Source organism: Schistocerca gregaria, chromosome 8 (genome assembly GCF_023897955.1).
Source record: "Schistocerca gregaria isolate iqSchGreg1 chromosome 8, iqSchGreg1.2, whole genome shotgun sequence".
Taxonomy (NCBI): Eukaryota; Metazoa; Arthropoda; class Insecta; order Orthoptera; family Acrididae; genus Schistocerca; species Schistocerca gregaria.
The window spans coordinates 478,596,890-478,741,068 of record NC_064927.1 but is presented as its reverse complement, the minus strand read 5'-3'; the positions used below and the strand labels follow the sequence as shown (position 1 = coordinate 478,741,068).

At 43.0% G+C, this 144,179-nt stretch overlaps 1 protein-coding gene across 1 annotated transcript; it reads right to left on the bottom strand.

Moving 5' to 3' along the window:
- Positions 1-79,271: 79,271 nt before the first annotated feature.
- LOC126284601 (uncharacterized) lies at positions 79,272-143,566 on the bottom strand. Its single transcript, XM_049983648.1, has 4 exons — positions 143,493-143,566; positions 126,761-126,819; positions 95,136-95,303; positions 79,272-80,131 (listed from the first exon to the last, which is right to left on the bottom strand). The coding sequence occupies exons 2-4, from the start codon at positions 126,815-126,817 to the stop codon at positions 79,955-79,957; spliced, it is 402 nt and encodes a 133-aa protein (XP_049839605.1). The 5' UTR covers positions 126,818-126,819; positions 143,493-143,566; the 3' UTR covers positions 79,272-79,954.
- Positions 143,567-144,179: the final 613 nt, after the last annotated feature.

Below are 144,179 nucleotides of genomic sequence, written 5' to 3'. Positions count from 1 at the left end.
CGGCAACTTGAAATTAGCGGAGGTTGAGGCCTGGCGGATATCGAGAAGAGAGGATATACTGAAGGGCGAGTTCCCATCTCCGGAGTTCGGATAGGTTGATGTTGGTGGGAAGTATCCAGACAACTCGGACGGTGTAACACTGTGCCAAGATGTGCTGGCCGTGCATCAAAGCATGTTTAGCCACAGGGTGATCCTCATTACCAACAAACACTGTCTGCCTGTGTCCATTCATGCGAATGGACAGTTTGTTGCTGGTCATTCCCACATAGAAAGCATCACAGTGCAGGCAGGTCAGTTGGTAAATCACGTGGGTGGCTTCACATGTGGCTCTCCCTTTGATCGTGTACACCTTCCGGGTTACAGGACTTGAGTAGGTGGTGGTGGGAGGGTGCATAGGACAGGTTTTACACCGGGGGCGGTTGCAAGGGTAGGAGCCAGAGGGTAGGGAAGGTGGTTTGGGGACTTCATAGGGATGAACCAAGAGGTTACGAAGGTTAGGTGGACGGCGGAAAGACACTCTTGGTGGAGTGGGGAGGATTTCATGAAGGATGGATCTCATTTCAGAGCAGGATTTTAGGAAGTCGTATCCCTGCTGGAGAGCCACATTCAAGGTCTGATCCAGTCCCGGGAAGTATTCTGTCACAAGTGGGGCACTTTTGGGGTTCTTCTGTGAGAGGTTCTGGGTTTGAGGGGATGAGGAAGTGGCTCTGGTTATCTGCTTCTGTACCAGGTTGGGAGGGTAGTTGCGGGATGCGAATGCTGTTTTCAGGTTGTTGGTGTAATGGTCGAGGGATTCAGGACTGGAGCAGATTCGTTTGCCACGAAGGCCTAGGCTGTAGGGAAGGGACCGTTTGATATGGAATGGGTGGCAGCTGTCATAATGGAGGTACTGTTGCTTGTTGGTGGGTTTGATGTGGACGGATGTGTGCAGCTGGCCATTGGACAGATGGAGGTCAACGTCTAGGAAAGTGGCATGGGATTTGGAGTAGGACCAGGTGAATCTGATGGAACCAAAGGAGTTGAGGTTGGAGAGGAAATTCTGGAGTTGTTCTTCACTGTGAGTCCAGATCATGAAGATGTCATCAATAAATCTGTACCAAACTTTGGGTTGGCAGGCTTGGGTAACCAAGAAGGCTTCCTCTAAGCGACCCATAAATAGGTTGGCATACGAGGGGCCATCCTGGTACCCATGGCTGTTCCCTAAAGTTTGGTACAGATTTATTGATGACATCTTCATGATCTGGACTCACAGTGAAGAACAACTCCAGAATTTCCTCTCCAACCTCAACTCCTTTGGTTCCATCAGATTCACCTGGTCCTACTCCAAATCCCATGCCACTTTCCTAGACGTTGACCTCCATCTGTCCAATGGCCAGCTGCACACATCCGTCCACATCAAACCCACCAACAAGCAACAGTACCTCCATTATGACAGCTGCCACCCATTCCATATCAAACGGTCCCTTCCCTACAGCCTAGGCCTTCGTGGCAAACGAATCTGCTCCAGTCCTGAATCCCTCGACCATTACACCAACAACCTGAAAACAGCATTCGCATCCCGCAACTACCCTCCCAACCTGGTACAGAAGCAGATAACCAGAGCCACTTCCTCATCCCCTCAAACCCAGAACCTCTCACAGAAGAACCCCAAAAGTGCCCCACTTGTGACAGAATACTTCCCGGGACTGGATCAGACCTTGAATGTGGCTCTCCAGCAGGGATACGACTTCCTAAAATCCTGCTCCGAAATGAGATCCATCCTTCATGAAATCCTCCCCACTCCACCAAGAGTGTCTTTCCGCCGTCCACCTAACCTTCGTAACCTCTTGGTTCATCCCTATGAAATCCCCAAACCACCTTCCCTACCCTCTGGCTCCTACCCTTGCAACCGCCCCTGGTGTAAAACCTGTCCTATGCACCCTCCCACCACCACCTACTCCAGTCCTGTAACCCGGAAGGTGTACACGATCAAAGGGAGAGCCACATGTGAAAGCACCCACGTGATTTACCAACTGACCTGCCTGCACTGTGATGCTTTCTATGTGGGAATGACCAGCAACAAACTGTCCATTCGCATGAATGGACACAGGCAGACAGTGTTTGTTGGTAATGAGGATCACCCTGTGGCTAAACATGCTTTGATGCACGGCCAGCACATCTTGGCACAGTGTTACACCGTCCGAGTTATCTGGATACTTCCCACCAACACCAACCTATCCGAACTCCGGAGATGGGAACTCGCCCTTCAGTATATCCTCTCTTCTCGATATCTGCCAGGCCTCAACCTCCGCTAATTTCAAGTTGCCGCCGCTCATACCTCATCTGTCTTTCAACAACTTCTTTGCCTCTGTACTTCCGCCTCGACTGACATCTCTGCCCTTACTCTTTGCCTTTAAATATGTCTGCTTGTGTCTGTGTATGTGCGGATGGATATGTGTGTGTGTGCGAGTGTACACCTGTCCTTTTTTCCCCCTAAGGGAAGTCTTTCCGCTTCCGGGATTGGAATGACTCCTTACCCTCTCCCTTAAAACCCACATCCTTTCATTTTTCCCTCTCCTTCCCTCTTTCCTGACGAATCAACTGCCAGTTGCGAAAGCCCGTAGTTCTGTGTGTGTGTTTGTGTGTTTTGTTCGTGTGCCTGTCTGCCGGCGCCTTCCAGTTTGGTGGGTCTTGGAATCTTTGTTTTTGAAGACAATAAACAATTTGATAAAGCTTATGTGCTATGTCACTGTTTTTACTCTGTAAATGAATAGCTTGAACAGTAAAATTACTGTTTATTTTTAATTATAACACTTAAACTGTTCATCAAAGTAAACATTACACAGGGTGATTCCATGATGATATTACAAACTCTCAGGGATGATGGTGAAGGATAAATATGTCAATTTGAAGTAAGGAACCTTGGTCTTGAAATGGCTGAGTGAAAAATTATTAGCAAAAATCATTCTGATTTCTCTGACAGAAGACTACTGATACTCTTGTTCCTGAGTTTGTAGTGTAGGCAACTTTCACAGGTACTATAACCTCAAGAAAGTGTTTGCATTAGAAGACATTTGTTTTATAGTATCATAGACAAGAAGTGCTCATAGCTCTTAAGGTAAGCATTAGAGTCCATATTTACTAGCCGCAGTAATGGCACGTGTGTTTCACTGTCAGAGATATCAGAACAATTTCCGTTTACAACTTTCAACTCAGTTCTTTCTGGACAGGAATCTCATATCTCAAATTGATACATTTGCCCTTCTGAAACACCCTTGAAAATGTATAACATAATAACAATGGTGATTTTCAGTTTCATGACTGATCTTCACTGATAATTTGTTACAAGCTTACAGACTTGCACCTGTCTGCATAGGCATATAGGTATGAGAATTTCTAGACCACTAATGAGGCATCTGTAAGGTGTTTGATATCGACCTTATACAATTTTCTTATTAAACACTTCTGCAGAATTAATAATTATTTCACCGTATGTGCATTGTCCAAGAATATTATACAATAGGACAGTACTGTTTGAAAGCATGGAACGTATGCTTGCAATTTTCTCTTAAGGGTTACATTGTTGGCTATGAATCAGTTATAAGCCTGTTCCACTATTCTCCTAGTGGTGTCTGGTATTAATGTGATTACGTCCTTCATCAATATAGTTGAGTCATAAGAAAATTGAGGAATGACAAGATACATATGAAGTTCTCTAAAAATATAGATATACCAGTAAGGAGTAGTTCAGAAGGTAGTACAATTGAAGAGGAACAGACATCTCTAAAAAGGGCAATCACATACTATGGAAAGAAAAAAAATAGAGACACAGAAGGTAACAGCAAAGAAACCATGAATGAAGAAGCACACAAATGCTCAAGAAAATTCAGCAATATATATATATATATATATATAAGTTGCTAAAGAATAAAATACACTCCTGGAAATTGAAATAAGAACACCGTGAATTCATTGTCCCAGGAAGGGGAAACTTTATTGACACATTCCTGGGGTCAGATACATCACATGATCACACTGATAGAACCACAGGCACATAGACACAGGCAACAGAGCATGCACAATGTCGGCACTAGTACAGTGTATATCCACCTTTCGCAGCAATGCAGGCTGCTATTCTCCCATGGAGACGATCATAGAGATGCTGAATGTAGTCCTGTGGAACGGCTTGCCATGCCATTTCCACCTGGCGCCTCAGTTGGACCAGCGTTCGTGCTGGACGTGCAGACCGCGTGAGACGACGCTTCATCCAGTCCCAAACATGCTCAATGGGGGACAGATCCGGAGATCTTGCTGGCCAGGGTAGTTGACTTACACCTTCTAGAGCACGTTGGGTGGCACAGGATACATGCGGACGTGCATTGTCCTGTTGGAACAGCAAGTTCCCTTGCCGGTCTAGGAGTGGTAGAACGATGGGTTCGATGACGGTTTGGATGTACCGTGCACTATTCAGTGTCCCCTCGACGATCACCAGAGGTGTACGGCCAGTGTAGGAGATCGCTCCCCACACCATGATGCCGGGTGTTGGCCCTGTGTGCCTAGGTCGTATGCAGTCCTGATTGTGGCGCTCACCTGCACGGCGCCAAACACTCATACGACCATCATTGGCACCAAGGCACAAGCGACTCTCATCGCTGAAGACGACACATCTCCATTCGTCCCTCCATTCATGCCTGTCGCGACACCACCGGAGGCGGGCTGCACGATGTTGGGGCGTGAGCGGAAGACGGCCTAACGGTGTGCGGGACCGTAGCCCAGCTTCATGGAGACAGTTGCGAATAGTCCTCGCTGATACCCCAGGAGCAACAGTGTCCCTAATTTGCTGGGAAGTGGCGGTGCGGTCCCCTACGGCACTGCGTTGGATCCTACGGTCTTGGCGTGCATCCGTGCATCGCTGCGGTCCGGTCCCAGGTCGATGGGCACGTGCACCTTCCGCCGACCAGTGGCGACAACATCGATGTACTGTGGAGACCTCACGCCCCACGTGTTGAGCAATTCGGCGGTACGACCACCCGGCCTCCCGCATGCCCACTATACGCCCTTGCTCAAAGTCTGTCAACTGCACATACGGTTCACGTCCACGCTGTCGCGGCATGCTACCAGTGTTAAAGACTGCGATGGAGCTCCGTATGCCACGGCAAACTGGCTGAGACTGACGGCGGCGGTGCACAAATGCTGCGCAGCTAGCGCCATTCGACGGCCAACACCACGGTTCCTGGTGTGTCCGCTGTGCCGTACGTGTGAACTTTGCTTGTACAGCCCTCTCGCAGTGTCCGGAGCAAGTATGGTGGGTCTGACACACCGGTGTCAATGTGTTCTTTTTTCCATTTCCAGGAGTGTAAATCGAATGTGCAGGGAAGCTAAGATGAAATGGCTGCATGAAGAATGTGAATGAATTGAAAAAGAAATGATTGTTGGAAGGACTGACACAGCATATAGGAAAGTCAAAACAACCTTCAGTGAAATTAAAAGAAAGGGTAGTAACATTAAGAGTGCAACTGGAATTTGAAGATTTGTCTGCTGTGATAGGAGAAGTAGCAGGAGTCAATTTAGAAGAGATAGGAGATCCAGTATTGGAATTAGAATTTAAGAGAGCTTTGAAGGGCTTTAGATCAAATAAGGCAGAAGGGATATAGAACATTCAATCAGAGTTTCTAAAATCGTTGGGTGATGTGGCAACAAAATGACTATTCACACTGATGTGTGGAAATGTATGAGTCTGGTGACATAGCATCTGACTTTTGTAAAATTATCATCCACACAATTCCAAAGACAGCAGGAGCTGAGAAGTAAGGGGGCAATCACACAATCAGCCTAACAGTTCCTGCATCAAATTTGCTTACAAGAATAATATAAAGAATAATGGAAACGAAAATTGAGAATGTGTTAGATGATGATCAGTTTGGCTTTCGGAAAGGTAATGGCACCATAGAGGCAACTGTGGTTGATAATGGAAGCAAGGCTAAAGGAAAATCAAGGCATGTTTGTAGGATTTTCAACCTGGAAAAAGGATTCAATAATGTAAAATGGTGCAAGATATTTGAAATTCTGAGGATAATAGGGGTAAGCTATAGGGAAAGATGGGTAATATACAATATGTGCAAGAGCCAAGAGGGAATAATAAAAGTGGACAACCAAGAATGATGTGCTTTGATTAAAAAGGGTGTAAGACAAGGATGTGGTCTTTTGCCCCTACTTTTCAATCACTACATTGAAAAAGCAATGATGGAAGTAAAAAGAAAGGTTCAGGAGTGGAACTAAAATTGAAGGTGAAAGGATATCAACGGTACAATTAGCTGATGACATTGCTGTCCTGAGTGAAAGTGAAGAAGTAGTACATGATCTTCTGAATGAAATGAACAGTCTAATGAGTACAGAATATGAATTGAGAGTAAATCAAAGGAATATGAAAGTAATAAGAAGTAGCAAAAATGAATGACAAGTGTACTAACAAACAATCAGAAATTGAAAATCTTGTCAATAATCATTTTTTAAATGTTGTGGAGAAAATATGATCTAGATCTTCACTAGAAGAGGCAAGGCTACTAATAGAAGAAGCCATATCTGTGCAGTTTGAAACAACTGTAATTCCACCAACCTCTCCCTCTGAAATCAGTAAAATAATAAACTCACTGAAAAGTAAAAGCTCTTATGGAATTTATGGCATTTCCAGCAAGGCACTTAAAGCTTGTTCCCCACAAAAAAGTAGGATTCTCAGCCACATATGTAATAGCTCTTTGGGGCAGGGTGTTTTTCCCGATAGACTGAAATATGCCATTGTAAAACCATTGTATAAAAATGGGGATACGTCAGATGTCAACAACTACCGCCCAATGTCTCTTCTAACAGCTCTTTCAAATTTTTTTGAGAAAGTAATGTATTGAAGAGTAGCCTCCCATATTGGTAAAAATAAAGTACTAACAAAATGTCAGTTTGGTTTTTCAGAAAGGCTATTCAACAGAAAATGCTATATATGCTTTCACTGATCAAATATTAAATGCTCTGAATAACCAGACATCACCCATTGGTATTTTTTGTGATCTCTCAAAGGCATTTGATTGTGTAAATCATGGAATTCTTTTAGATAAGCTAAATCATTATGGTTTGAGGGGGCAGTGCACAAATGGTTTAATTCATACTTAACTGTTAGAATGCAGAAAGTTGGAATAAGTGGTTCATGTAATGTTAAAACAACAGCTGATTCCTCAAATTGGGGGGGGGGGGGGGGGGGTGGGGGCTATCAAGAACGGGGTCCCACAGGGTTTGGTCTTAGGTCCTTTACTGTTCTTGATATATATGAATAATTTACCATTCCACATTGATGAAGTTGCAAAATTAGTTCTTTTTGCTGATGATACAAGTATAGTAATAACATCCAAAAACCAACAAGTAATATAATTGTAAATGATGTTTTTCACAAAATTATGAAGTGGTTCTCAGCAAACAGACTCTTTAAATTTTGATAAAACACACTATATACAGTTCTGTACAGTAAATGGCACAATTCCAGTAATAAATATAGACTTTGAACAGAAGTCTGTAGTTAAGGTAGAATTTTCAAAATTTTTAGGTGTGTCCATTGATGAGAGGTTAAATTGGAAGCAACACCTTGATGGTCTGCTGAAACGTCTGAGTTGAGCTACGTATGCTATTATGGTTATTGCAAATTCTGGTGATAAGAATCTCAGTAAATTAGCTTACTATGCCTACTTTCATTCACTGCTTTCGTATGGCATCATATTCTGGGGTAACTCATTGTTGAGTAGAAAAGTATTCATTGCTCAAAAACGTGTAATCAGAATAATTGCTGGAGCCCACCCACGGTCATCCTGCAGACATCTATTTAAGGATCTAGGGATCCTCACAGTAACCTCAGAGTATATATATTCACTTATGAAATTTGTTGTTAATAATCCAACCCAGTTCAAAAGTAATAGCAGTGTGCATAGCTATAACACCAGGAGAAAGGATGATCTTCACTGTGTAGGGTTAAATCTGACTTTGGCACAGAAAGGGGTAACTTATGCTGCCACAAAAGTCTTTGGTCACCTACAAAACAGCATCAAAAGCCTGACAGATAGCCAACTAACATTTAAAAATAAATTAATAGAATTTCTAGATGACAACTCCTTCTACTCATCGGCTGAATTTTTAGATATAAACATTAGTGTTATGCAGTATTTTGTGTAATGTAATATCTTGTACAGACATCTTTTATTAACCTGACACATTCCACATTATTACGAAATGTCGTATTCATCATCTGTGGAACAGGTATTAATGTAATCTAATCTAATCTGAGAACAGTGAAAAACTTAACATGAGGTTAGATTTTCGTGAAGTAGATGAAGTTAAGGAATTCTGCTACTCGGGCAGCAAAACAACCAATAGCAGATGGAGCAAGGAGAACATCAAAAGCAGACTAGCACTGCCAAAAATACACTACTGGCCAAGAGAAGTATACTAGTATCAAACATAGACCAAATTTTGGTAAGAGGTTTCTGAGAATGTACTTTGGAGCATAACATTGTATATTAGTGAACATGGACTGTGGGAAAACTGGAATAGAAGAGAATCGAAGCATTGGAGATGTGGTGTTATAGATGAATGCTGAAAATTAGGTGGACTGATCATGTAATTATTGTGGAGGTTCTGAGCAGAATCGGGGAGGGCAGAAATATGTGGAAAACTGCAACAAGTCGAAGGTACAAGATGACAGTACAAAAAAAGCAAACACTGCAGTACTTTAAGGGCCCTTTTTGAATTATTTACACACAGTAGACCAAGAACATGATTGGGCTGAGCACTGGACATTGCAGCACACCATATTTAATGTATGCTCACTCTGCATTTAATGTTATTTCTGTTGTATCAATTGCTAATGTGACAATATGCTTTCTACTGTGACTGTATGATTTCTACTGTTAAGACTAGTCATGCAAGTGGAAGGTCGTTAATACTACACCATTTTAGTTTCTCCAACAGAATTTTATGCCCCTTACAATTAAAGACCTTGACAAAATCACTGAAAATACCAATAAGATAATTTTTTTCTTTAGTTTCAATGGAATTGATTTTATGTGACCATACATTGCTTTATCGACAAAGAAGCCTTTGCAGAAGAGAAACTGAGCTGTTATTAAAATGTTATTCTCGGAAACATTATTGATCATTTGATTGCGTGGTGCCTTTCCAAAACTTTTTGAGAACATTTTATTTATGTCACTACTGCATAGTTCAGTCTTTCGGGAAATATACCTCGACTCGGTGACTGACTACAAAGATTGTTGAAGGAAGATGCTACCCAGTCATCAGTTATTTAAGTAAACACGATTACGAAAAATGTTTCCAGAAATTCGGTTTTCGACTTCCGGAAGTTACGTCACATGTAACAGTCGAAACTTGAACGCACAGCAAATCGAAAATGAAGGAACTTGATTATTTTAACACATCATTACTAATAAATGCTGATCGCCTTTTACTGTACATCACAAGAAGAGGTCAACAATGTGTGGCTCAGAGTTCACAACCGAGTTTCTCCACAGAACACTCCACAATCGCTGACACTTTCCTAGTCCCTGAACCTCATTAACTCCCGATGAGTTTTCGAACCCAGGTTGCCTATTGCCTTTGTCAGTCAGTCAGAGAAATCCTACTTACTTGCTTTATATTCTAAACTTAGGTTGTTGGCTTCCACCTGCTCTTGCATGAAGAAAATCTCTAGATCCACATGCTTTGTTCTTTCGGAAACATCACGATTTTAAGCAATTTTCTTCGCGTCTTGATTATAAATGGAAATCTTCGTATGACAGAACAGATAAGAATTTTGACTAATCTCACAGAGAAAACGTTAATCCGTTTCGCTTCTCTTACACATACGATCAGTGCAAAGAACTCTTGTTTCTATGGCACTGTGCTGGTTTGTTGTTTTCTACTGTTCCAGCATATAGCCGAAATCCCAAAAACAGTCAAATGTCCACTAATGGATCTATTGTGATTTATGGTTCAAATGGCTCTGAGCACTATGCGACTTAACATCTGTGGTCATCAGTCGCCTAGAACTTAGACACATCCATGCCCGAGGCAGGATTCGAACCTGCGACCGTAGTTGTCGCACGGTTCCAGACTGTAGCGCCTAGAACAGCTCGGCCACTCCGGCCTGGTGCAATTTATAGTACCGTACGCAAAGAGGAGAGTATTTTGCCGCTTGGTTATTACGCGAAACTTCATTACCTACCGCGCTATTTCACTACAGACTTTTTCGATGAAAGAACGTAGTTTTTAAGGATACCGATAGGGGTGAAATGAGAAACGCCGTGGGTTTTCGAACAAGTGAAGACATTAAACGTTTATTTTTGTACGTGCTTTTTCGTCGGCTATTGTCGTTACTTTTCCTCATTTCCTTACTTAATAAATTTAACTAACCACTGCTCCATAATTATCTCGGAGTTGTATTTGCATGGCATATTAGTGAGCGGAAATTATCTAAATTCCGTTGTGTTTTGGCAAAAGAAGAAAATTTCACAAGGCTACAAGAGATACCGGTATGTGTAGGGTTTATTTATTTATTTATTTATATATTAATGCATTTATTTTACCTGGCAAGATTAGGGCCTTCAGGCCCTCTCTTACCCCTAACCAGGCATACTCAGATTGAACGAGTTACAGTTTCTACAGAACATTAAGGACATATAACGTATTATGCAGTATTGATGTTAAAGAAAAAAATAGAGATTATGACAGTAGTACAAGGATAACTATAACAATAAAAATAATTATAACAATCAAGAATAATAATGATAATAATAATAATAATAATAGTAATGACTATGTACGTGAAACTAAACATACTTTTCTTTTGTGAATGTCAGTCCTATTGTTAGCTGGGAATTTTCTCGTTATGTTCTTGCAGCTTGTGAGTTATTCTCATCGAGCAGAGACATAAGACGATAGAATGGGGTAAACGAGATATATAAGAGGTAGACAGCTTAGAGGAAGAGAAATAGAATGAAAAAATTCAAAGCTGTGATGGAGAGGAGAAAGAAAGAGATGAGAGGGGCACAACAATGGTGGCTATACCGTCCCTAATATGTAAGTTTTGAGTTCCCTCTTGAATGTTGAGTAGTTCTGGATAAGACGCAGATCACAGGGGAGCTCGTTCCATAGTCGTATGGCTGAGATGGAGAATGACTCGGAGAAAAATTTTGTGTTTAATGTGAGAGGATAAGTATTGGGGGCACCAGTGGCTAAGAAATCGATGAAGTAAGCACAACGTGTGGAGATCGCGTGCCTTATGTTGGCGTATCCAACCTAGCTGGGAGTATGAAGGACTGATATGATCATACAAACGAATATTGCACACGTATCTAACACAAGCACTCATCACTAGCTCGAGGCATCTAGGATTTTCACTATTTGTGCCGTGTTGAACTACATCACAATAGTAAATATTAGGCATGACTAGTGTTTGGACTAATTTTTGTTTAACATGGCTTGGAAATATTTTTCTAAATTTTTGAATTGCATGTAGGGAGGAGAGCGATTTCCGGCAAGCTGTGACTGTTTGTTCTTCCCAGTTCAAGTGTTCATCCAAGATTATTCCAAGCTCTTTTACTGTTTTTTGGTATGGTAGTTGGGTACCATTGAGGAGTATCTGAGGGACTGTTTCGCGAAAGTACCGGCTGATTAACTTTGGATGAGATATAAGTATGACCTGGGATTTCTTGGGGTTTAGTTTCAGACCTTCTGTGCCCATCGAGAAACAGAGCAAAGATCTGCGTTCATACTCGCTACTGCGTCAGTAATGTTTTTGGGGGGCTTGCACTTATGTACAGTTGGATGTCGTCGGCATATAGATGGTAGTTGCAGAAGTGAATCACTGAAGAAATATCATTAATGTACAGTGAGAAGAGTAGTGGACCAAGGACGGGGCCTTGGGGTAGTCCAGAGCGCACGTTTTTCCATGATGACTTTTCCGACACACAGATGACTTGTTGACTTCTGTTTTTGAGGTAGCTGTCGAACCAGTGTATTGTGCTGTTTGAGAAATTCAGCTGTTTCATTTTAATTAGTAATATATCGAAGTCAACTGTGTCAAAAGCCTTTCTAAAGTCAAGCAGTGTTAGGATAGTAGTTTCACGTCTGTCCATAGCATGTTTAATGTCATCAGTTACTTTGATTAATGCAGTTGCTGTACTATGGTGCTTTTGAAAGCCTGACTGATATTCGTCATGGATGTTATGAGTTTTGAGGAAATCCGTCAGCTGTTCATGGACAATGTATTCTACGGCTTTAGATATTGCAGGTAGTATGCTGATCGGTCTGTAGTCACCTGGCGACTTAGGGCTGTCAGTCTTGGGTATAGGTTGAATTAAACTTTGCTTCCACTCAGTAGGGTATGTACTACGGACAAGAGACAGGTTAAAGATGTCTGTGATAACTGGAATAATAGTGTCTACGACGTTCGTAATCATGCCAATGCTCACTCCATCATTTCCTACTGCCTCGGAAGAGATTCTCATAATTGCCTTGTGTACTGTGCCAATAGTGATATGTTTTAGGAAAAACTTGTCTCTCGAGAGATTGATATCTTGGGGTTGGTAATTTGTCGTTGCGTGGCAGTTTTAAGCTGTTGAGAAGAAATCGTTTAATTCTTCTGCAGACGCTTGATAAACAGCGTCAGATCTTCGCTTCCCTATACCGAAACTGCGCAGCTTTTTCCACAGTGCAGCAGGTTTTGATATGCCGCATACGACGGAGCGGGCATGTCTGATTTTGGCATTCCTCACGCTTTGCTTGGTTCTGTTTCGGAGTTTCCTAAAAGCTTCGTACGCCTCGGGAGTTGGGTTACGCTTGAAGGCCCTATGTGCAGCACAGCGTTTGTTCATTAACTGGCGTAATGCAGTGGTGAGCCACGGAGCGGGAGCTCTCTTTACCTTGACAGTGCGTTGAGGAGCATGTTTATCATACAGTGCAATAATTTTGCGACATAATTGCCGAATTTTTCCGTCTAAAGTCGGTTCATTGCTTATATCATGCCAAGGGATGTCTGAGCAATCCTTTTGAAGAGCGTCATGGTTAACATTTTTTAAGTTTCTGTAGGTTACCAGGTGAGATTTTTCTTTGGTAGTATGCATTGAGTAATTTAAGAATATCACGTCATGAGCAGAGAGTCCCGGAGCGGATGTCTGATTGGCGCGGATTATTGTATCTGGTCTCAAAATTCGGCACTCATGACACGTCTCTGAATGTCACAAATGGTTAATACGCCAGTCGAAAATAAATAGCTACTTTTGTTGCATTTTCAGCGGAATTCTTTTCATGTACCAACCAAAGCACAGCTGACAGATCGTTTTGAACGGTGTAAAGGGGTGCCACTTAACATTTATAAAAATGTGAAGTAGGCTTCAGTTGAGAATAGCATTTCCCCTACAGCGCCTGCCTGCTACACCCACCATTACCAGTCTCCCTACCCGTGCCCTGCAGATTGGGCATCTACCAGCCATGTTATTCTGTGCACACTGTACCAAGGTGAGGGCGAGATGAGACAGGCACAGGCACAGAGGGGGCGCAAACTGACCAGTGCAAGAGAAAAACGTATTCTGCCTGAGAGAAGAAGTCTTTCTGTCAGTTACTTGGCACTAGACTGAAAACGTATATTGTTGCCACACTGTCACTTTGTCGAAGTAGCACGTAAACAAATAACCCCTGCCAAACAGGTGTCACTTGGGTTATGAGTCAACAATCCACATAGTTCATACAGATGCTGCCTAGGAAGTTGGTTCACGTTCAGCAATGTAGTTTTGCTCCTTCTTCATGGAGTAGGCCTATTGTTTGGATCTCAAAAGTTGGCCACCAGGTCTTGGAGGAAGTAATACGCTGTTTAAGTGAAGGCTTCCTATATTTTCCCGATTTCTGCCAAGTGAGAACTGAAGTAAAACTGTTTATGCTACAATGGTTCAAAATATTTGAGAGTAAGGAGTGATATGGAAATTAGATATCACATATAACATAAATTCTTATATCACGTTAATTTCCTGTTAGGAAAGCGTTAAATGAGAGCTATACATCTCATTTTGAAAAAAAAAGACATGCAACATATTTTGGAACCAAATGAATAGCAACATTGATACAACAGATGTTTTGAAACACAATGTACAATACTTGGACGATCTGTGAAATCAATGCCAGTGATGGACACGAGGGTTTGTTCTGAAACTTCAAGAGACATTTATCTAGAAATTACTTTATTTCTACAGATTCAGGTGATGTGAAAGTGTGTAAAGATATATTTCTCAACACACTGTGTATTGATAGTGGTAAGGCACACAGCCCATTCAGAAAGTTAAATCAGGTGATGTACAGGGTAAAAGGGGTAGACATGAAACACATAACAAATTCCCAGAGGAAAAGATCAAGCATGTCAGGAACCACATAAATTCATTTCCTTGATATAAAAGTCACTACTGCAGGAAAGAGAGTCCAAATAAGCAATATTTTCCACAGGTTTTAAATTTAAGCTTGATGTTTATTTTTATTTTATTTTGATCCAACATCAACTGACTACAAAGAAAAAAAAGATTTTTTTGTTCCAGTCTCCTGGATAAGTCAGAGCCTTACTTACTAGAGTTACATCTTATTGCCTGGTACTTTTATCTACACAACTTTTGCTAAATGTAGTTGAGAGAGCAATGGTACATATATGGACTGTACATAAAAACAATTTGTTCTTCGAGTACTTAAATTAAGGAATCTACAGTTTGTGACACAGTATTCAGATCTGAAATTCAAATATTTACAGTTCGTGTGATAGTCTAAGATCTGAGATTACACATATTTTTAGATAGATGGTCTTCCAGCAGAGGAGTGTACTAAATGTAGAAACTCACCTATTGAATATACGGGATTGTTCAGGAGCCATAATTTGAATTTAGTTTTGTAATGGCCCATTTTGAGCTCGTGGTCTCGCGGTAGCGTTCTCGCTTCCCGAGCACGGGGTCCCGGGTTCGATTCCCGGCGGGGTCAGGGATTTTTCACCTGCCTCGTGATGACTGGGTGTTTGTGTCGTCTTCATCATCATCATCAATCATCCCCATTACGGTCGGAGGAAGGCAATGGCAAACCACCTCCACTAGGACCTTGCCTAGTATGGCGGCGCGGGTCTCCCGCGTCGCTCCCCTACGCTCGGTAAACGGAGTATGGGACTCATCATCATCATCATGGCCCATTTTGAGATTTTAAGATGGAAGCAATTCAGTAGTTTTATGCCTGCATAGTGAAGGCTTTTCTCATAAAACGTTCTATGAGAGATGATGTGGGGTCTCCCTCTACCTCTACTGTTGTGATTGTGTATTTCTCTATTAAGTGTTTTGTTACTGTTTACTGCCATAATGATAATCTTCCGTACATACAGGTTATGAACAGTTAGTATTTTAAATTCTTTAAACAAAAATTCTGCAGAACTCCCTGGCACATTTCTTTCCCATAATTCTACTTGCCTTTTTTTGTAAGACGAGTACTGTTTTCATATTACCTTTACTGCTGGATCCCCATACCTCTATCCCATAGCTTAGATGGGATTCAAATAGTGCAAAATATATTTGCCTCAGAGTGGTGATGTTACCAAAAGGTGTCAGCTTTCTTAGGACATATATTGTAGTACATAGCTTTTTGCAAATATCATTCACAAGATCAGACCAGTTTAACTCTGCATCAAGTGTCAGGCCAAGAAATTTGGTCGAGTATTGTTTTTTAATGTATTCGTCACCCATTAAAATTTGGTTTTCATGAGTTTTTTGCCTCCCAAGATCAAATTCAATATAGACAGATTTATTTGTTTTAATTTTAGTTTGTTTGTTTTCATTAAAATACTGTAGAATTAAGCCTGCTGCAGTTTTGGATTCCACTTCAATCTGCAAATAGCTCGGATTGCGGCACATTAACGTGGTATCATCTGTGTATAAGATAGCTGTTGCATGGTTTGTTACGGACTGAATATCATTAACATAAATAATAAAAATAAGTGGTCCTCATATTGACCCATGTGGAACACCAAAATTTATGTCAGTGGTGTTGGATTTGTATGCTCCCTCTGTAGTGCCAATAGACACAAATTGCTTCCTGTTTGTCAAGTAGGACCTCATCAGACTATGGGATGTGTCTCAAGTGCCATAGTTACACAGTTTGTCCAGCAATATGGTCATATCAACACAGTCAAATGCTTTTTGTAAGTATAGAAAGATGCCTAATACATGTTCTTTGCTGGCCGCAGTGGTCTCGCGGTTCTAGGCGCGCAGTCCATAACCGTGCGACTGCTACGGTCGCAGGTTCGAATCCTGCCTCGTGCATGGATGTGTGTGATGTCCTTACGTTAGTTAGGTTTAAGTAGTTCTAAGTTCTAGGGGACTGATGCCCACAGCAGTTGAGTCCCATAGTGCTCAGAGCCATTTGAACATGTTCTTTATTATCTATTGCTTGAGTGACACCTTTGATTAAGTTAGATGCTGCTGTAATGGTGGATGACCCCTTGACAAACCCATACTGCCACTTAGAAATCACTTTTTTGCATACCAGGAAGTTCCAGATTCTTATGTATATTACTTTCTCAAAGATTTTGGATATTATTGGAAGAACAGAAATGGGTAGAAAGCTTTGTACTAGATTTCTGTTTCCTTTTTTAAAAATAGGCACAACTTGAGCAATTTTCAACTCATCCGGAAATAGACCATCTTCCATATGAGAGTTGATGACTGTTGATAAAGGTGATGCAATTTTATGTATACATTTCTTAAGAGTGTCCAGACCAAGACCATCACATCCTGCTGCATGGGAATTCCTTAAGCAACTCACTATTTTAATTATTGCTTCTTTACTTGTTGGCATCGAAAATATACTTCCTGACACTAGTGTTCCTTTCAATTTGTATTATGATTTTTAAGCTGGTTGTTTATGCTGGAGCCAACAGAAGCAAAGTAATTGTTAAATAGATCTGCTATCTTATTCTGATCAGTTTCTATTGTTCTGTTGATCAGTAAGTGATTTTCAGTTGCATGTTTCCCAGATTTACCTGTTTCTCTATTTACTAGTGCCCATGATGTTTTGGAGATATTATTTGACTTCTGAATGACACTTTCAAAATGTTTCTGTTTTTCCGAAATTAGAAGGTCTACATAGTATTTCTGATACTTTTTGAATTCTTCTTTTAATTTTTTATTGCTGAAGTCATTTAACATAGCACGCTCATACCATCTTAGTTTTTCTGTGGCCTCAGTGACTGAACTTGATATCCAGTTTCAGGTTACAGCATGTGACTGAGTTCTATTTTTTATTAATGGGTAGGCTTGGTTGAGAATGTAGAATAATTCACTTGAGAATTTGCCATAACTATGATGTTTCATTAGAACACCATTCCAATCCACATTCCTTAGCATATTATTCAAATGAGTTGCATTTTGGTCTGTATTCATCCTACTATATCTATAGCAACTGTGTGTAGGAACCTTTTTTATGTGCACACTTAGTTCTACTTCATGGTGGTCTGACAAAGGACTTATAATAACAGAAGATGTAAGATAGTAAAGATGAATACCAGCGATTATCTTATCTATTACAGACTGACATGTTTCAGTCTCCCTGGTTGCAGTGTTGCAGTATCTTGCATTATATTCAAGCAGAGTATTCTTGAATAGTCTAGTATGTAACTTACCTGCTAATACATTTATACTGAAATCCCCTATAACTACTATCTTGTTCAGGTGTGATATAAAAACATTCTCTATCATGTCACAAAACTTTGTTAAGAAAACTTCAAAGTTTCCACCTGGTAGTCTATATAAACATATAACATAAATTTCATCATTTGGTACCTTTATACATGCTGCACATAATTCAATTGTTCCTTATAATGAATATTTACTTACATTTACAGAATTAAAATCAAATGTGCTTTTTACATACATTGACACACCCTCACCTCTGATAGAAGATCTGCAAAACTTATCAGCTAGTACCATGTGTAGAGGTTTAAAAAGTTATAATCTGGCATTAGATAGCCAGTGTTCACTAACACCAAGCACATCAGGCACAGTTTCATTTACGAACATGCCTAATTGTTCATATTTCTTGCTCAAGCCCTGTACATTCTGGTGGATTATTTTAAAGTTGTAAATACTGTGTTGTAGATTTCTCTGCTTTACCAGCTTAAATAAGGTAATATCCCTGTTTGTCTTGTGGGATTCCTCCTCTTTCTGGTTTCCACTAGAAATCATTTAGATGGGAAGGAGGCACTGGCTCCATCTGGCGTCTGAAATTTCTTTAGCTGACAGTATGGTTCTGCTAATGTTGGAGATGATTCTGCTGCTATTGTGGCTGTACAGACTCTTCAAACAAAATACAATTTAGAAACTGAAATTGTGTCTCAAACTTTCAACGAAAAAGTTTTTAGAAAATAATTCAGCTTGGGATTCAAACCTCCTCATAAAGATACTTGCAAGAAGTGTGATATGGCTGAAATAAGATCAAGTTCACTTGTGACAGAAGAAAAAACTCCTGAAATCTTAAAAGCATTTCAGGATGTGCAAACAGAGAAAGAACATTATCAGCGGTAGGGTGATCTTGCACAAGAAATCTTGAAAAGAGACATAGAAAAGGCAAAGAATGGAGAATATGCTGTGCTTTTTTTGACCTCCAGAAGACTTTTTCTCTTAGAAATGTAGCAATTGGTATTGTATACTATATTGTATACTATAAACGACTGCTATCTTGTTTCAGCCTTGGCGTACATGACTTAGAAACATCCAAAGGCACAATGAATACCTGGCATGAAGGTATGGCAGGACAAGGACCCAATGAAATAGGTTCCTGTATTCTGAAGTATTTAAATGAGCATCATGTGAAGGAAAAGTTTATGCTGTGGTCTGACTCATGTGGTGGTCAAACTATTATAAAATTGATGATATATTGGAAGAATTAGACAAATTATAGATTTAAGGTCTTTTGGCTTTGGAGCAGTCAATGGTTTTCTGGCAGAGTATTTGAATTTTAGAACTATGTTATGAAGCAGAGTTACTCGGCCCCTAATCCTTTTTGTAAAGCTCACCAGGTGAAACTCAATTTCCTCATTGTGAGTACGTTTGATTTCCATAATATTTGGATTTTCTTTACATATGCGAATATATCTCATATTCATCCATAACACAGGGTGACGTTCAACCTTTTTTCTGATGGTTAATGGCGATGTTACGTTTTCCCAAGAACAAAAGTCTTTTGTTTCCATCTCTACTACTTCAAAAGCTTATATTTTTTTAATTCTGCAAGTTTTTATTATATTTTGAAGCTCACTAATGTGGTAAATATGTTGTTGATACCTAATTTTGTTCTCAATATGGCCAAAGACAGTATCATTAGGCAAATAACTATGTCCTGAAATTCTAAATTTTTGAGCAATGTCCTTGATATGCTTGTTAGGATCTTATATGGAATGCATCAACTTCTAACCTACCTGCCTGAGTAAGTGATCTGACATTCCACGCTCTGATCTGTAGAATGCCAGTTTTCTTTCTCCTGATAACAACGTCCTGTTGAGTAGTCCCCACCCGGAGATCCAAAAGGGGGACTATTTTACCTCCGGAATATTTTACCCAAGAGCACGCCATCATCATTTAACCATAAAGTAAAGTTGCGTGCCCTCAGGAAAAATTACGGCTGTAGTTTCCCCTTGCTTTCAGCCATTTACAGTACCAGCACAGCAAGGCCATTTTGGTTAGTGTTATGAGGCCACATCAATCAATCATCCAGACTGTTGCCCTGCAACTACTGAAGATGCTGCTGCCCCTCTTCAGGAACCACATTTTTGTCTGGCCTCTCAACAGATACCCCTCCATTGTGGTAGCACCTTCGGTACGGCTATCTGTATTAGTGAGGCACACACAAGGCTCCCCACCATCGGCAAGGTCTATGGTTCTTGGGGGGTAATGATAAACACAATGTTAATAATTTAACGAGTGCAAATTAAACCTTACTTTATAATACATCATGATCAAGGCAATGTTCAGTTCAATGATTAACATTCAATTCTTGCAGAAAGTATCTACAGTTAGTAATTTATTTGCTACAATGGTACATTTAATTTGTTCTGTGCAATATTTTTCGTCTATGTAGCCCACTCAAATAATATTTTTCAGTAACACTTAATTTTTATTAAACCTACCCTACAAATTACAAAATTTTCTATATATGCGTAGAAGAAATTGCAGAAAGATTGTTTTTCGAGGGGAGGAGAGGGGGAAGGCAGTTGTGACAGTTCTGCCAGGGGTGTAGAATCACCTCAGTACAGATTTGCTCCATGCTCCAAACTAAGATTGCTGCTGAACTGGCTCCAATAAGCTGCTGGATGTGCTAAATCTGGGCACACCCATTCAATACAAAAGACGTCTTCACAGATTTAGAGCTTTCCATTTGGAATTCCTTTAAAGTTTCTTCTGCATATGCTGTTTGGTCTAAAATCAGTGTTCCATCACCTTTCATAACTATAGATAACTGTACGAGATGTACTACTCCATGGTATCTTATTTCAAATTCAGCACTTAAGGTATCTTTCAGCTTCTTTAACCAATATTCTCGCCATAAAACATTATCTCATCCATATATGCAGTTATTATGAGTTTACACTGTAGATCACAGTTAATACATGTGTCAGCTACAGACTGCAGCATCCCTTGTTTTGTCCAGGAACTCGTCAAGTATTTCATCCCATCTAATCCTGGACTGCTGCATCACCCAGAGTCACTCTTCAGGTCTGCAGATCCTGTCGCTATTTTTCAGTTCCTCTTCATCTAGTGTGGCTTTGAGTTTTCTTGGTAGTTTGCCAGTGGCATCTATGAAACCAGTGGGTATTTTCATGCAGACTTCATCTTTTATGTCAGCCGTCAAATATGCCACAGCGACTTCTAAATTATGACTTTCCCAATCTCGTTCAATTGCTATTTCCGTAGCTAGCTGCATAGTAATAATTTTTATCACTTGGCTGTAACTTCTGAAGATTCCTAAAGAAATAGTGTATGTACGAGGGCGTGATGAAAAGTAATTCCTCCGATTTTTTTACATGTAAAATCTTAAAGCTTTTGAAACAAAGCAAACTTTAATAAGATTCCAATATAGTATCCGTGGCAATGAATACACTTCTCCCAACAGTTTACTAGTTTGTTGATATCGTCACTGAATAAATTTGGACTCTCTTGATCCTAATGTCTGCTTGCAAGGTTTCACCGTGATCACAGTGAAGTTCTCGAAGGTGGTCTGTAAGCATTGGAAGTAGATTAAAACCAGATGGGGCCAAGTCGAGATGGTATGGAGGATGATCGATGACAGTGAACCCAAGATGTCCGATTGTTGCAGATGTCGCTGCGCTCGTGTGTGTTGTGGTATTGTCATGCTGAAAGAGAGGGTGTGGCATGTATGGACAAACTCCTCAATTTCGTGCTTTCAGTTTCTGAGGGTGTCGCAGTACCGTACAGAGTTTATGGTGGTGCCTTTATGCATGAATCAAATGTGGCACTCCTTGAACATTCCAGAAGACTTTGAGCATGACTTTGCGTATTGATGACATGGTCCTGAACTTTTTTGGCTTCAGTGGTACTCTGTGGTGGCCTTCTATTGAAGCTGTCTTCTTTTCGCGGACAAAATTGTAAACCTAACTTTTATCAACTGTCACAGGATTGTTAAGGAACCCATCACTCTCATTACACAAAAGAAATTGCTGACGTGTGTCTAGTCTCCTGCGTTTTATCTCAGAAGTGAGCATTCTAGGCACTCACTGTGTAAACAGTTTTTAGTACCGCGGTTCTGCAATGAGGTTCTTGTGATATGGCACACTTACCTGAGAACTGTGTTTGTGTTATCCAACGATTTTCCTTTATGTGAACTTGTCTGGCGTCAGAAGGCTCAGGGGGATACCTCTTGCAGCACCAGTCAAACAGCCAAAAATTTCACAAGTATCATTATTACTGCTCCCCACCATTGTTCTAAACAGCGTGGTTGAGGCATCCAGTGACTTGTTGCTTGTCATCATCCAGAAAGGCTGACAGTGTGGCGTCAGCTGAATGGTGGCATCGGATGCAAATGCCTCTGTCAGTGTCGACTCTGGTCCAAAGCAAGGTAACGCACCAAAAATAGATACATGCCTCTAGCCTCTTTATCTAGTATATGTACCACACTGAGAACACCCCAAAGTGCCCCAGGGAGCTAAAATACTAAGAAGAATCGCTTCTCGGCTTTTGACGAGATCAGTGTGTAGTCTTTCCTTTCAGCAGAAACTTTATTTATGATAATATTCAGTATAATCGTAGGTCATTTTTACATATTCACATACTTCACTTTTAACCCAAAAATGAACACTTTCATCAGAGTTTATGTTACGTTTGTTACGAGTACACATACTGAAAGCAGATGGTGAAAAATAATAGGACTTTCCAAAATCCCTATTGGCTGTTTCTCCAACATGATATGTGCGATAAGGGATAACGCCACATCGAGAAAAACTCTCAAGACCAGGAACATTACTGGCACCACTGCGTCCCCTAACAATAGTTACTGTAAACTAAACATTACCATCCAAAATAAAATTTAAATTACGTCCTAGATACACAGGTGGACCATCAAGTATAGCAACAGAGTGTTGTGCTGCGCAGTTCCCCCCCCCCCCCTCCCCTCCCCCATGTTATTCAACAGGTGATGTAACGGCCATGACCGTTTGCCTGTGTTGATGGCCGATAAGTTGCCTCCCAGGACTGGTACTAGCCCTATGTGACGCTGGTTCCAGCTCCCGTAGTTTCAGAGCCGTCTGCCCTGTCACAGAGTCGAAGTACAGTCTACAAACAGCATTCGAAATGGTGCCACAAACTTCACTGAATCATTGTAGTAGAGCTGTAATACTAACACAAGTGACTTTAGTAACAAATGAAGGGATATTTGTACGTTTTTCAGGTTGCACTTGCTAGAGTTTTGCTGTGACTTGCGGCACACATGCTAAACATTCGCATGGCTGTCAGTGTGGAAAGGCCTCCGCCTTCTTCCGCTTAGGTACTGCTGTGTCAACTGTTTACCCACCTCGGTAGGCTGGCTTGCCTTGCAACACTGTGACGACTGTGTAGTATTTTGTAAGGCACGGCATCCATGCTTGCTTTCGTCTGGCGCTTCTGCAGTCTGCTTCCCACTTTCCACATTTCTCACCAAGTACCGTCGGTGTGCTCCATACGAGTTTGTCATCCGATTCTGATGAGCCTTATCATTTACAGTACATTGTCGTCCACTCCAAGCTCTCTCACGCACATTGAGGTTAGCATCAACATTGTAAGAGGGTCATGATGAAGGAATTTGTTGCTAGCGCACTCGAGTAGATCTAATTTCGATGGAATGCTCACTTGCTGCCTGCGATATGTAAGCTATAAGAGAATCTCAGACCAGAGAGCAGTGTTGTTAGCAGTACGAACTATGTGTAGCAGTTGTAGGAGTAGCTTGCAGTCGTGTGCGCGGAGTTGGCTGGGCTGGTCGTGGGGAGCGATGGCGGAGCCTGAGATTGTAGTATAAGGTAAAAGCCGCCTCGCACATTTGTACTATTGTTATGTCAAGCCCCATGTAAATGTTTTTTAAAAATCTCTTAATAATAATCTTTCTTATAAAAAATTAACTTTTGATTATCATTCATCTCAATTTAAAGAACTTACTAATTTGTTCAATCCATGGTCATCCCGATTATTGTAAAGAAAAATCAGTTGTTTCTTATTATACGTGACAAATCTATCGGGCAGCATTGCACTGGGCTGTGCCAGAAAATTTTCTTATAGGAGCAGATATATATTGGGTTATCCGGCGACCTTATTGAGGTAAGAACTTTCAATTTATTCAGTATGATCTTTCAGGGCCATGACGCAGCACTGCTGACGTCCAAAATTTACCAGTTTAAATTCAAATTCAATTATTGAAAGATTATAAGTGAGCCACATTTTTTTATTGACTGATTAGTTACATTATATTATTGATAGGTTACACAATTTATTTATTGGCAGGTTACGCTAAATGTCAATGTTATAGTTATATTTTTTAACTGTTGGGAGGTTATTATATATTTTTTACTGTTTGGAGGTTACACAATTTTATTCATTATGAGCATGAAAATTCCAACATCACAGGTTACTGATGTCAGTACAATCTTCACTGCACACTGCTTTCATTCTTCTATGGACTTCAATTGCAGGCAAGGTTTCTGCTGTCGGTAACTCTATTACAGCATGCTGTTTCTCAAGCGCCAACATAGATACATTACCCCACTGCCATGTTACTCGCTACAGTTTAGAGACCACTACCAGATGAGGACTGCAACTTGTGTCAGCGAAACAGGAAGTCCTTTGAATAATACATGACATGTAACACCTCAACTAATACTGAGAACGAAATTAAAAATTCGGAGGCAATACTCTTCAGAATGTCCTCATAGATCACAATTTCATAATTTTTCAGGGAATAAAAGTAATTGTTGTTTTCCTTTGCTACTATGTACTTGTAATTTTTTGTGAATGATCAGGTAGTGTAGTAAGTATCACAGAATAGCAATATGAATTTAGCATATTTTACTATATTTCGAGAGTTATGTTAATTTCTATTAAGCTTTCTATGTAAGAATGTGGCATATCCTGTAAATGTACATTGAAAAATAACATTGTATATCGAAAAATACAAATTTTCTTTTACAATGGCAAAATAGTATTAGTAAAATATACTATATAACATGTTGAAATAATAGAAACTTAAAAAATGATAGTTCTGTATAGGACAAGAAACAACTACAAAGAAAAATTTAAACAGAGGAAAAATAAATTGAAATATTAACTCAGAAGGTAAGTTCACACAAAATTCCCTGTACTGTACATCAAGGTATTTACAGATATCCAACAAGTCCTTCTTTTTCTGCTAATAGAGGAAGAAGCTCTTTATACAATAAAGGGAATCTCATAACCTTCAGCAGGAAGGTTAAATGACATTAAGACTAAGCCACACATACATTGCATTTAGGTCATCTGCACTGATCTTCAACCATGTAACTGTATTCTTTCAAGAACATTGACAGCAAAAAAAAAAAAAAAAAAAAAAAGGCTGGGGTAATCGCCAAAGGAAAGTTAATAGAAATTTGGAAATCCAATGTATGGCTGACAAAAGGCATGTTTTTGCTAAATTCACATGTTTGCAGTCTGATAAATAGAGACGGACTGCAGGAAGCGAAAAATGTTTGTGTTAATCCGCTTCAGATGGACGTCAGAGTGGTTACTTTGTCAGAGGCTGTATATTTGTAATGTTTTTCTTCGTTCTTCGCTGTCTGCAGTCCCCAAACATCATCCTGGTTTGTTTCCTTTTTCATAAAAAATTTATTTAAACACGCCAGGTGTTACACATGTGGGGACACCCACTGCTATACACATAGGTGACATTCTGTAAGTGGAATATCTGTAATTTGATCAAAGACTGTTCTGACTCATGTTCAGTGTAGGTCGTGTCTCTGTACATCTTGGTTCAATAAAGTATATTTAGCTACAACTTCATTGTGTATGTTATTGGGACACACTGTGTTCTCCACGTAGGGACATTATCTTTTTTCTTTCTCGAATAATGGAAAACTACTGTCGCAGGGCAGAAAATGATGCCAAAATCCATAAACGTTTGCTTTATGATGTAAAATATCCTGTCAAAACATGGTTGTTGAACTCTTAACTGGTAATAAAAACATGTTAACAATCATTGACCATTTTTCGAGGTTTACAGCAATGACAGCCATTCTCGACCAGCAAGCTGCTACGATTGCTACAGCGTTAGTCAATAATAGGATTTTTAAAATTTTATTTTTGTGGGAATCAACAGTGTCAATGTGACTTGAGAATGAAAGCATGGTCCAATTAGGCTTTAATCTGTTTATTATCTGTACAGTTAACCGGTTTCAACCATGGTTCATTTTAAAGCACGTATTTAAATGAAATGAGCAGCTTAAAATATAAACTTCAACATGACCCACAGGTGAAACTGGTTAATTTCAATGTAGATTACAGCTGATATGGATCATGTTTTCATTCTCAAAATAACTGAATTCTTAAATTTGATGTGTGGGAAACCTTACTTACTACTCACGGTACTAACTTGTTATCCGAGTTGATGAAACAACCACACTGTGTACTTCGTGTGATGTAGTCGAAAGGCGTAGCGCTAGCGCCTGCTATCGACACGAAGATGCTCTTCGCTATCGGAGCATTGCAGGCCACACCAATGAGATGGAAGTAGCAAGACATGCCCACTGAAGGTCTGCGCACCACCGTCGGCCTCCTGTCTTGAAACAGACCGACACACGGATAAGAGGTCAGTTTTACGCCAGGCTAAGTTCCAGTCAATGCGTAGCCCACAGCAAGCAGTGAGAAGAGTACTGTGTCTGGCGACAATAGAGTTAGAGACAACCAGTTCGACACTTCAAGTTAATCCGCAAGTCGTTGCATATGTTTGTGAACTTTGTCTTTGAACAGCACTTTGAAAAAGTGTTTCTATTGAACAAACAGTGCTACGAGAAAGAGTTTCTGTTGAACAGTGGTTTGAGTTGTGTTACTAACGACACTCTATGTCACCACAAGTGTTAGACTGGCTCTGTCAGTGTATATATATAAAATTATCTACACTCTGATACACAGTTGCTGCAAAGAAGAAGTTATATAACAAAATACAAGTGTTCATTAAAACTGCAAATATTGTCATGTAGAAGAAGGTGTAATTAGACGAATGACGAACAATAACTTCACTTAACGTAGGTTTATTCAGGACTTGCATATACAAGAGCACGGAGCGAACTGCCTCTGTCCAGAACACATACAGTACATCTACAGAACATTCCAGTGCAATAATTCTTGAAACTTGTGGATACTTCTAGACTGTACTCGAACCGAATATAGAAATTAAGATTTTACAGTCCAGGTGAGTTTTGAACCCACGACTCCTCATGTAACAATTTAATGTCACAACCGCTACACCATGGTGCTACTCGGCTTCTTCTTCCACACTGTTCCCTCCTTAAGCGAACAGCATCTCGGTGTTACGTCGTCCTAGTCCGGGAACGAATCATCGGTCCTGCATGCTCCAACTGCCGATGACTGATTCTCGCCCTGGCGGTGATCTTCTTAGTACTTCTTTTGCTGCTACGCTCTTCGTCACCTTTCCGCTTGTTGCCTGTCACTAGAGCTTCGAATTTACGCTGGATTTCAGGATCCTTATAGGGCTTCATTCGAAGGACATGGACCATATCTCTGAACTTTCGTTGTCTTGTGTCGGGGTCGAAATCTTCAACTTCAAAAGTAACAACAGACAATCGCCTTACAACCTTATAAGGTCCAAAGTAGCGCCTGAGGAGCTTCTCAGAGAGACCAACCTTCCGAACAGGAGTGTTGATCCAGACAAGGTCACCAGGCTGGTAGACAACAGGGCTGTGGCTCGCGTCATACCGTGTTCTTGAGCCTGCAGCGTGCTGAGTCGAGCTGACTGCCGAGCTTCCTCAGCTCTGGTTAACACCTGGCTGATGCAGTCGTCGTCCACGTCATCAGGATGTAACGGAAACAGTGTCCATCGTCGTAGTCGCCTCACGCCCCTGGACCAAGAAAAATGGCGTAAATCCCGTGGTGTCTTGTTTGGTGGTGTTGCAGGCAAACGTCACGGAAGGTAGCACATCATCCCAGTTGATCTGCTCAACATTGACGAACATTGATAGCATGTCGGCCAAGGTCTTATTAAGGCGTACAGTAAGCCTGTTAGTTTGCGGATGTTAGGCAGTCGTCATGTGATGAGTAATGTTGAACCGACGGTTTTCCTCTGTCACAAGATTCGATTGAAAAACTTTGCCTCTATCGGTAATTAACGACCTTGGGGCACCGTGTTTTACTGCCCTGTTTTCCACGATTGATTTGGCTACCTTGCATGCTTCGGCTGTTTTCACGGCTTTTGTAATGGCATAGCGTGTCAGAGAATCAGTGCAAACAGTAATCCACTAGCAGACTTTGGAAATCGTCTGAGGAGGTCAATCCCAACACGCTGGAAAGTCGTTTCGGCTGGTGGAATTGGTATGAGTCGGTCAGGTGGTTTCTGAGGAACTACCTTTCTCTTCTTGCACTCTCGACAGTGCGACACATAGTGACGGACACTCCTAAATAAACCTGGCCAGAAAAATCTCTTGCGGATTCTACCATATGTCTTAATAAATCCTAAATGTCCGGCCTCAGATGTGTCATGGAATTCCTGTAGAACATCTAAGCTCATGTGTTTAGGAATCATTGGTAGCCGCCTCTTTCCAAACTGGTCAAAGTCTTTCTTGCAAAGTAATCCATTAACTACCTTAAATTGTCCTTTCACATCCTCTGACCGATTTAAGGCAAGCATAATTTGAGGTATCTTGGCGTCCTTCTTCTGCTCAGCAGAGCGATCCTGGAGTGCAGCGAGACAGTCTCTATCTTCAACAAAGTCTTGATGGACTTGCACAGGGTTTCTTGAGAGACAGTCGGCATGCTGGTGTTTTCTTCCAATTTTGTACATTATGGTAATGTCATACTATTGAAGACATAGTGTCCACCTGGCGAGTCGTCCTGTTGGATCCTTAAGAACTATCAACCAACAAGGTGAATGATGGTTTGTAACAACTGTGAATGGCCTTCCATAGAGATACTGTCGAAATTTCCAAATGACCCAAATCACAGCAAGACATTCTCTTTTAGTAATTGGATAGTTTCTCTCGGCTTTTGTAAGTGTCCTAGAAGCATAGGCTATAACCTTCTCTTCTCCATCCGAAATTTGCACCAGAACAGCACCGATCCATACCTGCTGGCATTTGTGTGTAGTTCTGTAGGTGCTCTCTCATCATACAGACCAAGCACAGGGTCAGTCGTCAGAGCTTTTCGCAGCACATCAAAAGAATCTTTTTGAGCACCACCCCAGTTAAATTTAACATCAGCTTTTAACAACTCTTGGAGTGACCTGGCTTTGACACGGAAGTCTTTGATAGAACGACAGTAATAAGAACATAATCCGAGGAAGCTTCTCACATCTCTAATGCTTATAGGAATAGGAAATGCCGTTATAGATCTCACATTTTCTGGGTCTGGCCGCACACCTTCGTTTGACACAAGATGTCTAAGTATTCTGATTTCTTTTGCTCCAAAGAGACACTTTCTTGTATTAAGTTTCAGTCTGCCTTGGAGACACTTAAGAACGGCCCCTCAGTCTTTGCATATGTTCATCAATTGTCTCTGAAAACGCTATAATGTCATCTAAATAACAAAGACACATCGTCCACTTCGGGTTCCTTAACAGATTATCAGATTATCCATCATCCGTTCAAAAGTTGCTGGTGCATTACACAAGCCAACGGCATTACCTTAAACTCATACAGGCCCTCAGGGGTGATGAATGCAGCTTCTCATTGTCAGCCTCATCTACTTCGATTTGCCAGTATCCCGAGTACATGTCCATGGCTGGCCGAAGTGGCCTAGCGCTTCTAGGCGCTTCCGTCGGGAACCGCGTGACCGCTACTGTCGCAGGTTCGAATCCTGCCTCGGGCATGGATGTGTGTGATGTGCTTAGGTTAGTTAGGTTTAAGTAGTTCTAAGTTATAATCAGATGTTAAGTCCCACGGTGCTCAGAGCCATTTGAATATGTCCATGGATGAGAAAAATTTAGCCCTCTTCAGACAATCTAGTGTATCGTCAATTCGTGGAAGAGGGTAAACGCCCTTTTCAGTTATCTTATTAAGCTTCCTGTAATCAACGCAAAAGCGCGAACTGCCATCATTCTTGCTGACGAGGACCACTGGTGACGACCATGGGCTCTGTGAAGGCTGAATGATGTGATTCTTAATAACTTTGTCTACTTCGTCGCGAATTATTCTACGTTCTGTTGCTGACACACGGTATGCTCTCTGGCTTATTGGTTGATGGTCTTCAGTGCTAACTCGTTGCTTCACCTTCGATTTGACTAATTTGCTCTTCACATGTGGATTGAAGCATTCAGAAAACTCTTGAAGAATGGCAAGTAGCTTGTTCTGTTGTTACTTAATGAGATCCGGTGATAGTAGAGGTAAAAGATCATGTATCTTAGTGGTAGCGCTAATTTTGCCGACAGACTCGGCATGCGAGGTTTCTATGACGCTCAGCTGTTCTTCAATTACCGGCTTAGCGTTTTCTAAGCAAATGCGTCTTGGAAGGATCTGCGGTTCTCGGCGACAGTTAACTATCCAGAATTACCGAATCCGTTCTTAAACGAGACGACAGGGGCTGGGAAGACCAAGTTGTTCTTCAGTGGTGTGCTTCTCTTTCATTCTACTACAAGACCCATGGATTGATGCATGTGACAGTTACCTTTCTATCGCTGACTGCAGGAATGATCACTTCATACAGCACTCATACTCTCCACACACTCGGATGCGCATCTTCCTGTCCACAGTGTCTCATCTCATCATTGAGCGACCAGAATCTTTAATTGCCTGAGAAGCTTTCAAAAAGCTCCATCCGAGAATGACGTCATGACTACACTCCTTTAAGACAATGGATTCTAAGGGCTGTGTATGGCCACTTATACCCACACGAATGACACATATGCCTGTAGGTTTTACATATTTCCCAGTAGCCACCTTCAGCAGAGATGTTTTGCTGTCGACGAATACATTTTTGTGCAACTGGCGACTTTACTTCTCCGCAGTGACTGAATATGATGCTCCAGAGTCCACAAGAGCTTGGGCTGGTCGGCCATCCATGAGGATATCGACGTAGTTTCCTATCATTTTTGTAGTGATCGGCAGACCCTGATCGGCGTGTTGGGGAGCGCCCTTGAGGCCATCAGTCCCCTAGAACGTAGAACTACTTATCCCTATGGACATCAAACACATCCATACCCGAGGCAGGATTCAAACCCGCGACCGTAACGGTCGCGCGGTTCCAGACTGAAGCGCCTAGAACCGTTCGGCTAACACGGTCGGCCGTCGTCCTGCACCCACATCTTCTTGTTCGTCTTCGTTGTCCTGGAGTTCGCGTCGGCTGAGACCAGTCTTCTGTCTTCTGGCTCGGGCGTCATCAAATATCCGCCGCCTTTCTCGACACTAGCGCACCACATGTCCCGGTCGTCCGCAGTGGAAACATACTGGTTGGTTATCATGGTGCCTCCAGACGTCAGTCATACTTGCTGCCCAAACAGGCTCCTCATGCGGTATTGTAGGAATGTAACACCGTTTTGAAGGGAAATGAAAGACGAGAGATTGTGTTCAATGTCTGTTCCACTACCTCGCTTATGACCTCTTGAAGCGTCTCGGTTTTTTGCTCGCCGTGCAATCCACGTGTGTTCTGAACTTCCTCTCTCACTATCTGACGAAGAACACTTGCGAAATCAGTTGCTTCCTCCATAACAGGCATCGATACGACGTTTGGAAGCCGTTCAAACTTCTTCCGCGTAATTAGTTTTTGATGCATTGTCTCGATATACTTGCACCATTTTATGAAGTCGTCTGCTGTCGAAGCCTCCTTCAGGAGTAGGGCTTGTTACATGTCCTCAGCAACACCTTTCATGAGATGTGCAACCTTATCTTCCTCCTTCATTCTACGATTCACTATTTTACACAGCTCCAAGACGTCTTGAATGTAGGATGCTGTAATTTCTCCAGGACGCTGTGCCCTGAACTTTAATTTATCTTCAGCCTTACACTTCTGTTGTGTGTCGCCGAAATACTTGCGCATTTCCACCTGTAATACTTCACAACTAGTGATCTTCTCCTCGTTGTACTCATACCATTGCTTGTCAGTGCCCTCCAAGTAGAAAAATACGTTAGCCAAACACACGGTGTCATCCCATTTGTTAAATTTGTCTATACGCTCATACACCTTCAGCCACTTGTTTGGATCTAGGCTTTCGTCACCAGAGAGTGAGGAAGGGTGTCTCATGTGGTGGCACACAGTTTCTGTCATCGTGACGTCCTCTTATTCTTCTGTCTCCGATAGATTGCGAACTGTTGAATTTGGCTCCAACTCGGGTTTCTCGCCACGTAAACGGTGGCTCAGTCGTGGCCTGATTGGAGCCACTCTGTCGTCGACAATGTGCGCTATCACATTTCCAATACCCCGCGCCTCTACCAGAATAATGTCACGTAGAAGAAGGTGTAATTAGATGAACGACTAACACTAGCTCCACTTAGTGAAGGTTTATTCAGCAATTGGACATACAAGAGCGCGGAGCGGACTGCCTCCGGCCAGAACACATAGAGTATGTATACAGCTACAGAACATACCAGTACAATAATTCTTGACATTTGTGGATGATGAGGTCCCATACTCCGAGGAGCGAAGGGGACGATGCGGGAGACCCGTATCGCCGTACTAGGGAAGGTGTTAGTGGAGGTGGTTTGCCATTGCCTTCCTCAGACCGTAATGGGGATCAATGTGATGATGACGCATACGACACAACAACACTAGTCATCTCGAGGCAGGAAAAATCCCTGACCCCGCCGGGAATCGAACGGTGGATCCCGTGCACGGGAAGCGAGAACGCTACCGCAAGACCACGAGCTGCGGACGAACCGAATACAGAAATTGAAACTGTACAGTCCAGGTAAGATTTCAACTCACGACCCTCCATGCAACAGTTGAGTATCATAACCACTACATAACTCGGCTTCTTCTGCTAAAATATATTTCAATTCTGACCTTTTATGCGTGCAGTAATTACGTCATTTACTATCGGTTCAGAACCCAATTCATTTGTGACTCCCTCAAACATCACTTTGTTTTCTCAAGTTTTGGACAAGTCTGTTCTATATGCAAGCAAACTGGAGTACAGAAAAAGTTCACCGGACAATACTGAAGATCATGAGTTACTAGATTAACAGCCAACACGTAGACTGGGAGGTATACCTTAGTTACGTCATCAGCGCATACAACTCCGAAGTCCATAATAGTTCTCGTCTCTGGCCCCCTGCGGTAGTCTATGGAAGAAAGGAGTTGTCTCTCCTCAACTTACTAAAACCGAAAGTAGGATCTAACGTCGAATCAGTAGAGACATTTGCGAAAAGAATATGTGAGATACGGCAAAGAGTACAAAGACACAATACAAAAGTGCTGTATAACCACCCCCTTCCTAATAGACCTACTGGTTTGAGACATAAATGACCGTGAACAAGTATGCCATTACATATTGCTGTGGGTAAGGCTATCGCTACGAAAGGTAAATAATGCTGGTTAGTAGGAGGATAGTTCACAACAGACCCTTATGAAGGAAGAAACTGTTCTAAACCTAATAGAAATACCGATAATAGTTTTGAAATGGGTGGAATAAAGTGCAATGGTTTCCAAACCACACAGGGGGAGAAAATGCGTACTACGTAATATTAAAAAAATTTAGATAATACAAAAAATACTGATTAGCAGAAAAGGTATAATTAAACGGTCGCCAGCCCACTAGGGCAATATATCTCCAGAATCTTAAAAAAAAAGTAATGGCAAATAAAATTACGCAAACAATCATTGGCGTGGCAACAGAAGATTGTCACGCTTTTCTACAACACAACAGTTGACGTGGAAATAAATGAATCAGAAAGCACTTACTTGGCAGTTACTTTATCTGAAATACTAAATTTTGAAAGCAAAGTTAAATGAAGTTACCGGTTAAATAACTGAAACTTTGTTACGTAAAAAAATGACTTTCAGTGACCTCAGCCTAAAGTAATGCAAAATTTGGAAAATGGCAAGCAGTTCACTTTTTATTATTGAAAGACTGAATTGAATTTACTGCAAGCAAATGAGCATCTGAATATACTTTTAACGTAAGAGCAATAAGGTACTTACCATGCCAGCAGAAGTCTCTCGCTCAACTTAATACGAAGTAAATGAAATTGCGCACTCTTAATTTGTGCTGTATCTTTAGTTATTAGTTTTACCACTGGAAGTATACGTGACTTTAAGTGAGTGAAATTAATACTCAAAATGACAAATTCGGTAAGCCTCTGTCATGAAATACAAGAATGAACAGTTACTCAGGCAGAAAAATTTGGACTGAAACGGGTCATTAGCAAACTGGCTACTGTTAATCAATTTTCATATTTTTACGACACTCGGTGATTGCATGGAATGGAAAGGGACTCTGCTTAGTAATAATGTCAGAGGACAATGACAATACAGGTGCCCTACAAGTTTTAACTATCGTAGGTTATTATTCAAGAAAATTATTAAAGTGAACGAGTCAGCTCTAAGTTGTTTTTTTTTTATATATATATAGGTTTTACCGATGGGTGTTGCAGATACAAGTGGTGCCTGTTCTGTGTGACATGTCTGACGAAGCAGTTGGGACATATACATGAATAACTGGGGTGAAAGGAATTGCCGTGAAGATGTGTGCGGCAGGAAGTCAATATTTCTTTCCTGTCTCTTTCTCAGCCTGTTCCTTTCTATTCCTTTCATCCCAGTTATTTATTAAACAGGTGTTGTTTGCTAATTCATATATGCTAAAAAGGAAAAAGCCAGGAAGTTTTTAACGAAATACAATGGTCCACATCAGGTTATGTAGATGACCTCCCTGATCAATGTGAAGATCCAGTTACCTACCAAAACTTTCATTGTACGTATTAGTGAAGTAAAGCCATTAGATGGCGCGATAGGTGCTCTACCACAAATTCCAGTCACAATACCAGAGTAAAGCAAAACTCGGAGGAAGGTTAAGAAAAATGTGCTATCAGATACTCGTCCTTCGGACAGGAAAAAGTGTGCAACTAAGATCGAGAAACATGTTTACAGTGCAGTGTTCGACGTTTTTTCTTTGTTCTGCAGTGTTACACTTTTACTCTACGTTAGGAGTCAATAAGATATTAATGAAAATCATTCGTAATGTTGTTATGCGGTTAGTATATTGAAGAAGAGAGGGGTACTGACAAGCATTCTTTACCACCTGATGACCCAACAGCTGGAACATTTAAGAGAATAACTGTATTTGTGACACTGCTTCATATCATCGTAGAAGTGGGAAGTCCAGTCCTGGACCACCCTCTGAAGTCCAGTATGTTGTTTTCCAAACAGCCAGGTGTATTGCTGACTAGTCATCACCACACACTGGGGCTAACATTCAAGGTATGGAAAGTTTGAAACGAGATTTGCAGGCTGCAAAAGACGTGCAGGAAATTGTACGAGGAGACACAGAAAGAAGACGTTATCTCGGATTTACGCCGAATTCCAGGAGCTGTAACTTTCGTATGACAAGTTAAGAGCAGAAATGACGCAACTCTTGAAGTTGCAGGAATGGAAGAAGCCTTACATTATGCTCTACGTGGGCAATTAAGTTCGGCGTTCATGCCACTGCAACAATTTTTGGAGCGATTATGTAAAGCACGGAGAGATTTTCCGACAGGCCTTTGAACGTAGTCGAACTCATGTAAAGGAATTTAGTGATATTTTATAGCACAACCACCGTCGAGGCTACACCAGATAAGGCGAGATTACTCATATCGATCCGATTTCCGGCGGTAAATCGCAACACACCTTATCTATGCTACACCATTCATCGGTACCCGATAAAGTGGGAAACCATGAGTAAATAGGTGCAGCTACTGACCGAGGAAGTACTAATAATTATGCAACGAGGTTATGTGCATACTCTCATGACACTGAAGGATTTTCGGGCTATAAAACAGGGAGTGATACTCTTTATCCAATTGTCCTAGTAGGCTGGATCGAAAGGATAAACTTTCACGTGAGGTACAACTGTTCAGAGGAGTATATGACACCCCGCAATGTCACAGAGAAGTGTAGAAACCGGAACCACATTTTCAGAAAATTTTAACACGCTTGATTACTTGGTCTCCTCCCCAGAAACGGTGATAATCAACGGTTACGAGGACAGAAAAACAGGGGACATGGGAAAGATGGAACTATAGAGTAGTCCCATCTTGGCACGAGTTGTGAAATAACCGAGGGTTACTGTCGTTTACCTACGTCCGTTACCGGTACGACCATGATAACATCGGTGTTGTATAGGCCAGAAGAACCTTTGAGTACTCTACCCACCCAGAATCTAATCTTTCTTAACGAAACCTTGAATCAAGAACGCTTACATTCGGTCGATGAGCTAAAGCAGGAAAATGACGTATTAGTATGGAACAGATGTTCAGGAGTATTCAGAATTTTCGAGAACAACATCGTCACATTAATATTACTGGAAGTGTTTCAACTACTAGTACAACCATGTTGCATATAGCAACTTGTTTGCTCTACCTACGCTTGAAGCGGAAAGTTTTGAGAACTGCTATTGTGTAGTATTAGATCCTGATGGACTGGCTTGACACCACACGTAAACAATAGGACCTAGGCTTACTCGCCGTACTACTTGTCATCAAATTATAGCAGTCAGAGCTTCACACTAATTTTAAGGAAAGGAATGATGTGACGTCCTGGCATAGGTGGGAGAGGGAAAAAGGGGTTACTAGCCAGTCTGCGTTCCCGAGCAGTACAGTGCAGTTGGCCGAAGGACAACTGACGGGCTTATTTCTGAGATACAGAGTCCTGAAGTTAAATGAGCGCTGAAAAATCTGCAGTTGAGAAACCAGAAATATTCAAGTATAAGGCATTTAGTTGTTTTCTTCTAACTGAACCAACACTGGTGTACGCATTTACTAGAAATGCAGGTGGTGAGATTAGATTAGATTAGTTTTTCGTTCCATAGATCCGTGCTGAGGAGATCCTCGTGGATGTGAAGCATGTCAATTTTTTTAAGCCCAAATAACAATACTAATAGTATGTATATATATGTACAAGGAGTTGGCCACTAGTAAGTCTTTCAGGCTCCTTTTAAACTGATCTTTATTTGTAACTAAATCTTTTATGTTTGCTGGCAAATTATTGCAGATGAGTGTTCCTGTGTAGCGGATCACTTTTTGAACTAAAGCAAGTGCTTTTAAGTCCTTGTGCAGATAATTTTTATTCCTGGTATTGTATGTGTGAACTGAGCTGTTTGTTGGAATAGGAGATATATTATTTAGGACAAATTTCATTAAGGAGTAAATATACTGAGAGGCAGTAGTTAGTATACCCAGTTCTTTGAAGAGGTTTCTACAGGACGTTCGTGAATTTACTCCACAAATAATACGTATTACACGCTTTTGGACTCTGAAAACTTTTGTTTGACTTGAAGAGTTACCCCAAAATACAGGGTGATTCAAAAAGAATACCACAACTTTAGGAATTTAAAACTGCAATGACAAAAGGCAGAGCTAAGCACTATCTGTCGGCGAATTAAGGGAGCTATAAAGTTTCATTTAGTTGTACATTTGTTCACTTGAGGCGCTGTTGACTAGGCGTCAGCGTCAGTTGATGCTCAGATGGTGCTACTTCGAAGGTGCTACTGTAACTGGACTACAGTATCTGGAGATGTTAGAGAGTTGGCTGTTCCCTCAGCTCGAACAAGAAGCACAACAATTCATATTTCAGCAGGATGGAGCGCCACCACATTGGCACTTATCTGTCCGTAACTACCTGAACGTCAACTACCCGAGGCGATGGATCGGCCGCCAGGCAGCCCGTGACACAGCACTTCATCACTGGCCTCCAAGAAGCCCTGATCTTACCCCCTGCGATTTTTTCTTATGGGGATATGTTAAGGATATGGTGTTTCGGCCACCTCTCCCAGCCACCATTGATGATTTGAAACGAGAAATAACAGCAGCTATCCAAACTGTTACGCCTGATATGCTACAGAGAGTGTGGAACGAGTTGGAGTATCGGGTTGATATTGCTCGAGTGTCTGGAGGGGGCCATATTGAACATCTCTGAACTTGTTTTTGAGTGAAAAAAAACCTTTTTAAATACTCTTTGTAATGATGTATAACAGAAGGTTATATTATGTTTCTTTCATTAAATACACATTTTTAAAGTTGTGGTATTCTTTTTGAATCACCCTGTATTATATCATATGACATTATGGAATGAAAGTAGGCAAAGTATGCAAGCTTTTTCATTTTTATGTCGCCTATGTCTACTAACACTCGAATTGCAAATACAGATTACACTGGTTATAGTGTTCACAGAGGTGTTTAAGCAATCATTATTCCCACTCTACATACGTGAATGGGAAGCAACAACGCCCTTATAAATCGTACAGTAGTAAGTAAACTTCGCCGTGCACTTCACAGTGGTTTGCAGCGTATAGATGTAGATGTAGGTACAGATATATAGCCGGCGACCATTTTTGTGAAATTTGCCTCCGGCGGCGATCTGTTTCTTACTATCGTGCTTTGGTGGAATATATTCATTTTGTACCGTAAACTGGTAGGAAAGATGTCTTTGTAGATTTACAAATTTTCAGTAAGGGGAATAAAGAGAATATGTTATTCAAATACGAGCAGGCGTGGTTAAATCCAGTCACTATCCCACAGAAAAAAAAAATGTTTACTGGTAAAGGATCTGAAACAAGTCGAGTGTATGCGACTGTAACGAGACTACCTTAAACCCTACCACCCCTCCATTCAGATCATGTCCCAGTGTTTCCCACATAGATTGCCTCTTCATCACGATCACTCACTGCGTTCCACTTCATAACAGACTGCGTACGTCAACGAAAATAATACACACGTTTCTCAGTGGCGTCAATTTCAACAATGCGTTCTGGCACAAAACGAATCGAGTCGTTGCGTAGCATCAGTCTCATTGACAAACCTACCGAAGAAACAGTCCATTTCGGAGGGCGCTTTCCAGAAAGTCTCTTTCGCATCCTTATGGCTGTGAGAAGAAGTGAGGAGGTAGGTGATCATTTAGTTTTACGTTTTTCTTTAGTTCCGGACTCCGGATCAGAAACTGGCAGTTGGATTTGTCTTTAGTGTGGACTAGCCAAGTACTATAAAGATGTAAGCCGAGAGCAGGAGAATTTCATTTTATTTTTTCGAAGCGCTTACTGCGTAACTGTGGGAACCATTTGTTGTCTTCTGGGCAGTGGAAGCATGCCATATTTCCACGAATATACGTTATCTTGTAGTTCAGATCTTGAAAGAAAAAAATTATTCTAATCGTAACTATGAGCTACTATCACAAACGCACCATATCAAGTTAAGTGCTACTAGTTTTCAGTATCCAGCGTCTGAATGAAGACATGGTGCAGCAATCCCTTCGATAAACTGATTGTTTTCAGAACACTCGTTGTGTGTTATTACGTGAAACTAATTATTTTATTTCAGAAGTGTACTTTCCACAAATGGGAAGTCCGGTTTTTAACTTAGTTTACGTATCATTTAGTAATGTTTTTGTCCCAGTACAATGATCACAAAAACGTCTATTTTATTTTCGGATGGTATATCATTATTTAAAATACTGTCAAAGATCAAAACGGTAGTGAACGAACTTTCCAGCCTTCAGGTGGTCATTAATCTTTCTCGGCGACAAGCAAAATAGGAAAACAAAATTGTTCAATTGGTTAAAAAATTCTCCGGTGTACCATTAATACATACAGATTCAGATAAAACCGACGTCTGCTTTTCATGTTGACGCTAATAATACAGTTTATACCGAGGTGATGAATGTCGTGGCATACCTCCTAATATCGTGACGGACCATCTGCAAGTAGGCTGTTTAGGTTTTTTTGTTGGTAAAGCTCTGTATGAAAATCACTGACTGTGCTGTGAGTAGTCTGTGGCTGATTTGCATTGCTGGAATATATACCATTGTAGTGCTGTGCAGTTGGATGTGAACAGCGCGTAGCGTTGTGCAGTTGGAGGTTAGCCGCCAGCAGTGGTGGATGTGGGGAGAGAGATGGCGGAATTTTGAGAGCGGTCGATCTGGACGTCTGGCTATCAGAAAGAGTAAATTTGTAATGCTAGATATCATGAACATATAATGACTTTTGAACACTATTAAGGTAAATACATTGTTTATTCTCTACCAAAATCTTTCATTTGCTAACTATGCCTATCAGTACTTAGTGCCTTCAGTAGTTAGAATCTTTTATTTAGCTGGCAGTAATGGCGGTCGCTGTATTGCAGTAGTTCGAGTAACAAAGATTTTTGTGAGGTAAGTGATTCATGGAAGGTATAGGTTATTGTTAGTCAGGGCCATTCTTTCGTAGGGATTATTTACTCAGCTGTTTGAAAATCAAATAACGTAAGAGGTTTACCAGCACAGTCATTCTTAATTTTTCTAAGGTGACGTTTCACTTCTTTAGCCAGTGTACTGCAGCAACTCGACGTAACATGGACTCAACAAATCGTTCACAGTCCCCTGCAGAAATACTGAGCCACGCTGCCTGCACAGCCGTCCATAACTGTGAAAGTGTCATCGGTTCAAGATTTTGCGCACGAACTGACCTCCCTATTGTGTCCCATAAATGTTCGATGGTATTCATGTAGGGCGATCTGGGTGGCCACCGCTGTCACTCGAACTATCCAGAACGCTCTTCAAAGAAATCGCGAACACATGAAATGGCGCATTTTCATCCGTAAAAAATTGTTTCGTTGTTTGGGGACATGAAGAATGGCTGCAAATGGTCTCCAAACAGTCGAACATAACTATTTCCAGGAAATGTTCGATTCAGTTGGACCAGATCACCCAATCTATGCAAACACACCCCATACCACTATGGAGCCATCACAAGTAAGCAAAACGCCTTTCCGGTAACTTGCGTCCATGACTTTGTGGGGTCTGTTCGAAGCCTACCCTCATATCTTACCAACTGGAATTGAGAGTCAATCTGACCAGGCCACCGTTTTCGTCGCCTAGAGCCCTACCGAGTCGACAGTCTGCTGGCACAGCGCATTAACGCCCTATTTCGACGCACTGTCGCCATACATCCCACATTGATTTCTACGAACATTTCAGGCAGTATTGCTTGTCTGTTAGCACCGACAATTCTACGAAAACACGACTGATGTCAGGCCTTAAGTAAAGATCGTCGGCCTCTGAGTTGTCCATAGTGACAGGAAATACTGAAATTTGGTATTCTCGGCACACCCTTAGTATTGCGGATATCGGCAGAACGAGTTCTCTAACGATTTCCAAATTCGAATATCCCTTGCGTCCAGCTCCAACAGCCATCCCACTTTCAAAGTCTGTTAATTCCCATCGTGAGGGCACAATGACGTAGGAAACCTTTTCACAGGAACCACCTGAGTACAAATGACAGTTGCGCCAGTGCACTGCCCTTTTATACCTTTTGTAAGCGATACTACTGCCATCTGCATATGTGCACATCGGTATCCGACGATTTTTGTCACCTCAGTGTTTATTGTCACGAAAAGATATATCTTTGTTACTTGATGCATATCTGCTAACTCTGGTTGCCAGAAACAGAAAACTTAATATAAAATGGGGTGTGACCAGGGGTGAACGAAGCCGGTGTTGATGTACTACAACGTTTCGTTATCGAGTGTGAGACAAATAAGATTAACTGCGTTATTTTGTGTACCTTGAAATTTTCGTTACAAAATATGTTTTGTGTGTCTTAAGTTCGTTGATTTATAGAAGGTTTTTTAAAATGCATAAAGGGCCAAATATTCTGTCTTGGTCATAGGCAGCGTGGTATCAACCAAATACAGGGACTGAGAATGAACTATTCTCTTACGCGAAGAATATTTACGCAGTTATCAATGATTAACTGGTGCTATCCTCCAAGCGCACCAAATAGGAAAGCTTGAGCTGTTGCATTGTCTTTGACGTCTAATTTGTGTTCTGCGGCTGTAGTGAGGGGACCAAAAGGACTGTATTGAAGAGGAAGGGATTTGTCACAGAAAGGAAATCAGCCCGATACAGTCCGCTGGTGGCACTGCACGGGAACCAAGTGCTCAACGAAATGGAATATGTTTTGGATGATGGTTACACCAGTAATAGACACAAACGGAAAAGGTAAAATAAGATGATGATACACAGGACAGCTGGAAATGCTAGACTTCTAAACTTTAAACTGCGACTAGAGACTCTTAAGGAAGCGGAGGAATTTTGCTGGCTAGGAAATGGGAATAAAAAGAATGTAGATGCGAGGAACTCACAATAGTAAGCATCGCTCTAAAGAAAAGTGCTTCCTCTAAAAAAAAAAATAAAATAAAAAAAAATAAAAAAAAAAGGCGCCAGTATAACATTTACAGAATATAAACCATGACATCTGAATACGATTTTTGAAAAGCGCTGTTTAAAATCTTGCTCCGTAAAGCTGCACGTGACGGACAAAAGCGAAGATGGAAATGAAACAATGAGAAACCTTTGAAACTAGACTATACACACAGTGTGATGTGGTGGCTAGGATCCGGATGTGGTAGTTGGGTTGGGTTGGGTTGTTTGGGGGAGGAGACCAAACAACGAGATCATCGGTCTCGTCAGATTAGGGAAGGACGGGGAAAGAAACCGGCCGTGCCCTTTCAAAGGAGCCATCCCGGCATTTGCCTGGAGCGATTTAGGGAAATCACGGTAACCCTGAATCAGGATGGCTGGACGCAAGGTTGAACCGTTGTCCTCCCAAATGCGAGTCCTGTGTGCTAGCCACTGCGGGTGTGGGAGTTGGGGAGTTGGGCAGAAGATGGTGTGCAGCTCATTTTAGTTTCATTGACTCTGCAGAACAAAGCTTAAATCTGTAACAGTTATGTATGGGCTATAATAATTAGAGATGAGGATGGTGATGTTTGTTTGGCGGGGCGCTCAACTGCACCGTCTTCAACGCCCGCATAAAGTCCCAATTTTTTCACTCTCCAATTTTTTACCCAGTGCAATCTAGCCACTGTTGCGAATGATGGTGATGGAGAAATGACGAGGACAACACAAACACCCAGTCCCCGCGCAGAGAAAATCCCCAACCCAGCCATGAATCGAAATCGGGACCCCGTGATCCGGAGACAGCAACGCTAGCCACTAGACCACCAGTTGCGGACTAATTTAGGGTGGAAAGGTACCATTAGTCAACATTAAGTTCCAGTTTCATTTTACTAATGGTTCTACATCAACATTAATTTGATGGCTCTAACTATAATGGTGTGATTTTCTTATGCATCACTCAACTGAACAGCAAATGTTACACCATTGTTATTAAAGCACTCCCAGTTACGTACAAGGTGTGTGAAAAAAGTAATGAAACTGACAACACAGCGAGCGATCTGGCAACGCTTTGTTGTTCTACTTCCGTAGGCTGGTGTGTTCATCACTTCCAAATGCTCAGTCTGAGTATCAGTTCTCTTCAGTCATCATGTGATTTTTGAGAGGAAACATGTTTCCTGGTCGGACAAGTCTTGTTTCATATTGTATCGAGCGGGTGGGCGTGTACAGGTTGGTGGAGGCTCTGTAATGGTGTGGGTCGTGCACAGTTGGAGTGATATGGGACCCCTGATGCATCTAGATACTACTCTGACAGGGGACACGCAAGTAAGCATCCTGTTTTGATCATTTGCATCGATTCATGTTCATTGTGCTGTATTCCGGCGGATTTTGGCAATTCTGGCAGGACAGAGCTATGACCTAAATTGCTACAGAATGGCTCCACTTCCGTTGTCCACCAAACTCGTCAGTCATGAACAGTATTGAGCATATCTGGGATGCCTTACAACGTGTTGTTCAGAAGAGATCTCCACCCCCTCGTACTCTTACGGATTTATGGACAGCCCTGCAGGATTCATGGTGTCAGTTCCCTCCAGAACTATTTCAGGCATTTGTTGAGTCCATGCCACATCGTGTTGCCGCACTTCTTCGCGTTCGCGGGGGCCCAACATGATGTTAGACAGATGTACCAGTTTATTTGGCTCTATAGTGTGTATCTAAAGCGTTATCTCAATTTGGTGCTTGTTATTGCTGATAGTCGTGTTTTCCATTTGTGAGCTGTATCCTTAGTAATTTAATGTTCTGGTATGTGCATGTCTGCATTGTATCGTTTTCTTTGACGGACTGGATGAGCAGAGGCAATGAGTGAATGAATTCCGAAAGACTGGTCACTATTGGAAAAGTTGGAATTAGTTTTCGGCATCACACATCTATTTCAGGTGTTCAATCTACGTCTACATCTGTAGTCCGTACGCCATGTTACGCTATGTGGCGTAGAGTTCTTTGTGTACTACTCTCACTTCACTCTTTTACTTGTCTAGTCGTGAATGTTCCGCGGGAGTAACGATTTCAGGTAAGTCTCCGTGTGACCTCCGTGGACTTTCCATGAGACTCTTCCGATGAATCTGAGTCTGGTGTCTGCTTTTTCCACTATCTGTTTCATATGGTCTTTCCACTTAAGATAGTTACGCCTAGATATTTTACGGCAGACGCTGTCTCCAGATGTTTGTCATCAATAGTGTAGCTGTACAGTAGCGGATTTCGTTTGCTATGTTTGCGCATTATCCTACATTTATTTACGTTCAGGGTCAATTGCCAGAGTCTGCACCATTCATCAATTCTCTGCAGGTCGTTCTGAAAATTCTAACTACCTTCTGGCGTTGCTACTTTGGTAGACAACTGCATCATCTGCGAATAACCTTAAAGAGCATCCGACGCTTTCTGCTAGGTCATTTATATATATTGTAAACAGCCTCGGTCCTATCACACTTACCTGTGATACTCCGGATATTACCTTTACATCTGTCGATTTTTTTCTGTTAAGAGCGACGTGTTGACTTCTTTCTGCAAGAAAGTCTTGAATCCAATCGCAGGTCTGCTCCGATACTCCGTAAGCTCGTTTTTTTTTTCATTAAACGGCAATGCAAGACGGTGTCAAATGCCTTACTGAAATCAAAGAACACGGCATCAACCTGAGCGCCGTTGTCTTATGGAGGAACAGAGCGAGCTGAGTTTCGCAGGATCTGTGTTTGCGGAATCTGTTTTGATTTTTATTCAGCAGATGTTCCATTTCCAAAACCGTCATAATGCTTGAGCATAAAACATATTCTACAATTCTGCAACACATTGATGTCAACTATATACGTCTATAATTGTTTGTATCTGTCTTACGGCCTTTCTTAAAGACGGGTATGACCTGCGCTTTTTGCCAGTCGTTAGGTACCTTTCGTTGCTCAAGCGGTCTACAATAAATTACTGTTGGAAGTGGAGTAAGTTCTTTCGCATAATCTTTATAGAATCTTATAGGTACCCCATCTGGTCCTGAAGCCTTTCCACTACTAAGCGATTGTGGCTGTTTTTCAATTCCGCGATCGCTTATCTCAATATCTGTCATTTATATGTTGGTACGGCGATTGAAAGTAGGGACAGTGTTACGATCTTCCGGGGTGAAAGAACTTCGGAAGACCGAATTCAGTATTTCGGCCTTCTCTCTGTTATCTCCCGTTTCAGTGTCGGCATGGTCGCTGAGGGAATGAATAGATGATTTTGACGCACTTGCTGATTTTAAATACCACCAAAATCTCTTAGGGTTTTTACTCGTGTCTCTTGACAACGTCTTACTTTCAAAATCATTGAACGCTTCTCTCATTGCTCTCCTGACGTTCATTTTCGCTTCGTTCAGCTTTTGTCTGTCAGCTAGGTTTTTACTTGTCTTTAATCTGAGATGAAGTGCTCTTTGTTTACGTAGCGCTTTTCTAACACGGCTATTAAACTGTGGTGGATCTTTTGCATCCCTTAAAACCTTACTATGAACATAGTTATCTTGGGTATGAATTTTTTCCACTTGTTCTCTACATCTTCATCCTCACCACCGAATATATGATGCTGACTTCTAACATAATCTGAAATTTGTATCCTGTCACCCTTGCTGAGCAAATATATCTTCCTACCTTTCTTAACATTCCTTGTAGGACTCATCGTCATAGATGCTGTTACAGATTTATGATCACTGATATCTCCCTCCACGTTAACTGATTCGATAAGTTCAGGTCTGTTTGTAGCCAGGAGGTCTAAGACGTTACCCTCAAGAGCTGGATCTACAACTATTTGCTCAAGGTAATTTTCGGACAAGACATCCAGAACCATGCTATATGATTCCCCATCTCTGGCACCAGTTTTGATGGCATAACACTCTCAATCTATACCTGGCAAGTTGAAGTCATCCCCTATGACAACGGCATGATCAGGAAAATCACTAATGATAGCCTACAAGTTCTGCCTGAAGCGCTCTACAATTATTGAATATATTGCTTCCCCCTACTTATACCTCCCGAGGAGATCACGAATGTAGAATTAGAGAGATTCGAGCGCGCACGGAGGCTTTCAGGCGAACCATACGCGACTCGAACAGAAAAGGGAGGTAATGACAGTGGCACGTAAAGTGCCCTCCGCCACACACCGTTGGGTGGCTTGCGGAGTGTAAATGTAGATGTAGATGTAGAATTACACATACTGACCCAGGTGGTCTAAAAGCATCCATTTTTGACCGTTCTTTGATACTCAATTTCCCCCAGATTAATTCACATTCGGAATCCGCGATAACCTCGCTAGATTTTATAGAATTTTGTACTGCAATAAACACGTCGCCCCCATTGGCCACTAACCTATCCTCACGACAAACATTCCAATCTGAACTTAGGTTTCGTTGTCATTAATGTCTGGTTTCAACCAGCTTTCTGTTCCCAATACTATCTGTGCATTATAAACTTCAGTAAGCGATACTAATTCTGGAATCATTCCTTGGATGCTCCTGCAGTTTACTAAAATCATATTAATCTTTTCTATCTCTGACCTACGAGGACCAAGGTTTTCTGAGGGCGCTGTGGCTGATTTAACAGGCAGATCGTCTTTGATCGCAAAGGAGGGGTTCTCTAACCTAAAAAAGCTCCATGTGCACACCACACGTACTCCGCTACCCTAGTAGCCGCTTCCTGCTTATAGCGCAAGCCTGACCTATTAGGGGGAACCCTACAGTTCTGCAGCCGGTAGCGGGTGTGGAGAAATTTGCATCCGATAGCGCCCCAGAGTCGTCTGAGCCTCTGATTTAGACTTTCCACTCTGCTCCAAACTAGAGGACCGCGATCAACCCTGCGTAGGATGGTACAAATAGACAGCTTAGCCTGCACCCCGCGTGCGTTGCTAGTTGCCTTCACCAAATCAGCCAGCCGCCGAAAGGAGCCGAGGATGAACTCAGAACCCTAGCGGCAGGCGTCATTCCTGCCGACATGTGCCGCTATAACACACGGCTTCAACACAAACAAAGCTACAGGGGCGGTGTTCCTGGACATCGAAAAGGCTTTCGACCTACTATGGCACAACTGCCTCATTCGCAAACTCAGCGACCCTGGATTCCCCGACGGGCTGGTGCGTCTAATACACTCATACCTCACAGGCAGAAGTTTCAAACCTGACGTACAGAGAAAACAATCAACACGACACGGTGTACGCGCGGTAGTACCCCAGGGAAGCATCCTAGGGCCCGTACTGTTTAACCTCTACATAAACGATCTCCCAACCACACACAACACAACGATGGCAATCTACGCGGATGACACAGCCATCCTCGCGCAGGACTGTAAACCATCAAACATTACGTCACGCTTACAGACTGCACTTAGAGTGGCTGAGCCTTGGTTGGACGTCGACAAGTGCGAAGCCGTTTTGTTCACTAGAAGACCGAAGCAACTGCGCAAACACCGATACTGCAGACCAATAACTCTACATGCAATACGTGAGAAAGTCAAATACCTCGGTGTCTGGTTGGACCGGAAATTACTCTGGGGGGACCACATACAACACATGACCAACAGAGCTGGCGCGAGGCTCAAACAGCTGTACCCTATGCTCAACAGGCGTAGCACACTGAACAGAAGGGTGTCGAGGTCCACGTACATGACACTTATTCGACCCCTGATGACGTACGCAGCTCCTGTCTGGGGATACGTTGCGCCCACACGCCTGCGCCATCTGCAGCTCACAAAAAACGAAATACTCAAAATCATAAGCAATGCTCCATGACACACACCCATCGCGGACCTTCACCGGGAATACCGACTTGAGACTCTCACGGAGGTAATCCACAAACTCACCACAAGACTATACAGAAAATCGAGACGTTCGCAGAACACGTTTATTCTGAATCTGGGGTACTACCATCACAACCATAAATGGAAACATAAAAGACCAAAAGACATACTTGTAAGGACCTATCATATATGGTCAAGCACACGCAAACACAACGGTACAGGTGAGCCCCTGTTAATCAGACGCCATTACTGGATATCCTGCTGGAATACACTGCCGAATAACTGGCACCACTCAGGGAAGCCATACTGTGCGCTGCATGCAGACAAGCTCCACACACACCCCACACAGTGAGATGATCTATGGCCGATCTCCCACTACCATATAACGATCTTGATTGTTCCAGGAATGTAGAGGCTGCAGAAACTGGGATACATCACCATCGCTTGCCACGGTAATGATGCATGATACCCATACTAACAAATCCAACCTTGCATGAACTATCGCAGCTAGTAAGCCACTACTGCTCTTACTACCCATCCCACAGCCGCAGAGGTTTTTTTCCCACAGCACGAGACTTAGCACTTTTTTCCCTCTGCTCTTCAAATCGCTACCCTCACTCGCGTTTCGTCCACTATCTATCACCTGATGGACAGTGTTAATGCGTAGTCTTACCCAGACGCACGGGTAACATCACAGCCCTGCATCCTGTGATGCACTTAGTAGATAACTAACATGCTGACGGAGGTGACAGGTTTGGTTTGGTCACCACGTTGGTGCGGGCGTGGAGGGGCCCCATCTGTGTTAAAATGCCGCTACGTGCAGCCGGTTGCACCCTGACTGCCCGATAGCCAGCGGCAGGGCTTCCTTCACATCGCAGATGAGACCTTCTGGCAAACATACCAAATTCATATTGGAATTCTTTCCGTACTTGCCTGCTATCTCCCTGAGGGGCTCCATCACCCGCCTAACATTGGAGCTCCCAATGACATCCCCCCCCCCCCCTCCACCTCTGTACTTTTCCGGACTGGGCACGGAAATCGACCGCTGGCCCAACAGGAGAGGCATCCCGTGCTGGCTCAGAGTTATCATCAACATTCGGTAGCAGCTTGAAATTGTTGTTAAGGCGTAGGGAGCCAGCCGCACGGCCTGCTGCCTCTTTCGCCCTCCGTCCAGTGACACGCGAACCCACCACTGTCTGTCACCGACTCTGGAGTGAGGACGGGAGGTCAGATGCTGCGTACCAGAAGCCGCAGGGACGTCCGGATCACCCGGGGATTCCAGTGGCACCAAAGGTGTCGCAGGTCTCGTCACTGGCGCACCGACGCCACCGCAACGTCGAGCATTAGTTAGAAGCTTGTCGCCGGTAGCCAACGCAGCTTCCAGCTGTTTACGGACAGCAGCCAACTCTCCTTGTGTCCGCTCACAACAAGCACAGTCCCTAGTCAAAAAAATGGTTCAAATGGCTCTGAGCACTATGGGACTTAACATCTATGGTCATCAGTCCGCTTGAACTTAGAACTACTTAAACCTAACTAACCTAAGGACAGCACATGACACCCAGTCATCACGAGGCAGAGAAAATCCCTGACGCCGCCGGGAATCGAACCCGGGAACCCGGGAGTGGGAAGCGAGAACGCTACCGCACCACCACGAGCTCCGGACAGGTCCTAGTCATATCGTACTGTGTATAAAATAGATATGTCTCAAATGGCGCTACTGAGTCTGAAAATATACCAAAGGAGAATAAAGTAAAACTAAAAGTTGCTGTGCAGATTTCTGTCTGTACTCTGAGACTGCAAGCTATCAAAGAGAAATACATTCCTCTGCTGAAATTGATGTATTTGCAGGTACATATGCGGTTTGATAGAACGTTTTCTAACAGACAGGAAGCAGCATGTCGTCCTGAACGGGGTGACTTCAACAGAAACAGGAGTAACTTCAGATGTGCCCCAGGGCAGCGCAATAGGTCCTCCGCTTTTTACGATTTACGTAAACGATCTGGTTGATGGTATTGACAGCGGCCTTAGACTGTTGGCCGATGATGCTGTAGTCTACAGGAAAGTAGTATCACATGAAAGTTGTGAACAAATCAATGAGGATTTGCAGAAAATAAATGCGTGGTGTAATGACTGGCAGTTATCTCTCAATATTAGTAAGTGTTATCTACTGCGTATAGCAAGACGAAAATCAACATTAATGTACGAGTACAAAATAAATGCCCAGTCCTTGGAAGCGGTAACGTCCGTCAAGTATGTGGGTGTGACTATTCGAAATGATTTCAAATGGAATGATTACCCAAGTAAGGAGTAGGGCGAACTCTAGATTGCGGTTTATTGGTAGAATCCTGAAGCGATGCAGTCCTTCAACAAAGGAAATAGCTTACAATACGTTAGTTCGTCCAGTCTTGGAGTACTGTTCGTCTGTATGGGGCCCTTACCAACTGGGTCTGATTCAAGAGACTGAGAAGGTCCAAACGAGAGCGACAAGATTCGTGACTTACAAATCTCATAGAAAGTTTGAAGTGGGACACTCTTGTAGATAGACGGCGCGCTAAACAAAAAGGTCTGGTCGCTAAATTCCGAAATCTAATCTTCACCGAGAATGTAAAGCATATATTATTACCACCAACTTTCAAATCGCGCAATGATCACCATTCAAAGATAAGGGAAATAAGAGCTTGTACTGAGGAGTTCAGGCAATCGTTTTCCCTCTCTTCCCTCTCGCGATCCGCGAGTGGAACAGGGGGGGGGGGGGGGGGGGGGGGGAGAATATGACTTTGGCACGAATTGTGTCCTCCGCCACAAACCGCCTGGTGGCTAGCGGACTATATATGTAGATACCTATTATTAGAAGTCCTGTTTGGTGAAAAGTTGCTGCACGAGATAAATATTCAAACTAGAATGCACTGATCTAAGCTGCGTGCTGTCTACTAGACGAAATTAAAAGTTAATGGCGTGACGGAGATTCTGGCGACGGGAAAATTTACACTGGGAAGCCGCCCTGCGCAAGGACATTCACAAGACTTACGCAAAAACAAAAACTAACCACTGGTCTACACAGTAAAACACACATATAGTTCACTTCTTTGCAGAAGCACGTGAAAAAGAAAAGAAAAAACGCTAAATTAATTTACAGTTTATCAGACAAATGCTGCTGCTGTTCTGCTACGCGTCCTATCTGCTCGGCGGCTGCCGTTCAAAGCAGGTTTTCGGCTCCCAGTTGTCTCTTAACACACACAATAAAAAATGTACAGCTGACGCGGCAGTAAGAGATATAAAGGGCCACTGTTGCGTGCAGGAGTTTAGCTATTTGGGGAGCAAAATAACTGATGATGGTCAAAGTAGAGAGGATATGTAGACTGGCAGTGGAAAGGAAAGCGTTTCTGAAGAAGAGATAGAGATATAAAGGGCCACTGTTGCGTGCCTCTGTTCGACGAGCCCTTTTCAAAACGGGAGTGATCTGAGCTTTCTTTTTTTTCAAATCATTATGAACGCTTCGCTCTTCCAGCAATCTACAGAACACTGATACTAGAACAGGAGGAAGTTCTTTCGCGTACTCTATGTAGAATCGCGTGTAGATGTGCCGTCAGGTCCAATGACATTTTCTCTTTTGAACGATAGTAGCTCATTTTTTATCCTATGGTCAATTAGTTAGATAATTATGTGTCATTCTGAAGTTCGTGTAACGCTTTAAGGGGACCACACCCTGCCTATCTAACCCATGTTAATTTAGGCAAGTATATGACCCATTTCTGAAAAACTATTTGATGCAGGACCTTAATATTTTTATTGGAAGTTACATGATGCTAATAGAGTCAACTGTACTAAAATCTACTTTTTCCATTTTATAGTTTTAATGAAATACTTTTTTTGCAGAAATTTTTTTTGTGTACTTCCTGAAGGGGGAATATTAATTACTGTAGTACCAATGGTGGCTTTTTATGTTCTGCAGTCTCTGAAAATTTCATTCATTTAGCTATGATGGTTTCTGGTATAGTTGGACATGTGTACTGAAAATTTTAGTTTGCGCGGAAATTGACTTCAAAGAAAAAACTTTTAAAATTTGTTACTTACAGTTAATAAAAAGTGTCCTGCTGCATGTGATGGTCCTTCTTTGGCCTCTAGCAGGTCTTACAGCTTCTTTTTCAGCTTCCTGGATGTTTGTCTTGCTTTCTTGGCCATATTAGACGCAGAGCTGTCTGCATCGGCTATCCTCATTTTATCGCAATGTTTTGCAGCCCAGTGATCATATCTTCACCAGGATTAATTTCCAGCTTTTTCAGTACCCAACACTTTCCGATATTACCACAATTGAATGTAATAACAGCATCATGAACTCCTAGTTTCATTGTGTGCATGTCTACAAATACAGTTTTAGGAAGGCGGTTCCAATTTATGCTGTTGAAACATTCATTTGGGTTCTGTGTCTGCCCATGCAGACATTTCCTTAGAGGGTCAGGATGAACCAAGTCTCTGAAATAGGTTTAATTGCTGTAATAATAGCAGCAGGAAGAGAATGCTGGCGAGAACAAGATTCTTCACTTGCCTGAGCCCTATTGCATTTTCACCACGAATTTTCTCCTGATGTACACAATCCATGACATGGCTTATCATCAATCGTCGTTTCCTGAAAATGCCTTTACGTTTCGTCATCTTCAATCAACACAACAGAAGACACGTAAACAAGCACTGCATACGTAAGTATAACAACTACTAGCAGTCACACTTGGACAAAACTAACTGCGTGTTTGAAAGCATGTTTTTTACAAACAGCAGAAACAAGAGAATACCGAACGTTGCATTCCAAGGATAGCCAACACACTCAGGAGTAAAAAAAAAAATCCCTAACGTTCAATGTAGGGGATTTAAAGATCTAAAATATGTGCAGAAAAGTGGGTGACAGAAAAGTGGGCGTGGAACATAAACACACGTGGTAGGAAAGTGCTCTTTAAATGCTCGAAAAATTTTTTTTCAGTAAAATCATTTTCAGAATACTTAAATAAAACCTTAATCTATCGGAATATGATGAAAAACCAAAATCGATTTTTTTTCGACCTGAACCACGGTGTGGTCCCCTTAAAGGAGATATTACTGTGCCATCTTCTTCTGTGAAACTGTTTTGGGAAAAGACTTTTAATATTTCGACCTTATCTTTGTCATTCTTCGGCTCGATGCCGTTTTGGCCACAGAATGTCTTGACAGATGGATTCGATTCGTTCACTGATTAAACATCAGAGCGAAATCTCTAGGATTTTCTGTCAAGCCGGTTCACCTATAGCCCTCGATATACTAATTTTGGCTTGGTACAGTTTCTTCTCTTTTCTGTTAGGCTTTGGAAACGTTAAAACTTGCAGTGAAGATCTTGTTGCTTTCACAGCAGCTTTCTAACACGGTTGTCGAATGCTGACGGGTCTTTACCATCCCTCACCACTTTCCTCGACACATACGTGTCTAACGTTAATTGTACAGAACTACTCTGTCCATTGATACTCAACATTCTTAGTGGTGGAGATGACATATTCACGTTGACTGCACAGATAGTCTAAAATCTGTTTCTTCGATGTTGGCTCAAAATGGCTCTGAGCACTATGGGACTCAACTTCTGAGGTCATTAGTCCCCTAGAACTTAGAACTACTTAAACCTAACTAACCTAAGGACATCAAACACATCCATGCCCGAGACAGGATTCGAACCTGCGACCATAGCGGTCCCGCGGTTCCAAACTGTAGCGCCTAGAACCGCTCGGTCACCCTGACCGGCTCTTCGATGTTGGTAAGCAGCAAGATCTTTCTTCCTATTTACAATATTCAGTGATGCTATATTTTCCTTATGATCAATGATCACGTGCTCTATGCTAACTGAATAGAAAAGCTCGGGTCAGACACCGGAAGATCTAAGACGTTACCTTCCCGAGTCGGTTCTGTGAATAACTACTGAAGGCAGTTTTCGGAGAATGAGTTTATAACTATTTTACACGGTTTCCACTGCCTACAACACGTCATAATCGCTTGTGTCTCCCAGTCTATAGCTTGTAAATTGGCACAATAAACTGAATGTTCTGCAGCCGTGCATTTTGAGTGACATACACTGTTGAACAACAGAAGCCATTAGCGCTACGTTATTCCACTATCAGCAGGTGAGATTTATCGTCCCTTGACATCTTCAGCTACATACTCTACGTTATATACGTTGAGACACTTAGATGCACTGTCCATAGGCCAGAAAATTAGTCTGCAACTATGATTGCAAATACCTGAGAAGGAAGAAAACGATTTGTTCTAGTAATGTTAGGAGGTGTAAATTATTTGCACATCCAAAATGAAATAAATTTCAATTAACTGAAGCCGCGTGGTCTAAGGCGACTTGTCACGGTTGGCGCGGCTCCCTCCGTCGGAGGTTCGAGTCCTCCCTCGGGCATGGGTGTGTGTGTTGTCCTTAGTGTAAGGTACATTAAGTAGTGTGTAAGTCCAGGGACCGATGACCTCAGCAGTTTCGTCCCACAGAACCTTACCACAAATTTCAAAACTTCAAATTAACTGAAAAAGTGTTTCTCACCATTACTACACCTGAGAAATCACCACGCCTGTTCACAGTTTGAGCAAATTTAATTAATTGAACTTGATAGAAAGTTTTAAGGAAAAACAGTTAAGTGTTCAGTGCCTAGAAGGTACCATTTACGTTTTAATTTCTCGTTAACCTGTGTATTATTCTCAACAATTGCTTCCTTGTTGCCAGTCATTTGTTTATTAATAATGAATCACTATAGTGTCCAGTGTAACTTAATTTTCATTTTGTAACATAGTAACCTTTAACGATTAATTCTGTTACGTTACTTGAGCGTGTTACATATTGTGTAAAGTAGGGTAGAAGAATGAATTGTGGGTTTAACTCGATTCGTCTTGTTACTAAAACAGTCTTCATTTGGTTGTTGTCGTTGCACCAAACAGTGCACTTACTAAATACTTCTTGATTTACATCTGCAGATGTTTCCGCGAATCAAGTGGCGGTTCAGTTCTCCGCCTTCCAGACGGGGGAGACCCAGAGTGACAGATCTGCCGCCAACATCTGAGCCTCTACGCTGCCTTCGGCCACCTCGACCAAAATCTAACGAACAGAAGGCGGAATCCACCACCAGTAAAAACAAAGAGGCTGTTGCTGATAAACCGAAGCTCCCTCTCTACAACATCAGAGAATAATTACTACCAGAGTGTTCCAAAAACAAAGATACGGGGGTGAGTCAAATGAAAACATTTAATTTGTAACAAAAATCGAAATTTCGCGCCGTTATCCTGTAATGCAACGAGCCACAAATTTACTTTCAGTTCCTTTATTCCAAGGGCACCGATACCGGTTTCTAATCGTTGTGATTCATCCTCAGACAGTCTAAACGCTTTCTTTATAACATGTTGTGTGTTTTTTACAGATTAATTTTCCTAAAATATAAATAATACATAATTATAAACACGCCACACACAGATGGTTGCGTTACAGATTTTCCTTGCAACCATCTGTGTGTGGCGTGTTTATAATTATGTATTATATATATTTTAGGAAAATTAATCTGTAAAAAACACACAACATGTCATAAAGAAAGGGTGTAAACCGTCTGAGGATGAATCACAACGATTCGAAACCGGTAACGGTGGCCCTTGAATAAAGGAACTGAAAGTAAATTTGTGGGTGGTTGCTGTCCTAACACCATCAACATTTGTCTTTAAACAACAGCCATGGTCTACATCATGTCATCATATGACAAAATCGCGTTATCCTGTAAGGTGGTAAGCGTGCTTCAAACACCGTGCAGAATGGTCTGTAGGTGGGAGCATAGTGCAGATGCACAGGTACCGTCGCAATATCACTATGAAGGTCGCCACCTCACTTGCGACTTGCACCAGGGAAGAACAGCGTTCTGTTATTCGGTTTTTGCGTAGTGAGGGTGTGAAACCTACTGAAATTCATCGACGAATGAAGGTTCATTACGGTGATGCATGTTTGCCACAGCAGCAAGTCTACGAATGGAGTAGGAAGTTCGCAAATGTTGTGACTTCAGTGGAAGATGCTCCTCGTCCAGGTCAGGCAGAACGGGTTGTCATTCCATAGAACATTGCAGCAGTTGAAGCCATAGTGAAGGAAAACCGCCGAGTGACACTGAGTGACATGGTAGCATGTTTACAAATTAGTCGTGGGTCGGCACACCATATTGTGCATGATGTGCTCAAGTTTCACAAAGTGTCTGCAAGGTGGGTGCCACGGCAGCTGACTCCTGAAATGAGCGAACGACGTGTTGATGGTTGTGAAGAACTTCTTCGGCGCTTTCAACGAGAAGGTGATGGCTTCCTTGCCAAGAATCGTTACTGCGGACGAAACCTGGGTTCACTTCCACCAACCGGAAACGAAGGGAGCGTGCAAGGAATGGCGCCAATCCTCATCACCAAAACCAAAGAAGTTTCGAACAGAACCATCAGCAGGGAAAGTTATTGCTGACTCTCTTTTGGGTCGAAAAAGACGTCATTTTGGACCATTACATGCCTAGAGGGACCACTGTCATCAGTGCATCATACACAGATCTCCTAAAAAATCATCTGCGGCCTGCAATCAAATCAAAGTGACGTGGACTGCTGTCCTCAGGTTTCCTTTTGTAACATGACAATGCGAGGTCCCACACTGCCCGTACAACAGTTGCAACAATCACAGACCTGCATTTTGAGTGTCTTCCTCATCCACCATACTCACCAGACCATGCCCCAGGTGATGTCTATATGTTTGGACCACTCAATGAGAGAAAAGAAGTTCCGTTCTGGTGAAGAGGTACGCCACGCGGTGCATGGGTGTTTGCGCGGACTTCCAAAAGAACTTTTTTCTAAAGGAATTTAAGCACTTTGTAAGCGCTGGAGAACTTGCATTGAGCGTGGGGGAGATTATGTTGAAAAAAGATACAGCTTTGTACCACTTCTACTCTATAAATAATATTTAAATTTTTTTAATGTTTCATTTGACTCGCCCTCGTAGAAATGAATTCCGATGATGTTAAGCGGACACGTTTACTGACGTGGTAACTTTTTCTTCTTAGTTTGGTCCGAGACTGTGCAGTTTGACATGTCTGATGTCGAAGATCGAGAGGAGGAAGTCTCTGGCTCTTCCTATCCGTCCGGAGTTCCGGTTCCACCCAGTCGTCTGCAGATCTTTGCCGGCAGATGACGCAGATGGAAAATCACCCGGGAGCCACCGGCGCTTCAAGTGCAGATCGAGGTGGCAAAACTAAGAGTCGAGATACGAGCAGTGGTGTGCTGCTACTGTATCTGTCACGAGTACAGCATTATATTAGAAAGAATCGTTTCATATATACGAATGTAGCATTCAGTTATTCATTCGTTCACCCATAGTTTTCCATGTAGCCCATCAAGAAAACGGGACCACATCTACATCTACACCCCAAAATCTACCATTCACTATGAAGTGCATGGCACAGAGCAGTCCCCCTCGTATGGAGTGTTAGAGTCCCATTTGTAAAATATGTTTCTATTCCTACACATCATAAGCAACTAATACGTCACATCTTAGTTTGTAGTTATATATTCTGTGACAAGAACCTCTGTTGCAAAAGACATGAGCACAACGTATAACACAACCAACCATATCCGCAACGTTCGTTTGACCGTGAAATAATCATAAAGTGCACATATTTGGGTCATCTCCTGGAAAGATATATAATTTTAATTTTTAAAAAAATATTTGCTGTAAATAGAGTACAGGGAATTTATTGGGAGTTAATTTGTATGAATTCACTGGAATGGAATGTGTATGCAGTGCTAGTATTGCGAATCTCAAGATTCTGTCAAGTCAGTTTCCATTTTATATTTCTCTTCTTTTTTCAGTACATGTGGAAGTCGTAGTCACTCCATGGTTACACCCTCTTTGTAGGGTGAGGCAGTATTAGTAGAGGATACAGCGCTGTGGAGAAGTGGCGCAAATCACAGGCCGTTCCTTCTGTGAGGAGGAAATTGAAGGTTGGCACAACGCTACGACAGATGTCTAAGTTGGAACGCTGACTATGTAGAGAAGTAGCTGGAAGATGTGGCACACTGATGTAAACATTTATGATTTTGACTGCGGTTTCCATTTCGCGACCGAACGGATCTTACTTTTCGAGTAGCCCTCGTATTACTCCAGATGTGCTAGGCTAAATACAGCATTGAGGAGACGCAGCTAGATCGATACAGTTTAATATCAAATTATTGTAGACATCACTCGAAGACACAGAGAGTGACCGTACAAAAAGCGGAATACGGTACCTAGTAACAGATGTAAGAGCTTGTTGCTCTAAGCCGGCCGGTGTGGCCGAGAGGTTCTAGGCGCTTCAGCCTGGAACCGCGCGACCGTTACGGCCGAGGTTCGAATCCTGCCTAGGGCATGGATGTGTGTGGTGCCCTTAGGTTAGTTAGGTTTAAGTAACTCAAAGTTCTAAGGGGCTGATGATCTCAGATGTTAAGTCCCACAGTGCTCAGAGTCATTTGAACCATTTTTTGTTGCTCTAAACAGCTCTTTTGAGTGCTGTAGTTCAGTAATTGACTTAGAAACATAGAAGATAAAAGGTCTGACAGCGAAGAAGCTCAACACGAAATGTTTTGCACTATGTATCAGATAGTATACAAGTAAGTTACTGGAAACAGTTTCTTGTAGATTTCAATATTTATTTCGTATTGAATAGTAAAGACCGACGGCACCAGATACGTTAATGATGAGCTATTTTGGTTTGTTCCCCAGTGGAAAGATTCAGTAATAGTAGAATGAGACAGTGGTTGTCAATTAGTGTCTAAATCTCACCATCTTTCAGAAACAGATTCGAGCCCCATAAGAAGTAAAATGACACCAATAAAAGCTTCCCATCAGTTACATTTATTTAAGTAGATCACTTTCCATACTTTACTACGATCCGTAGATACCTTAAGTGGAATTCGAGAGAATGAGAGAATGAGAGGTTACCATCTCTGTTTGCTGTCCAGGAGTCAACCAGGAGAAGGGCTATAGTTTTTTCTTGTGTATCTGGCCACGGTACTTCTTCTAACAAGACTTTTAAATCATTCTTTGTCGTATTAGCAGATTTGCCAGCAAACGCCTTAATGTTAGGTAAATTTATATTCATATTTGGTAGGAGCACGGGCGGTGGATTACGATACAAGGACATGCAAAAGCGGTAGCAGCGTACCATCCATCAAAATATCGGACATTATCACACACTAAGGTGACACCGAGTGATGGAATACCTCCTAATGTCGTGCAGGACCATCTACTGAGCGGCGCAGTGCAGAAACTCGACGTGACACCGTGGACTGAAAAATTCACTGGAAGTCCCCTGCAGATATATTGATCACTGCTGTCTCTATAGCCATCCAAAATTGTGAAAGTGATTTTGTGCATTAAGTGAGCTCCCTATTATGTCCCACAAATGTTCGACGGGACTTATGTCGGGCGATGTGGCTAACCAAGTCATTCACTCGCACTGACCAGAATGTTCTCCAAACCAGTCGCGAACAATTGTGACCCAGTGACATGGCACTCTGCCACTCGTAAAAATTCAATCTCTTCTTGTGAACACGGAGGCCCTTAATGGCGGTAAACGGTCTCCATGTACAGGAACATAATCGTTTTCAGTCAATGATAGGTTCTTATGTACCAGAGCACTCAGTCCATTCCACGTAAACATAGCCCACACCATTATGGAAGCGCCACCAGCTTGCACAGTGCTTTCTGACAACTTGGGTCCATTACTTCGGGGGATCTACGCCACGTTCGAATCATACCATCAGCTCTTACCAACTGAAACTGGGACTCATCTGCCAGCTCACGGTTTTCCAGGCGTCTAGGGTCCAGACAATTGTATTGAACCATATTCTTTTTCTTCCTTTTCTTATATATAAGCTACGGTACTGGCCATTAAAATTGCTACACAAAGAAGAAATTCAGATGATAAACGGCTATTCATTGGACAAATAAATTATGCTAGAACTGACATGTGATTACATTTTCACGGAATTTGGGTGCATCCATCCTGAGAAATCCGTACCCAGAATAACCACTTCTGGCCGTCATAACGGCCTTAATTTGCCTGGGCATTGAGTCAAACAGAGCTTGGATGGCGTGTACAGGTACAGCTGCCCATGCAGCTTCAACACGATACCACAGTTCATCAAGAGTAGTGGCTGGCGCATTGTGACAGGATAGTTGCTCGGCCACCACTCACCAGACGTTTTCAATTGGTGAGAGATCTGGAGAATGTGCTGGCCAGGGCAGTAGTCGAACATTTTCTGTATCCAGAAAGGCACGTACAGTACCTGCAACACGAGGTTGTGCATTACCCTGCTGAAATGTAGAGTTTCCCAGGGATCGAATGAAGGGTAGAGCCACGGATCGTAACACATCTGAAATGTAACGTCCACTGTTCAAAGTGCCGTCAGTGCGAACGAGAGGTGACCGAGACGTGTAACCAATGGCACCCCATACCATCACGCATGGTGATACGCCAGTATCCGCGCTTCCAATGTGCGTTCACCGCGATGTCGCCAAACATGTACGCGACCATCTTGATGCTGTAAACAGAACGTGGATTCAACCGAAAAAAATGACGTTTTTCCATTCGTGCACCCAGGTTCATCGTTGAGTACACAATTGCAGGCGCTCCTGTCTGTGATGCAGCTTCAAGGGTAACCGCAGCCATGGTCTCCGAGCTGATAGTCCATGCTGCTGCAAACGTCGTCGAACTGTTCTTACAGATGTTTGTTGTCTTGCAAACGTCCCTTCTGTTGACTCAGGGATCGAGACGTGGCTGCACGATCCGTTACAGCCATGCCTGTCATCTCGACTGCTAGTGATACGAGGCCGTTGGGATCCAGCACGGCGTTCCGTATTACCCTCCTGAATCCACCGATTCCATATTCTGCTGACAGTCATTGTATCTCGACCAACGCGAGCAGCAATGTCGCGATACGATATACCGCAATCGCGATAGGCTATAGTCCGACATTTATCAAAGTCGGGAACGTGATGGTACGCATTTCTCCTCCTTACACGGGACATCACAACAACGTTTCACCAGACAACGCCGGTCAACTGCTGTTTTTGTATGAGTAATCGGTTGGAAACTTTCCTCATGTGTCGCCACCGGCGCCAACCTTGTGTGGATGCTCTGGAAAGCTAATCATTTGCATATCTCAGCATCTTCTTCCTGTCGGTTAAATTTCGCGTCTGTAGCACATCTTCGTGGTGTGGCAATTTTAATGGCCAGTAGTGTATATATAAACTCAATGAGCTATAAACCAAAGGCCGGCTGCTGTGGACAAGCGGTTCTGGGTGCTTCTGTCCGGAACCGCGCTGCTGCTACTGTCGCAGGTTCGAATCCTGCCTCGAGCATGGATCAGTGTGATGGCCTTAACTAGTTCTAAGTCTAGGGGCTGATGACCTCAGATGTTAAGTCCTATTGTGCTTAGAGATATTCGAGCCATCTGAACCATAAACCAAAGATACCGACAAAAGTAAATTGACGAATAATTTTGTGGCAAGGATAACGTTTTTTACATCGTTAAATATCTGTATGAAACAAAGTAAGAAACACGCTCTTCAGTTTATTAGTTCATGTATCTTCACCCCTTTGTTTCGGGAAGTGGTAGCGTACGGAAATATCATTGGAGCCGTCGTACCAACATGGTTAAAAATGTATATTTTAACCTTTCATTAAAAGTATTGTAAAAAGTTATTAGAAACGAATATTTATTCGCACGGTTAAAATTCAAGTCCTGTCTGTTCATCATTTCACTCGCAGCCGAGTGCATCAAGAGGTTCTGTGCAGACAAGAATAATTAACGCCGTATCTGTAGGAGCGTTACGTTAATTTATGACTAAACATAATGGAATCAATGTGAAGGTATGACTCCGACTTCATAGACACCTTTTACACTTGGTTTACTTATACTAAAAATATTGTACTTCGTGTGCTTAAGAACTTATAGACAGATCGACAATTTCTGCCATTATTTGGTACCACACACTAATGGAAGCAGCAGTACGTAATTCCAGGAGAGAGAGAGAGAGAGAGAGAGAGAGAGAGAGAGAGAGAGAGAGAAGACTGTTGCTATTGCTATGAGTTAAAGTTCACCCAAGATTGGGCACAGATTCATAAAATACCTTCAAATTTCTCTACTATTCTTTCCAATAAATTTTTCCAATTATTCAAGTAATTATTAACCCATTTCCACAGTCCTATTCATAGTTCGGTCGTGAACCAAAGAGCATACTGTTAGCAAAAGTACTTTCATCGGTCGTCTGCTGACGTATCCCACAGACACCAAATTTCGCCGTAATGTCGTAAGGGACACATTGATTTCTGTGTTTATTTCAAGCAGTGTTGCTTGTCTGTTAGCACCGGCTACACCTTGCAAAGGCCGCTGCTCTCGGCCGTAAAGTGAAGGCTGTCTCGGCTTCCGCGTTGTCTGTGGTGAAAGGTAATGCCTAAAATTTGGCATTTCCGGCACTCTCTTGAGACTGTGGATCTCCGGATGTTAAATTCCCTAACTATTTCGGAAGTGGAATGTCGCATGCATCTGGCTCCAAGCATTCCGCGTTCAAAGACAGTTTATTCCCGCCGACCGGCCGTGGCCACGTACAGCTCTGTCAGTACACTGCCCTTTTATACTTTGTGTACGCGATGTTACCGCTATCTGTGTACGTTGATTTGTCACCTCTGTGAGTAAGAGGATGTGGCGGCTGCTATGGACCCAGTCTCATCAGAGACATGCTTTCTTTCTATCACTGAGAGAGGCCGTCCAGATTGTAACTCCTTATTAAATCATGACTGATCGCCATTAAGTACTTAATCTGGCGAGAGACGGTTTTCCTCAACGATAGACCTGATTTCATTGACGAACTGATAAGCTTTTTGTTGAATATCGGCATCCCTTCAACCAACCGCTTGCTAACTTTTAGGGTTACTTTACGACAGATAATTTTATTCTTACATTTTAATTTCTTTACCCAGCAGTTCGAAGCTTTGAACTGCAGTGAATTGTGAGCGTCAGTTCTCTACGTTTCCAGTGCCCCAGGTCTTGACGTTTGCTCATGTATTGTTGCGTTTCCTTGACACTTCTGTATAAAATGATCACGTAATTTACAATGTATCGTAACCTATAAAATATTTGGGCTTGACGAATGACGTTGTTTTAGCCTGTTTTTAAAAAAAATTGTAACAGAGCCTTACCCTATATTTTCCTTGTCTGTGCGAACACTAATCAAATTTTCTCCAGTGCAGTTGGACAAGGAGCTATTTACAGCACAGAAGGCATCTTCCTGCGGCGTCACAGAAGACATAGAATCGCCACTAAGTGCCACCACACACTACACGGGATGGAAGTTGGAGTAGCACCAGTTTACAGGCGCCAGAAAAAAGGAGAAGACAACGGTCACCTGCAATTACCACCACAATCGCATCAGCACATCATTGTCCATCAAAGGCCAGCTAGCCCATCACTTCTTATTCAACCAGTCCACTCTGATGCATAGCTGCAAAGTTTGGCCGCCAGGAGGTGTCACTTTCAGACAGCACTGACAGCCATTCCTCAAGAGCTACTACACAATGCAGACACTACTCAGTCCAACGAAGTGCGAATTTCACATGTCACTCTATTTCACTCCAGAGTGAAGTTCCTTGTACCTCATTCTGTAATGGTTTATGCCGTTGTTAACTTCACTCCCTTAGCAGATCATTGTATGTCAGACTGGTACTGACTTGGCTATGTACATGAATAATATGACATTGAAGTACTTGTATTTTTATTGAGATTCAGAACTGCGTGTGTTATTGAAAGACACAAACACGATTTTTGACTGTTTGATGAACAGGAACTGACTGGAACAAGTGCAAAAAGGAATAGCAGTTCATTGAGATGGCAAATATTTGTACTTTGGGTTCCAGAAGAGCATACTGAGAAACGTACTGGTGCAATTACTTCCTAACTCCAAGCAATAGAACTTGAACAAGTAAGTACAATAGAAAGTGCAACAGTGTCTGGAGGGAAGTGATATATAAATTTATGTGTCTTGGAGATTCTGAATATGAACTGTCTTTAAGATTGGATAATGACTGTGCAATGCTTTTAGACTTCCACTGCCTTTGTCAACTGTCATTCATTACAGTTGCTTCAAGAATTAAAATGTCTGCCTGTAAGAAGACTAAAGATGGAAAATTCTACAGTTACATTCAGGTTCCATAGAGAAGGTATAATTAAAGAAGAAGGGCCAGTACATGTTCCAGCTTATGTAGATCCTATTGTCAAAGAACTAGTAGTCTGTAGAGTAAGCTATGAGTTGACTGTGGTTCAGAGATTTCAGCGATTTTGCATGAATATTTTATAATATCGCCAAGCAAAAAGATGTGGTAGCACTGCCAATCCCCAGTGTTAAAATGTTCAGTGTTATTGGCAAGCTATCCAAAGCAATCCAGCATGAAGTAATTCTATCGTGCAATTTCATGGTGTTATAATAGAGCACACATTTTTTAATGATTCCTAAACTTAGTGTTGACATGATTATAGGTGCAGATTTTCTAAATTTATGTTATTGCGAGGTAATTTTTGAAGCTTTGAATCGTGTTGTATACAAATTTTTGTCAAAGGAAAGGTGATAGTGAAACCAATTTTGCAGAAAATAGAGTCCTTTATGGAAATCATAGAACTTTAGAGTAGGTCCGAAATTGACAAGGAAAAAAGTACGAAATGTAAGTTTATAAGGGTATAGAGGTCAAAGGGAAGCACAAAAAGGATGTGGGAGATACCCTCTAGAAAGGGAACTGGAACAGAGAAGTGGTAGGCAAATGAATGGATGACAGTGTATGGTAGTGAAACCAGTTTTGCAGCAAAAGGAGGTGTTATTGGAATCTTAAAACTTCAGAGTAGGTCCGAAATTGCCAAAAAAAAGGTATGAAGTATAAGTTTATAAGGTTTTAGAGTTCAAAGGGAAGCAAGAAAATTATGAGGAAGGTGTAATCTAGAAAGGGAACCTGGGATGATGAGTGGGAGGTCGATGAATGAATGTCAGTGGCGGCGCTATTATTCTAATGGAAAATTAGTGGCATAGAAACCAGATATAATTCTGTGCAAACCAGGATACTGAAACCAACACTCTGAGATATTAATGGATAAATAGTGTTTTTGGTTTAAATTAAAGAGATTAAAAGTTTGCTAAGTGTAAAGGAAATATTGCTTGAAACATAGATAACAGGATGTAAAGTACAATATGTAAGATATGTAAGAGGGCGAATATCTTGTGTCAAGAAGATAAGTATTTTGTGTCAAAGACAAGTAATCAGTCTGTAAATATTATTTACTACGCTAAGTAAACAGACACTCGGCAGCATACAGTTTCAGAATAATAGGAAGTGGGAAAAATTTGCATACACCATTCTTTTGGAAAAGTGTGAACTGAGACGCATCAAGTGCCAAAATAGTGTAAGGTTTTTGATGACCATAGTTCTAAGGTTCACACTGAAATAAAGAGTGAGCAGTTGTGAATACCAGGAAAGGCAGAGAAAGTGATGACAAGACATGAATTTCTAGAGAGTTAAGGAAACATAGCATGCAACTAAGAAAGTATGATATTCAGCCTGCAAAAAAGAAAAAAAAAGAAATGACAGAGAAAATTTTCTAAGGGACATCATATTTGCCATTGACTGTATAAATTACTTATTTTAAAATTGCAGTTTCGGCCTTTGAAGCATTATCAAGTGTCACTGCGAAAGATTTTTCGTTCAACACATGTCATTCTTAAAATCCTCCAACATGTGTGTATTTCATCGTCAGAAGTGACAGATTACACTATAGGAGTACAGTAACATCAAACGAACACGAAGCCCTGTAAGTTGTGAACTGATTTAATTTACATGAACTGTTACCAATGATAACATACTTAACACAAATCGATATAAATCAGTGTTCTTAAACCCTGTTTACAATGACATGAGGCTGTTTGGCCGAAAAAAAATCCTGCATATCTATGAATCTTGACCATGAGAAATTGTCAGAGAAAAGTCAATGGTCTCATGAGTGGTAGTCATTGGTCACAGTAAACCATGAAGAGTAATAATGGTAACCTTACAATGTTTTTCAAATGGTGAGTAGGGGTATTATGAAGCCATATGGAAAACGTAATTTAACAAAGAAACCGGGGTTAGTTTTAAAACAATATTTGTTCTGCAGTAAGACAATTAGTGGACATCAGGCAACATTTTGAGGGCAAAATTGTGAGATTTGTGAATGTAGCCCACAGATGAGAAAGAGAGATATGTAATAGGAATTAGAGGGGCTGGCGGCGTTCTCGACGAAGGAGGGGACGTTGTGACAGCTGCAGCATGGAGCAGTTCCCTCCTTTATCCCAGTCTTATTGTTAGATTTCAAGGTATAGAGTTACTGTCATTCCCTTCCATGACTTTTCAGTTATCATGCCAACACTAACATATGAAACTGGGTGTAAAGTCAGATCTGAAGTTACCGGTAACTGTGAAAACAGTACATATATCAGGTAATAAAATGATCTTACTGCAATCTGATATATTAGTTTTAAGTTTAGGTTGGTCGTATTTTATAAGGCTAGGAAATTAATGGTACTGTCAACTTATGTTCTCTTAAAATCAGTAGCGAAAAGTATCGGAGTAAATCCTGCGAAACTGGCAATACTTGCAAAGGAAACTAAAATTCCACATTAAAGGGCTGTAAAGTATAGCAAACTATGAGAGTTGAAAGAATATGGACGAAATTTAATTTTATCTACATGGCGGGTAATAATAAAAAGCGGAGTTTATGGAGGCACGAAGAAACACGGCACTGGTATGTTACTCCACTGTGCATGCTCCTCACACTCCTCATTAACAGATCAATATGAGTACATTAAAATAATGAAGAAGAAAAATAATGAGGTGGAACGGTATCTAGATGTTAATATTTTCAACATTAACTCCTCATTAACAGATCAATATGAGTACATTAAAAAAGCGAAGAAGAAAAATAATGAGGTGGAATGGTATCTACATGTTAATATTTTCAACATTAAATCCTCATTAACAGATCAATATGAGTACATTAAAATAGCGAAGAATAAAAATAATGAGGTGGAATGGTATCTAGATGTTAATATTTTCAACATTAAATCCTCATTAACAGATCAATATGAGTACATTAAAATAGCGAAGAATAAAAATAATGAGGTGGAATGGTATCTAGATGTTAATATTTTCAACATTAACTCCTCATTAACAGATCAATATGAGTACATTAAAATAGCGAAGAAGAAAAATAATGAGGTGGAATGGTATCTAGATGTTAATATTTTCAACATTAATTCCTCATTAACAGTTCAATATGAGTACATTAAAATAACGAAGAAGAAAAATAATGAGGTGGAATGGTATCTAGATGTTAATATTTTCAAATTTAACTCCTCATTAACAGATCAATATGAGTACATTAAAATAGCGAGAAGAAAAATAATCAGGTGGAATGGTATGTAGATGTTAATATTTCCAACATTTCGCGGCCCTGTCAGCAACTGTATAAATATTAATTTTTAATCAACAACAGCCTCAGTTGCAATGTTTACCTACATTTACCTAGGTTTCAGTTGGGATAACCCAACCTTCTTCAGAATAAAGGAGCTACGATTTGTCCATAATGGACAACGTCAAGAACTAAACACTATAATATGTTGTTCCTGTACAACATTCGTTGCTGCCGTACTGCGGTCGCGAAGTGGGGCAGAGGCTGTTTCCCAGATAAGTTATTGCCATATGACGATGTATTACTATATTATAGTTTTTAGTTTTTGACGTTGTAAATTATGGACAAATCGTAGTTCGTTTATACTGAAAAAAAAGGTGAAATGGCTCTGAGCACTATGGGACTTAACATCTGAGGTCATCAGTCCCCTAGTACTTAGAACTACTTAAACCTAACTAACCTAAGGACATCACACACAACCATGCCCGAGGCAAGATTCGAACCTGCTACGAAAGCGGTCGCGCTTTTCCAGATTGAAGCGCCTAGAACCACTCGGCCACACCCCCCGCCTTTAGTCTGAAGAATGTTGGGTTATCCCAATTGAAACCTAGGTAAATCTAGGTAAACATTGCAACTGAGGCTGTTGTTTATTTAAAATCAGTATCTAGATGTATGTAAAATTTTATTGGAATAAGTTTGGTGAAAACAGCATCGTATTCCAATTGTAGAATCACTGGATATTTGAATGTTAATTTAGATTATTTTCCCAAAGTCACTCGAGCTGGGGCAAGTGCAGACTGCCATAGATGCAAAGCAGGGCGGTGGTGGCCACAAAGCGCAAGTCAGTGTGATGTGGACTCAGACAATAGCATAGAGAAGTTTACGAGGCTGGCGGAGTTATTCTGTGTCCTAAGCAGAAATACTGCATAGTTTGCAGAGGCAGACACTCCTTTAGTATGACATGGTAGAAGAGTCCAAGGCAGTGTAAAAGTGCACAGAAATAATAATTCATGTGAACGGTATGCATTGTCGTAGTTAGTAGGTAGGAGAAATTTTGTTAGTTATCGTTCTGAGGATGCTATTATAACGTTAAAGGGATTAATAATTCTTAGAGTGGATGGTGTGACGTCACTGACACCCAAAATGGGCATCAGTGTGGGTTAAACCCAATGCTAGGGAGGAAATGACTGGTTTCAGGAGAGCTCAGGTTGGCGGTGAACTTCAGATCCACAGTTATGGCATAATAAGCTTTGTTTTTGGACATATTAAGCGGACATCTTCTAATCAAGTAAAGTCGGATAGTAAGTGAATTTGTTTTGTGTTGACAGAGTACATTTTGTGTGGTTCCAAGATTTTGTTGGGCAGGGACCAACAACATAAATTTGGTAATTCTTTCCTTAAATTTCTGTCATAGCTGCCGGTAATAAATACTTGTGACTAGTTTTGACCGTAACAATTCATTTTCATGTCACACCGGCACCAAAAGCGCTTATCAAAGCAAAAAACCCAATTGTGTCAGTGGAAGTTTACTCCGATAAGCACTTTTGATGCTAGTCTGGTCTGAAAATGAACAGCTACGTTAGAAAGTAGTACAAACTACACAAAACTGTGACAGAATTTTAAATAAAGAATTAAAGCATATTTTTATTTGTGGCAACTTCTGTAGACTTAGACGAAGTCAGATAACGTGCAAAGCCTACACCAGGCGAGACGGCACCACTACAACGAATGTTGATAATCGAGATGCTTTGACTGTTCCATAATCTAGATGCTTTGACTATTCCACTGTTCATTGTCTCAGTTTTTGAATTTTGCCATCGTTACAAGGACACGAGAGTGAGGTTATTTTATATTATTGTGTCTTGGAGAATATCAGGCTATTAATGGACAGCAACGTCTAAACCACTCGGGAGTTGTGATTCAAAGTCCCGCGTGGCCGGTAGCAACAACTATACGCTACAAAGTGTAGCAAGGTTGTGACTGCTCAGCAAAGTAAATGCGTGAGCGGGTAACTTTTGCTTGAGTATCGGTGTGTGTATGTGTTGAACTAGGGACCTAGAAATGACGGAGAGGCTTCGTCCCTCCGTAGCCCTCAGTGGTTCAGAACGCCACAACAGGCCTCAGCAGTCCACCCACCCCACCGCCGCCCCACACCGAACCCAGGGCTATTGTGCGGTTCGGCCCCCAGTTGACCCCTCCCGGGAACGTCTCATACCAGACGAGTGTAACCCCAAATGTTTGCGTGGTAGAGTAATTGTTGTGTACGCGTGCGTGGACATAGTGTTCGCACGGCAATCGCCGACGTAGTGTAACTGAGGTGGAATAAGCGCTCATCAAAGCAAAATCCCCAAGCAAAATCCCACATTCGCCGAGACAGGTGGAAAACCACCTTATACACCATCCACAGAGTGGCCGGCACACCGGACCTCGACACTAATCCTCTGGACGTATTTGTGCCGGGGACCGGCTTCCCTTCACGCTCGGGAATCAGTGCGTTAGACCGTGTGGCTAGCTGGGCGGGCTTGAGTATCGGTAGTTTACACCAACGAAGTTGGACGACACTGTACCTCAACAATATATTAAGATTCTAACAGATTTGTCTGACTTTCATGTAAAGTTTTACCAACCTCCTCCATTGTTGTTATCATAGCACAATTCGTTATCAGAGGGCAACGTACTGGCTGTAGCACCGCAGGTAAGGTCAAGTAATTTTTGATAACAATTCTCGTGGAGAACAGTGGTTTTTATTAGTATTGCAAAATGAACATAAACTGTCTCGACCGCAGTTGATGTTTGTGGAGTTCGTAACAGCTGCTCCATTCTCTGCCACCGCCTACATCGTTGTATGAGGTTTGAAAATTGTCAACAATGGACCAAAACCATTAACCACAAAATAAAGTCTTCTTGCGGTGGACGCTTTTTATGTTCATCCTAAAGATCAAGTGAGTTCAAGAGGTCGAGGGTGTGCGTTTTGACTTTGAAGACGCAGAAGCAACGGCTAGGTCTGCTTTCAATACAGCCACGCACCCCTATTGGACTTCCACTTCTTGATACAGGAAGTTTATTTAGGATAAGCAGTGAAGCAATTTGTGGAGTACTACAGGCACTATCTTCAACGTGGAGAAGACTTTCTTGAGATATGTAGCATTTGTTTCGTATATGTCTCACTTTTATCGTCAGCAATGTACGGAACAAAGCACAACATGTGTGTGTTGTGGGTGGACTAAGTGAGAACTCTGTACCCTCGACAGCAATAGTGCTACGAATTGAGTAAAAGTAATTACTGATAACTTATGCAATCATTATTTGAGTCATATAAAATTTTGATAATACTAATGTACTTTTGAAAATAATTTAGTTTCGTGAATGAAACGGAATTGAATAGTTTAGTTGTTACGCATCAGACAAGTTCCTTTTACCCTTCAGGCGGTAATTACCCCCAGCTTGGAAACTTCTTATCTAGGACAGACTGAGTGCTTCTTCATGCTGCAAAGTAGGCTCATACTGAACAGTTCTTTGTTAATTTTGACCCAAGTTTGTAAACACTGATAAAATGTCACATATCCTCCAAACCAGTGAAGTTTGATTTCGTTTCCTCCGCCCTCCCACCACTCTCCCTTCTTCTGGATGATTACTTTATTGGTCAGGCCACGTATACGGATTCTGGGTGGCCTGCTATTAAACACTACAGTAAATGGCCAGACAGACGTCGAGTAGAACGAATAATAACATACGATGTGTTAGGGCACCGCTAAACAATCACCTCCTTTCTGCAGATGCGGTGAAAAAAGTTCATGAGTCATGAAATGATTTCCTTTCCTTAAGGAGCAGGAAGTGAACGTGTTTTGTTTCGAGAAGAAACAAATGAGTGTAGTGTCATACATGACTGCATGTCACCTGTAGCAAACTGCTACGTTAGTAATACATGGCATGTTTCATTGCAATATTTAAGGTAGTATTGAGACGTCCCACAATGATTTCTTCATATCCATCATTTTATCAATAGTTAAACAAGAGGTGACAAGCAACTGACATATCTTATTATACCGTGCTCGCTATTAAAATTGAAACATCAGGCAGGACAGCACGTAGCGAAACTTTAGTTATCGTGTGTATAAAATACAGTAGAAATTTGTGTCATTTGGTGATAATGCAGTAGACTGCACACAGGTGTCATGTCTGGCAAAGGTGGTTCTAACTCGGCTAGGTGTCGAAATCAGCAGACTTCATTGAAAATACAGGTACATGATTCCATGCTGTTTCAAACCTATGCCCGAGTTAGGACACATTAAACTTTTCTGAATATCGTGCCGCGTCATACTGTGAAAAACTATACCGGAGAAACCAACGCATCGAGCACGGTTACACTGGCCTTCATCTGCGTTTACTGCTGTGCTTCAGCTGTGTGGAGTCGCTTATACACACATAGAAAAAAGTTTGTTTATCTCGGTTCCGAGAGCTTCGGAACCTGCACAGAAAATTTGAATAGAGATCAACATTAACGTCGTTTCCACCCTTTTTATTGCTCGTGGAAAGCACATACTGCATGTTGTACTACCGTACAGCGAGACCTTCAAAGGTGGTGGCCCAGATTGCTGTACACACTGGTACCGTTAATACCCAGTAGCTTGTCCTCTTAGAGTGATGCATGCCTGTATTCGTCGTGGTATACTATCCCCAAGTTCATCAAAGCACTGTTGGTCCAGATTGTCCCACTCCTCAAGCTTGATTCGGCGTTGATCCCTCAGAGTGGTTAGTGGGTCACGTAGTCCATAAACAGCCCTCTTCAATCTGTCCCAGGCATTTTCGATAGGGTTCATGTCTGGAGAACATGCTGGGCACTCTAGTCGAGCCATCGCCTTATCCTGAAGGAAGTCATTCACAAGGTGTGCATGATAGGGGCACGAATTGTCGTCCATGAAGACGAATGCCTCGCCTGCATGCTGCCGGTATGGTTGCACTATCGGTCGGATGATGGCATTCACGTATCGTACAGCCGTTGCGGCGCCTTCCATGACCACCAGCGGTGTACGTCGGCCCCACACAATGCCACCCCAAAACAGCAGGGAACCTCCACCATGCTGCACTCACTGGACAGTGTGTCTAAGGCGTTCAGTCTGACGGGGTTACCTCCAAATACGTCTCCGACGATTGTCTGTTTGAAGGCATATGCGACACTCATAGGTGAAGAGAACGTGATGGCAGTCCTGAGCGGTCCATTGGGCATGTTGTTGGGCGCATTTGTACCGCGTTACATGGTGACTTAGTTGCAAAGATGGACCTCGCCATGGACGTCGGGAGTGAAGTTACGCATTATGCAACCTATTGCGTACAATTTGAGTCGTAACACCACACCTTGTGGCTGCACGAAAAGCATTATTCAATATGGTGGTGTTGCTGTCGGGGTTCCTCCGACCCTTAATTCTTAGGTAGCGGCCATCCGCTGCAGTAGTAGCCCTTGTGCAGCCTGAGCGAGTCATGTCATCGGCAGCTCCTGTGTCTCTGTTTCTCCTCCATGTCCGAACAACATCGCTTTAGTTCACTCTGAGATGCCTGGACACTTCCCTTGTTGAGAGCCCTTCGTGTGACAAAGTAACGTTTCGGACGTGATCGAGCCACGGTATTGACCATCTAGGCATGGTTGAACTACAGACAACACGAGCCGTGTACCTCCTTCCTGGTGGAATGACTGGAACTGAACGGCTCTCGGACCCCGTTGTTTAATAGTCGCCATGTATGTGTATGAATTTATAAACATTACAGCATAATGTTAAATGCCTGTATGTACTGCTTTTTGTAGTTCTGCTCACCGTATTAGCGCCATCTAATGTATTTATTTAAGCAAGTAATAAAAGTTGCTGCTTTGGGAGAAAAACAAAAAGTTGAAATAGACACTTGTGATAACCTCCTGCTTATAATAGTATCCTGCAGTATTTGTGTCTTAGAAGTAACTGCACTGTGTTGCAAACACCCCTTCATAAGTTTCCCACATGTGTAGCCTTCAGCATAAAGCTGTCTACAAACTACCTATTGGCTTTTGTGTGCGGTTCTTCGGCCGACGTTCATCTAATAATTTTCCTGACGTTCCGCCAGTACGAGTGGCTGGCACTGTCAAAGCTTCACCCTCCATTGCCGGTGGTGAACTGGAGCCGAACTCGAGGCCGCAGACTATATGTTGCTCCGGTATAGTTTTTCACAGTATGGTTCGCAGGAGAGCTTCCGTAAAGTGTGGAAGGTAGGAGACGAGGTACTGGCAGAAGTAAAGCTGTGAGGACCGGGCTTGAGTCGTGCTTCGGTAGCTCAGATGGTAGAGCACTTGCCCGCGGAAGGCAAAGGTCCCGAGTTCCAGTCTCGGTCGGTGCACACGGTTTTAATCTGCCAGGAAGTTTCATATCAGCGCACACTCCGCTGCAGAGTGAAAATCTCATTCTGGAAAGATGAGGTAGCTTGTATAAAGCACGACGCTAGTGCTGTATATTGCATAAGTTGCGACATTTGCCCTTCCAGGTATGTGGGGCAGAGGATTTGACATTAGGTTCCAAGAACAGCAAAGTCTGAGGAATTCGATGTCTACTTTAACTAACCACTTACGTAATTCTGCCTACTTGATAACAAAAAAAAAAAAAAAAAAAAAATGCTCTGAGCACTATGGGGCTTAACTTCTGAGGTCATCAGTCCCCTAGAACTTAGAAATACTTAAGCCTAACTACCCTAAGGACATCACACACATCGGGATCCGGCTGCATACCCGGAAATTATTAGAAGAACAAATACGCCGGGAAAATTTCAGAAGTCACATCACACACATCCATTCCCGAGGCAAGATTCGAACTTGCGGTCGCGCGGTTCCAGACTGTAGCGCCTAGAACGGCTCGGCCACTCCGGCCGGCCCAGCTGATAACAGCTGCACCTAATAATTTAAAAGGCTTACACAGAGTAATAAAGGGGCAGACAAATATTCTGGAAGAGATTGAAATTTATTCCGAGTCTAAAGCAGTACCCTCAACATACCATTAATAATCGGGTGGGGCTTAGACATTACAACATGCTACCTAACTTTGCCTTTCAAGGACATAACGTCATAATTTTTCAACTGCATGGTTATTGATCCTGGGCTTGTTATTTGTTCTCTCATCTGGCCCGTTTGCATATATGTATATTATAATGAAGTGTCTTATAGTTTATGGCTCCGTTGTGTAACTGGGGCCTCAGTCTTCCCCATGATATTTGAAAATGTTTGTAACTTTCCCCGCTATGTGTGTTGGCGCGCCCTCCATGGCACTCACGAGCACGTACAGTGTCCCTTCCCATATATTTGACATGAACAATATAAATAACCGCAAAAGAACTATACATGCGTAATGTTGTGTGGACTTTAATGTCTAACAGTGATACGAACAAAGTGACGAAATAACTTTAAAGACAATTTATCGATTCTGATCATAGAAAAAAGGCATTATTCTCCGTGATATAAGATCATATGTGTAAACTAAAGAACTGAACACTACAATCTTTGTTATATTATAAAAGGATTGGAAGACAATGAAATTAGTCGTCTTCTGATGTTTTGTTATGTCTTAGGTATTGTTTGTGTGCAGAAGGTACGATTGTATTGCGATATGTTTTGTCTTACTCTTGTTCAATTAGTAGAACATAATTGATGTGTAAAAGAGTTACGAAAATATAATGAGCTAATCTGGAGTGCAGAGTAATCATTTAAGGAACGCACGCCACATTTGTTATAACGCAAAAGTTTGTGTAGCATTTTTTGCAGCTTCTGCGGAGCTAGCTGCGATCATCTTTGGCTGAGAAAGTTGACCGCCATTACGCGGCGCATTTAAACTTTTTATTTCCACAGGAAATACGACGAAGCCGGAGCAGAAGAGCTTATTTAAAAATACTATCAAAATTAATTAGTATCAAATCACAAGATTTAATTTATCATAAAGTGACTATTTTCAGTGCTACAACTTACTATAGGTCAGGTGCCTCTTTACGTAGATTTTATTACGCTAACGCATCTGATATTATTTCTGGGGAGACTAGCGCTCGTTTTCAATCAGAATTAAAAGTTTAATTTGGCAACCTGCAAATATAATACATGATTGAGTAGGCTCTCGCGTCCAGAGTCAGTCGACATAAATGTTTTCTGGGTTTGGTACCGCGTCTTAATGTAAAAACTACTGCTGCTTTGGAAAAGCCAACGTTTCGGCCACGATTGCAGTGGCCTTCTTCTGGGAGAAGAAGGCCTCTGCAATCGTGGCACAAAAGTTGGCTTTTCTATAGCAACAATAGTTTTTATATTATGACGCGGTACCAAACCCAAAAAACTTTTATGTCCAATAATATTGCTTATTTGTAATTGTTTCTTACGAGATTTAATGAAAGATATCTTTACGAAATTTAACTTTACGAACTTAATAGAATCCTCATACACTCCTGGAAATGGAAAAAAGAACACATTGACACCGGTGTGTCAGACCCACCATACTTGCTCCGGACACTGCGAGAGGGCTGTACAAGCAATGATCACACGCACGGCACAGCGGACACACCAGGAACCGCGGTGTTGGTCGTCGAATGGCGCTAGTTGCGCAGCATTTGTGCACCGCCGCCGTCAGTGTCAGCCAGTTTGCCGTGGCATACGGAGCTCCATCGCAGTCTTTAACACTGGTAGCATGCTGCGACAGCGTGGACGTGAACCGTATGTGCAGTTGACGGACTCTGAGCGAGGGGGTATAGTTGGCATGCGTGAGGCCGGGTGGACGTACCGCCGAATTGCTCAACACGTGGGGCGTGAGGTCTTCACAGTACATCGATTTTGTCGCCAGTGGTCGGCGGAAGGTGCACGTGCCCGTCGACTTGGGACCGGACCGCAGCGACGCACGGATGCACGCCAAGACCGTAGGATCCTACGCAGTGCCGTAGGGGACCGCACCGCCACTTCCCAGCAAATTAGGGACACTGTTGCTCCTGGGGTATCGGCGAGGACCATTCGCAACCGTCTCCATGAAGCTGGGCTACGGTCCCGCACACCGTTAGGCCGTCTTCCGCTCACGCCCCAACATCGTGCAGCCCGCCTCCAGTTGTGTCGCAACAGGCGTGAATGGAAGGACGTGTCGTCTTCAGCGATGAGAGTCGCTTCTGCCTTGGTGCCAATGATGGTCGTATGCCTGTTTGGCGCCGTGCAGGTGAGCGCCACAATCAGGACTGCATACGACCGAGGCACACAGGGCCAACACCCGGCATCATGGTGTAGGGAGCGATCTCCTACACTGGCTGTACACCTCTGGTGATCGTCGAGGGGACACTGAATAGTGCACGGTACATCCAAACCGTCATCGAACCCATCGTTCTACCATTCCTAGACCGGCAAGGGAACTTGCTGTTCCAACAGGACAATGCACGTCCGCATGTATCCCGTGCCACCCAACGTGCTCTAGAAGGTGTAAGTCAACTACCCTGGCCAGCAAGATCTCCGGATCTGTCCCCCATTGAGCATGTTTGGGACTGGATGAAGCGTCGTCTCACGCGGTCTGCACGTCCAGCACGAACGATGGTCCAACTGAGGCGCCAGGTTTAAATGGCATGGCAAGCCGTTTCACAGGACTACATTCAGCATCTCTACGATCGTCTCCATGGGAGAATAGCAGCCTGCATTGCTGCGAAAGGTGGATATACACTGTACTAGTGCCGACATTGTGCATGCTCTGTTGCCTGTGTCTATGTGCCTGTGGTTCTGTCAGTGTGATCATGTGATGTATCTGACCCCAGGAATGTGTCAATAAAGTTTCCCCTTCCTGGGACAATGAATTCACGGTGTTCTTATTTCAATTTCCAGGAGTGTATAACTTGTAGCAGAAAGATACATTACACACGTTGACTAGCAGTGTGCCCCAGTGTGGTGAGGTGGTCGGAGGTTTTCTGTCCCCTGCTTCCTAGTATGTAGTGAGTTTTTTAACCATCGATCTTTCAACGTTACCAACTGAAATTATTGCCTTTATTTCTAATGTTGCTTTTTTTATTGTACATTAACACACTTATAACGTGTCAGTTTTTCAACCTCTCAATTTTATCTAAACGACCTGCTTGTTGCAGGTAACCCACCGATTCCATATTCTGATAATAGTTACTGGATCTCGACCAACGCGAGCAGCAATGTCGCGATACGATAAACGCAATCGCGATAGGCTACAACCCGACCTTTATCAAAGTCGGAAACGTGATGGTGCGCATTTCTCCTTCTTAGACGAGGCATCATAGCAACGTTTCACCAGGCGACGTTACCTGGTGAAACGTTGTCGTGATGCCTCGTCTAAGAAGGAGAAATGCGCACCATCACGTTTCCGACTTTGATAAAGGTCGGGTTGTAGCCTATCGCGATTGCGTTTATCGTATCGCGACATTGCTGCTCGCGTTGGTCGAGATCCAACGACTGTTAGCAGAATATGGAATCAGTGGGTTCAGGAGGGAAATACCGAACACCACGCTGGATCCCAACGGCCTCGTATCACTAGCAGTCGAGATGACAGGCATCTTATCCGCGTCGCTGTAACGGATCGTGCAACCACGTCTCGATCCCTGAGTCAACAGATGGGGACGTTTTCAAGACAACAACCATCTGCACGAACAGTTAAACGACGTTTGCAGCAACATGGATAATCAGCTGGGAGACGATGGCTGCGGTTATCTTTGAAGCTGCATCACAGACAGGAGCGCCTGCGATGGTGTACTCAACGACGAACCTGGGTGCACGAGTAGCAAAACGTCATTTTTTCGGATGAATCCAGGTTTTGTTTACAGCATCATGATGGTCGCATCCGTGTTTGGCACCATCGCGGTGAACGCACATTGGAAGTGTGTATTCGCCATCGCCACACTGGCGTTATCACCCGGCGTGGTGGTATGGGGTGACACTGATTACACTTCTCGGTCACCTCTTGTTTGCACTGATGGCACTGTGAACAGTGGACGTTACATTTCAGATGTGTTACGACCTGTGGCTCTACCCTTCATTCGATCCCTGCGAAACCCTACATTTCAGGAGGATAATGCACGACCGCATGTTGCGGGTCCTGTACAGACCTTTCTGGATACAGAAAATGTTCGACTGCTGTCCTGACCAGCACATTCTCCAGATCTCTCACCAATTGAAAACGTCTGGTCAATAGTGGCCGAGCAACTGGCTCGTCACAATAAGCCAGTCACTACTGTTGAAGAAATGTGGTATCGTGTTGAAGCTGCATGGGCAACTGTGCCTGTACACGCCATCCAAGCACTGTTTGAGTCTATTCCCAGGCGTATCAAGGCCATTATTACGAACAGAGTTGGTTGTTCTACATTCTGATTTCTCAGGATGGATGCACCCAAACTGCGGGAAAATGTAATCACATGTCAGTTCTAGTATAATATATTTGTCAGATGAATAGCCGTTTATCATTATGGCCAGTAGTGTAATACAGAATCGAACCCACTGTACTCTCCTGTGTCGCTGCTAGAACACGAGCTGCCACCAACTCGTAAGGCTGTTGGTACATCATTTATGGTTTTTAAAAAATTATGTAACCTACAGAATATAATGAGTGAATGAAGGCTTTAATGAGTAAGTCATCATGAGCAATGTAAATACATTGCTACAATTTAAGTGTACCTACCATTATCTTTCAGTCCGTTGGGTTAGGTACTTGAATGTTTCTCGATGAAACTTTCTCAGTTTCTGTCATAGACGATATAGATATACAACACTTCTCATGAAGCAGGTATCAGGAAATATGGGAAAAGGTGATTCCGTATTCAAAACTTTGTTCTTGTTAGACCTCTACATAAAGTGTAACGTGTTTAAAGTAAAACATGCAGCAGGTCTACTTTATTTATTGAAGAAAATGAGTTTAAAGAAAAATCTGCTTACAGAAATTATATACAGATTTTCACAATTTTGGGAGGATCAGAACGTATTACATTATGACCTCTTTGAATATAACATCACACTCTTATTAGTTAATTTTCTGTGGACTCAGATTTTCATTCTTTCATTAGACATAATAATTACAAATGACGGTCTATGGATAGAGAATATCCAGCGCTCACAACCTGGCTGCCATTGCTCACGTCATCTCACTGAAAATGTTAGTAGGACACCTTATGACTATCTCTCTAAGAAAATGTTTCTATACGTAAAGGTACTTCGAGATCAGTTCTTCTCAATCAAGAGTGCTTCACTAATAATTTAATTAATATGAGAGCAAGAGAAGAAACTTGAATGGAATCTTTTGGATGTCACCACTTAACGACACATCTTAGTACTACTGTTTAATAACTTACTCAACACATTATATACACAAATGTAACTATTTGAAAGCAAATATCTGCCTTAGGTGAAGAGACGGTTAGGAAATTAAGCTGAGGGTGCTTTCAAGTTCATTTGATGATGTTCCAAACAGCTCTAACTGAGTGCTCCTCACCAGAACAGCAGATAATTGCAATATATACACTGTTAAGACGTATTGGCACGTATTAACACGGGGTGGGAAGTATCTAGCTGTACTTCCATGTCAGAAATACGTCACAAGCGTAAACGAGTCCATTAATAAGGGCTAGTATTCCTGCACCGCATACTTCACCATATTTATAAGGGTCTCGGACGTATGAATCCAACATAATTCCTCCAGATACCAAGAACAATATACCTCCCGCTGCTGAAGAAAGTAGTATCTGAAAAAGAAGAATTTTGTCTATTATTCTGCTACAATATTTTAAAACGAAACTAGTAATTATTATTGATATTAACCGATAAGCCAAAATATTACGACCATCAGTTTAGTAGCGTGTACCTTTGAAAAGTAATCAGTAGTTAATTTCCCGTGATATGGATGCCTGCTAGGTTTCTGGAACCGTGTGGCACCAGATGTCTACTCAGAAGTCACACAAAACAAAAAATAACGGGCCAGTGATTTGCAGGCGCAGAGTTGTTCCCAACAGCGTCTCAAATGTGTTCCATCGTGCTCGGAACTACAACAGGAGTTACTATCACGTTCCTCATACTACTGTAGCAGGACTTTGGCATCGTGACTGTGTTAGTTATCACGCTGGAAGATGCCATCGGTGTCGGCGAAGATGTATGTTGGGTGTGGTCGGAGCTCATCCCTGGGGTGCATAAAACCATATTGTGATGCCTAACAGGTTGAGAAACCACCTCAAATGGTCATGTTCTGACTTTAAACGTGATAATTACCCACTGTTGTCTTAAAAAGTACCATTAATAAAAATAACCCCCATCGACACGGTACCCCCTTCCGGAGGAACGTGATTGGCCGGTTTACAGTAGCGGACCACGGCCAAGCAGCTGTATAGATATGCAGAACACAGCATCACGACCAGTCTTCTACACACGAAAGGCGAACAAGGACCTGGTCATCCGTAGGCTACAAAGGATTTTAGATGACAGAGACACTTGGGCCCGTCACTGGCGCATTACCATCAACTCTGAAAAGACACAGGCTATGCTGATCTCCCGGAGACTCGGAAGGCGCGGAAATCCTCAAGGCCCTCCCCCCCCCCTCCTCCTTCACCTAAACGGAACCCAACTCCCTTGGCACAGAACCGCCAAGTACCTTGGCATAACCGTGGACTCTCATCTTACGTGGAAACCCCGCATAGACGACGTCTACAGGAAGGTCTGTGCCAGAATGTCCATCCTATACCCAGTCCTCAACTCAACCAACTCCCTTCCTTGCTCTGTGGGTGTGAATGTATATCAGGCCCTAATGCGACCAGTCATGGAGTATACATGCGCGGCTAAGCAACACCTGGACAAACTCCAGAGTCTGCAGAACCGCACCCTCAGGAGGGCACTGCGTTTACCCCTCGGATTCCCTATTGACGATCTGCACGCCGCAGCTAAAATCCCACTCCTAAAAGAGCGCTACCAAGATCTGGTAAGGGCCTTCTATGAAGGTTCTTCGAGGTCAAGAAACGTCTTCATCTACTCTCTAGGTCTGCATGATATGTCCCGTGACAAGCACCAAGGTCCAATGACGGTCTTCGACGACTAAGTCGAAGAGAAAATCCATATATCGAATTCTTGATCCTCCGCTCTCCCCCATAATATCAATCCTCTCTCCAACCCCTAGACAAGTACCATACACACACAAAATAATCATCACATCACGCAGACACCCAAAAAATCACAGAAATAAGCACACACACAAGTACAAAGTGGAATAAAAGCCGCAAGGCTACGAACTCCTCCCCCCCCCCCCCCCCCCACACTTCCCCAAAAAGGGGAAAATATTAGATGAGAGTGAGTGAGTGCGGCATCCCGACACTTCACCAGGAGACGATGGATACAAAACTCATTGAAACATTGAGACAAGACGACGCCACCACTTGGCTGATAACCCGAGAAGATTTCACCATAAACAGGCTGGCCGCAGCAGCGACGAGAAGAGATGATTTCAGACTTCCTTTAGTACTTACAGTTAGAGCTGAAGTACACACATGTTTCCGGTGATAGCAAGGTCCTGCTCATCAGTCACTCCTCCTACCTCAAGCGGAGTCACCATTAAACGAAGGTCTAAAGCTGTGTTTTCTCTACAACAACCTTACGAGCAGTGAGTTCTCCAAGAGCTGGCTGAAACTTGCTTGTCTTTCTGCCGGAAAAGGAAAATGATTGCCCAATGAGCGTGGAGATTTCGGGTTCCGATGAATGAAAACTTCGTAACAGCGTTTAAACAATCCCTTACTCGTTTTCATCACGTTATACCTCAGGCAGCCACTCAGGGGCAGAGAGCAAGAAACAGAAGATTTCTCCCGCTCCATTATGTGATTTTGAAATGGAAAAATGAGAAGCTCTACATGTAGGCAAGGCGCACGACGGCACTGTCTAAAATGACAGAGTGAGTCAATCGCGAGGCCGTATCCTGAAAGTTAGAACAGGACGTAAGTCCGAGACCTCGTAACAAACACTCACACGCATTGAACGAGGCACACCTGGCTAGAAATTTCTTATCTGGCTAAAAGTGCTTCGGCGAAGAATTCGATATTTGATGAACGAATTCATTCTCCTCATCCCTTCTAGGGAGCTAGCAGGGGATAAGAATGTCAGGCTCGTTACCTGCCGACAAGTGACTTGTAATCTTTCCAGTCATCAGAACAACCACCAACTACATAAAAGGGGTGGAAATGAAACGGACACTAGGCTCTGGGAAAGCTAATGTAGACTCTTGGAAATTGAAATAAGAACACAGTGAATTCATTGTCCCAGGAAGGGGAAACTTTATTGACACATTCCTGGGATTAGATACATCACATGATCACACTGACAGAACCACAGGCACATAGACACAGGCAACAGAGCATGCACAATGTCGGCACTAGTACAGTGTATATCCACCTTTCGCAGCAATACAGGCTGCTATTCTCCCATGGAGACGATCGTAGAGATGCTGGACGTAGTCCTGTGGAACGGCTTGCCATGCCATTTCCACCTGGCGCCTCAGTTGGACCAGCGTTCGTGCTGGACATGCAGACCGCGTGAGACGACGCTTCATCCAGTCCCAAACATGCTCAATGGGGGACAGATCCGGAGATCTTGCTGGCCAGGGTAGTTGACTTACACCTTCTAGAGCACGTTGGGTGGCACGGGATACATGCGGACGTGCATTGTCCTGTTGGAACAGCAAGTTCCCTTGCCGGTCTAGGAATGGTAGAACGATGGGTTCGATGACGGTTTGGATGTACCGTGCGCTATTCAGTGTCCCCTCGACGATCACCAGAGGTGTACGGCCAGTGTAGGAGATCGCTCCCCACACCATGATGCCGGGTGTTGGCCCTGTGTGCCTCGGTGGTATGCAGTCCTGATTGTGGCGCTCACCTGCACGGCGCCAAACACGCATACGACCATCATTGGCACCAAGGCAGAAGCGAATATCACCGCTGAAGACGACACGTCTCCATTCGTCCCTCCATTCACGCCTGTCGCTACACCACTGGAGGCGGGCTGCACGATGTTGGGGCGTGAGCGGAAGACGGGCTAACGGTGTGCGGGACCGTAGCCCAGCTTCATGGAGACGGTTGCGAATGGTCCTCGCCGATACCCCAGGAGCAACAGTGTCCCTAATTTGCTGGGAAGTGGCGGTGCGGTCCCCTACGGCACTGCGTAGGATCCTACGGTCTTGGCGTGCATCCATGCATCGCTGCGGTCCGGTCCCAGGTCGACGGGCACGTGCACCTTCCGCCGACCACTGGCGACAACATCGATGTACTGTGGAGACCTCACGCCCCACGTGTTGAGCAATTCGGCGGTACGTCCACCCGGCCTCCCGCCTGTCCGCTATACGCCGTCTCTCAAAGTCCGTCACCTGCTCATATGGTTCACGTCCACGCTGTCGCGGCATGCTACCAATGTTAAAGACTGCGATGGAGCTCCGTATGCCACGGCAAACTGGCTGACACTGACGGCGGCGGTGCACAAATGCTGCGCAGCTAGCGCCATTCGACGGTCAACTCCGCGGTTCCTGGTGTGTCCGCTGTGCCGTGCGTGTGATCATTGCTTGTACAGCCCTCTGGCAGTGTCCGGAGCAAGTATGGTGGGTCTGACACACCGGTGTCAATGTGTTCTTTTTTCCATTTCCAGGAGTGTAGATGTGTAATTACAGAGCAGTGTACTAAAGGAGTACTCGATCAAGGGAACTTGCATACCAACCTCTGAAATACGTCAGTGGGCAGTTTCAGCAGAAAATGGCCACGTTAGATAGCATATAAGGATGTAAGTGGTCCGGAGTAATGTTAACGTAGTCCACAGGATTCATGGTGCCGTCGATTATTACCACAGATCGCATAGAGTCCAAGTGAATGTCCACCACAGCATAATGCTGCTACCACTGGCCGGTGTCTATGGTGTGCTGCACGTTCGAGCACACGTTGCCCTGGAAGACAGCGTGTCCGAGCACGATCATCGACCTAGTGCAACAAGAATGCAACTCATCCGACCAGGGGACACGTTTCCATCGATCCACACACCGAACTCTACGACCTCGCGTCCATTCCAGTCGTAATTGACGCTACTGTAGGGTCACCTTGTGAACACAGAGAGTCGTCTGCTGTGGTGCCGTATATTTAACAATCCATACTGAACGGTGTGCCCGCGCTATTGTTGTAGTTTGTTTCTAGGTATGATACAGATCGCCGCCAGTTCTCCTTTGCAGAATTGGCAAGTTCCGACTTCCTCGTTCCGTGACCAGACACTGACGTCAACTACCTTGTCACCATCCCTCAACCATTTTTTATAGTTGTTGACGACAGTACAACGCGAACACCTAACGATTTTCGGCGTTTCCGAAATGCTCTAACGCAAGTGCCGGGCCATAACAGCGGGCCGTCTGTCATAGTCGCTAATGTTTGTGGACTTCCACATCTGAGTCCCGTGTCCATAGTGATGCCTCAGTGTCCTCTGCTCCGAGTGCACACTACCCTTGCCACTTCAAGTGCCCACAACGCCATCAGCAAGCATTCAGTCTCACACTGGCAGTGGCCATAATGTTTTGGCTCGTCAGTCTACGATTCAGCTGCTGACAAGTAATACTGCTGCATAATTACTTTTGCCATATCTCACATTATTATCATCTCTATTTATTATCTCTTTATATTGCTACGAGGGTGAGTCAAATGAAAACTTTAAACATATTTTAAATATTATTTATTGTGCAAAAGTGATACAAAGCTGTATCACTTTTCAACATGATCTCCCCCACGCTCAATGCAAGTCCTCCAGCGCTTACAAAGTGCTTAAATTCCTGTAGAAAAAAATTCTTTTGGATATCCGCGCAAACAGCGCGTGGCGTACCTCTTCATCAGAACGGAACTTCTTTCTCCCATTGCGTCTTTGAGTGGTCCAAACACATGGAAATCACTTGGGTCAAGGTCTGGTGAGTATGGTGGATGAGGAAGACACTCAAAATGCAGGTCTGTGATTGTTGCAACTGTTGTACGGGCAGTGGGGGACTTGCATTGTCATGCTGCAAAAGGACACCTGCTGACAGCAATCCACGTCGCTTTTATTTAATTCCACGCCGCCTATGATTTTTTAGGAGATCTGTGTATGATGCACTGATGACAGTGGTCCCTCTAGGCATGTAATGCTCCAAAATGACGCCTTTTTCGTCCCAAAAGAGAGTCATCATAACCTTCCCTGCTGATGGTTCTGTTCGAAACTTCTTTGGTTTTGGTGATGAGGAATGGCACCATTCCTTGCCCACTCTCTTCGTTTCCGGTTGGTGGAAGTGAACCCAGGTTTCGTCCCCAGTAACGATTCTTGCAAGGAAGCCATCACCTTCTCGTTCAAAGGTCCGAAGAAGTGCTTCACAAGTATCAATACGTCGTTCTCTCATTCAGGAGTCAGCTGCCGTGGCACCCATCTTGCAGACACTTTCTGAAACTTGAGCACATCATGCACAATATGGTGTGCTCACCCATGACTAATCTGTAAAAAAGCTGCAATGTCATTCAGTCTCACTCGGCAGTTTTCCTTCACTATGGCTTCAACTGCTGAAATGTTCTGTGGAGTCACAACTCGTTGTGCCTGACCTGGACGAGGAGCACTGAAGTCACACCATTTGCGAACTTCCTACTCCATTCGTAGACTTGCTGCTGTGACAAACATGCGTCACTGCACTGACCCTTCATTCGTTGATAGATTTCAATAGGTTTCACACCTTCACTACGCAAAAATCTAATAACAGAACGCTGTTCTTCCCTGGTGCAAATTGCAATGGGGCAGCCATATTTATACTGATACTGCGACGGTATGTGTGCATCTACACTATGCTGTCACCTACAGTCCATACTGAACGCTGTTTGTCGCACGCTTACCAACTTACAGGATAACGGCCCGAAATTTCTATTTGTTATTACAAATTTAAGGTTTTCATTTGACTCACTTTCGTATTATTCATTATAACACACATATATGACTAGCTCTTACGTGAAACAACTGAAATGGTTTAGTTACGTTTCCGCAATTTAATTTGTTGTTTGTTATATCCATTGCATATATAATAATTCAGCTTGAGGAACCTGCATGTGAAGACTAATCTGAGAAGTTAGTGTAGAGATGTTGAAACGGTTTTCAGTAATACACTCCTGGAAATTGAAATAAGAACACGGTGAATTCATTGTCCCAGGAAGGGGAAACTTTATTGACACATTCCTGGGGTCAGATACATCACATGATCACACTGACAGAACCACAGGCACATAGACACAGGCAACAGAGCATGCACAATGTCGGCACTAGTACAGTGTATATCCACCTTTCGCAGCAATGCAGGCTGCTATTCTCCCATGCAGACGATCGTAGAGATGCTGGATGTAGTCCTGTGGAACGGCTTGCCATGCCATTTCCACCTGGCGCCTCAGTTGGACCAGCGTTCGTGCTGGACATGCAGACCGCGTGAGACGACGCTTCATCCAGTCCCAAACATGCTCAATGGGGGATAGATCCGGAGATCTTGCTGGCCAGGGTAGTTGACTTACACCTTCTAGAGCACGTTGGGTGGCACGGGATACATGCGGACGTGCATTGTCCTGTTGGAACAGCAAGTTCCCTTGCCGGTCTAGGAATGGTAGAACGATGGGTTCGATGACGGTTTGGATGTACCGTGCACTATTCAGTGTCCCCTCGACGATCACCAGAGATGTACGGCCAGTGTAGGAGATTGCTCCTCACACCATGATGCTGGGTGTTGGCCCTGTGTGCCTCAGTCGTATGCAGTCCTGATTGTGGCGCTCACCTGCACGGCGCCAAACACGCATACGACCATCATTGGCACCAAGGCAGAAGCGACTCTCATCGCTGAGGACGACACGTCTCCATTCGTCCCCCCATTCACGCCTGTCGCGACACCACTGGAGGCGGGCTGCACGATGTTGGGGCGTGAGCGGAAGACGGCCTAACGGTGTGCGGGACCGTAGTCCAGCTTCATGGAGACGGTTGCGAATGGTCCTCGCCGATACCGCAGGAGCAACAGTGTCCTTAATTTGCTGGGAAGTGGCGGTGCGGTCCCCTACGGCACTGCGTAGGATCCTACGGTCTTGGCGTGCATCCGTGCGTCGCTGCGGTCCGGTCCCAGGTCGACGGGCACGTGCACCTTCCGCCGACCACTGGCGACAACATCGATGTACTGTGGAGACCTCACGCCCCACGTGTTGAGCAATTCGGCAGTACGTCCACCCGGTCTCCCGCATGTCCACTATACGCCCTCGCTCAAAGTCCGTCAACTGCACATACGGTTCACGTCCACGCTGTCGCGGCATGCTACCAGTGTTAAAGACTGCGATGGAGCTCCGTATGCCACGGCAATCTGGCTGAGAGTGACGGCGGCGGTGCACAAATGCTGCGCAGCTAGCGCCATTCGACGGTCAACACCGCGGTTCCTGGTGTGTCCACTGTGCCGTGCGTGTGATCATTGCTTGTACAGCCCTCTGGCAGTGTCCGGAGCAAGTATGGTGGGTCTGACACACCGGTGTCGATGTGTTCTTTTTTCCATTTCCAGGAGTGTAGATTCTAGAGGAAACTTTGTGTATATACTTAATATTCACGTGACATAGACACTTTGTGCAGCCCTGCTAAGTCGGGTGTATCATATACATCCATCACGTGCTTAAAGGACACATACTGATGATTAGTGTAGTAATTTTATCACAATTTATCATATATTTGTGACCAGTTAAATTAATTTCAGATTTAACATTGTGGAGAAAATAATTTAGATGATGAGCAGCATGAAGAGTAACATTAATGTTTTTTGTGAACGATTCAGCGTGTTGAAATGAGTTTTTAGGTACACAGAGGGATGATCTGTTAAATGGTGAATACTCTTAATTCCTGAGTCCTCCGAGATACTGAGAGAAATATAGTTTTATTAAACTGAACCATTTATTTCGTTTCATTGAATCCCAAAACGTTTGAAAAGAAGAGAACAAGCATTTAAAGACTGAGCCGGGGCGCTGCTGGAGCTAGTTTCGTCGCACTTAAAATGGAATCGCTGCCATCGAATATAGGCTCGCCATCTTTGCCTTCCGCGATTCAGGCCGGTGGTCGGGTGGTTAACGGGGAGAGAAAAGAGACAGCGGAGTGGATATTCGCAGGGTCGGAGGTGCCTTGTTGGCGTTTACCGTGAGGCCTGTACGTTATGGGCAGGGTCAGCGAGAGATCCCGGCAGTGACTTGATGGGACCTCGGGTGGTGCACTGTTGTGTTTTGGGGCTTTTCTGCTGCATGTATAGGTCCTTGTTACTGGCCATTGAAATTGAGATGTGTCTATGGTGTGACGAAGGAAATGTGTGATGCTCGCCGCTGTTGCATGTGAAAACGCTTCGTCTGCCTTGTGTCCGTTCAGGAAATTATGTGAAGTAAATAGCTGATACCACGGTGCCGTCTTGCTCTCACGCATTGTTGAATATATTTCGGAATTACTGAATGGTGAAGGTATCCCACGTGCAAATCAAATGAAGCCATTTGCGCCATACTAAGGTACTGTTTTATTATGCTTAAATCTATGTCAGTTATATGTGCATTTATATGCCCTTTTTTAGTTGCAGAGGTTATAAAAGTATGTAAACAAAGAGCTATGTGGAAAGGAATGTAAAGTGGAAACCCTTCCAATAAGTGTTTACACTCGAACTCTGTATTACTAAAAAAATTATTCAAATGGCTCTGAGCACTATGCGACTTAACTTCTGAGGTCATCAGTCGCCTAGAACTTAGAAGTAATTAAACGTAACTAACCTAAAGACATCACACACATCCATGCTCCAGGCTAGATTCAAACCTGCGACCGTAGCGGTCACGCGGTTCCAGACTGAAGCGCCTAGAACCGCACGGCTCTGTATTACTAAAAGTGCCTTTCGATACCAGCACCTACCTTGGGTAATAAGTGTTATTCGGCGGTTGTGATGGTACTGTAAGTAATTATTATACACAAAATTGTTTATTCTGTTTATACTAAATTGGAGATGTAAGGTCGGTGTGTGCCACTGTAAATTACTATTGTCTCCTCTGTGTGGCAGCCTAGCATTGTCAGTGGCTTCAACCATTATTCCTGTCATATATCGAGTTTTGTATTCGCGGGTTTGCTTAAGCTGACACTGTTAAGTTGAGTTGTAAGACCTATAAACAGGCACGTCAAACTGAGTATTCTATGAGCTCAAGACGATATTCTATTACGTGGTACCTTAGTTTGTTATAGGTTAGAAGTATTTTACGTGTTATTAATACTCTGCTGTTTGCTTTGTCTAAAGAGGAGCTAGTTCTGTGAAGTAGTCGTTTATATTCAGTTAGTGTGTTATGCCTTGTGCCTTTTCATGTTGATTGTTTTTAAGAAGCTATGAATGACTCTGTGTATGTTGCAGGTAGCTAAACTGTAAGTAGGCTGTTTAAGTTTTCTTATTGGTAACGCCACGTAGCGCTCTGTATGAAAATCCGCCGCAGTGGTGGATGTGGGAACGTGAGATGGCGGATTTTTGAGAATGGATAATCTGGAGGTGTGTCCATCAGAAACAGTTTGTTTGTTCTCAGTTACATTGTTTGTTCTCTATTAAAATCATTCATTTGCTATCAGTAGTTAGTGCCTTCCGTAGTTTGAATCTTTTATTTAGCTGGCAGTAGTGGCGCTCGCTGTATTGCAGTAGCTCGAGTAACGAAGATTTTTGTGAGGTAAGTAATTTGTGAAAGATATAATTTAAGGTTAGTCAGGGCCATTCTTTTGTAGGGATTATTGAAAGTCAGATTCCGTTCCACTAAAAAAATATTGTGTGTCAGTTTAAGCACAGTCGTATATAATTTTTCTAAGCGGACGATTCAGTATTCACGGGGGTCGCGTCCTGACGGGGTTCATTGTGGGCCTTTTTACTACGGCACATCCGGCTATCCTCCTTCAGTACATCTGTCGAGTGGAATTAGGGCTTACTGTAATCACCTTATATGTTTAAGTTAAGTATCTCCCTTGCCAGGGCGCGAACCTTCGTGGATATTGTTGTATTTTCATCTGTAAAGATTGATAGTGTTATTCATTTGTTCTCATCACATGTATGATTATTTATCTTGTTATATTTAACGTCAGTAACATGTGTTAGCGAGGTCCGAATTGGGACGTTGTATTCTCCTCTTGTGGAAACAAATTTAAGTAATTTTATTCCTTTTTTCAGTAGCCTTTAGATGAGTACATTTTGCCTCCATGTTTGGTGTTTTTATGGCTTCCACGTTAATTAAAATTACAATAAAGGTAAATTAGCGAACGGAGGCTTTCGTGTATTTATTAGTTGCTAAGTGGATCCTAAGTTAAGTGCAGGAACCCTACCAAAGACTGTTAATGTTCGTGTTGAACGTTTTCGCAGAAATATCCGAGAGATTTGTCCAAATTGAAAGATATGACGACTGGCATCAGCTGCTGCGACCTAATAAAGGCCAAGTAGGGGTGCAAGCCTCCGGCAAGTGTGCTCGTAGTGAGAGCTGTGACGGCCGGAATCGGCTTTCGCGGTGTAAACAAGGCAAAGTGGGAGCACAATATCAGAGAAATGTGCTCAAGAAGTAAAATGGCTAAATGGGAGCAGGATTATGGGAGAAATGTGCTCAAATAGAACGATATGATGGAAGGAATGCAGACAAGGCAAAGAGGGGGCAGAAGTATGAGAGAAATGTATAAAAATGAAAGGTATGACTGCCAGAATTGGCTGTTGCGACGTAAAGATGGCCAAGTGCGTGCAGAAGTGTTCAAGAAATATGCTCAATTTGGAAGGTATGTATGATGGATGGAATCGGCCGTTGCGATGTAAACAAAGCCATTTGGGGGCACAAGTATCCGAGAGATGTGCTCAGACTGACAGTTATGTGAGATGGCCGGAATCGGCTGTTGCAATGTAAGCAAGGCGTAGCTTTGTCAGAAGTATCTGAGAAGTGTCCTCGAACTGAAAGGCATGAAGCACATCTCGGGTTCTGTGTTCGAAACAAGGCCAAGTGGTGACGAGACGTGTGCTAAAATTGAATCTAAAAACGGAGCTATTTTAAGTTAAACCACTTCATGTGCAATGTTCGTAGGTAAAGGTCAAGAAAGGAATCTTCACACGTGTTGTTAACTGTTTTCTTTACTTGCGAATGACGTCGGTGTCCAGCGGTGATAACCATATGGTCTTAATGCAACACATTAGATCCTCGGTTGTTGTAATGACATGGCAGAAGCTTAATAACTTGTTTCCTGACTACGGTGTTTTATTTACGTTTAACATTAATCAATCCATGATCACAAATAATATCCAAAATCACAATTAACCTGTAAATTCGGAATACACATAAAAGTTACGAAGAGATACAATGTCTTTTTAACCACAATAAGTCAAAGACCTTCACAGCGTGTTCACGCCCTCCGATGCGGAACGAGTCTGACACAATTGACGCCAAGAATGAATAGTATATATCTCCTGGTTAGTTCTGGAAGGTTCCATAAAATTCCATAGAACAATTACTATCTTAGTAACATTCTTAATTTAAAGTTTACGTTTCCCACATATAAATCCTTTTAGAGAGTTATGATAGTGACAAGTGTTAACAGCATTATAAAATTAGAGTAAATATTCCTAAAGCTACTGGCTTTATATTGAGTTAATAAATTAATCAGATACTGTAAGTCAATAACAATATAAATACATACAGTTGCCTTGAATGGCGTAAAATAACTTTGCAAAATAAGAATAAATGATGATATTCTGTTTTATGGAGTTTTTCTGACATTTATTGGAAAACTAATTTTCGTAGTATAATATAGCACCATAAATAATGATCGATATATAAACTGAAAAATATGTATGTGGCGAAGTTTCATCTGCGTACCAGAAAACTAAGTTCAAATACGACCATAAATTAGGTAGTATCTTATATTCCTGTTGGAGGTAATAATTCCGTACAGGCTTGATTTATTACACGATGGCTTTTTCTCCATGACCTAACTGCGAAAATTATTGAAGTGTCACACACGACCCTTCTTAAAGGTCTTCCTGTAGTATCATTTATAGAGAAGGTATGGTAGTCTGTTTTCACAACATCCTCTGAATAGCACAAATAAACTAAAGTAGCTCTCTGAGATCTTTTAATACTTAAATTGTTAAGTTTTTATATGGACCGCGTTTCTGTAACTTCATTCAGTTTTACATACAATTGTTCTGATTTTGTAGATGTAAATTAAATGTTCTCAGGTCGTCCTTCAAGTAAGCTGATAGTGGACTGCTTGTCAGACCAAAGACAAATACTCTCCACGTTTTATTGATTATTTATTTTGCCTTTCGTGACCTCGTTCATGTAAGGTCATAATGGTCGCCTGTTTTGTCTGTATTTGTTGCCAGGAAATTTAAAACACTTTTTTACTTATAAGTTGTCGGACTAGTTGTCTGACGTTGTTGTCACACAAGGTATTCAGTGTTACTTCGCAAGACGGACATTACGGCCGATAATGTATTTCCTTCGCACCCCACAATACTGACATCGCTTACCAAAGCAATGTTAAGTGTGATTCGTCAGGATACCGAAAAACTGCTGCACAGTTGATCTAAGTTGTCAGTCCAACATTAAACGTGGCTTTAGTCGTCTGTCATACGCTTCACATTTCTGGGCTCATTTCTTGTCAACAGTACAACTACACGATTTCTTTTAGGAATATATGAGCAAAGTGTCATTGATATCAAGGAAGACAAATTAACAAATACTTTGACGAAGTACATCCCTTCTAGTTCTGTATGAAGTAAATAAAGTGAAAACACATTCATAACATGACTTCATTCGTCTACGTAATACAATAGTAACATAAAATTCATCTTTTCAAAAACATACATTTTGTTTGAGATGGATGTGTTTCCCTGACACTGTCTCTTATTGCTTTTATCTTCCCCTTCGAGTATAAAAATACGATATTCAACAGGATATAAAAACAAGTACCAGACATCCAAGATAGCTGTAGGTTCAGATTTTCTAGAAATACTTTTCAGTCCTGGAACGTGAACATTAATATTTTCAACTCCACTTCGAATACGTGGTTTACAGTATAACTCCTTTTTCTTTCAAAACTAAGGCTTAGTTTAGGATCTGGATTTTTTATTTTGTTGTCTTCAGAATGTCCGTATGAACACACATCGGATTCAGATTCATGTACTTGATTTGTATTTTGAGCTTTATGTTCTGCAATATGTTTTAATGAGATAAACACAGTCACTTGAAAATGGCATAAAAGGCCGAAACCTGGGTCGTAATTAAATAAACATCGTTACAGTCAAATCTCGGTGTGTTCATTTAAAAATTATTGTATGACTGTTGCTCAGAAACATAAAAAACTGTTTCATGTACTTGAGATTATATCAGTTAACTAAGGGACAATTTCATCTTCATCAGAAGTGAAAACCATTGAGTAAGAATTTCAAGGTCAGTAAGCCACTGTTAGACCGTTTTTGTGAAGCCGTAGTGATACAAAATATTGTTTATAACTTTCAGGTCGTGTAATAAGATTAAAAGCTAGTGACACCTCTTATGAAAGTAAAGATATTGAGAGATTTGAGGAACTGAGTGGGACTTGACCCTAAAGGCGATAGCGACATACAATTTTGGGGTGGTGGAACCCAAACAAAAATATTTTTTTTAGTTCACCTTGAAACAGCAGTATTACAGGTCGTTACCTTCAGTATTAAAAAAGTGATGGAGACTTAGAGACAACGGTTTTCAAAGCCATCTTCCTTTTATCGCACAAAATCAAAGAGCTGTGGTGTCCCTAGGACCCAATTAGTTCGGTTATGGTTTAAAGAGTAGTCAACATCAAATATGAAGATGGATACCACGTATTATTCCTGTTTTTTAATAATGAAGAATTACCTAGGTATATTATACTGTAAGACACTAATGAATTAATAAAGCCTTTCGTCTTCTATTTTAAATAAGAGAAGATGACGTCAGCTGATATACTATTGTTGCGTAGAATAACCAATTATTCATATCACTTTGAAATAAATTCCGAATAGCTATATTTGGTGATGTTCACTTATAACTGGTAACGTTCCCAACGTGTTAAGTTGAAGCTACGAATATGTCCGTGTAAATGTTGTGTACTACTATAAATGATAATCAGTGTTCGACAGTAGACATGGTGATTTTCCCTTCACCCTGAAGTGTGTCTGACTAAAATTCTTAAAATTTGTTCAGAAAAGTGGAAACAGTTTACAGGAAAACAGTTATCAGAAGAGAAAGTGAACATCTGGCTGACTCTAAGATTCCTCCCTACACAAAAACTAAAAATCTATCTTTCTGCACAGAAAATTACATTTTCTTTATTCATCACCATTATGTATTGTAATCATCGTTAGCATATTACAGTAAATGTGTAAATATGTCTCTAAGCCGGCTTCTTTACCATATGTGCTTATGTTTAGGTAACATCAAATAAAACACGGCACAAACTTTTAAAACAATCTCATTAATGGTCAGTTTTCTAAACTGACTTATTACTAAGTGTTTGTACGTCAAAGTTTTAAGTGAGTGACGATAACGTTTCGCCAAGGAGCTTATACGTAGAGCCGATACTTTTTTTTTTCAGATATACATAAATGTCACGCGTGTAGTAGAAAAAAGAAAAAAAACTGCATCTAATTTAGAATCTAGCCGAAGAGAAAATATTTTTCGGTACACTCACCAGGTAGAGGTGTAGAGGAGACCCGATTACATAGCCAATGAGGATTAGGATACCTAGAATGATAAAAGCTACTATCGTGCCGTCGACAACTGCCGTACGCACGTGAGTAGAAGGACCTAAGCCAACTTCCTGGTTAGTTGTGAGACAGGCTATGATAATGGATAAAACCTGAAAAGAAACCATACAAACATTAGTGGGCTACGTGCAGACGACATACAAAAATCCTGTACAGGGTGATTTTTTCAAGACATTTATTTCTGTTGGACGCAAATGTATTGGTAGGCAGTAGATTCTATCATATATTTACAGCATGAGTGATACACAGTTTGTTATGGTACAAGAAACAATAGGTAATTCATTTACGATCATGTCAATATGCAGTGAGACGCAGGTGCAAAAAGACTATGTTCATATAGAAATGCTAACAGTCGTACACTGAGGTGACAGAGGTCACGATCACGGTCACGGTCATCCAATATCTTGTCTACCTCCTCTTGTCCGACGTGCAGCAACTGGACGTGGCTTGGATTCAACAAGCCGCTGGAAGCTCCTTGCAGAAATATTGAGCCATGCTGTGTCTATAAAGGCCCATAATTACTGCAACAGCTCAAGTGTTGCACATGCAGGATGTTATGCACGAACTGACCTCTGTATTATCTTCCATAAATGTTCGATGGGATTAATGTCGCACGATCTGTATGGCCAAACCTTTCGGTCGAATTGTCCAGAATGCTCTTGAAACAAATCGTGAACATTTGTGGAACAGTGACATGGTGCATTGTCCTCCACAAGAATTCCATTGTTTTTTTGGGTATATGAAGTCCATGAACGGCTGTAAATGTTCTCCAAGTAACCAAACATCCAGAGGAGCCATTCCATCGTTGTTTGGGAACATGAAGTCTGTGGACGGCTGCAGATGGTGTCAGGCAGGCGAACATAACATGGACCACAGGACCCAGTACATTCCAACTAAACACGGCCCACACCATTATGGAGCCACTACCAGCTTTCACAGTGGCTTGTTCAGAACTAGGGTGCATGGATTCGTGGGGTCTGCGCCACTCTCGAAACCTACTATCAGCTCCTACCAACTGAAATCGTGACTCATATGACCAGACAACGGCTTTTTTTTTTCAGTTGTCTAGGGCACAGTCGATAGGTTTACGAGCACAGGGGAGTCCATATGGGCGATGTTGTGCTGGAACCATAGTCCATTAACTCAAAATTTCGCTACACTGTCCTAACGGATACGATCGTCGTATGTCCCACAACGATTTCTGCGGTTATTTCACGTACTGTTGCTTGTCTGTTAGCACTGACAATTTTGTGCAAACGCCGCTGCTGTCGGTCGTTAAGACCTTCGTCCACTGCAGTGTCCATGGGGAGAGGTTATTCCTTGAATGTGGTATTCTCGGCATACTCTTGCCACTGTGGATCGCGGAGTACTGAATACCCTAACGATTTCCGAAATGGAATGTCTCATGAGTCTGTCTCCCATTACCATTCTACGTTCAAAGTCCGTTAGTTCCCGTCGTGCAGCCGTCATCACGTCGGGAAGCTTTTCACGTGAATCACCTGACTTCAAATGATAGCTCCGTCAATGCACTGTGCTGTTATACCTCGTGTACTTTTATCTGTATATGTGGATATTGCTATCCAATGACTTTTGTCACCTCAGTGTATTTTTATAATATGCAGCACTTTGAAGTCTGTATGTGTTATGTACTATATAAATAAGTAAATAAAAAAAACATGCAACATGTTTACATTGACGTTTTAAATTGTAAAAAAAGTAAACCATTCACTGATAGAAATAAATTATGATGTGTCCTCCGTTAGATGTCTCATACTTTCCATAGACCATTTTATGAAAGAAATATGGAAGATATGAATAATAAATTGCGTAATGCATTAAATGATAGAAGTATCTGTTAGAAGATACTTATTCAGGTCACATAAATGGTGACAAAAATGCTATGTTCATCCTTAGAAAAATTAAAGACTATGAACATACGTAATGAAATTAGCAGGAAAGCTACTACTCTGCTGGATGTTTATTACTGCTTGCTTGATAATAACATGTAAGTGCTAACAATTGTGGTTGATTTTTACTTTTAATTGATTGTATAACTATATTTATGGCTGAATTTGGTGCTAATTTTGAATTTGATTTAAAGAAGATTGTTGCTCTTTCTACTTTAAGACAACTTGGTCTAATAATAAGAATTTTGGCAATATGTTATCGAAAGCTTGCATTCTTTCATTTATTGGCTCACGCTTTGTTTAGGGCGTTATTATTTATGTGTGCAGGCAGAATAACTCTTGCTAGTGTTTTATTGAAGTTAGGTGGTTATGGAATTTTCCGTGTTATAAAGGTTATTTCTTATTTGGGGTTAAGGTTTACGTATGGAGAATTGCGTTGCTGTAGGGATTCCAGTTCTGGCATCTACTTCTTCAGGAAATTTGTGGAGCCCTTGGAAAATTTAGTAACTAATTCTCACAATATTCTTACTGTTCATTTTTCATGGATTTTTTTCAGTTACATTACCAACCGTTGGATAACAGTGAGTGACAGTTCATAAAATAAGTTAGCGACTTCGTGTGTAATTAAACGCAATGAAAATTATTTGTGAGTACACAAAGGCTAATTGTCAAACTGGAATAATAGGATACTGCCTGAAACATTTGTTTTAAAGTAAGACCATTCAGTTATATTTGTGCCAGCACAATATTTTTACTTACTTGTAACTGAAGAATATAAACGGTTTTTTGTATATAAAGATCTTAAAAGTTTACAATGAACGCATTGTCTCCCTGTTTAGTTGGCAACTAAGCCATGTCAGGTATGGTTTGATCTTGAGCTCTTAATTAATGTTTCTGCAATATTTCCAGTTTTTGACAGTCGTTTAAAATCGTAAGAGCGTTGTTAGTTTAATTTTAATTTGAACCCAGAATCGTATTTCATTTTCTGTCTTTTTCGATTTATGTTACTCTCGCAGGGTATCTTCACCGCGAGTTTCTCTGATACATCTACGTAAGACTCCGCAAGCCACCAAACGGTGAATGGCAGAGATTACTTCTGGTGTCAATAATTGATATGCTGTCACTCCACTTGAGGACGCTCTGGATAGTTACTCATGGATATTTTAAAGTGGATATTGCTTTACAGCAGTTTGTCATCAATAGTGCAGTTGCAAAGTAGTGCCGGCCGGAGTGGCCGAACGGTTCTTGGCGTTACAGTCTGGAACCGCGCGACCGCTACGGTCCCAGGTTCGAATCCTGTCTCGGGCATGGATGTATTTGATGTCCTTAGGTTAGTTAGGTTTAAGTAGTTCTAAGTTCTAGGGGACTAATGACCTCAGAAGTTAAGTCCCATAGTGCTCAGAGCCATTTGCACAGTAGTGGATATATTTTCCTACGTATGCGCAATATGTTTCATTTATTCACGTTCAGGGTCAACTACCAGAGACTGCACCAGTAATCAATCCTTTGCAGATCATTCTCCAAATCTGTAAGTCTTCTGACTACTTTTTTATAGGCATACATCGTTCGAAAACATTCTTAAAAAGCTTCCGACGCTTTTTAATAGATCATTTATATACAGTGTAAACAATAACAGTGTTTCACACTTCTGTGGGGTGCTCCAGTAATTACCTTAACATCTGTCACTTTTGTTCAACCAAAGAAGACGTGTTGAGTTATGTCAGCAAGTAAGTCATGAATCCAGTCACAGATCTGGTCCCATATTTGATAAGCCCCTATTTTTTTTATTAACCACAGCGTGGGGCAGTGTCAAATTCCATTCCTGAAGTCAAGAAACACGGCACTATCTTGAGTGCTGTAGTATACAGCTCTATGGATCTCATGGAGAAACAGAGCTAGTTGAGATGCGCAAGATCTCTGTTTGCAAAATCTGAGTTGGTTTGTAGGGAAGTGATTTCGTTCTCCAAAAATGCCATAGTTCTTGAGCATAAAATGTGTTGCATAATTCTGCAACTGACTGACGTCAATGTTACAGGCCTATGATAATGAGCATCTGTCCTACGGTCTTCTTGAAAATGGAAATGACCAGCTCTTTTTTCCAACCGCTAGGTACCTTCCGTTGCTGCATCGATCTACATAAACTGCTGTCAGAAGGGGTGCAAGTTCTTTTGCATAATGTTTGTGGATTTTTATAAGTATCTTATCTGGTCCTGATGGTTTTCCACTAGTAAGCGATTGTAGTTTGCTTTTCTATTCGGTGAACGGCTATCTCAGTATCTGCCATTTCGAAGTTCGCAAGATGTTTTGAAATGACGGATCGGGCTAGTATCTTCCGCGGTCAAACTACACTACTGCTCATTAAAATTACTACACCACGAAGATAACGTGCTACAGACGCGAAATTTAACCGACAGGAAGAAGATGCTGTGATACGCAAATGATTAGCTTTTCAGAGCATTCACACAAGGTTCTCGCCGGTAGCGACACCTACAACGTGCTGAAGTGAGGAAAGTTTCCAATCGATTTCTCGTACACAAACAGCAGTTGACCGACGTTGCCTGGTGAAATGTTTTTGTGATGCCTCGTGTAAGGAGGAGAAATGCGTACCATCACGTTTTCGACTTTGATAAAGGTCAGATTGTAACCTATCGCGATTGCGGTTTATCGTATCGCGACATTGCTGCTCGCGTTGGTCGAGATCCAAAGACTGTTAGCAGAATATGGAATCGGTGGGTTCAGGAGGGTAATACGGAACGCCGTGCTGGATCCCAACGGCCTCGTATCACTAGCAGTCGAGATGACAGGCATCATATCCGAACGGCTGTAACGGATCATGCAGCCACGTTTCGATCCCTGAGTCAACAGATGGGGACGTTTGCAAGACAACAACCATCTGCACGAACATTTCGACGACGTTTGCTGCAGCATGGACTATCAGCTCGGAGACCGTGGCTGCGGTTACCCTTGACGGTGCATCACAGGAAGGAGCGCCTGCAATGGTGTACTCAACGAGGAACCTCGGTGCACAAATGGCAAAACGTCATTTTTTCGGATGATTCCAGATTAAGTGTACAGCATCATGATGGTCGCATCCGTGTTTGGCGACATCGCGGTGAACGCACATTGGAAGCGTCATCGCCATACTGGCGTATCACCCGGCGAGGTGGTATGGGGTGCCAATGTTTACACGTATCGGTCACCTCTTGTTCTCATTGACGACACTTTGAACAGTGGAGTTACATTTCAGATGTTTTACGACCCGTGGCTCTACCCTCCATTCGATCTCTGCGGAACCCTACATTTCAGCAGGATAATGAACAACCGCATGTTGCAGGTCCTGTACGGGTCTTTCTGGATACGGAAAACGTTCAACTGCTGCCCTGACCAGCACATTCTCCAAATCTCTCACCAACTGAAAAAGTCTGGTCAATGTTGGCCGAGCAACTGGCTCGTGACAATACGCCAGTCACTACTCTTGATAAACTGTGGTATCGTGTTGAAGCTGCATGGGCAGCTGTACCTGTACACGCCATCCAAGCTGTGTTTGACTCAATGCCCAGGTGTATCACGGCCGTTATTACGGTCAGAGGTGATTGTTCTGGGTACTGATTTCTCAGGATCTGTGCACCCAAATATCGTGAAAATGTAATCACATGTCAGTTCAAGTATAATATATTTGTCCAATGAATACGCTTTTATCATCTCCGTCTCTTCTTGGTGTAGCAATTTTAATGGCCAGTAGTGTATTTCTGAAGATCGAATGCAGTATTTCGGCCTTGCCTCTGTTATCCCCCTTTCGATGCGATTGTGGTTACTGCGAGGATGAACAGAGGATTTCTAATCACTGTTTTTAGTGACTGACCATTGAAGTCTAGGGATAGTATGGCTTTGGCAGTGGTGAGGCGAGCACGTCCGGTTTGCGTCTCTCCTGTTGCGCTGCTTGCGAACGAGCGCACGTTTGGTTCCTCGTGTCTGAATTCATCGAGCATCACGCCGAGCCACAATTAAATTTACTCGTCCTTTGGATCGTGAACGGACAAAAGAATATGAAGTAGAACAGTTTATATTGGACGAAATGCTTCTCCCGGCGCAACATCTTCTCGGAATTCGTTTTTCGATCGTTAGTACCGCTGAAGACATAAAGCTGACTAATGAACAGGTGTGCACCGAGGTTGTGCGGCGCCATACTAAAGATCTCAAGTTCTGATACTCTACCGGACTTATAGAGACTTGGAAAAGGCCAGGTGATACGGGAAGATTTCAGTTAGATTACATCATGGTCAAGCACAGATTCCCAAAGCAGATACTGGGTTGAAAGGCGTGCCCAGGAGCAAATATAGATTCACATCACATGTAGCAGCAATGAAGAGTAGACTGAGGTTTCGGTGATTAGTCAGGAACAATCATTACGCATAGAAGTGCGATGCCGAAGTACTCAGGAATGACGAGATACGCTTGAAGTTTTCTAGAGCCATAGAAACAGCGTTGGGAAATAGGTCAGTAGGCAATCGGCTCAAGAGGAACTGACATCTCTAAAAAGGGCAATCACAGAAGTTGGAAAGGGAAACATAGGATCAAAGAAGGTAACTGCGAAGAAACCATGGGTAACAGAAGAAATACTTCAGTTTATCGATGAAAGTCGGAAATACAAAAATGTTCAGGGAATTTCAAGAATACAGAAATACATATCAGTGAGGAATGGAATAAACAGGAAGTGCAGGGAAGCTAAGAAGAAATGGCTCCATGAAAAATGTAAAGAAGTCGAAAAGGAAATGATGCTCGAAACGACTGACTCAGCATATACAAAAGTCAAAGCAACCTTCGGTGAAATTAAAAGCAAGAGTGGTAATATTAAAGAGAGCAACGGGGATACCAATCATAAATACAGAGGGAAGAACGGATATGTGGGAAGAGAACAATGAAGGACTCTATGAATGGGAAGGTTTACATAATGTGATAGAAGAAGAAACAGGAGTCGGTTTAGAACAGATAGGGAATCTAGTATTAGGATCAGAATTTAACAGAGCTTTGGAAGACTTAAGATCAAATAAGACAGAAGGGAAAGATAACTTTCCATCAGAATTCATGAAATCATTGGGGAAAGTGGCAACAATACGGTTATTCAGGTAGGAGTGTAGAATGTATGAGACTGGCGACACAATATCCGACTTTCGAAAAAATATCATCTACACGATTCCGAAGACTGCAAGAGCTGATAAGTGTGACAATTACCACACGATCCACTTAACAGATCACTTATCCAGGTTGCTAACAAGAATAATATACAGAAGAATGGAAAAGAAAATCAGTCTGTTAGATGACGGTCAGTTAGGCTTTAGGAAATGTAAAGGCACCCGAGAAGCAAATTCTGACGCTGCGGTTGATAATGGAAGCAAGGCCAAAGAAAAATGAAAACAGGTTTGTAGGATTCGTCGACCTGGAAAAAATTTTCGACAATATAAAAGTGTGCAAGATGTTCAAAATTTTGAGAAAAGTAGGCGAGAGCTATAGGAAGAGACGGGTAACGTACAATATGTACATGAGTCAAGGGGGAATAATAAGAGCGGACGACCAGGAACGAAGTGCTCTAATTAAAAAGGGTGTAAGACAGAGATGCAGTCTTTCGCGCCTACTGTTCAATCTGTTCATCGAAGAAACAATGAGGGAAATAAATGAAAGGTTCAGGAGTGGAATCAAAATTCAAAGTGAAGGACATCAGTGTTACGATTCGCTGATGACATTGCTATCCTGAGCGAAAGTGTAGAAGAATTACATTATCTGCTGAATGGACAGTCTAATGAGTACAGAATATGGATTGAGAGTAAATCGGAGAAAGACAAAAGTAACGAGAATTAGCAGAAATGAGAACAGCGAGAATGTTAACATCAGGACTGATGGTCACGAAGCAGATGAAGTTAAGGAATTCTGCTATCCAGGCAGCGAAATAACCAATGACGCACGGAGCAAGGAGGAACCAAAAGGAGACTAGCACAGGCAAAAAGGGAGTTGCTGGCCAAAAGAAGTCTACAAGCATCAAAAATAGGCCTTAATTTGAGGAAGAAAATTCTGAGAATGTATGTTTGGAGCACAGAACTGTATGGATGTGAAACATGGACTGTTGGAAAATCGGAACAGAAGAGAATCGAAGCGTTAGAGATGTGGAGCAACAGAAGAATGTTGAAGATTATGTGGACTGATAAGGTAAGTAATGAGAAGGTACTGCGTAGACTGCGAGAGGAAAGGCATATGTGGAAAACACTGACGAGAAGAAGGACAGGATGATAGGACATCTGGTGAGACACCAGGGAATTACTTCCATGGTACTAGTGGGAGCTGTAGAGGGCAAAAACTGTAGAGGAAGACATCCAGTAATGAGGACGTAGGTTGCAACTGCTACTCTAAGATGAAGAGGTTGGCACAGGTTCAAAATGGTTCAAATGGTTGAAATGGCTCTGGGCGCTATGGGACTTAAATTCTGAGGTCATCAGTCCCCTAGAACTTAGAACTACTTAAACCTAACTAACCTAAGGAGATCACACACATCCATGCCGGCGGCAGGATTCGAACCTGTGACAGCAGCGGTCGCGCGGTTCCAGACTGTAGCGGCTAGAACCGCTCGGCCACCCCTGCCGGCGGTTGGCACAGGAGAAAGATTTCTGGCGAGCAGCTTCAAAACACAAAACAGTCAGAAGACTGGTGACTAAAAAAAAAAAAAAATGGAGGGGTGGGGGGGGGTGGGGGGGGGGGGGAGGTTGTCGTGGTTGATCACGGTGGTTTTGACCTCCGAGCGTTGAGGATGTTTGTACTCCCGTTTGAGATGCCGTCGGACGTTGCGATGGCCGCCTTTCAACCTTGCAACAACCTCGTCAGTCACGTCACTGAAACATGGAAGATGTTCCAAATCTACCGTGTCCTCAATGGTGAGCGTCAGATAGAAATTTAAATGAGGAAAGAAATGCCTTCTTACTCTGTTACTGCCGGCTGAAGGGCTGTAGACATGTACGATGGTCAGCCGCGCACTTGTTTAGGTTATGGCCAGGAAGGCCACTTCTGTGGTAAATGTCCCCTATGTAGATCGGTTCAGCCGCCGCTCGGGGACGTCTATCTACCTGGGGCGCCCACTGTGTTACCCTACGGGACTACCTTCTGTTGTGCCTACTCTGAATCATTCAGCACCGGTGGCGACTCCTCTCGACGAAGCGATGGACGTTTTACCTGTCTCGCCTACACTACTGCCGGAAGCCATCAGCATCCCGACCCCATAGTTGTTGATCATGGAGCTGTAACGGCTTTCTGCCGTCTGGCAACATGCTGGATGACAACCGACCGCATTCCGTCATGGAACAACATGTTAGGAAGCACTCATCGCCGAGGAAAGGGATGAGAGAACGCCACACCCTTTGTCATGACTGCTTCCATGGTGTGTGTGCACGTGGTAACGACCTTCCTATTTATAATGCAATGTCCTCCGACGCCATGGAAGCAGACGAAGCGACGTCTCTCCCTGTCTCCACATCTGGTCAGCATCCACCTATGGGCACTGATCCTTCCCTTTTGCATCTGATGCAGCTGCCTCCTTTTCTGTATCTGATACCACCTGTTGTGCACCTCTGAAAGCGTTCCACTGAACCGGCCCAGTGAGACATCTGTCTCCTGGGTGGACGATGTCGATGCTGAAGATGGAAGTTTGGGAGGTATACATGGCGATGGAATCCCCTTGGTGAGGTCTGCTCTCTCCCCATCACAGGGGCCTTGCGGGAAGTGCCCTGTACGTCGTGTTTGCATTTCCTGCCCTCCTTTCGATGGCAGCTTTTCAGACTTGTCGCATGGCCACAGTCAAACACAATAAAATACGCGTCCGCCATAAACTAGCATTACTCCATGGAATGCTGTATCTACATCTACATTTATACTCCGCAAGCCACCCAACGGTGTGTGGCGGAGGGTACTTTACGCGGCACTGTCATTACCTCTCCTTCCTGTTCCAGTCGCGTATGGCTCGCGGGAAGAACGACTGCCGGAAAGCCTCCGTGCGCGCTCGAATCTCTCTAATTTTTATTCTTGATCTCCTCGGGAGAAGTACTATATTCGATACCTCATCCAGAAACTCACCATCTCGAAATCTGGACAGCCTACACCGCGATGCAGAGCGCCTCTCTTGCAGAGTCTGCCACTTGAGTTTGCTAAAAATCTCCTTAACGCTATCACGCTTACCAAATAACCCTGTGACGAACATTGGTGGCGCCCTCTTCAGGAGGTGCATGTCGCGACTTTAGTCCCCATGGCTTTATGGCACAGGTCTCCCATGCTTCCTGCACTGGTAGTGGGTTAGTAATCCTATTACGTGACAGTATCGTTTTTCATGAATTTGCCTATTCCCCAATGAAAGATGTATGGCTCTCATCTTTGGTGGTGTCAGGATCGACGTCTATGCGCCATTTGGTTTGGGTCGCCATCAAGAATTGTCTTCTCTGAGACGGTCACGCACATCCTCCTGAGTCGGCAGGACGCCTAGATCTTGGGGGGTGGGGTTCCTTCAAATCCACCTGGGCATCCAAAATCCAACTCCAACTACCTCGTCACTCTCTATGTGCAGCGCTAGCTGCAATTGTCCAGCACTGCACCTTAACCTTGTGGGATCTTCGCGATGTTCCTATTGACCGTGTGGGGTTTATGCCTTCTTCAAAGTCGCCCCGATCGTGCTCATATCTCTCGTAGTATTGACGGTAGGTTCAAATGGCTTTGAGCACTATGGGACTTAACTTCTGAGCTCATCAGTCCCCTAGAACTTAGAACTACTTAAACCTAACTAACCTAGGGACATCACACACATCCGTGCCCGAGGCAGGATTCGAACCTGGGACCGTAACGGTCGCTATTGTCGGTAGGGTGCAGGCTGGTGAAGTCTGGCCTGTTGCTTTCTATCACCATGAACCGCATATTTGTGCCTTTAATCTCTTCCGCCAAAATGTGTAGAGTTGCCTGGGACCGTGGAAAATGAGCACAGTCCATCTTACTTCAGCTGACTGTAGGGTCGGCAGCTCATCGAGACCGTGCGGACAGGCTGTCGTCGGCTCTGCGATGCATATCAATCGGTCCTGCCATGGCGGGTCCTCTGCGCTAAGCCTGCTTTCCGCAAAGCATTGATTGATGCGGAAGGGAGGATTTCTACTTCACCATTCTTTGGGAATGTACTATGAAACCGTATTCGCCAGTGCGTCAGGCGATGGCGAATCATGCCAAGGCACAGGCCGTTGCCCACTTTCGATGTCGCTTCGGAGGATCTATGGCCAGGGTCTGCACGCCAGACGGGCTAGCACAGGAGCGTCCGTCTGTTTTCCCGCGTGATAGCGGAACGGCGCCACCATTGGAAGACTTCAATTAATGTTCTCACGACTGACAACAGGCGGCCCTTAGATATGCAAGGTTGATGTGTGGTCTGCCATCGACCTACATTACGTGATGCTGTACTCTGCCCAACGTCACCACGTTTCCTACATTACCGTGATGATCAGACTCTTCTTTAGCTCTGTTCGAGGGGATGCAACGATGGATCGGCTTGCCGACGTCATGGACGACGAAGTCCACGTGGCCATCCAGGCGGGTTCCACGAATAAGTCAACCATCGCCAACGCCGTCGCACTCGACTTTTATCGGACATTTCGTCCCGTACTGGTGTCGGTGCAGGCGGATATTTGTCGACACGTTACGTTGCCTATCGTGCAGATCCCTCAACGGTATCCTCATTCCCATTCTAACAACCCAACCACAACGGAGGTAAAAAATTAATTATGATTGTAGTGTTGCCCACGCTGCTAAACATTGCATTTTCGGGCAACAACAAAGTTATATTATGTGGCAGGTGTCATTAGAACACAGTTAATAAAGTCGTTTCATGAAATAATGGATAAACGAGGCACTCATATTTCTGTGTTTCCCACGCTGGTCTCGTTGTGAACTCATGGCTCAGTCGTCGAAAAACTAGGTAGTGATGATTCCAAACTCGGATGCAAAGAGGCCTAGGTGTTATTATGCGATATTCAAAAGTTTTGTAGATGTGTTTCATAAACCATTCTTGAAGAATAAACTTTTGCAAGTTAGCACAATGTTGATGTAAAAAGAAAGTAATGAGCACTCGGAATTTAAGTTACACTTCTTTTTTTATTATTTTTGTTGCAATATCACTTCACAATATAAAACATACTTGAAAATATCTTCCTCACTGTTAAAGTTCACATTACATAAACTGACTACAATTTGCGTCTTTTCAACATGACGACCAAGACTTGACTCTCTAATAACCGCTTACGCGCCCAAACCTCAGAGTTACAAGTACGTCAAAGATCATAGTGACAAAAGAAATAATTCACATAAGAATAATATCATTGCAATATAAACATATCGATGTATCAAAGTACCTATACATTAATGAAATGAAATCTGAATGTTGTCTCAGAAATGTGTTAGCTACTTTACAGAAACACAGTAGAATGTTGCTGGTTTCGAGAGGTTGAGGTGAGGTGCCGTAATGGTTACGTAATTCAAGTACCATTACACCATCAACAAGCCTCACAGTACATCACATATATGCGACTATCGCCGTTTGACGTCTCTCAACAGTAACACAAAGGTCTTTACTTGACAGCTGGCTGTTGGGCTTAAACAGACGGCCGAGTACGTGACTTTCCCTGTTCAAACCTCTTTGGGAGGTGCCAGTAACATCCGCTCTCTATCGCTGTCGAGACATAATTATGTCGAGTCGTAAGTCACTCTCGCTCGTGCTCGTTGTGTGCGTGGATTTTTGGCCGCTCCTGACTACAGTAAGTCGTTCGATTGAGTCGAACACGACTACCTGGGACTGGTGCTCCGCAGTAAGGAATACGTCGTAATGCGTCTCCTTCAAAACAATGCGTGTGAAGTCTTACGGGACTTAACTGCAAAGGTCATTCAGTCCCTAAGCTTACACACTACTTAACCTAAATTATCCTAAGGACAAACACACACACACATGCCCGAGGGAGGACTCGAACCTCCGCCGGAACCAGCCTTACAGTCCATGACTGCAGCGCGTCTCCTTCGTCTCCCATCTTGATCCGTCGTTCGGTGCGTCAAGGCAGCTAGCGCTCTGTGCTGTTGGATGCTTTCGCCATGGAACCGTTGCCATCCATCATCGCCTGCGTGGGATGTCTATCGTTTGTCAAGTATTTTGCCGCACTGCTTATGTGGACGGTCTCGTCCTCGTTCTTGTTATTGGTGCTAAGGACAAGGAATCATTGCCATGGGTTACCGCCTATGGCGAAGCTTCTGATAGCTGCCTTAATGTTCCCAAATCAAGCACTGTGGCTATAGGTGCTGGGCTTCCTGAGTACAGCACTACATCTACATCTACATACATACACCGCAATTCACGATACGGTGCATGGCGGAGGGTACTTCGTACAATAATAAGCATATCCTCTCCCTGTTCCACTCCCAAACAGAACGAGGAAAAAATGACTGCCTATATGCCTCTGTACGAGCCCTAATCTCTCTTATTTTATATTTGGGGTCTTTCCGCGAAATATGAGTTGGCGGCAGTAAAATTGTACTGCAGTCAGCCTCAAATGCTGGTTCTCTAAATTCACGAAAAGAACGCCTCCTTTCCTCTAGAGACTCCCACCCGAGTTCCTGAAGCATTTCCGTAACACTCGCGTGATGATCAAACCTACCCCTAACAAATCTAGCAGCCCGCCTCTGAATTGCTTCTATGTCCACCCTCAATCCGACCTGGTAGGGATACCAAACGCTCGAACAGCACTCAAGTATACGTCGTATTAGTGTTTTATAAGTGGTCTCCTTTACAGATGAACCACATCGTCCCAAAATTCTACGAATGAACCGAAGACGACGATCCGCCTTCCCCACAACTGCCATTACATGCTTGTCCCACTTCATATCGCTCTGCAATGTTACGCCCAAATATTTAATCGACGTGGAGTATTCAGACATTACGGGATTCTTTTTACTATTCATCTGCATTAATTTACATTTATCTATATTTAGAGTTAGCTGCCATTCTTTACACCAATCACAAATCCTGTCCAAGTGATCTTGTATCCTCCTACAGTCACTCAACGACGACACCTTCCCGTACACCACAGCATCATCAGCAAACAGCCGCACATTGCTGTTCACCCTAATGAAAAGATCATTTATGTAGATAGAAAACAACAGCGGACCTACCACAGTTCCCTGGGGCACTCCAGATGATACCCTCACCTCCGATGAACACTCACCATCGAGGACAACGTACTGTGTTCTATTACTTAAGAAGTCTTCGAGCCACTCACATATTTGGGAACCAATCCCATATGCTCGTACCTTAGTTAGGAGTGTGCAGTGGGGCACCGAGTCAAACGCTTTCCGGAAGTCAAGGAATATGGCATCCGTCTGATACCCTTTATCCATGGTTCGCCAGATATCATGTGAAAATAGGGCGAGTTGCGTTTCGCAGGAGCGATGCTTTCTGAAGCCGTGCTGATGCATGGACAGCAACTCCTCTGTCTCAAATAAATGTAACAATAACTCCACCAGATAAACCTAAAGACAATAAAAATAATTAAACCTTAAACCTAAATAAGAAATGTAAATGCTGCTATCCATTGCTTAAAACTACAGATCGCGAGTGCTCTGTGGCGCACGATTGTTCTAACTGTAGGCGCCTACTGTTCCAATTACGAGCTGGGCGCCTAGATCAACGTTTAAGAACCATATATCTGCTGCATGGATACATACATAAATACATTTGGTGTCACGTATCCCTCACGTGGCACAGACGCTGCCCATTCTGCCATCCATGGCCCACCTCAAGGTAGCGACACTGAGTTCATACTCTGTCACGGCTTGCTCTTCAAGGCAGAGTACGAGACCCTCACTCTCCGACGGTACAGGGACAGATGGTTCAAATGGCTCTAAACACTATGGGACTTAAGATCTGAGGTCATCAGTCCCCTAGGACTTAGAACTACTTAAACCGAACTTCGTATGTAAAGTACACAAGCGGCAAGACGCAGTCAATACCTTCGCTGCGCAGTGCCGATGGTACTGTTATCGACGACTGTGCCGCTAATGTTATTGAACGCAGTTTTCCGAAATTCCTTCACCAGGCAAGACGAATGGAATATTCCAGAATTTGAAACACGAACATCTGCTAGCATGAGTTTCTTAGAAGTAGATACCTTAGGGGTTGCGAAGCAACTCAAATCGCTTGATACGGGCAAGTCTTCAGGTCCAGATTGTATACCGATTAGGTTCCTTTCAGATTACGCTGATACTATAGCTCCCTACTTAGCACTCATATACAACCGCTCGCTCACCGATAGATCTGTACCTACAGATTGGAAAATTGCGCAGGTCGCACCAGTGTTCAAGAAGGGTAGTAGGAGTAGTCCATTTAACTACAGACCTATATCATTGACGTCGGTTTGCAGTAGGGTTTTGGAGCATATACTGTATTCAAACATTATGAATCACCTCGAAGGGAACGATCTATTGACACGTAATCAGCATGGCTTCAGAAAACATCGCTCTTGTGCAACGCAGCTAGCTCTTTATTCGCACGAAGTAATGGCCGCTATCGACAGGGGATCTCAAGTTGATTCCGTATTTCTAGATTTCCGGAAAGCTTTTGACACCGTTCCTCACAAGCGACTTCTAATCAAGCTGCGGAGCTATGGGGTATCGTCTCAGTTGTGCGACTGGATTCGTGATTTCCTGTCAGGAAGGTCGCAGTTCGTAGTAATAGACGGCAAATCATCGAGTAAAACTGAAGTGATATCAGGTGTTCCCCAGGGAAGCGTCCTGGGACCTCTACTGTTCCTGATCTATATAAATGACCTGGGTGACAATCTGAGCAGTTCTCTTAGACTGTTCGCAGATGATGCTGTAATTTACCGTCTAGTAAGGTCATCCGAAGACCAGTATCAGCTGCAAAGCGATTTAGAAAAGATTGCTGTATGGTGTGTCAGGTGGCAGTTGACGCTAAATAACGAAAAGTGTGAGATGATCCACATGAGTTCCAAAAGAAATCCGTTGGAATTCAATTACTCGATAAATGGTACAATTCTCAAGGCTGTCAATTCAACTAAGTACCTGGGTGTTAAAATTACGAACAACTTCAGTTGGAAGGACCACATAGATAATATTGTCGGGAAGGCGAGCCAAAGGTTGCGTTTCATTGGCAGGACACTTAGAAGATGCAACAAGTCCACTAAAGAGACAGCTTACACTACACTCGTTCGTCCTCTGTTAGAATATTGCTGCGCGGTGTGGAATCCTTACCAGGTGGGATTGACGGAGGACATCGAAAGGGTGCAAAAAAGGGCAGATCGTTTTGTATTATCGCGTTATAGGGGAGAGAGTTTGGCAGATATGATACACGAGTTGGGATGGAAGTCATTACAGCATAGACGTTTTTCGTCGCGGCGAGACCTTTTTACGAAATTTCAGTCACCAACTTTCTCTTCCGAATGCGAAAATATTTTGTTGAGCCCAACCTACATAGGTAGGAATGATCATCAAAATAAAATAAGAGAAATCAGAGCTCGAACAGAAAGTTTTAGGTGTTCGTTTTTCCCGCTCGCTGTTCGGGAGTGGAATAGTAGAGAGATAGTATGATTGTGGTTCGATGAACCCTCTGCCAAGCACTTATATGTGAATTGCAGAGTAGTCATGTAGATGTAGATGAACCTAAGGACATCACACACATCCATGCCCGAGGCAGGATTAGAACCTGCGACCGTAGCAGCAGCGCGGTTCCGGACTGAAGCGCGTAGCTGATGATGCAGTATGAAGTCGCGACGGGAGAAAACTGTAGGGAAATGCGGGAGATCAAAGCTATTAATTGGTGCTCGACAGAATTAAATGTAGATTATTGAGTATAAGTAGCTGAATTACCCATTATTAATCCATTACTTTAATCACTATAAATCACTGGCAACAGTAATATCAATAAACTCCCTGTGAATATCAGTCTGGAGCGATCTAAAGTAGTTGGAACAGATAGTTGAACGGAAAGCAACTCTCAGGCTGAAATTCACTCGATGAGTCCTACGGGAAATCAGCCGTGGAACAGGTAACTTACAAAAACCTCGCGTCATCGTTTCTTGAGCATTGTTGAAGTACTGAGTATGAGTGTGGGAGCATACCTGACAGGATTAATGGAAAAGATAGGGAAAAACGTAAGAAGACCCGCTTATTTTGTCTCGAGTTTGTTTAGCATGCCTGGAGGCATCTCAGAGATGCTCATCAAACTTTGTAGACAGACGTTACAAAAGAGACGCTGTACATTACGGAAAAGTTAATTGTGAAACATTTCTAGAGCGTACGTTTCAGTAACATTAGGCATTTTAATGTGTTCAATCCATGAGATTTGAAGCATACCATCTTTCCTCATGAAAAATATTAGTCACACAGCTCCGAAGATCGCTAGGGACCATATATGCGAAAACTATTGCACATCTGATTCCTGCAGGAATAAACTACATAAAAGTGAAAAAGAAAGTTGAGGATGTCTTAGGTGACGATCACTTTGACTTTAGGTAAGGTGTAGGTGGAAGGTGTCAGTCCGTTCCTGACCAGACACATCTCGTTTATATTTCTTAAATTGCATTAACCACAATTACAGCTATGTTTCTATTGCTCGATTTATACTGGTTGCTAATTAAAATAACGATGTCAGTAATGGTAAAGGTTAAGCCATCTTTTCCTATACAAGGGGGTCAGAAACTGAAACGCTTGTAAGATCGTTTGGTTTCCTAACACACATTTATCACTTCCGTAAAAGGTATATTGGAGCTGGTAATGAGCATTTGAACAGGTGGTACCTTAAGGTCTCACAGCTGCCTGTGCATTACAGCATTTTAGCGCGTGCACTGCTAAATAACTTGGAAACGACGCAACGTATAACCGAGCGAGGTGGCGCAGTGGTTAGACACTGGACACGCCATCCCGATTTAGGTTTTCTGTGATTTCCCTAAATCGCTCCAGGCAAATGCCGGGAGGGTTCCTTTGAAAGAGCACGGCCGACTTTCTTCCCCATCCTTCCCTAATCCGATGAGACCGTTGACCTCGCTGTCTGGTCTCCTTCCCCAAAACGAACCAACCAACGCAACGTATCGAATTCTTTTCTTAACAATTATTTTTCAGCACAGCCTGTCCTGTAACACCCTTACAAGCTTTTTAGATTCTTTATGGCCACCCGGTATATTAACCTTCTCTGCGCTATGATAACTGAAGAAAACTTCACAAGCCAAGATCGCTAACAAAGCGTTTTATTCAATGGCCTGCATCGATAGAGCTTGTAAGTAGGCTGTTTAGGTTTTTATGTTGGTAACACCACGTAGTGCTCTGTATGAAAACCACTGACGGTACTGTGTGCAGTCTGTGGCTGGTTGGCATTGTTGGAACATATACTATTGTAGTGTTGGGCAGTTGGATGTGACAGCGCGTAGCGTTGCGCAGTTGGAGGTGAACCGCCAGCAGTGGTGGATGTGGGGAGAGAGATGCCAGAGTTTTGAGAGGTTGCTATAAGCGGATGACCTGGACGTGTGTTCGCCAGAAAAAGGAAATTTGTAAAGATGGACGTTATAAATATGATGACTTTTGAACAGTATTGGTGCTCGCTGTATTGCAGTAGTTCGAGTAACGAAGATTTTTGTCAGGTAAGTGATTCATGAAAGGTATATGTATTTTCTTAGTCAGGGATTACTGAAAGTCAGACTGCGTTGCGCTAAAAAAAATTATTGTGGGTCAGTTTAGTGATGATCAGAATAAGTAAAGAGAGAAATGTCTGAATACGTTCAGTTTTGCGCACCTGTTTGAGAATCAATTAACGTAGAAGTTTAGTAGCCCAGTCATTCATAATTTTTCTAAGTTGACGTTTCAAGCTATAAAGTCATCATTGGATCTTATGCTTCAAAATATTACAACATATTGTCCATCAGTGCAGCAAGTTATTTCACGCTGCATACACCCTTCCCAATATCATGAAGACCACTAGAGATCACCACGTCAAATGTTTATGTTTGCACATAGAAACCGGTCATCCAATAAATCGATTTTTCAGCGACCATGGCTTGTGAAGTTTTGTTCTGTTACCATACACTGCAGATGGCATATCAACCATATCTACTATGTTGTGAATATTTAACATGTCTGTGGTCACGTTGACTTTTGCATGTGGAATGTCCCTTGCGAACCTTGGTCTGGGGAGTCAGCAGTATGCCACAACAAGGGCTGCAATTTGAGTTTCCTGCAGAGATAGAGTTCAAAAGAACGAACTTGACATCTGGCACTTCAACCGACGGAGAAGAAAGGTAATGCCTCTGATCAGCGGGGCGCAGGTACTTTGCCGAACAGCGCTGTTCTACTGGGCACCCTTCCAAAGGACCGGCAAATTTTTTACTCCATGAGCTGCAAGAAGGCATTGCATGCCGCCAAGTGAGTCTGGGTACGAACTGGAGGATAGCGAACCTTGGAGAGAGTTACTCGAGACAAGTCTATGGCCGCTTTACAGCCAGGGCCCAGGTAGGTCAAAGAAAGCCTCGCACAGGCCGCTGTACTCAGCCCAGTGACTTCTGGGATGTCATGTCTAATCGGAAAACAGTTTGAACCGATTCCTGTCTCCTGTTGTTCCGAGGGAAGCGACGCTATTCACCTTTGTTTACTGTGTTTTCCGTCCCCCGGGGAAAGCAAGTTGTGTTAACCTGCCGGCATCAGGGGCAGTACGAGGACTTCTTCAACCAAAAGGCGCGAGATAGTCTAATTGGATGTTCTTAAAAAATATTCGAGAATGGGAGACTAGGAATTTACTTCCTGAAAATTTTGTGCGCGAGAAAATCACGAATTGGCTGACTAAAATAGAAACCAATGGCTCAGGGTAGCTGGATGGAATGTTCTAGAAATGGTGTCGGCGGGAACCAGGCAAATTGGAGCACTTTTTCTCCGGTTCTTTGGTGGAAGAACAGAAAGTGCCTCAAGAATTACACCATTGGTCAGAATTTGATACACGTTTTTTCATTCGAGAATTCTTTTTTGTGGCACGGACTCTGCTCAGTCCACGGACAGGAGAAGCGGGAGACTTTATTTATGGCTAGGATTGCGAGAAGAGTTGGTGTTAAGATTTCAAAGAGCACACTCGTGGTTAAGGCGCTCAGTCCGGAACTGCGTGACTGCTACGGTCGCAGGTTCGAATCCTGCCTCGGGCATGTTGTGTGTGATGTCCTTAGGTTAGTTAGCTTTAAGTAGTTCTACGTTCTAGGGGACTGATGACCACAGATGTTAAGTCCCATAGTGCTCTGAGCCATTTTTGAAGCACACTCGTGGAGAGTTAAGACGAGAGGGTTAGGGGCTTCAGCAAGAAGATGCAGCTGCGAACAGGGCCTCTGCTCTGAGAGTACACTGTGCATTGTCTGATGAGAAGCGGCGGAAGTCATGGGGACAGTACGTGTCTCAACGCATTGACTGTGATTGGGCGCCATCGACTGGTTATGGAGGAGTGAATTCAGGCGTCTTTCAACATTCAATTAAATTCTTCCAGGCGAGCAGAAGTTGTTGCATGGTTGTTTCCCACTCTCTGTTTCCTATGATCTTACAATCACCGTTAAACCACCTACAGCCATGTTGCACGTGATTAAGTTGGTAGGATATTAATTATTTCTGAATTCCGCGATTCTTTTTCCGAGAACCTTGAAAATTTGACGAGTGTTTGTTCTGTCTCGTTTGTTTGTTCTAATTAACTGTTACTTTTGTAATGTGCCCAATTAATATGCGTATTAATGTTACGTTTGACGTTTGGACACCGGCAATGATTGTAATAAATTTAGATTCACTTGGGCTTAGATATGAATGCTATGGTTAGCGAATCCATTTTTTCCAGTTATGTTCATGTGATGACGTTTGCTAACCAAGACTCATTTAGCAGAACAACCCTTTAGCTATCGTAAAATCCATTGGACATGCTGTTTAATTCAGTATCTTGAGTTCTTTGGTGAACAATATGCCTGTCAGTAGCCCCAGTATCTGAGTTCTTTGGTGAACGATATGCTTGTCAGTAGACCCAGTATCTGAGTTCTTCGGTGAACGATATACCTGTCAGTAGTCAAGCTGATGCAGGTCTCTATAGCAGTGGAAAGACTCGCATGCGTCTATAGCTTGGCTGACGCGTGTGAAAGGCACGAAACAGATAGTACTTACGTCGCATTTGACAGGGAAAGCAGGACCTATGAAACATATAGAGAGTGAAACTTCCTGACAGATTAAAACTGTGTGCCCGACCGAGACTCGATCTCGCGACCTTTGCCTTTCGCGGGCAAGTGCTCTACCAACTGAGCTACCCAAACACGACTGACGCCCCGTCCTCACAGCTTTACTTCTGCCAGTATCTCGTCTCCTACCTTCCAAATTTACAGAAGCTCTCGTGCGAACCTTGCAGAACTTGCACTCCTGAAAGAAAGGAAGAGCACTTGCTCGCGAAAGGCAAAGGACCCGAGTTCGAGTCTCGGTCCGGCACACAGTTTTAATCTGCCAAGAAGTTCACTCTCTATTTGTTTGTTAGGTCCTGCTTTCCCTGTAAAATCTGACAGGAAGTTTCATATTAGCGCACACTCCGCTGCAGAGCGAAAATCCCATTCTGAATATAGAGACTTTCATTGGATTTGTCAATCTAAAAAAAGTTTTTGACTATGTAAAATGGTGCAATATATTAGATATTCTCAGGTAAGGTACACGGGAAGACGGGTAATACGCAATATTTGTAAAAACCAAGAAGGAACATATAAGAACGGAACGCTTAGACCGGTGTAGCTGCTTTTAAAAGGGTGTAAGATATAGGGGTAGTCTTTCTTCCCTACTGTTTCATCCGTACATCGAAGAAAAAGTGGCGAAAATGAGTACGATTGCATATCAGTTCCTAAGAATGTCAGTGACAAGGTTCTATGATGGTATTGCTATCCTCAGTGAAAATGATGAAGAATTATGGGACGTGCGGAATGACAATCTGCTGAGCACATAATATGTACTGTGAGTAAACCGAAAAAAGAAAGCAATCAGGAGTAGCAGAAATGTGATTTATGATAAATTTAGCATCAAAATTAGCGCTTATGTAGTACACGGCCCAGTCGCGTTAACGTGACCACCCCTGTGTTCAACGTAAACGTTAAGTAACAACACACAGACGGTATGTGGTAGCGCTAGAAGTTGAGGGTATATAAAGCTTGTCAGAGGGATGCGGAAAACAGGGTAGTCGTTGCTGTAATGCTATTTGTATGGCGTTTAAAAGGGCATGATCACTGGCTTTCGGAACGAGGGTGGAAACATTTTCGGAACGGTTAAGTTTGTAAACTGTTCGTGCGCCACTTAGGTTAAAGAATACCATGGATAGCAAAATGGTGCCATCCAAAACCAGCACCAATGCAGTTGTGGTGCACTATGAGCCAATGATGAAATGGGTGAACGACGCCTACGGAAATGTTTGCAGGAGAATGGACGTGCAATAGTTCAGCAACTGACGGCCAAGACTAACCAAGAGGCTAGCAACAGTGTCTCTTCAGCGACTGTTCAGGGAACCTTGGTACGTATGGGCCTCCGGAACAGGTGGCTGGTTCATGCAGCAATGCTGACTGAAGTTTGTTGGCGACGAAGGTTGGAATTTACACACTGTTACTCAGCCGGCCTTCCAAAAGGTGGCTTTTCCACACGAATCACATTTTATGTTCCATCAGCTGGATGACCGTTAGCGTGTATGGCGTGAAACGTCCGACAGCAGATGCACTGCATGCGTTACGGTCTGGGTAGTGTTTTCGTGCATTATCTAGGTGCTTTCTCAATTCTGGAAGACACAAAGGATCAACGGAGTTGTGTATCTATCTTTGTAGACAATGCCCAGTTCTACATGCAGTTTGGTTTTCCTCGGCACGGTGTCATCTACCAGCTGGACAATGCAACGTGTTACACAGCTCGCAGAGCACCAGTATGAGTTTACCGTACTCCCCTCCTCACTGGATTTCCCGAATTCAAGCCTAATCGAAAATATGTGGGACCAGCTGGATCGGTGTGTTCCCGTCATGGTTGTTAGCCGAGAAACCCAGTCCAGCTGCCCACGCCACTGGAATTGACCTGGCTCCACATTCACAGGTGACGCCTGTATATAAGAAGGGTAGAAGGACGGATCCTTAAAATTACAGACCAATCTCGTGAACATCGGTTTGTTGCAGGATACTCGAAGATATTCTCACTTCGAATATAATGAATTTGCTTGAGACAGAGAAGTTGCTGCCCATGCACCAGCACGCCTTTAGAAAGCATCGCTCCTGCGAAACGCAACTCGCCCTTTTTTCACATGATATCTTGCGAACCATGGATGAAGGGTATCAGACTGATGCCATATTCCTTGACTTCCGGAAAGCGTTTGACTCGGTGCCCCACTACAGACTCCTAACTAAGGTACGAGCATATGAGATTGGTTCCCAAGTATGTGAGTGGCTCGAAGACTTCTTAAGTAATAGAACCGAGTACGTTGTCCTTGATGATGAGTATTCATCGGAGGTGAGGGTATCATCTGGAGTGCCCCAGCGAAGTGTGGTAGGTCCGCTGTTGTTTTCTATCTACATAAATGATCTTTCGGATAGGGTGGATAGCAATGTGCGGCTGTTTGCTGATGATGCTGTGGTGTACGGGAAGGTGTCGTCGTTGAGTGACTGTAGGAGGATACTAGATGATTTGGACAGGATTTGTGGTTGTTGTAAAGAATGGCAGCTAACTCTAAATATAGATAAAATTAAATTAATGCAGATGAGTAGGAAAAAGAATTCGGTAATGTCTGAATACTCCATTAGTAGTGTAGTGCTCGTCACAGTCACGTCGATTAAATATTTGGGCATAACATTGCAGAGCAATATGAAGTTGGACAAGCATGTAATGGCAGTTGTGGGGAAGGCAGATAGCCGACTTCGTTCATTGGTAGAATTTTCGGAAGATGTGGTTCATCTGCAAAGGAGACAGCTTATAAAATACTAATACGGCCTATTCTTGAGTACTGCTCGAGCGTTTGGGATCCCTATCAGGTCAGATTGAGGGATGTCAGAGAAACAATTCAGAGGCAGGCTGCTAGATTTGTTGCTGGTAGGTTTGATCATCACGCAAGTGTTACGGAAATGCTTCAGGAACTCGGGTGGTAGTCTCTAGAGGAAAGGAGACGTGAATCGCTTCTGAGGAACTTCAGAGAACCAGCATTGGAGGCTGACTGCAGTACAGTTTTACTGGTGGCAACTTACATTTCGGGGAAAAACCACAAAGATACTATAAGAGAGATTAAGGCTCATACAGAGGCATATAGGCAGTCATTTTTCCCTGTTCTGTTTGGCAGTGGAACAGGGAGAGAAGATACTAGTTGTGGTATGAGGTACCCTTCGCCACGCACCGTGTGGTGGATTGCGTGTATGTATGTAGATGTAGATGTAGACGCTAGAAAATGGAGAGCCAAATGGAAAACAGGAACATATCTGAGATATTTTTCTGCCTGATTTCAGTACAGGGATGACAGTAGTGAAGACAGCCAGAAACATTTGCGCCATGTACGGAGACAATGTCATTGGATAGAGCATGGCAACAAAACGGTTTTCTACTATTGATGAGGATCATGACTTAAGTGATTCTCCACATTCAGGAAGATCTTCGAGGTTGGAAGAAATCGTTTAAACATGCTAATCCGCAATGATCCACATCATTGTACTCATGAACTAGAAAATCTGATGACCTGTGATGATTCCATCATCGTGTGACATGGGGAAGATTGAAAAATCCGGTGTATGGGTACCGCAAACTCTAAGCGAAAATCACAAAAATATGCATGTGGCCGTAAGTGTTTTGCTTGCTTATCGACAATTGACTTATGATCTACACCAACCATTACTGCCCTGTATCATTTACTGGTGACGTGAAAAGGTATGGTTGAGCCCAAAGAAAGCAGCAATTGCACGTACAAAGACCTGCTAGGACAGACAAAAGATAATGTTGAGGATCTGATGGAACAGCGACGGTGCAGTGTACTATGAATTGCTTTGCTGGGGTGTCCCTTTCACTGTTGACATTTGCTGTCAGCAACTGGGCGTCTTGTACACGCAGTCCAATAACAACGGCCTGTAATTCTGCTCGAAGTAATGCTACTCCATGATAAAGACCGCCTGCATTCAGCTAGACTGAGAGAAACACTGTACTTTGGTTGGGAAGTCATTCCGCACCCACTTATTCACCTGATCTTGCGCCCTCAGATTTTCACCTTTCCCACTCTCTATCGAACAATCTGGTACCAAGCGCCACGGGTTTCGAATCCGCGCGAGACGACACGAAACTCAATGACCACTAGAGGTCTCTAAAGCAGCCGCGCCGTAAGCCGTGGCTGCGCGAGCTCCTGGCCCGAGTCTAACGTGAGGGCGCCACTGTGGAGCACATGGTCCCAGCGGCCAATAGCGACATACACTGTCGTGTATTTAGGTGGCTGTCTCTCACTCAGCGAGTCTCACCTGCTCATCTTCTCCAGTTTTCTGATGAGACCGCCTTCCTAGCTCTTTATCCTACCCGTCAGCGGTCCCAACGTACCCTCCAAAGCCTCCTTGACCAATTCACTGCTTGGTGCAACTAGTGGTTCCTCCATATCAACCCCTCCAAGACCCAGGCGAACATCATAGGCCTCACCACCCGCTCCTTCTGTCTCCATGATTTCTACCTCACCATTTATGGCCGTCCTATCCACCTACCCTCAAATACCTTGGCCTCTCCCTCGACCGCCACCTCACCTGGACTGCCCATCTCCTTACCATCCAAAACAAAGCTCACATCGGACTCCGCCTCCTGAAACTCCGGTTTGGCTGGACGTGGGGTCTATATCCTTCCACCTTCCCTCACATCTTCAAATCCTTGATCCACTCCATCCTCTGTTATGCCAGCGTAGCTTGGATTTCTGCCCCTCCCCGGTTCTATAAAGCCCTCCAAATCCTCGTACGCCATGCACTCTGGCTCGCGTTCCACATCCGCCTTCCGTTCCCCACCCGCATTCTCTACGACCTCGTCCCCTTACCCCACCTTCTCCTTTTCCTTGAACACATCCTCACACTATATATTGTCCGCCCCCTTGATCCTTCTCACCCCCTGGTGTCTCCCTTCCTCTCCACCCCCAGTCTTTTGCCGCGCCTTTACTGCTGTATTCCACCCTCTCTCCATCCCCACACCCTCCACCTCCTTTCCCAAAGCAACTTCCACCATCAACCCCTCCCAGACGATGAGCTTCACCCTGACATCTACCAGTCCTACCAACTCTAACCCCATCTTCCTGCCACCTCCTCAGGGCTCCCTCTCCTCCCCTTCCCTTCGCCTGAGCGGCTTTCCCCTCCTACTCCCCCAACCTCTCTTGTGCTCCCCTTCAGTGTCTCTGCACTCCCTCCTGCCTTGTCTTCCTTCTTCACCTTCTGCCCCACCAGTCTCCTGCCTCTTAGTGTACTTGCTGACACCCTTACTCTCTTCATCCTGCTGCCTCCCCTTCTACCCCTTGCTCTCCCCTCCATTTCCATCCTCTCCAACCTCTCCCTCGGCAAGTCCCACCTGGCAGTTCTATACTTCACTGTGTGTGCTCCAAGTGGGTTTTAAGTGTATTGTTTTGGAGTATTTTTAATAATGTGGCCGACTTTTAACCTGCACATCTGCATTCAGTGTCTTCTTTGTGTTTTAAGACTTTTTTAATTGTCCCCCCATGAACATCTCACTGTCAGTGTATTTTTACCTCAATTATCTCTCCTTTCTCTATTTTATGTTCCCCTTTTTTATCGCCTTATATATGTAGCATTTTATTCTTGTTTTAGTTGTCATGTCACTCAGCTGAAAGATGGCGGATTGTGCCGCTGACAGCCCTCCCCTACCCATATGGAGCAGGGGAATGAAATCACAATAAAGAGAAAAAGGAACTCAGCGAGTCAGTCTGGTATTTGTGTCGAGTCGGTTGATATTTCGCTTACAGACATAGTGTTTACGTTGCATGTGATTACTTGCCGTTTACGAGTGGACGTTGTTTTAATTTCGATAGGTTATCTCTTGTGACCCCATTGCTTAATACTTCGTTGTTGATCTTAGTATCTTCCTAGGTTGTCTGTCGTCGTGCTTACCGTTCCTGTGGCGGTTACAACCAACAGCCTTCAGCCGGCCGGTTTGGCCGTGCGGTTCTAGGCGCTTCAGTCTGGAACCGCGTGACCGCTACTGTCTCAGGTTCGAATCCTGCCTCGGGCATGGATGTGTGTGATGTCCTTAGGTTAGTTAGGTTTAAGTAGTTCTACGTTCTAGGGGATTGATGACTACAGATGTTAAGTCTCATAGTGCTCAGAGCCATTTGAACCAAAACAGCCTTCGAGGAACTTCCTTGAGCTTCGAACATGGCTTCGCCTTGAAACCACATTACGTCTACAACCGCGCAATCGAAAAGTTACCCAGCAATGGTAGACTGTTGTGAAGAGTACAGGAGAATATACTATATATGACAAAATTGTCTGTTATGTGTATCTGTAGTGGTTACAAAACTTATGGGAAAACTCTACGAAGTTATGCACTAATACAATGCTTTTGAGTGCAAACGTTTCTTGGGAGATGATCGTAATGAACACGACATGAGGTACCTAAAGCAATGCACAAATAGCCTGGAGATGCCTCACTTGTAGCCACAAGCACGCCTCCCCCTGATGGCTTCTGACTTCACGAAAAAGAAAAAAATATGTTAACGAATAGAAAACTGTCGTTCAGTAGCTCAAACAGGTAGATCGCACTAGAGGCCACAGTATGTGATACCAGTTCTGTGCAATGGCTGCGTCATTATTATACGCTAACTGCAGCGAAGAAGTTCATTTTTGTTTCCTGTGGCGCACACCCGTATCCGACCTACCGGCCAGACTCCACTTAGAATGCATTTACTTTCTGTACCCCGCGGCAGTAGGATGAGGGTTGGTTGTTGGTGCGTCCCTGGACTGTCCGTACTCTTCACATGGAAAAGGCCCCTGGTATTCATTCCGACAGCAGGAGGAGTGGATCTGAGGCTGTTCTGGGTGGACGGCAAAGATGAAAATCCCCTTCCCCGGATTTGAACTTGGGACCCCTTGGCGAAAATAGAATCCACTACGCGCTAGGCCACTGCAGCCCCTGAAGACATTAGTTGGAAGTAATAAATAGGGAGAAATAGATTCATTACTAAGTGAACTATGATCCCCCAAAGTTGTTGACTAGGAATGCAGTATTCGGTGGTAACTGGGATAACGCTTGCGAGAAAGCAAAGGAAACAGGCATTCAGGCAAACGTTCGCAAGACACATCAGCTCGCAAAGTTATGGAGAAGTACACCCCTTCAGGCATGCAACAGACCCTTTCAACCAGAAACTGCTTATAACCTCGTAATCTAGGACCTCCTCTAATTAACTTGAACTGAGGCTACAACCAGCTACATTTTTAATCAGTGTAGTACGTCAAGAAAAGTGTTTTCGTAGTGCTTTCAGACAGTACATTACAGCTTTTAGTAATTAGCTGCTAACTAAACAATAATTTTCTGTATCAACACTTGAGTTGCTGAAACCTAACATTTACGATTCTACATCTACATCTACATCCATACTCCACACGCCACCTGACGGTGTGTGGCGGAGGGTACCTTGAGTACCTCTATCGGTTCTCCCTTCTATTCCAGTCTCGTATTGTTCGTGGAAAGAAGGATTGTCGGTATGCTTCAGTGTGGGCTCCAATCTCTCTGATTTTATCCTCATGGTTTCTTCGCGAGATATACGTAGGAGGGTGCAATATACTGCTTGACTCTTCGGTCAAGATATGTTCTCCAAACTTCAACAGAAGCCCGTTCCGAGCTACTGAGCATCTCTCCTGTAGAGTTTTCCACTGGAGTTCATCTATCATCTCCGTAACGCTTTCGCGATTACTAAATGATCCTGTAACGAAGCGCGCTGCTCTCCGTTGGATATTCTCTATCTCTTATATCAACCCTATCTGGCACAGATCGCACACTGCTGAGCAGTATTCAAGCAGTGGGCGAACAAGCGTACTGTAACCTGCTTCCTTTGTTTTCGGACTGCATTTCCTTAGGATTCTTCCAATGAATCTCAGTCTGGCATCTGTTTTACCAACGATTAACTTTATATACTCATTCCATTAAAAAAAAACTCCTAATGCGTACTCCCAGATAATTTATGGAATTAACTGCTTCCAGTTGCTGACCTGCTATTTTTCAGCTAACTGATAAGGGATCTATCTTTCTATGTATTCGCAGCACATTACACTCGTCTACATTGAGACTCAATTGCCATTTCCTGCACCATGCGCCAATTCGCTGCAGATCCTCCTGCATTTCAGTACAATTTTCCATTGTTACAACCTCTCGATGTACCACAGCATCATCCGAAAAAAGCCTCAGTGAACTTCCGATGTCATCCACATGGTCATTTATGCATACTGTGAATAGCAACGGTCCTACAACACTCCCCTGCGGCATACCTGAAATCACTCTTACTTCGAAGACTTCTCTCCATTGAGAATGACATGCTGCGTTCTGTTATCTAGGAACTCTTCAATCCAATCACACAATTGATCTGATAGTCCATATGCTCTTACTTTGTTCATTAAACGACTGTGGGGAACTGTATCGGAAGTCAAGAAACACGCCATCTACCTGTGAACCAGTGTCTATGGCCCTCTGAGTCTCGTGGACGAACAGCGCGAGCTGGGTTTCACACGACCGTCTTTTTCGAAACCCATGCTGATTTCTACAGAGTAGATTTCTAGTCTCCAGAAAAGTCGCTATACTCGAACATAATACGTGTTCCAAAATTCTACAACTGATCGACGTTAGAGATATAGATCTATAGTTCTGCACATCTGTTCGACGTCCCTTCTTGAAAACGGGGATGACCTGTGCCCTTTACCAATCCTTTGGAACGCTACGCTCTTCTAGAGACCTACGGTACACCATTGCAAGAAGGTGGTAAAGTCCCTTCGCGTACTCTGTGTAAAATCGAACTGGCATCCCATCAGGTCCAGCGGCCTTTCCTCTTTTGAGCGATTTTAATTGTTTCTCTATCCCTCTGTCGTCTATTTCGATATCTACCATTTTGTCATCTGTGCCACAATCTAGAGGAGGAACTGCAGTGCAGTCTTCCTCTGTGAAACAGCTTTGAAGAAAGACGTTTAGTATTTCGACCTTTATTCTGTCATCCTCTGTTTCAGTACCATTTTGGTCACAGAGTGTCTGGACATTTTGTTTTGATCAACCTACCGCTTTGACATAAGACCAAAATCTTTTAGGATTTTCTGCCAAGTCAGTACAAAGAACTTTACTTTTGAATTCACTGAACGCCTCTCGCATAGCCCTCCTCACACTACATTTCACTTCGTTTAATTTTTGTTTGTCTGCAAGGCATTGGCTTTGTTTGTGTTTGCTCTGAAGTTCCCTTTGCTTCCGCAGCAGTTTTCTAACTCGGTTGTTGTACCACGGTGGCTCTTTTCCATCTCTTACGATCTTGCTTGGCACAAACTCATCTAACGCATATTGTACGATGGTTTTGATCTTTGTCCACTGATCCTCAACACTATCTGTACTTGAGACAAAACTTTTGTGTTGAGCCATCTGGTACTCTGAAATCTACTTTTTGTCACTTTTGCTAAACAGAAAAATCTTCCTACCTTTCTTAATGTCTCTATTTAATTCTGAAATCACCGATGCAGTAACCGCTTTATGATCGCTGATTCCCTGTTCTACGTTAACTGTTTCAAACAGTTCGGGTCTGTTTGTCACCAGGAGGTCTAATATATTATCGCCACGAGTCGGTTCTCTGTTTAACTGCTCAAGATAGTTTTCAGATAAAGCACCTAAAAAAATTTCACTGGATTCTTTGTCCCTGCCACCCGTTATGAACGTTTGATTCTCCCAGTCTATATCCGGCAAATTAAAATCTCCACCCAAAACTGTAACATGGTTGGGAAATCTACTCGAAATATTTTCCAAATTATCCTTCATGTGCTCAGCCACAACAGCTGCTGAGCCAGGGGCCCTATAGAGACATCCAATTACCATGCCTGAGCCTGCTTTAACCGTCACCTTCACCCAAATTATTTCACATTTCGGATCTCCGTCAGTTTCCTTCGATACTATTGCACTTCTTATCGCTATAAACACGCCTCCCCCTTCACTGTCTAGCCTGTCTCTGCGGTATACACTCCAATCTGAGTTTACGATTTCATTACTGTTTACGTCTGGTTTCAGTCAACTTTCTGTCCTTTGTACTATATGGGCATTGTGACCATTTATGAATGAGAGTAGTTCTGGGAACACACTGGCAGCGTGGATATCTCCTGACTGGATTCACACGTGAATGGCGCTAGTGGTAGGGCCACTATATTGATAGTAATATCAGTCGATAGCGTAAATAAAACGTGTAGTACTTGCCTGGAGTTCGTTTACGACTGGTAATTAATGTAGCATGTTGCCTTTGTTGTTAATGTTTAGTTTTACTTGTTAAAACTAATAATCATTTTCGGAAACAGCATTCTGTACATTGATGGTCGAAGAAAACTCACCAGTGTGACAGCTTTAATTATGAAGGGTGGGTTCTTGACGACTTCCGTGAGAGCCATGTCTGGAAGAGAAAACGTTTATCAATATACAAAGTGTGTTTTGCACGTGTATTAGCTTACTAAAAACATTGCTACTGTTGTACTTGTTTTACTAACAAATCAGGTCACAATGTAATTCTGACAAGAACTTCCATTCGCTAAGAGTCTCCGTGGAAGGCTTAAGTAGATATGTAACGCACCTTACTGTATTAATTTGCCTCGGAACTGTCAGAGTCGGGATGTTTAAGGTTATCTTGTAAACAGGGCCACTACAGCTGTGAATAATCATGTTGTAGATTAAAAAGCGGCTTCAGCTGTATTTAATCTTTTTATTACTATACCACAACTGATTTCGTGCCAATGAAAATCACAACCTCAGGTGCCGTGTAAGTAAGCCATGTGAGTTAGGTAGCCCAGAGCATAGAACACAAAATTCGTTTTCAAACCATATTAGTAAACTAGATGTGGTACGTCAATGAAGCAAAATCAGTCGGGCGGGAGAGCCTAGGCCAAAATAGTCGGTTGAGTCAGAACTCCACTCTATGCACATTCGCATATTACTGGATACGACAACTTACTGTGATACACGAGGGACGCTGAATAAATAATGCAACACATCCTTTTCTCGGCCAATTTCGGTTGAAAAAAACGCAGAAGGATTCGTGGAATATTGCTGCTTCATGCCCTATACATTCATGAAGTTCGCACGATGCGGTGCTATACGTAGCTCAGTTGATTCGAATGGCTCTAAGCACTATGGGGCTTAACATCTGAGGTCATCAGTCCCCTGGACTTAAACCTAGTTAGCGTAAGGAACAATTGACAGGAATGGGTGAAAGAAGTAAAGTAGAAGAATAATGGGTAGCTTTGAGGGATGAAGTAGTGAAGGCAGCAGAGGATTAAGTAGGTATAAAGACGAGGGCTAGTAGAAATGCATGGGTAACAGAAGAGATATTGAATTTAATTGATGAAAGGAGAAAATATAAAAATGCGATAAATGAAGCAGACGAAAAGGAATTCAAACGTCTCAAAAATGAGATCGACAGGAAGTGCAAAATGGCTAAGCAGGGATGCCTAGAGGGGAATGGAAGGATGTAGAGGCGCATATCATTAGGGGTAAGATAGATACAGCCTACAGGAAAATTAAAGAGACCTTTGGAGAAAAGAGAACCACTTGTATGAATATCAAGAGCTCAGATGGAAACCCAGTTCTAAGCAAAGAAGAGAAGGCAGAAAGGAGGAAGGAGTATACAGAGTGTCTATACAAGAGCGATGTGCTTCAGGACAATATTATGGAAATGGAAGAGGATGTAGATGAAGATGAAATAGGAGGTATGATACTGCGTGAAGAGTTTGACAGAGCACTGAAAGACCTGAATCAAAACGAGGCCCCAGGAGTAGACAACATACCATTAGAACTACTAACAGCCTTGGGAGAGCCAGGCCTAATAAAGGTCTACCATCTGGTGAGCAAGATGTATGAGACAGGCGAAATACCCTCAGATTTCAAGAAGAATATAATAATTCCGATCCCAAAGAAAGCAGGTGCTGATAGATGTGAAAATTACCGAACAATCAGTTTAATAAGTCTCGGATGCAAAATACTAACGCGAATTCTTTACAGACGAATGGAAATACTGATAGAAGCCGACTTCGGGAAAGATCAATTTTGATTCCGTAGAAATACTGGAACACGTGAGACAATACTGACCCTACGACTTATCTTAGAAGCTAGATTAAGAAAAGGCAAACCTATGTTTCTATCATTCGTAGACTTAGAGAAAGCTTTTGACAATGTTGACTGGAATACTCTCTTTCAAATTCTGAAGGTGACAGGGGTAAAATACTGGGAGCTAAATGCTACTTACAATTTGTACAGGAACCAGATGGCAGCCATAAGAGTTGAGGGACATGAAAGGGAGGAGGTGGTTTGGAAGGGAGTGAGACAGGGTTGTAGCCTCTCCCCGGTGTCATTCAATCTGTATATTGAGCAAGCAGTAAAGGAAACAAAAGAAAAATTCGGAGTAGGTATTAAAATCCATGGAGAAGAAATAAAAACTTTGAGATTCGCCGATGACATTGCAATTCTGTCAGAGACAGCAAAATACGTGGAAGAGCAGTTGAATGGAATGAACAGTGTCCTGAAAAGAGGATATCACATGACCATCAACAAAAGCAAAACGAGGATAATGGAATGTAGTCGAATTGAGTCGGGTGATGCTGAGGGAATTAGATTAGGAAATGAGACACTTAAAGCAGTAAAGGAGTTTTGCTATTTGGGGAGCAAAATAACTGATCATGGTCGAAGTAGAGAGGATATAAAATGTAGACTGGCAATGGCAAGGAAAGAGTTTCTGAAGAAGAGAAATTTGTTAACATCGTGTATAGATTTAAGTGTCAGGAAGTTGTTTCTGAAAGTATTTGTATGGAGTGTAGCCATGCATGGAAGTGAAACATGGACGATAAATAGTTTGGACAAGAAGAGAATAGAAGCTTTCGAAATGTGATGCTACAGAAGAATGCTGAAGTATAGATGGGTAGATCACATAACTAATGAGGAGGTATTGAATAGAGTTGGGGAGAAGAGGAGTTTGTGGCACAACTTGACTAGAAGAAGGATTTGGTTGGTAGGGCATGTTCTGAGACATCAAGGGATCAGCAGTTTAGTACTGGAGGGCAGAGTGGAGGGTAAAAATCGTAGAGGGAGACGAAGAGATGAGTACACTAAGCAGATTCATAAGGTTTGCAGGTTGCAGTAGGTACTGGGAGATGAAGAAGCTTGCACAGGACAGAGTAGCATGGACAGCTGCATCAAACCAGTCTCAGGACTGAAGACCACAACAACAACCTAAGGACATCACACACATCCATGCCCGAGGCGGATACTATACGTAGCCTTCAAAATAGTACCTACAACGGAGATGCATTCTAAGCTGAGAGCTGGCAGTGAGTTTCTATTGGCGGAAAATCGACAGATGTAAAGGTAATATCCGGAGTACCACAGGGAAGTGTCATAGGGCAGTTGCTGTTCACAATATATGCAGGGTGTAGATTAAGTCCGGGAACACTTTCAATTATTTATTCCACAGGAACCAAACATTGCACGACGGGTTGCTTCTGCCCGGCAAAGAGAAGCGGACGTCCCAGTGTCAGGGAAGTGAATGTGGAGCACGTACGAGAGACATTCATAAAGATTCCAAAGAAATCGGTGCGTCGTGCATTCCGTGATCTCGAATTGGCTCCAATGACAGTGTGGAAAGTCTTGCAACAGATGCTGTCTCTGAAACCATGTAAATTGGAACTAGTGCATAAACTCAATGACGGCGACAAAGACAAGCGTTTTGAGTTTTGTTCTCAGCTGCAACCGGTTGAATGAGGATGGGGATGGCATTGTCGATCGCTTAATTATTAGCGACGAAGCCACTTTTCACACTAATGGACAAGTGAATAGGCATAATTGTCGAATCTGAGTCACAAAGCATCCACACGAATGCATTGAATTTGAAACTGGTTCCCCAAATGTAAATGATTTTTGTGCCTTTTCACGTCGAAAACTGTACGGGCCATTCTTCTTCACCGAGAGCACTGTCACTGGATATTCCTACTTGGACATGTTGCAGCAATGGCCGATGCCTCAAATGCAGTCGGACTCTCCGTTCATCTTGCAGCAGGATGGGGCTCCACCCCATTTGCATCGTGACATTCGTGGGTGCCTGAACACGGAGCTGCCGCATCGATGGATCGGCCGTCCTGCAGAAGGGGACAGCTGTTTCATAAAATGGGCTGCCCAAACTTGTGACTTTTTTCTGTGGGGAAACATTAAAGATCTGGTGTATGTACCGCCTCTACCATGTGATGTAGCAGAGCTCCGGGAGAGAATACGGGAAGCGACTGCCACAGTCGACAATGCCATGCTGGGACTGGTATGGCTAGAATTCGATCACCGTATTGACGTCTGCTGGGTCACTCATGGTTCGCATATCGAATGGTTGAAAAAAAAACAACTTTCAATTTCTCTTCAAAATGCAATATGTTTGACATCTGTGCAATGTTTAGTTCTTGTGCAATAAATAATTGAAAGTGTTCTCGGACTTTATGTACACCCTGCACTAATAATCTAGTAGAAAGCGTCGGATGATCTTTAAGGCTATTCCTAGATGATGCAGTTGTTACTATCAAAGTATCAACAACAGAAGGTAGTACGAATCTGCAGAACGACCTGCAGAGAACTGATGAATGGTGCAGTTGACCCTGAACGTAAATAAATGTAACATAAAGAGATTTTCACTCTGCAGCGGAGTGTGCGCTGATATGAAACTTCCTGGCAGATTAAAACAGTGCAGGAGAGGTTCTGTAAAGTTTGGAAGGTAGGAGACGAGGTACTGGCAGAAGTAAAGCTGTGAGGACGGGGCGTGAGTCGTGCTTGGGTAGCTCAGCTGGTAGAGCACTTGCCCGTGAAAGTCGAAGGTCCCGAGTTCGAGTCTCGGTCCGGCACACAGTTTTAATCTGCCAGGAAGTTTCAGATGTAACATATTGCGCATGCATAGGAAAAGAAATCCACTACTGCACGGTTACACTATTGATGACAAACAGCTGGAGACAACACCTGCCGTAAAATATCTAGGCGTAATTATCCAGAGCATGCATAGGAAAAGAAATCCACTACTGCACGGTTACACTATTGATGACAAACAGCTGGAGACAACACCTGCCGTAAAATATCTAGGCGTAATTATCCAGAGCGATCTTAAGTGGAATGACCGTATAAAACAGATAGTGGGAAAAAGCAGACAGAAGACTGTGATTCATCGGAATAATCTTAAGGAAATGTAACTCATCCACGAAAGAATTCGCGTATAAGGCGCTTGTTTGCCAGGTTCTTGAGGATTGTTCATCTATATGGGATCCCTATCAGGTAGGACTGATGGAGGAGGTAGAGAAGATCCAATGAAGAGCGGCGCGTTTCGTCATGGGATCGTTCAGACGTTACGAAAATGCTCAACTCCACTGGCAGACGTTACAAGTGAGACGTTGTGCGTTACGGAGAGATGTATTATCGAAATTTCGGGACAGCACATTTCAGTAGGAATCTAACAACATATTACCTCCCCCCCCCCCCCCCCCCACATATATCTCGCCTATTGACCACGAGCAAAAATTCGAGAAATTAAAGCCAGTACAGAGGCTAACCGACAACAATTATTCCCACGCACAGGTCGCGAGTGGAACAGGGTTGGGGGTTCAGATGGTGGTACCGAAAGTACCCTCCGCCACACGCAATTAGGTGGTTTGCGGAGTATGATGTAGATGTAGAAAACCAGAGCATCTCAGATATTCATAGGCACTTAAAGAACGTTTACAGAAATCTCAGAAATCAAGCAGTGAACAAAAGCATGGAAAGTTGTTGGGAGGGGCTTCTATCTTCATCGCAGAAAAGTGGCGCAAATCTGTGCGATGATCTGCATGCAGGCCGGCCGCTGACATAACCATGCAGCCGTCCGGTGTGATCGAGCGGTTCTAGGCGCTACAGTCTGGAACCGCGCAATCGCTACGGTCGCAGGTTCGAATCTTACCTCGGGCATGGATGTGTTTGATGTCCTTAGGTTAGTGTTGTTTAAATAGTTCTAAGTTCTAGGGGACTGATGACCACAGAAGTTAAGTCCCATAGTGCTCAGAGCCATTTGAACGATGACCGTGCACCAGGCGGGGTACTCTTTTAAAGGTGTGTGTCCGTTAGGTTTCTCGCCGTCTAACAGAATACCATACAGATCAAGAAAGACCATCTGTGAGGAATTTCTTGCGCTTTACAAGGCTGGTCGCAATAATTTTTGTAGAACGTCGTCTCAGGTGATAAGCCATAGGTTCATCACTTCGAACAGGAAACAAAACAGCAATTACTGGAGTGGCGCTACACCACTTCTCCTCCGAAGAAAAAGTTTGAAGCCGCACTGTCAGCCGGTAAAGTCACAGCGAGGATCTTCTGGGACTCTGGAGGGACCATTCTGTTTGATGCCCTCCGTCATGGTGTAACGATCAACTCTGAAGTTTATTGTGCTACCCTCAGGAAATGGTAGAAACGACTTCAGCGGGCGCTTCGCTAACGAACTGTTCCTTCTGCATGACTACACAAGGCCTTACACAAGTCTGCTCACCCGAGAGGAGCTCACAAATCTTCGTTGGACTGCTCTTTCTCATCTGCCCTACAACCGTGGTCTCGGACCCTCCAATTTCTGTCTGATTGTCCTAATGAACGAAGCACTCCACGGGAAGCAGTATGAGGATGAGGATGAGTGTACTGAGGCAGCACCACGGTGCCTCCGACGTCGACCCAAAGAGTGTATGTGGGCATACAGAGTCTCCCAGTAATGTGGCGTAAGGCCGTCGCAATGAACGGAGGTTATGTTGAAAAACAGGGGTTTGTAGCCAAAAGAGTGGGGGAAAACATGGTGTTTTTGAGTCCTGAAAGAAATCAACCTGCTTTCAGGAAACAAATTTGTTGCTTTACTTACTGAACACCGCAAGTAGTTTATTAGTTTCGTCAGAAAATTAATGTTTGATTCCATGTTCCGGGATACTTAGCTCTTATGACGTAATTGAGTGTCACCGCAAAATCGGTTCTTACTCCCGACCCCGTCCCAAGATATTTAAGGAAAACTGTCAGCCATTTCTACTCTACATCTACATCTACATCTACGTGGATACTCTGCAAATCATATCTAAGTGCCTGGCAGAGGGTTCATCGAACTACCCTCACACAATTCCAATCTCGTATAAGCGCGGAAAGAATGAACACCTATACCTTTCCGTACGAGCTCTGATTTCCCTTATTTTATCTTTGTAATCGTTCCTCCCTATGTAAGTCGGTGTCAACAAAATATTTTCGCATTTGGAGGAGAAAGTTGGTGATTGGAATTCCGTGAGAAGATTGCGTCGCAACGAAAAACGCCTTTCTATTAATGATGTCCATCCCAAATCCTGTATCATTTCTGTGACACTCTCTCCCATATTTCGCGACAATACAAAACGTGCTGCCTTTCTTTGAACTTTTTCGATGTACTCAGTCAGTCCTATCTGGTAAGGATCCCACACTGCGCAACAGTATTCTAAAAGTGGACGGACAAGCGTAGTGTAGGCAGTCACCTTAGTAGGTCTGTTACATATTCTAAGTGTCCTGCCAATGAAACGCAGTCTTTGGTTTGCTTCACCACAAAATTTTCTGTGTGTTCCTTCCAATTTAAGTTGTTCGTAATTGTGATACCTAGGTATTTAGTTGAATTTACGGCTTTTAGATTAGACTGATTTATCGTGTAACCGAAGTTTAACGCGTTCCTTTTAGCAGTCATGTGGATGGCCTCACACTTTTCGTTATTTAAGGTCAACTGTCTCTTTCCGCACCATTCCGATATTTCTTCTAAATCGTTTTGCAGTTTGATTTGATCTTCTGATGACTTTATTAGTCGATAAACGACACCGTCATCTGCAAACAACCGAAGACGGCTGCTCAAATTGTTTCAGTAAATTGATCTACAAAAAAAGGAGAAGTAGCTTGAGGTGATGTTCTTTCAGTAGAAATTGGTAAAGGTTGATTAAAAGTTAAGTGAAGGGAACTTGCAAAATAATTTACTGAATTTCTGGCAATTGTTCAGATATTTTTACGTTACAGCGTACGAAACAATCAAAATAAGTACTCACTTATTAAACTGAAAATATCTCCAGTACTTAAAAAGGAGCTCGGTGTTCATCAACTCACATAAGAGAACTGGACAGGAAATGCTGGGGAGGTATATATTGTCTGTGAACTGAACATCGAGTGGGAAATACGTGTTTACTGGAAAAAACACTACAGATGCCGCACAGGATGACTAAGAATCAATTTGATCTCTAGCTATGTAGAGATTTGCATAGTTTCTGTCGTTATGCGTTACTTGCGTCAGTGTTATTCATAGCTCATATCTGCTTTCCGTGTACTGTTAACGCATGTTGTGCGTAACAAACACTCTACGGCGATAATGCGCACTGCGTCGGCAGTGCTTCAATTTGGGCGTGCTGTGGTAGGTTGATATGAGTTTGTGAGACACCCTGTTGTTGCATCTCGTGATGTACTGAGGCAGACAGAGTGGCGAAACACCTGCTCGCTCTTCAGTTTGAACACATGTGCATAATCCAGCAGCCTGCCTTCTCCGCACTTCTGCCCCACACGTCTGCCCCATATACCCTGTCACAATTACGGAACACAGGTTATCCCTTAATACGTCTACCCCCCGCTTACACGAGATTTACACTTTTGACATTTCTTTTTAATCCAGTTCATTTAAAGAAAAGTATTCATTTTGTACCGTCGATACTATATTATGAACAACGTCCGATTTTTCCATTCCCTGCAACGCGGGAACTACTAGTTCTAGGAAGTAAATGTACATTATCTTGTTTGTAGGGAATTTAATGTATTTTAATTTTTTACGGGAAATATTTTCGTTAGGAGCAGCGATTTTCGAGTTATTCGAGAAGAACGTCAAAAGAATCTATTACTAGCCTCATCCCCATCCGAAGGGTCACATGCCACCGGTCAGGCTTTTTAGTTTGTTGTCCAGCACACTTCTTCCTAGCAATGTACAAAAATTTACGACTTAACGATGTTTCCTCTATTTTTACCTTTTTTGGTTCTTGTTCAGTAGGGTAACATACCAACAAAGTTAACGGATGTGATTGCTTCCAGTAAGAACAAAGAAGGAAAAGAAAAGATGCAGAAGGCAACAGACCGATCAACAGCTTCTCGGTTGTGGCAACGTATTCACCTTCCGTCTGCGAAGCAAGAACCTGCCTACCTGTGCGTACAACATAAAGAACATTTTCAGATAATGAGAGAAACAAACGTGAAAGTATCGAAAGGTTTCGTAAAAGAATCTTCACTAACCACCCTTGATAACTAAACAATTGATTCAATCTTTGTTAGTACATTGTTGAATACATACGCTGTTGGTAAAAAAACTGCAACTCCCTCAAGAAAACGGTCGTCATATTGAATAGTAATGTAACAAGTAGGTCTTCATTGTAATTCATCACCTGATAGTTTCAGACCAAATGAAACACACGTGTCACTGTTAAGCATGTCCAGACAGTCCTATCAATAATCTGGCTGAAGTGCATGCATGAATTCTCGCATGCCAATCATCATAAAGGTATCCAATGGCTTCCTGCTACAGTTTGTCTCAATCACCTTGCCATTTTTGTTGAAATTCAGCAATTGTTGTTTCAGACTCTGGAGAACGAGTAAGTTCCTTCTTCATCGTGCCCCATACACGTTCGATATCGGCGAGAGATCCGGTGGTATTGTTAGCCAGCGCAGTTGCTGTACAGCACGAGCAACTCGATGCATTACAGTAGCCGTGTGTGGGTGTGCATTGCCCTGCTGAAAAATCACACCACCTAACTACAATAGTATCACACGGTCCATTATTGCGACAGATAACTACTGACGACGACAGGAGATGTTGAAAGATTGAATTAACATACAAATCTAACTCATGAAGAAATCCTAGAAACTTTTATCCAAAGAATGTCACCTCGAAAGATTATATCCTCGTGTGATACATTTTGTTGTGATTATTATTCAGGTTTGTAGGCTAAAAACAGGAAACATAAAAAATAATAAGGGAATTCAGTACATAATAGGTCACAGTAACTGGTCAATAAAATGTATGACTCGACTGTTGTAATTGGAGGAAGTTGGTTGGAAAGTTCCGACTGAAGGAAAAAATAGCAGACCACATTATGAGGTTCATTTTTAAAATGCCAATGAAAGGGCCATAACTTACATTTTCAAGATATTTAGTATGTTCAATAGCAATGAAAACCATCAATTACATGCCTGTATCTGTTCAAAATAACTCGAGACAAAACACTGCAAACTGGAACAGAAATGGACCTACCATCACAGTTAAAGGTCTGAAAAAGCGCCATTAGAAGTCCAGACTCGCTTCATCCGTACTGCCAGTCCAAAGATGTAATAACTGTACACAGATTTTGCGTGATATAGTCAGAACGTCAGCATTTGGAAGACTGCTCTCAAGATCGGCATAAACACAATGTCAGCAACTCTTTCAAAAATATTGCCTCTAAAATCAACAGGCAAAAAGTTGTCTCGGTTATTAGAACTGTTCTTATTGTATAACGCATTCGACGTCTCATACATGTGTATATTACTTTTTACCCATGCAATAAATTTTGTAATTTACCTCGAAGTTAGACAAATCGATGTATCTGGTGGATTACTGATGGTGATCGATGACTGGATGTCGATGTTGAAACCGAAAGCAGAAACGATGACTATTAAACTTCGTACATTCCCAGCTGAAAGAGACGTCTGGGAAGGCATGCAAAAAAAACATTTCCTGACCAACCTTACTGTATGGTTGCTCCCATATGACGTCTCGTCCAGGTCCTTCCGCAGTCGACAGACACTGGAAGTCTTTGTGTTAACAGTATACTGTCTTCAGAGTTCTCCAAACAACTTTCCTAATTCCACAGTATCGGACCGAAACAGTAATCGCTGATCCATTTCTTAATATGAGCAGCTTTTGTTGAAGATATCTGCGAACACTGTTGCCTCTTAAGCTATCTCAGCCAGGCATATGCTTGCAAATACTGTACAGAGTATGTTGGAGGAGAGTACATCCACTATCAAAGTCATCGCCGCCCTCTCTCCCTTTTGCGTTTGGTAATAGCTTTAGTTTGGTAACAGCTTTAGTTGATCGGCGCTCGCAGGAGAAATTACATTTTCAAAAAAGTGTTACCATTATCACGAGTCGAGAGAAAGGTTTCTCATCGACGTTTGCAGAAGAAGCAAACAAGTGTAAGAGAGATGTTGTTCCGCTCCTTGTCTCTACTTAACGACGTTCATCAATGTGGGCAGCTGCTGTTGCGGTGCGCCTAATAATTGAATTACGTTTGTAGATGTTGTTGTTGTTGTGTTCTTCAGTCCTGAGACTGGTTTGTTGCAGCTCTTCATGCTACTCTGTCCTGTGCAAGCTTCTCCATCTCCCAGTACCTACTGAAACCTACATCCTTCTGAATCTGCTTAGTGTATTCATCTTGTGGTCTCCCTCTACGATTTTTACCCTCCACACTGCTCTCCAATACTAAACTGTCTCAGAATATGTCCTACCAACCGATCCTTTCTTCTAGCCAAGTTGTGCCACAAGCTCCTCTTCTCCCCAATTCTATTCAATACTTCCTCATTAGTTATGTGCTCTACCCATCTAATCTTCAGCATTCTTCTGTAGCACTACATTTCGAAAGCTTTTATTCTCTTCTTGTCTAAACTATTTATCTTCCATGTTTCACTTCCATACATGGCTACACTCCATACAAATACTTTCAGAAACGACTTCCTGACACTTAAATCTGTACTCGATGTTAACAAATTTTTCTTCTTTAGAAACGCTTTCCTTGCCATTGCCAGTCTACATTTTATATCCTCTCTACTTCGACCATCATCAGTTATTTTGCTCCCCAAATAGCAAAATTCCTATACTACTTTAAGTGTCTCGTTTCCTAATCTAATTCCCTCAGCATCACCCGACTTAATTAGACTATATTCCATTATTCTCGTTTTGCTTTTGTTGATGTTCATCTTATACCCTCCTTTCAAAACACTGTCCATTCCGTTCAACTGCTCTTCCAAGTCCTTTGCTGTCTCTGACAGAATTACAGTGTCATCGGCGAACCTAAAGTTTTCATTTCTTCTCCAAGGATTTTAATACCTACTCCGAACTTTTCTTTTGTTTCCTTTACTGCTTGACCAATATACGGATTGAATAACACCCTGTCTCACTCCCTCCCCAACCACTACTTCCCTTTCATACCCTTCGACTCTTATAACTGCCATCTGCTTTCTGTACAAATTGTAATTAGCCTTTCGCTCCCTGTATTTTACCCCTGCAACCTTCAGAATTTGAAAGAGAGTATTCTAATCAACATTGTGAAAAGCTTTCTCTAAGTCTACATATACTAGAAAAATTGGTTTGCCTGTTCTTAATCTTTCTTCTAAGATAAGTCGTAGGGTCATATGTCCCAACATTTCTACGAAATCCAAACTGATCTTCCCCGAGCTCAGCTTCTATCTGTTTTTCCATTCATCTGTAAAGAATTCGCGTTAGTATTTTGCAGCTGTGACTTATTGTAGATATTGGAGGCAATAAACTGATCGCAAATCATCGCTTCGCATGCCTGATAGATTACTTGAAGGCATATTTATCTACATCCGTTGGCTCTACAGCAGAAGATAACACACAGAACAGCGGGAGAAGGTCAACAGTACACGGGAAGCTATCGTCATCAGTATCGGAGGAGCCTATGCGCCCTCACTGGTCAACTGATTAAGTGGGTCGTTCTTGGTAATGAGTAGTATTCGCCAAGGTCGGAAGTGACGGCCTTAGGACGTCAGTCTTGAATACGACGTCTCAGAATTTCATTCACCTGCTTGCGGCACGTGCCGCACTTACACCGCAATTCACAGACTACCGAAAGTTACGATTATAATGAAATATTTTTTTCTACAAGATATTTTCGTAGCTACTTATTTAACATTACTATGTTGATGAGATTTGACCTCTATATTTTCTTTAGAGCGAGGCATTAGCATCCTACTTATCAGATTTCTTGCTGTATTGCTACACCTGTAAAGACAAATAGATGTCAACGTCGATAGCCTCACCACAGTGTCTTTTATTCTTTACAACATCGTTTCAGAATTTAATAGTGTCTTGGATCTGACTGTACAGTTTATTTCCTTTAAAAACTTAAATTGAAGTAGATAATAAGGGAAGGCAGTCGCTATTTTTACGTTGTGTTATAGAGTCTGCATTGTTTACTATTTGAGCCCATTCCCTGAGTAAAAGCTTTATCTTTCAGCATAAACGTTCCTATCCTACATGGTACGCCGGCCGCGGTGGCCGGTGCGGTTCTAGGTGCTGCAGTCAGGAACCGCGGGACTGCTGCGGTCGCAGGTTCGAATCCTGCTTCGGGCATTGATATGTGTGATGTTCTTAAGTTAGTTAGGTTTAAGTAGTTCTAAGCTCTAGGGGACTGATGACCTAAGATGTTACGTCCCATAGTGCTCGGAGCCATTTTTGAACCTACATGGTACGTACTATTTCTTCTCAGCAACATACATATAAGGTTACCGGCACACGTCTACATCTAGACCTACATGGATACTCTCTCGATCACACTGTAGTGCCTGGCAGACGCTTCATCGAACCACGTTCACAGTGAACACATTCAAATTAATCAGGCGATAAACTGTCCTTTTTGGAAGAAACAGTCCTACCTGGAAAAGCCACGAGGTATACAAAAACTGTGGGCGTCATTAATAACGTAATCAAACATCACCTAGTCCAGGAGCAGAATACGCCTTTGATGACCTGTGACGCCGAATCAGGGACGTTAAAGGAAAAGGATACGAAAAACCCAAGAAACTGTGAAATGAAATTCTTGATATGAAATACCGTTTGTACCATATTGGATCACAAAGTGGATGAAGATGTATTAAAGGAACATTAAATTTGACACACCGCGCATTATCACCGAGGTGACGAAAGCTAGCGTTATGCACATATACAGACGGCGGTACTATCGCGTATACAAAGTATAAAAGGCAATGCATTGTCAGAACTGTCATTTGTACTCAAGTGGTTCACGTGGAAAAGATTTCCGAATGTCCGACGTGAGTATGGCCTCTCAACGGGAATTAATAGACTTTTTTACATTGAATGATGATTGGAGCGACATGCATGGGACATTCCATTTCGGAAATTCTTATGGAATTCAATATTCCGGGATTCACAATGCCAATAGTGCCGGGTATATCAAATTTTAGGACCTCCCACCATGGACGACGCAGTTGCTAACGACCTTCACATAACGACCGAGAACAGCGGCGTTTGCGTAGAGTTGTCAATGGTGACAGACAAGCAACGCAGCGTGATCAATCGTAGATAGTAATGCGAGACATACGATGAACGTTTCCGTTAGGGCAGTATAGCGATATAGCGAAATTTTGCGTTAATGGGCTATGGCTACAGATGACCGGCGCGAGTACAGCACGACATCACCTTTAGCGCCTTTCCTGGGCTTGTGACTATATCGGCTGGACCACAGAGTACTAGAAAATCGTGGCCTGATCATACAAGTCTCGATTTCAGTTGCTAACAGCTGATGAGTTGGAGTGTGGCGCAGACCGCAAGAAGCCATGGACTCAAGTTGTCAGCAAGACACTGTCGCTCCATGATGCTTTGGGGTGTATTTTAATGGAAGGGACTCAGTCCTCTGGTCCAACTGAACCGACCATTGACTGGAATTGATAATGTTCGGGTACTTGGAGACCATTTGCACCATTCATGGACTCCATGTTCGCAAACAACAATGGAGTATTATCGATGGTAATGTACTATGTCAGAGAGCAACAGTTATTCGCTTATGGTGTGAAGATCATTCTGGACAATTCGAGAGAAGATCTGGCCAGCCAGATCGCCCGACATCAATCACATTGAAAATGTATGAGACATATTCGAGAGATCAGCTTGTGCTGCAAATCCTGCACCGGGATCACTTTTGGACTTACGATGACTATAAAGGCAGTATGGTTCAATATTTCTGCAAGCGACTTCCAATGGCTTGTTGAGTCCATGCCACGTCAATCTGCTTCACTATGCCGGACAAGTGGAGTTCCGACATGATATTACGAGGCATCAAAAATGGTTCAAATGGCTCTGAGCACTACGGGACTTAACACCTTAGGCCATCAGTCCCCTAGAACTTAGAACTACTTAAACCTAACTAACCTAAGGACATCAGACACATCCATGTCCGGGGCAGGATTCGAACCTGTGACCGTAGCGGTCGCGCCGTTCCAGACTGAAGCGCCTAGAACCGCACGGCCACACGGGCCGGCTACGAGGCATCCCATGACTCTTGTCATCTCAGAGTGTAGTTACGGTGAGCACGTGATACAGGTTTCGTTGCGCGTTTCTAATTTAACTGGTGTCGGGAACGAAATCTCGTGGCAGTGATAGGAGCTACTAGATGGTCAGCTACAGAGGAGGCGATATCTGACGGGAAAAGCAGTAAACCAGATGGCAAAACTGCAGAGAACAGCGATGTTATTGTGTCTGTATGCGAAGGCTAATCCTAAGAACTATTGTAGGGATTTTGATACGGTTTTCACAAATAGGTAAGCTGATTCATAAACGAGTCGTCCTGTCATTGATAATTAGCTCTACCCGTGATTATTACGTTCGTAATAGAACGAAGACTATTTTTACATTTGAATACATTTATTCGTCTCCAACGAATACATACCAGTCGATAAATTTAAGTTAAAGTAGGCGTGTTTAGCGAATCAGAAACCGTGCTCTGCTAACATCCCAAGTGGTGTACCACAAAATGGTTGACTAGACTATTTACTAGATCTTGGCATACAGCAGAAGGGGAAAGGAGTAGATTGGAAAGAGAGACTACTGATACAGAACCTATATTTGCACCAGAAATTAAGGATAAGGATTGGAAACGAAATGTCAGAAGGAAGCAGCATTGGACGAGGTGTTAGACAAAGTTGTTACCTTTCCCTGCTGTTGTTTAACGTATACCTTGAAGTGATTATTGCGAAAAGCTTAGATGGGAAAAGAGGAATATGTATTGGTGGAAAGAGAATAGAAGGTATAAAATTGCTGATGACATGGTATTAGTGGCAGAAAGTGAGCGGACAGTAAATAACATGCTGAAAGATCTGAATGAAGCTTGTGTGGAATATGGGATGCAAATAAACACAGCAAAAACAAAGAGTATGGTCATCAGTACACGACGCAGAATGTTCAGTATTAAAACAGGATAATTTACCATTAGCGACGTAAGTGCATTTCAGTATCTTGGAAGCACAATAACTGAAGACTTGAGATGTCACCAGGAGGTGAAAACTCGAATTGTCATAGCGAAGGAGGCATTCAACAGAAAGAGGACATTCTTATGTGGCAAATTAGATAAAGAACTAAGGAAAAGGCTTGGCAAATGTTTGGTCCAGACTGTGGCACTAGATTGGGCAGAAACATGGACGCTGAGGCGAGAGGATGAAAAAAGGTTAGAAGCATTTGGTATGTGGAGGAGAATGGAGAGAATAAGCTGGATGAAAAGAGTGAGTAGTAAAAGAGTATTGGAAAGGGTTGGTGAGAGAAAATGTCTGCTGAAGGCTGTAAGAGAAAGAAAAAAGAACTGGTTCGGACATTCATTGAGGAGGGAGTGCTTGCTAGCAGAGGCTTTGGAAGGATTGGTTTGTGGGAGAAAACTGAGAGGAAGAAGGAGATACAAGGGAAGAGGAAATTATGGAGACCTGAAGAGGATGGCAGAAGACCGGACAGCCTGGAGAACTTCCATGTGAAAACCTGCCTTTTGGCAGAACACCGATGATAATGATGATGGCATACAGCACTGCAAACAGGAATTTGTAGTCGAGCTGCAGGTATTTCTGCGAGGCTTGGAATGCCTGTCAAGTGTCAGAACACGTATATCACTCGTGCAGCACAACTTTTATCAGGTATAAACCACAAACAAATGAGACTAAGGTGAAACAGGCTAGGTAACTGTAGCGGCTTACGCAGTAGATTGTTATACATTCTCCCAGTAACTGGGTGTTGAAACTTACCTGTTGTTACTCGGCGTGTGTGGTCGCAGCAGGAAATACCCGCTTGTTGCGGGTTAGGTTAGCGAGTGTAAGTCGCTTTTGAGCCTCACCTCGTGGCGCCGGGCTGATAAGTCGAGGTGTTATCAGAGATTATGGAGTAGCAGTGATACGCACTGACTAGGCGATACGGTGGCTATTTCCCAGAAGGAGAAACTCCAAACGGACGTATTTTGTAACCTGGGACACACGAACAGGAAGTAGGGTGCATTAGGCTGAGGTGACAAAGGTCATGGGATGGTCATATGCACATATGCAGGGTGTGGCAAGTAAAAGTGGTCGGTCGAACAGAGAAAAACAGAAGAGGAAGGGAAATACAGCACTAACGTGACTGTAGCAGAAGCTGAAAGTGACCACCGTGCAGCTCCCGGTACTTTTCTGCCCTCGTCAGAGAGTTGCTGAAGCGGATCGAAGCCGGACTGCTGGAATGTTCTGCAGTTCCTGAAGACTGTGAGGGTTGTTGTGGTACCCTTAGACTTGAGGGCTCCTCACAAAAACCAATCGCACACTGACAGTCAGAGCCAACAACGCACTGACCTCTGCTAACAACTTCGTCACCCGCGGAGATGCTCCAAGGTTTGGCCAGCTGTATGGGCAGTTCCTACATCATGTGGGATGTAACTGTAGGTCTTTCCCTGCTATCCTAATGCT

Excerpts from the sequence above, each read along its gene's own strand:
- LOC126284601 (XM_049983648.1), bottom strand. The coding sequence starts at position 126,817 with ATGGCTCTCACGGAAGTCGTCAAGAACCCACCCTTCATAATTAAAGCT. Across the intron at positions 95,304-126,760 it reads TAATTAAAGCTGTCACACTG|GTTTTATCCATTATCATAGC; the intron begins GTGAGTTTTCTT and ends GTTTCTTTTCAG. Across the intron at positions 80,132-95,135 it reads CTCCTCTACACCTCTACCTG|ATACTACTTTCTTCAGCAGC; the intron begins GTGAGTGTACCG and ends CTTCTTTTTCAG.